This window comes from Ptychodera flava, chromosome 18 (assembly GCF_041260155.1).
Source record: "Ptychodera flava strain L36383 chromosome 18, AS_Pfla_20210202, whole genome shotgun sequence".
Lineage (NCBI taxonomy): Eukaryota > Metazoa > Hemichordata > Enteropneusta > Ptychoderidae > Ptychodera > Ptychodera flava.
The window spans coordinates 12,172,774-12,316,952 of record NC_091945.1 but is presented as its reverse complement, the minus strand read 5'-3'; the positions used below and the strand labels follow the sequence as shown (position 1 = coordinate 12,316,952).

The 144,179-nt window shown below is 37.5% G+C and overlaps 4 protein-coding genes and 1 long non-coding RNA gene across 7 annotated transcripts; 2 read left to right on the top strand and 3 right to left on the bottom strand.

Moving 5' to 3' along the window:
• Positions 1 to 29,756: 29,756 nt before the first annotated feature.
• LOC139116869 (disintegrin and metalloproteinase domain-containing protein 10-like) lies at positions 29,757 to 71,988 on the bottom strand. Of its 2 annotated transcripts, XR_011548403.1 has the most exons (16): positions 71,702 to 71,988; positions 71,319 to 71,451; positions 66,664 to 66,782; positions 65,966 to 66,216; positions 65,158 to 65,303; positions 56,260 to 56,383; positions 53,370 to 53,553; positions 52,959 to 53,125; positions 51,110 to 51,272; positions 44,438 to 44,597; positions 43,650 to 43,751; positions 41,762 to 41,846; positions 40,889 to 40,982; positions 39,969 to 40,201; positions 38,331 to 39,185; positions 29,757 to 35,939 (listed from the first exon to the last, which is right to left on the bottom strand). XR_011548403.1 is itself a non-coding variant. In XM_070679600.1 (15 exons), exons 1-15 carry the CDS (start codon positions 71,772 to 71,774, stop codon positions 38,949 to 38,951), a joined length of 2,271 nt encoding a protein of 756 aa, XP_070535701.1. In that variant the 5' UTR covers positions 71,775 to 71,973; the 3' UTR covers positions 29,757 to 38,948. The 2 variants fall into 2 exon arrangements, 1 of the variants encoding a protein (XP_070535701.1); XM_070679600.1 differs by having other exon boundaries at positions 29,757 to 39,185; positions 71,702 to 71,973.
• On the top strand, positions 70,574 to 78,031 carry LOC139116872 (uncharacterized). Its single transcript, XR_011548404.1, has 3 exons — positions 70,574 to 70,655; positions 75,968 to 76,022; positions 77,991 to 78,031. It is a non-coding gene; the product is annotated as an uncharacterized lncRNA (long non-coding RNA).
• Positions 78,032 to 83,389: 5,358 nt separating this feature from the next.
• Positions 83,390 to 122,086, top strand: LOC139116871 (WD repeat-containing protein 7-like). Its single transcript, XM_070679603.1, has 25 exons — positions 83,390 to 83,505; positions 84,066 to 84,365; positions 85,337 to 85,443; positions 86,195 to 86,273; positions 86,980 to 87,154; positions 87,858 to 87,928; positions 88,299 to 88,418; positions 93,687 to 93,832; positions 94,406 to 94,517; positions 95,217 to 95,385; positions 95,952 to 96,034; positions 96,682 to 96,853; positions 97,586 to 97,806; positions 100,764 to 100,959; positions 102,231 to 103,314; positions 103,821 to 103,936; positions 104,591 to 104,709; positions 105,094 to 105,337; positions 107,460 to 107,504; positions 111,158 to 111,349; positions 111,732 to 111,918; positions 112,750 to 113,020; positions 113,606 to 113,788; positions 118,387 to 118,491; positions 119,487 to 122,086. Exons 2-25 carry the CDS (start codon positions 84,207 to 84,209, stop codon positions 119,673 to 119,675), a joined length of 4,545 nt encoding a protein of 1,514 aa, XP_070535704.1. The 5' UTR covers positions 83,390 to 83,505; positions 84,066 to 84,206; the 3' UTR covers positions 119,676 to 122,086.
• Positions 122,087 to 122,181: 95 nt separating this feature from the next.
• On the bottom strand, positions 122,182 to 126,854 carry LOC139116870 (alpha-N-acetylneuraminate alpha-2,8-sialyltransferase ST8SIA3-like). Its single transcript, XM_070679602.1, has 4 exons — positions 126,230 to 126,854; positions 125,520 to 125,687; positions 124,719 to 125,279; positions 122,182 to 123,518 (listed from the first exon to the last, which is right to left on the bottom strand). Exons 1-4 carry the CDS (start codon positions 126,559 to 126,561, stop codon positions 123,233 to 123,235), a joined length of 1,347 nt encoding a protein of 448 aa, XP_070535703.1. The 5' UTR covers positions 126,562 to 126,854; the 3' UTR covers positions 122,182 to 123,232.
• A 2,424-nt stretch (positions 126,855 to 129,278) lies between these two features.
• Positions 129,279 to 138,868, bottom strand: LOC139116868 (CMP-N-acetylneuraminate-poly-alpha-2,8-sialyltransferase-like). 2 transcript variants are annotated; one of them, XM_070679598.1, is made up of 4 exons: positions 138,600 to 138,868; positions 135,916 to 136,053; positions 132,805 to 133,371; positions 129,279 to 131,354 (listed from the first exon to the last, which is right to left on the bottom strand). In XM_070679598.1, the coding sequence occupies exons 1-4, from the start codon at positions 138,863 to 138,865 to the stop codon at positions 131,081 to 131,083; spliced, it is 1,245 nt and encodes a 414-aa protein (XP_070535699.1). In that variant the 5' UTR covers positions 138,866 to 138,868; the 3' UTR covers positions 129,279 to 131,080. The 2 variants fall into 2 exon arrangements, with proteins under 2 accessions (XP_070535699.1, XP_070535700.1); XM_070679599.1 differs by lacking the exon at positions 135,916 to 136,053 and having other exon boundaries at positions 138,600 to 138,852.
• Between the last annotated feature and the right edge of the window lie 5,311 nt (positions 138,869 to 144,179).

Here is a 144,179-nt window from a genome sequence, read left to right as displayed (position 1 = left end):
GTATGTTACTCTTAATATGTGTATTTTTTAGGGGTTTAATTTATTTTGGATGTACTATGACGATTCGTCGTTCAGTGTGTAGTGTCAAAAATCATTTGTGATCCATTTTAACGTGCATTTCGAAACTCTTAAATGTGAGTTCTTCTTCAGTCTCTTAATATTGTTATCCTTATTTTGTTCGTGTATGACCTCTAGAATTACATAATTTTGTTCATTTAGTAACGAAACTATTATTGATATTTTGGATCTGAATCCCATCCAGTGTGAGATTGTATATTTGTATTGTCTGTGTATGGCCTGTTTTCCTTTGGACGTTGTTGAACTCTCTTGTTCTTTACTTATGTGTTTATTTGGATTTTTTCTTTTTTTCGTTGATCCTTTGCGTTGATTTTGGCTCTTACTACTAGTTATTCATCTTTTAAGTTTTGTTTCTCTTGTATGCTATTATTGGTTTTTCAGGGAACAAAAACTGAAGACGTTCATCGCTTTCAATTATTTTCAATTTTCTTGTTAGTGCTATTATATCGTTTGTTCTAATCTGTGGACTGTATTTGGTTGCGTATGTATATTTGTTTTGTTATCATCGATTTTCCCTAGTTTGAGGTGCGATTCGCACTTTGTGTGTCCAACTTCCTTTTTCTGATTGTGCGATTTATGTGGTCTTATAACCTTGTTTTTGTTTTGCTTTTGTTTTTTGTTGAAAATTCAACCTTCTTGTCAAAGTCTTGGTTATTATTATATGTTGTTACACGGGCATATCTCAGCAATTTACCTTAATTAAACCAGTAAAAATACCTTTTTAGGGTCGCACGAGTTTCTGGATAGATATTGAAATGGTCCGTTATTTTGGTGTGAGTTTTTGTGTCGAGAATTCTCCCTTAATGTATCGTTGACTTTGTAAATCATTAATGACACTTTGAGGAGAATACTCTATTGTATATTTGAAAGTTCAGTGTTACTTATTGATGTTAGCCATAAATTCACATTCAGCTCAGTTTCTTTTCCCGTATAGATCATGAAAACATCATCTCTTAATCATTTCCAAAAGGAAAGTCTGCTTCTGTGTAGTTTAATGACCTCAGTTTCAAGGTTGTAGAATGTTTGTATCAGTGATTTCCGGCGAAACTGGTGAACCCAGGCTACAGCCACAAATCTGATGATAGACGTTTCTGTTAAATTCAACCGTGTTATGTTGCAGAAATATTGTTAGTCATTCTTTAGTGGAAAGCTTCGATCTTTTCTTTATATTTTACAGCTGTAATTGATAGTTGATACTGAATCAAGTGCGTTTGTGACAGCTTGCTTCAGTTTGTGGAGTATTTGTGTACATCGAGATTACATCCATAGTGACTAGTAATGCATTATGTTGTATTGTTATCTTGCTTAGTTTGTTGGTAAAGTCCGTTGAGTTTTTAATGTACATTGGCTGGTTTTGTACAATCAGTTTAAAGAAATAGTTTATCTTATGTACTCCGATATTTGTGTGTTGGGCTAGAGCAGCCATAAATAATTTGGATCGTGACGACATTGAGTTTGCTGATGCTGGTGACTTTTTTAAATTTTTGGAGTGGATACTGCGTTGGTGTGCATATTATGTGTATTCAAGGGATCATGATATTTGAACTTATCATTTGTCTATTTGTTTATTTTAGTACATGTCCGTGTAGTTTTCTGGTTGTGTTGTCGCTGTCATTTACATGCACTTTTGTATCGTAATCTCTTTTGGCTTAAAAGTCTGTGACTTTCTTCAATGTAATCTGTTTAATTTGATATTGCCATTCCATTTCCCCAGTCTTTATCTAATGGTTTTATAGTAATGTTATGGTTCAATTTGATAGTGTTTTAAATGCATTTTTTCTGCCTATGTTATGTTAGATTTGGTTGTATTGAAATGAATTTCGGAATTTTCCAGGGATAAATGTTAAGCCTCTATTCAATGTTATTTCAGGAGTTAATAGTTTAACACAATTGGAACTAATTTGGGATAATTGGATGGTGACGTAATGTCGATTTAATCTTCAAATGTAATCTAATCTGCTTTTCTTTCATATTACACACTTTTTTATGAGTAATTTGCGATACTGCAACTTCAGCTCTATGGCACCGAACATGTACACTTTTCAGAAATTCGCAAAATATGAAAATCCAATTATCCCAAATTAGTTCCAATCGTGCTGTTTATATTCCGAGAGATTCTTAGGGATTTGTATTTGGTACGCCTGTTTGCGTCTTATTTTTTGTTTGTTTCTTTAATTAATTCTTTTCTTTTGCTTCCATTATCAGAGAAGATTTCCTCAATCTGTTAAATTTTCTCTGTGTGTATTTTGAATATGATGGCGGCCTGGCCATCGTATTTCAATGGTAGTTCTTTGGCTGAAAATTTGGTGGCGCTGAAAAAGAGCCCTTTGGTTTGGTTTGGGAAGTAGTTTTTTGTACGTAACAACTTATATTTTGAGTTATGTGTAAGTTGTTATTTGACTTCTTCTTCGAAACGTCCGAGGAGCTTCTTTGCTTGTTGTATTTGGTCTCTTTCTGTTAGAGATTGTACTCCTTGTAAGACTGTTGTGGTATTTTCGTTGCCAGTTATTGGACCGCTTATATTTGCGTTCGGGCACGTGTTATTGTTGAGAGAGCTGTATGAAACACGGAGCCTACTTTTACCTCGTTGTAGACTTTTTGTTTCGGCATAGTGTCCCAACACTGTGTCCAAAGTTATAGAAGACGAAAATATTAAACATATTACGAGTAACATAGGAAAACACTGAATATCCGCAAAAATAGTATGGTATGTGGAGCTGCCTTCCCCTTTGCCGCACCAATTCATTTAGCATTCATTGTTGCATTGTTTAGAATCTACTTTGGTTCAGTTCAAGCTTTCCTATAAAATTTGGTTTATGTGTTAATTTATGCAAATGAGTATTTAAATTTATTCATCTATGATTACTTACCTTTTTTAGTTGAAGCACTAATAGAAATGTGCTTTTACTAGCAGACTTTAACAATATAAAGCCTACTTCTACTGCTTCCAATGGTAATTTGTGATAATTTTATGTTAATTTATGCAAATGAGTATTTAAATTTATTCATCTATGATTACTAACCTTTTTTTAGTTGAAGCACTAATAGAAATGTGCTTTTACTAGCAGACTTTAACAATATAAAGCCTACTTCTACTGCTTCCAATGGTAATTTGTGATAATTTGGCGGCCATTTTGTTTATGCTAATTATCTAAAATTGCTCAATACTGACAGAGATCCAGTAACTATTTTTTTCACTTTGGTTATCTTGACTAGCAAAATCCGGTTTAAAAAAACTTAAGACCCTAACACAAGGTTCAGGACAAACAGTGGATTTGGCTGCCGGACTAAGACTAATAGTGAGCTTATTTGCTCGACACCATAAACACAGCTTGTTAAAATGGTCATTTAAATCATCTTAGTCAACAGTTTGGGTATCAACGGATCTAGAGAGGTTAGTATCGTCCGCATAAAGACGAAAGCTGAAAGCATCAGTTTAGCAAGTATTATCATTGATGTAAAGGAGGAAAAGGATAGGTCCAAGTATAGAACCTTAAGGCACACCACATTTCAACTGCATTGGGGATGACGAGTTTCCATCTATATTAACCACTTGTTGCCGATTTTCAAGATAGCTGTCGAACCAATTGAGGGTGCGTCCTCTGATACCATAGTGGGAAAGTTTATGAAGTAGAATGTCATGATCAATCGTGTCGAAAGCCTTACGTCAGTCAATAAAAATACCAAAAGTGATATAACCTTCATCCATTTTGTCAGAGAGATCAGATACAAGATCGGCAAGAGCCAGTTTGATGCTGTAATGTTTCCGAAAACTATATTGAGTACTAATAAGGATGTTGAATTTATCCTGAAAGGACTACAGCTGGTTTTGAACTACAGACTCAAAAACTTTACTAATCATGGGTAAAATTGATATAGGCCTGTAGTTCCCAAGATCAAGAGCAGAACCCTTTTTGTAGAGTGGGATAACCTTAGCATTCTCCAAAGTATCTGGAAAGATGCCTGAAGTCAAAGAGCAATTTACAGAGCAATTTATGGCCACTTTTCCTCGCCAGAGAGACCGCAATCTTGTAGCATATTTAACAACGTGTAGCGAGGTCGGACGTGAAAATGAGGGGCCACGAAAAACAACAAACAAACAATGAAACAAGGTATTCAAGAACAGGGGACTTGAAAATCCCAAAGTGTCGTCGGGGCACTTCTACCACTTTTTTATTCAATGCAAATCATATAAATATATCACCCTAATGGGGCAGAAAACGCGATTCTTTCATAAACCCATATTCTGAGGTTATTCAATGAACGGCTGTGTAAATGTTACATAGCCAAACAGATATAGCTACATTTGTGTCTATAATTTTCACAGTTTGCCTTGTAGACTCTAGTGTATATTTTTGCGAAATTCCATAAGACCGTTTTTGGTACACATATCCCCATAATTCCTATGTTCTAGTGAAGAACATTTATATCAATATGAATTATAAAACACATATAATGGCACATGTGCAGATATATCTAGTTCTGTACGGGACAGAAATTGTTTGTAGAGTCCCCATTGACAGCCATGTGCAACATATTTATTATATAGACTGACAGACAGACAGACAGACAGACAGACAGACAGACAGACAGACAGACAGACAGACAAATATGTACACCTAATAACAATAGGATCTAAAGGGATAGGCTAGTACTCGACGTTTTTACATCATGGAGGGGCTCTAGAAATTTCAAAAACAAAAAGCTCAAAAACGGAAAAGGATATCGGATATGTTCAGTACTCACCTCAATACGGTATTTAAACAATGGAGTTTTCTTCGTTTCTGTGTAAATTCAATATGATAAACGTAGCCACAAGTGCGCCAATGTTGTGACTGAAAAATTTGAAAATGCGACCTCAAGATTCGGCTTTTTTTTCCATTTGCCGGTATTTAGATAAATTTTCCTCTCTCGTAACAACGCCATAAATTTGATGATACATTTTAATGGGCGAACGTCTGATAGCATATTCTTTGCATGAGTGGAGATGCCAACTTTGCATTGCGTAAAATGTTGTTTCGTTTATGCTGCTTCTTATTAATTTCAAAAAGCCATTGTAATAATACAATAATAACTGATGAAATTTAATTACAATGACACGGTTTCTGGGCAACGGTATTTGGATGTGTAGCGGTAAAAATGTTAAATTGTCAGCAAATAATACAATAAATAATTAAATTGTGAAACTTAATTTCCATGACACGGTTTCTGGACACAAATATGTAGTAGAAAAAAACGTTTTATTATAATTGTTTTTTTATTTTGTTCTAAATTACCAATTAGCTCAACAGGTTTGTAATTACCATATAGGTTTACCGAATAAACGGTCATTTTTATTTAAATTATTTCTCTTTCAACTTTATTTTCCCTTTTCATGATGGTACTTTTCATCAAGAAACTAATAGTAATTATTTTGTCGCAACAATTACATACCATATTGTAAATGTTATTCCTCAATAATCAGCCATTGTGTTTGACCAAAGTAATTGTCATGAATTCTTTGTTTTGTGTCCACCCAAACTTCCGAAAGTTCAAGCGGGTTTCTGGCGGTTGAAAAACATAATTTCTCATAAAATTATACACACGCAAGTAATATATTTGATCGTTTCCATGAAACATACGTAAACGTAGGTTTGTAGGCGGAACAGCTTCGCTGTTTAGCTCTATATAAACTAGATGCACATTCACACATGCATTAAATGCTACAAACATTGAATGTTGAATTGCTGTTTAACTCGATGCAACAAATTATTATTATATTGATTATCATATTACGTAAGGCTTTTAGGAGACTGTCTTCCAATTATTCGCACTGGATTTTTCTTTAAATATTCTTTAGCTACTTCATTTAAATTATCTTCATCCTCCCAGGTGTTATGTTTGCTAGCAAAGTTTTTCCACTTTACCAAGAATTGTAATTTTCCATTTCTATAGCACCCTTTAAGAATTTTTTCTACCTCATAATATTCATTTGTGTCTGATTCACCTTCGCTTGTTTCATCAGTCTGATTAGTTAGAGTCGTCCTAGGAGTAAAAGATTTTGAGTTCGAATTATTTTCTGTTAGTCTATGGTATGAACTCTCAGGTCGATTATCATCGGAATTTTCGGAATTTTGGAGATCTACATTTTGGTCTACATCAGGGCTGGTATTAGTCGTGTCATTTTCATTGACAGTTGTATGTTCATCATTGATTAATTCATTTTCACTATTCGACTCAGAGGTGTTAGAATCGAATTCAGATGGCCGTAAATGAGCTCTCTTAAGCCGGTTAAAATGAACAATCCTTTTGTAGTTCCTATCACTATTGTAAAATCGAAGCTTATAATTAACTGGACCTATTCTCTCTGTGACAATGTATGGGCCGGTTCATTTATGTACAAATTTCCGATTAACTCCAGGTTTAATTGATGGTTTATATAGATAAACTGGATCGCCAACTTCGAAATTTTCTTTAGCTGTGGCTCCCCGATCATATTTTCTTCATTGCTTTCTGATACTGAGTAATATTTTTCTTAGCTATCTTAAGGTAAAGTACTACGAATTACGTCAAAATTAAGTTGTGGTGTCATTTTCTTGAAACTTTGCACAAATATTCTTGGAAGTTGTGCAAGTGCAAAAATGAAATAAAAAATGGGGGTCACCACTCTCGTTTCCATAGAAACGGACGTTAAAATGGCGTCGTTAGAAATAAATAAAAATGATATAATTCACTTAAACTAAAGAAAGCATTTATAAAACGCTTAGCAATTGAGTTAATTTTAATAAATACCAAGACTTAAGATCCATATCTATCGAATGTATAGTTTTCATGATGTTTGTGAAGAAATTTTAACATAAGTATCGATTACAAAATGACGATATCGAAATTATATCACTACATAATTTTCGAACTTTCTTCCTGTCGCTTTGAATGGTGTCATTTTGACCAAACTTGGCGAATAAACTCCTGACAAAATACCATTTAGTTTACACTTTTAATAAAAGGGTGTCACCACGCTACTTTTTACAATATCTCCAGGTGAATGGGTAATTTGCGCCATAATAATGGGAGAGAAATGTTAATTTTTCGCTCATATGGAATAAAAACCAGCTTCCTAGGGGGTCAAAATATGACAAGGTTATAGGTGACATGTATTTCTAAGATACTGGGTCCAAAAATTAGGTAAAAGCGCAATTTCAACAATGACAGGTGATGTTAAATACATGCGCTACAAAATAACCCATTTGCGGCAGGCTGGAGTTAAATCTGCGCAGAAACGTTCTAAAGCGTGTGCGCGTCAGAATTCGTTGCCCTTTACCTTAAATGCAATATTACGTTTTGCCGCCATTACTTTCATATGAGTATCAATATTACGTGTTCTACCTTCTACAGGCTGAATTTCAACATCTAAAGGGAGCACTGCTTCTCTGCCAAAGAGTAAAAAGTATGGACTGTACCCAGTTGATTCCTGGGGACTCACTCTATATGCAAATAGTACTGAACTTATAAATCTATCCCAATCTTTTTGTTTTTCATCAACAAACATTGAAAGCATATTAACTAACGTCCCGTTAAACTTCTCTGTAAGGCCCGACGTCTGGGCCTGTACGGACTGCTTGTTCTTTTTTCAACATTAAAATATCGACAAGTTTCTTGAACAACTTGAGATAAGAAATTAGATCCCATATCGCTCATTAAGACCCTGGGACTCCCATACACGGCTATGACCTCATCAAATAGTACCCTCGCTACCGTTTCAGCTCTAGCATTTCTTAATGGATAAGCAAGGGGAAACTTAGAAAAGTAATCAGCAAAAACCAGTATAAATTTGTGCCCATCATAAGTACGAGGAAGTGGCCCAACTATGTCACAACCAACTCTTTCCCATGGTCCCGATACTGCAATTGGCAACAACTTCGCTATCATGGCGATGTTTGGACGTTTACGAGTGTGACAATGAGCGCAAGTTTTAACATATGTATTTACATCCCTAGCCATTCTTTCCCAATAATACCTTGCTCGTAAAACTCCTAAAGTTTTAGAATACCCTAAATGACCTCCTAAAACACAGTCATGTGCCCTTTTAATTACATAATTCCTGAAAGATTTAGGAATTACTACTTGTCTTACACAATCTCCTTTAAATGTAGCTTTCCCAGTTGGTTTCCAAAAATGAAATAAAACCCATCGACTATGTCAAAGTTTGGAGCTATACTGGTAATTTTACGCGCTAATTTAGTGTCATCTGGCATATTTCCATGCTCTAGGTAATTAAAGAATTTAATTAAATAAGTGTCTTGTCTTTGTTTCTCACCAATATTTGTTACAACAGTCTCATCTATCTCAACATTACTATTATCGTTACTTTCATTTTCAGTATTACTAATAAAACTTTCATCGTTAGTCTCAACAGAATTATTTTCCTGGGTCTCACTTTGAATAGATTGACTATTCGTACTTGGCTGATTGACATTACCTTCAGAGAGTGAATTGGGCCCAATTAACATAAGATCTGTATTGACTGATTTATCAATTAAGGTTTCCCTATTGTTTAACGTTTTACTCATTTCAGGGGTATTGTCTAAGTCAGTAACATCAGACTTGTGTCCCTGACATGATGAATATGGGCGTCCAGACAAAGCGTCAGCATTCATGTGTTTTCTTCTTAATCGTGCAACATGCATGCAAAATAATGAACATGAAACGAAATTTCTCCACGTCTCTCGTATACAAACATAGCCATTGACATCAGGCTATTATCATATCATTCTCCAATATACAGCACACTTTATAACTAAAAACGCCGGACTCTCAATATAAACTTAAAATACTCATCAATATCGGGCTATGAATACTATTCCTTCTGGTCATTCAGAAATGACGGAATGCAAAATACTCTTTAAAATATATAACACAATACTTAACTTTATCGACTTATTTTTTCTTCTTACTCAAAAAAAAATCAGTTAAACAAAACACAAAGAAACGCTTGCAGTGTGTTTACAATTACCGTTAAATAAAGACATTCTTCTAAATCACTAATAAATGATGATTTCTTTCGTTGCGGATACACGCTATCAGATAAATGACATCATAGTCGAGTATTGGCCAATTTTAACGCCAATACGTCAATGTAATGACTCGACATGAAAGGGAAATACAATTCTGAGTCAATTTTTTTAGTTCATTAAAGTACATGTACGGTGTTCTCTTTTATCTTGATTTGACTTTTTCCATCTTCACTGATTTAGCAGTCGCTTCGCCAAACAATGTCATTTTAAGTTTTCTCACCTTAATCTGTGGAAATGTCTCGCAGCCGGATGTCAAGGTGTCTCTGTCTGCAACTGTGTCAACATCACGCTAAATGGGCGGCTCAGGCTGCTCCTGATGCGCGGAAGTAATAATATCAAAACCAGCAAACCGTTGAATCATCATCTTACATTCTCCTCTCGGAAACCATGGTCAGAAATTCTTCGTTAAGTTACCCGTCACCTTCTGCTTTCGCTGGACGTACTTCAGCCTTTTCGGGTGATAACATCAATGCGTTGTTGTATGGCCATCATTCCGTCTTTGTTTGTTGAGCAAGCCATACCTTATATACTGTTCCTTGGTGTCGTTTACCAGAACTTGCGACGTGTGAGTAGTACCCGGATTCTCCACCACGTGTTGCCGGCTATTTTAACGGTTGACGACCTCAGCTAGGAAGTAGCTCAGCGAGAGGTACCACTAGGATACAACTACACAGTGACGCCGCAAGTTGAAGTGGGTGTTGTTTATTGCAAACGCTGTCAGCTTGACCGACCAGAAAGTCATGCTCTTACTTCCCAAAACTTCTCATTAAATAGACAATTTTTCAGGGCGTAACCTGAACATGTAAAATACATTACAGGAAGTAACTGTACATTGGCTAAAAAGTATTAAAGACAGTTGATTGGGTAAAAGATAAAAATCCAAGTACTTGATTGGAAAGAAGTTTCTAAAATATTCAGAATTATTCTGCTGAGTTGGCATCCCAACTAACGCTTTTTAATATTTATAATGTTCTTTTGACAAATGCCGACTTCTAAAAATAATAGTTACTACCGTTCCATGGTCAAGACTTGTGGAGCCAGTATTTGATTATGTATGTATGAGCCATTGTTTTATGCCGAAGTCAATTAAATAATGACCACCGCGATGTAGCCATATCGGTGTCACACTTCATTGTTTTAGCTTAATTGTCCATTCGAGTACCAGTATCAATGTCAATGTCAGTTACAATCGTAACACCGCAGTAGAAAAATATTAACAAAGAAAAATTCCAACCACTTTTAGTCAGTCGATTACTCTAAACTGACATCAGAGAATAAACGATCATTCTGTTATCAGCAAGAATGGGTACTGTTTAAGGTGTTACATGTAAGATACCACTGCATCTTCTTCGCTTGTGAAACTTATGGATAATGTGTATGTACTTAAAAGAATCGGTTATTTCGTCGGGGATTCCCTATTCAAGAAATATATCATGGACAATCGAAGGTTTGGCCGTAAAATCAGCTTCAGAATCTGTTAAAAGTGACCCTCCTCCAAAGATAGGTTTATAGAAAGTGACCCTCGCCCCCTTGACATTTAAGTAAAAGGTGACGCTCCCCAATACTCCCTGTAATTACTGAAGGCTCCCTAATCAAATCGAGAACAGGATATTAAGCAGTTACGTAGCAATACTGTAATTAATTATAGTAGTCACAGAAATGAGAATAGTTTTGCTTATTGAGTTTAAGTGTTTGTGAGACTGGTTGTTTTCTTGACACAACGTTACGTGAAGACATAAAATTACATGATATTACTCCTATGATGAACATACTGTCAGTTTTGCACTGTGAAACGTCTCGTCATCTGGGCACTATGATGAAATTCGAAATGTCAACGGTTTTTGTCGATAAATTGACCTCATAAACAAAACTGTTACTTTGTTTTTGACTATTATGGAAGAGTTACATTGTGGACAGCATCAGCAAAGCATAAAATGACACATATATGTTACATAAAATGACACATTGTAATTTAATGAAATTGTCAATGGTAACACGAAACAGCTACAACACCCAATGAGCAGAACTTATGTACATGACTAAAACTATCGAAATAGCTAGTATCGTCGAATGTTATTTTTTTAATGTGAAAAACTTCTTTACTTATTCATACTTGGAAAATTTGCAAAAATCTCAAAAGCATCACAGCCAGTAAGCTTAACGGTAATTTTGGAATTTCTTCTTTTGGTCACTCAATACCACTAGATGCCTATCGTACTGGATAACTGTCCATATCCATATTTTCGGTAACCACGTTTCTTCTCGTCGGCAACTATGTTTCTTCTTCTGTAATAATGTCAGCATAAGATGCAATATTGGCGCCGGACGTTTCAGTCTGCTCGTCTGCCTGTGCAAGGTCACTACGTGTGTCTGTTTCCTTATTTGTTCCAGATACATCAACGTTGGCCTTTATATCTCGTGTACTTGTGGTTATCTCCAATGAACAAACCATTTCTTTCTCAGCGTGCTTCCGTAGCTGCCGTCTAACTTCCTCTTTCGTATTAAATTCTGGTTTCATCAGAACTATGTACAACTTCGGCACAAAGATGCACAACAATATAAATGTGGTTGACACAAAAATGACAATAGCTTGGGACAGGGCTTTAACTTTTCCGTGGGTCAAGAAGGACACTGGATAGTAACTTGACCACATACTAAGATACATGAACAAAGCAAATGTTATGAACTTAGCCTCATTGAAGTTATCTGGCAGTTTCCTCGCCCTGAAGGCAAAGTAAAGGCAAACTCCAGCTAAGATCCAAGTGTAGATACTTGTCGACAAAGTAAGACCTGGAGACGTTGGAATGCAGTGCACGTATGTTTTGGTAGTAGAAATTTTAGTGTTTCTTTCAACTTTATGAGGCGCTATGATATGAGTCGTGAGTACCAGTGCAACATGAACGAACACAAATGTAAAGACAGTAAGATACTGGCATGCAATTCTGCATAATTTCTTCTGAATGGCAGATGTATTTAGCTTAATGTTGAAAATTGATACTAATTGCTGTGTCTTCACAAATAATATAGCAATGCATCCAGTATATGCTATGCCATTGAAAATACGTACAGTGCACACATTGTCGCTTGGTAAACCTAAATAGGCAAAACAACCGACATAACAGCAAAACAGAAAGAATAACATTAGATAACTCAGCTCACGATTGGAGGCTTTGATAATCGGTGTATGTCTGTGATAGATAAATGCTGCAGAACAAAGAAGGGTGAACACTACTCCTATAGTCAGTAAGGTTTCCAAAACGATTCCAGAGGGCGATGTCCATTCGATGTAATCCAGGATCTTCTCAACGCAGGCTGTCATGTTACTGTTTGACCAATAACCGTCAGGGCATGAGATGCAAAATACTGCATCTGAACAAGATAGAATTATATTTTGCGTTTCAATTGTGGAAAATCAATGGTGCAAATAATTTACGTATAGCTATTTCAAACCAAACACTGTATATTAAATACCCAGTACTTTCGAAGTGTTTTACGACTGACAATCGATTTGAGTGGACAACTTGTTCCCTTTGATCTTGTTCAATGACAACATCGGACTTTTCTCTTCCAGATGAGTATCGCGCTATACCCGAAGAATTTGCAAGCCGTCTTCAACCGTTGTGTATAATTTAAGATAAAGGTCTTTAAATTATTAGTCAGGCAATTTTTCTTACGGTAAATTAAATGTACGATATCAAGTCAAATTGACTTTGTCCGAGAAAGTTTCTCCGTTGTTGCAAGAATTACTACTGATATAATTTACCCACTCCCTAATGAGTCCATACAGTCCCTGGCAGAACAGGGTACAATGCCGAGACTAACTTTCTTCAGTTTATGAACAGATTTAGATGAAGTAAACAACATCTACTCTCTTCGAGGAACACAAAATTTCCGCATTCCGCTTCTTGCACCCATCATACCCATAGCCCGAAGGCAACGAACTTCCGCGCTGTTTACCCGATAGCCTATTTAAATCTTAGGAAAATATGTTTCTCGAAAAATATTTTAAACTTAAGGTCACGCATAAACATTTACATAATTCTCTATTCCTCCTCCTTTGTTATTAAATCTACTTTGACTTCAGTGAAAGATGCCAGATTGCTCCAGCACTGTGAATATCCTTTTTGAAGGTCTGGCATTCTACAATCAAAACCACGATTACTGATAATGTTACGGACAAAAGGGCGTGGAAGTACTCTTAAAGTATCAATACTGAAGTGCATGTCAATAACTGGTCGACAATGCTTTATTACTTCGTAGAGGCTTCTAAAAAAGTAAGTCCAAACAATAGTTGTGTAACAATGTGAAAAAATGTGAGACGGTGTGTAACCCCAATTTCACTTTCTTGAGAAACCAGCAGTGTCGAAACGCCACAAAAAAGTGATAGTGTCGTCGGCATCGCTTCTGCAAAAAATATGGTCATGTGGCTTGCAGGCGAACAAAGCGTACAATTCTTAAAGGAAAGTACACATGATTTGCCCTTAGACAAACTAAACGTTAAGTGCCTTGGACGGCTAGAGAAATTGCATATGCTCACCCCGACCACTCCCCGTCCAACGATCTCATGTCACATCCCCGATGTTTACCGAATGTGCATTCCTTATTTTGTCGGAAACTCCTGCCATTTTCTATAATTAATGCATTCGCAAAAACACATCCAATTATAATTATGAAAAATATGTTGGGTGAACTGCGATTCGGCAAGCCTCTTACACCAATGATAGACAAATAGACCATATTCAAACTAATGCAGAAAGCACGATTTTTATATCCCAAATTAAAAAAGTAGGCGGAAGCATCCTTTTGGCAAGATGGGAATTCGTCGAATAAAAATTGAAAAGAGTACAAAGTGCCATCCTCACAGGGAACTAAATCATTTTTCTCATTGTTATCTCCAATGACTTTTCATTTTACGAATAAACCACTGAAAAAGTATAACATTCATATAACAAAGACCTGCGGAAATTGGACACCACCTCAGTCATCTCTACAATGCCAAACACACTATCAACTTCTCCTTTCCGTTATTAACAATTTGTGTTTTATTTTCTTCGCGTGCTGTTAATACGCTAAATCAACTTAATTGGTGACAGCGTCTTTGTGCAATGTCAGTCAAGTGACACTTCATCCGGATATGCTTTTCACTAACGTGATATTTCATTTTGCTGTTTACATCAATGGTGAGCCCAGTGTTTCTGTAAGATCTGGTGATAAGATTGGTAATCAGGTTTATTATATTACTGAGCAAAATCACACAACCTTTCAAAGCACTCCCTGACTTCTATTTGGCTCCCTCATGCCAATTAATCCCAGTTCATTACTGTTTCATTGTACAAGTCAGCAAACCTATTACTTACCAGAAACATTAGTCACTTCCCCTTCGGCACACGGCACACATTTAAAGCAACATGACGGCTTTCCATCCACTATACCCCTCCTCGTACCCGGAGGACAAGGCTTCGAGCAGACTGAAAGGGGTATCTGTAATTTGTCAAATTGAACAGACCGAAACGTGTATCTGTAATGCGTCTTATTAAACTGTATTTCACAAGGAGGCATTTTGATATTACACAAGTTTGGAATTTCATAAACTAGTTGAAAATTACGTTTATGATGTATACTGTTTTTTGTGTCTCATCTCCCAATCACATATGTGTACTCTTATTATCCCCGTGACTTCACATACCTTTGTACTGCCATCATTCCATCGGATGACGTCATCTCTCAACACCAGTTTGTTTGTGTCAGCTCCTCCGTCGAAAAACCCAACTGGAACCAAATCAATACCATCAGTCCGTGCATTCTGCCAATTGTTTATTTCGTATCGTCCCTTTCCTTCTTCGTTATCCTCCATGTTGTAACGTGTACCTTCGGTTCCATGGAGGAACGTAATATTTCTGAGATACTTCAATAGTTGCCATGGTTGCAGTGTTGTCACGTTAGGGCATGATCCGTTCTCAAGACGCCCATAGGGTTCTTTACACTTAACGATGTTGTCAAGTGCTTGACCAATCGCGTACACTGCGAGGTGTACGTTGTAAGTTACCCCGTATTTCTCATCACTATAGATTTGTATTTGGTCAAAAGTATGTTCGTCAGAGCAGATTGGAAAAGAGTCTTCTGTACGATCAAAGTTTGTACTGTTGTCACCGTCCGGTGTATTTTCTAAATTCTGTCTTGGGCCATTATAACATGTCATATTTTTGTCTACTCCTCGATTACTAGTTGTAACATTACTAAAGTGCCCATTATCAGAAAATGTGTCATTAGTAACGGCTAATTCCTCGCACCTTCTTGTGCGTCCAAAAACTGATTGCGATGTTGTGTCATAGGTATGATGCGACGGCAATTTGCACTTAAATTCATCTTCCCACATTTCGTCGAGGAAGGGATTTTGACGTCCAGTCTTGAACGGAGACAAATTTTTCAGGTGATCAGCAAAGCCTGGTATATGACCCTTGTATGCCACGATGCCTATAGTACCACTCAACATATGATACATATCGAAGCCAGTATCGTGGGTATTGGCCCAACTTGCACTTGCCAGCCAAATGCGATCTGATCAAGAAAGAAGAGCGATTATACGAACTTCTATTTTTCTCCATAGACATAAAATCAAATAATAAAAAATGCAACAGCATCATGGGTATCATCATGATATCAATGCTCGGATTTGTTGGCATTGTTACAGAGGTTACTTCGACGTCAACACCTTTATTATTATTACGTAACCCGCACTCTTACCTTTCGCCTGGTGACCAATAAGTCAAAAAATCGTACACAAAACCACCAAAATGATAATGATATTGACGAAGCAGTGTGAGAGGGTCCGATCACGCATAATATCCCCATGTACAGAGGATGATGTAATGACTTTATATTTGACTTGCATCTAAATAACCACACTGTTTACGAATACCGGGGAAAACGGGACAACACCTGGGAATATGTAACATCCATACTTAACGAGTAAACGATGTTGTCAATGAAGACTTCAGTTGTGAGATTAAATGAAATGCATACAACTTTTATAGTAATTTTCAGCATTTAAGTAAGGCTTTTTTCACATTTTTATGGCATACCTGTTACATTTTCCCGCATCGCTTCCTTCAGGATAGTTCTCATTTCCAGTGTCATAACAAACATGGCTATAACTTTCACTGAAAGGTCATCCTTGAGCAAAGTCACAATTTCCTTAACTGTACGCTGATTAGCATGTTTCGGCAGCAGTCTAGTGAAAGCCACGCACACACCGAGTTTCTCCACTTCATCAATCAACATTTCTATTCCTAGTCGGCTGTAGCTATCATCTCTAGCGACTATAGCGATCCATTCCCAGCCAAAATGTTTTATTAATTCTATCATTACAAGGGATTGTGAAAAATCACTAGGAATTGTCCTCATAAATGACTTGTAGCGTAACCTGTCGCGCAATAAAGTGCTTGTAGAGCTGGAGCTAATGATAGGTATGTTGTACATCCCGAATATAGGACTGACTGCCATGGCGATCGACGAAGCGAATGTTCCAACGACAGCTTTCACCGACTGACTGCCATAAATAGCTGGGCTGATGAAGTCAATGGCTGTTTCAACTGACGGCGCTACAGAGTTGCATGTGTCTCTTATGTCATAGCCTAACTTAATACCGGGTACAAAGTCCGGGTTGTTATTGATTTCCTCCAGTGTATATATCATAGCTTCCGCCATTCTGTACGCTGCTGGCATCACCTTAGAGCAGACATCAATAATCGGTCCTGATTCTAAACTCTCATCCTCTCGGTGCAGCTCTGAGTGAAACGGAAAAAGTCCACCGATGATAATGTCTCCATTCTTGTAAATACGTTTTGTGGACGTCAGCCTGGTCTTTGCTTCAAATGAGATCATTGAAAACATCAAAATGGTGAAAAACGCAAAGAATGAAGCCATTTTTGCCGTTGTACTTACGAATTTCCACAAGCGAACACAGTTTGAAGCCTAGTCAGATATAGTGACCCTTTGTTGTTACAGTCTATGGCAATGGAAGATCGCAGCGTCGCAGTTCTTATCCGCAATATAAACTAGTAGCGAAAATTCAAAACCTGTACAGTTCATCTGACAACTTTTATAGGCCACGAGTACTGTCTTGGGAGTTATTTACCGATTAATTTGAGTTATCTACAGATGAAATCTCCCTAGACAGTTGGCCGTTTATCAAAGAATATTATCATTAGTATAATTAGTGTGGACGTGTGCAATTTATGCATATCCTGATATACTTCCATTTCATTTTTGATAATTTGAAGCATATGTCGCCACTCTTGAGGTAGACGTTTTAGGCAATTTGCCTGCCCAAGCTTCGTCGCTTCAAAACAAAAACAAAACTTATCTCAACAGAAGCGACAAAACATCGCAATCATAATGAAATATAATGAAACTACGAACCATTTCTACGGCATTAAAATTGTTGAGTTTTATAATAAAAATTGTATTCCACTTTTAAAACCCCCTACCACATCGGTATATTTTTTCATCATATTTGAATTATTTAGAATGGTATATTCAAATACAAAAACAGAGATTTCTATGATGAAATCAACGAATTTGTAAACCCTTTTCAAATGGCATGTGACAGTGGAAAAGCTGATTTCACACTTTGAACGCAGCAATTACTTTAGAAAAGTACAAGATAAGTGTTTATATATATAACTCAATGCTGGTAAAGCTCCTTAAATAGACGAGATTTCTCCAGATCTTTTATAGAAATTGCCCACTTATACTATGAGAAATGATATTTAACTTTTCAATGTAATTCTCAATACTGAGATTTTCCCTCAGAGTGACCACATAGTGTTATTGTTCGCTATTTACATACAGGTAAATGCACCATAATGTTATGATTGTGTGACAACGTATTGTAAAAACAACTTTCTGTTCCTGCGATCACAACATATCATACCGAAATACACAGATATTAACAAAGAAGAATCCAAAACACATTTAGTCGTCGATTACTCTAAACTAACATCGCAGAAATACCGATCATTCCGTGATCAGCTAGAATTGGAAGGCAACAGTCCGACACAATATTTTAACAAGAGGGAGAAAAATGTTCAGATGACTCAACTTGAAGTTCACTGTGAGTGAATCTGAAACACTTCTTTACGATAGCAATGTTGGTTTTCGGTCAGCGTATTGCTGTACTACCTGTGATTCAAACAGACTTAACTTGGTAGATGTAATGATGAAATGAATGATACCAAAATAAGTAGACAGCAGACAGCGACTTGGTGGGCAAATAAACCGTCATTATTTACGACCTGGGGGTCGGAGGAATGTGAGGGGGTCACTCAAAAAATTGAAAACTTCAAGGAAGTCTCTCAAAACGTGGAGAGGAAGAGGGGGATTACTCATTTTTTGTGCGAAATAAACTGAAACACCTCTCAGATTGCACACAACAATTTCAATTGCACCATTGCACACATCAATTTCTAAAAAAATTTCGATGTGAGAGGGGGAACCCCCTGTCATGCTGTCCCTTTAGGGTGTTCTACCAGATTTACTACTTTTACTACTAAAAGACAAATCGATAATGCCTCTCAGATTGCAACAGACTGTACCATTGCACACATCAATTTCTCAGAATTTTCCATGCAAGATAGGGGACAGCCCCCCTAACACTTTCTCCCTCAGCCTTATGTGTTCTCCCCCTCTACTTTCAAATTCTGCCCTGTCAGATGTCCACTTGAAAACTCTGTTATGATACTCATCAAAATGAAACAATATACTATATGGTTGGATACTGGTTATAGCGTGAGCTTTTATATTCGTGTTTTGTTGTGACTTTGAATTTCCTTTTGATGGTTTCACCTTTTTCAACCGTCATAAGATAACCGATGATAATCTAGTAGGGTACATAAGGATTCTGAAATTCTTTACTATTGGTATATTTTGTAAATTTTACAAATACATATATTGATATTTAGCGTTTCTAAGTTTGGGGTCAGTCAAAATTTCAGAGTTAGAGAGGGGGTTACTCAAATTCATCATGGTCAGCGGGGGGGGGGACTCAAAATTTCGGAGTTTCCGATTAATTTCCTCAGACCCCCCCCCCCTTTCCCGGCCGTAAATAATAAGGAAGTATTAAATAAAAATGGCAAGGTAAGCCGATATGTAAGTGTATTTGTATGTTGGCTTTACTGCAAGTGTTCGAAATAATCAAATCGAGAACAGCATAAGCAGTAGCAATACTGTTAATAGTAGTCGCAGAAAACAGAGAACAATGTTGCTTAAGGAGGTGAAGTGTTTGTGAGACTGGTGCTTCTCTTGACACGATGTTTCATGAAGACATACAATTATATATTGCTCCCATGATGCTCATACTGTCAGTTTTGCACAGTGCAACGTCTCGTCATCTGGACACTATGATGAAATTTGAAATGTTAACGGTTGGGGTTTTTAAATTTGCGATAAATTGACCTCATAAACAAAATTGTCACTATGAGTTTGAGTATTATGCAAGACTTACATTGTGTTAGGCATCGACATAGCATAAGATATCATATAAATGTTACGTCATTAAAATGACATATGGTAAATAAATACAAATTGTCAATAGTTACACAAAACAGCTACAGCTGTCTTCAAGACTCAATGAACCAAAGCTTGTGTACACCACTTAACCTACCCCAACAGATGAATTCTTCTGACAAAATCAACATACTGTTATGTATAATACTATTATCGTCCCACGTCAATATTTCCAATGTGCAAACTTTTAATACTATGTCTTATTCATGATTGGAAAAATTGGCAAAAAGCTCAACAGCATCTCAGCCAGTAACGGCAATTTTGGGATTCTTTCGTTTGGTTCTTCAATACCGCTAGGATAGTTATTGTGCGGCATAACTGTGCATATCTATATCGTCGGCAACTATGTTTCTTCTTCCAAGATGATGTCAGCATGGGGTGACATAGAGGCACCGGACGTTTCAATCTGTTCGTCTGCCTTTGCAAGGTTACTTCGTGTGTCTGTTTCCGTATTTGTTACGGATGCATCAACGTTGGCCTTTATATCTCGTGTACTTGATATTACATTCAATGAACACACCATTTCTTTCTCAGCGTGCTTCCGTAGCTGCCGTCTAACTGCCTCTTTCGTATTAAATTCTGGTTTCATCAGAACTATGTACAGCTTCGGCACAAAAATGCACAACAATATAAATGTGGTTGACACAAAAATGACAATTGGTGTATGTCTGTGATAGATAAATGCTCCAGAACAAAGAAGCGTGAACACTACTCCTATAGTCAGTAAGGTTTCCAAAATGATTCCAGAGGGCGATGTCCATTCGATGTAATCCAGCATCTTTTCAATACAGGCCGTCTTGTTACTGTTCGACCAATAACCGTCAGGGCATGAGGTGCAAAATACTGCATCTGAACAAGATAGAATTATATTTTGCGTCTCAATTGTAGAAAATCAATGGTGCAAATAATTTACGTATAGCTATTTCAAACCAAACACTGTATATTAAACACCCAGTTCTTTCGAAGTGTTTTACGACTGACAATCGATTTTGATTGGACATGTTCCCTTTGATCTTGTTCAATGACAACATCGAATTTCTCTCTTCAAGATGAGCATCGCGCTATACCCGCAGAATTTGCAAGCCGTTTTACAACCATTTTTAAGATAAAGGTCTTTAGATATTTGTCAGGCAATTTTCTATGATAATTAATTTATGACATCTAGTCACATTGACTTTGTCCGAGAAAGTTTCTCCGTTGTTGCAAGAATAACTACTGATATAATTTACCCAATCCCTAATGAGTCCATACAGTCCCTGAGCGAACATGGTACAATGCCGAGACTAACTTTTTTCTGTTTATGAACAGATTTAGATCATATAACCAACATCTACTCTCTTCGAGGTACACAAAATTTCCGCTGGCCCCTTCTTGCACCCATCATACCCATAGCCCGAATGCTAAGAACTTCCGCGCTGTTTACTCAATAGTTTTTTTTAAATCTTAGAAAAATGTTTTGCGCGAAAACAAATATTTTAAACTTAAGGTCACACATAAACATTTACATAATTCTCTATTCCTCTTCCTTTGTTATTGAATCTACTTTAAATGAAGAATGCCAGATTGCTACAGCACTGGGGATATCCTTTTTGAAAATCTGGCATACTACAATCAAAACCACGATTACTATTATTATTTATTTATTATTATTATATCTTTATTTTAGATTACTGACACTGTTACAGACAAAAGGGCGTGGAAGTAATGTTAAGGTATCAATGGTGAAGTGCATGTCAATAACTGGTCGACAATGCTTTATTTCTTCGTAGAGGCTTCTAAGAAAGTAAGTCCAAACAATACAATACTTATGTGACAATGTGACAAACATACGACGGTGTGTAATCCCAATTTCAATTTCTTGAGTAAACAGCAGTGTCGAAAAACCACAAAAAAGTAGGTGATAGTGTCGGTGGCATCGCTTGTGAAAACAATATGCTCGCATGCCTTGAATGCGAAGAATGCGTAGAATTTTTAAAGGAAGTAGGCATGATTTGCCCTTGGAGAAACTAAAGGTTAAATGCCTTGGCCGGCTAGAGAAATTGCATATGCTCACCCCAACCACTCCCCGTCCAACAACGATCTTATGTCACATCCCCGATATTTACCGAATGTGCATTCCTTACGTTGTCGGAAACGCCTGCCATTTTCTATAATTAATGCATTCGCAAAAACACATCCAATTATATTATTATGAAAAATATGTTGGGTGAACTGTAATTTGTCAAACCTGTCACAGCCATGATAGACAAATTATAATAGGCCATACTCAAACTATTGTAGAAAGCACAATTTTTGTATATCCCAAATTAAAAAATTAACGGAAACATCCTTTTGGCAACATGGGAATTCGCCGAATGAAATTTAAATGACTACAACGTGCCATCCTCACAGCGGACCAAATCATTTCTTGCATTGTTATCTCAAATGAATAGACCACTAAAAAAATAAAACATTCATATAACAAAGACCTGCGGAAATTAAACACCACCTCAGTTATCTAAAATTCCAAACACACTCCAGATTTCTCCTTTCCGTTATTCACAATTTGTGTTTAAGTTTCTTCGCGTGCTATTAACACGGTAAATCAACTTAATTGCTGACAGCGTCTTTGTGCTTTGTGAATCAAGTAAGACTTCATCCGGATATGCTTTTCACTAACCTGATATTTCATTTTCCTGTTTACATAAATGGTGAGCCTAGTGTTTTTGTAAGATCTGGTAATAAGATTGGTATTCGGGATTATGAGCAATATCAAACAATCTTTCAAGACACTCCCAGACTTCAATTTGGCTCCCTCATGCCAAATCTTAAGTGATAACTTTTCCATTGTACAAGTCAGCAAATATATTACTTACCAGAAACATTAGCCACTTCCCCTTTGGCACACGGCACACATTTAAAGCAACATGAAGGTTTTCCATCTACTATACCCCTCCTCGTACCCGGAGGACAAGGCTTCGAGCAGACTGAAATGGGTATCTGTAATTTGTCAAATTAAACAGACCGAAACGGGTATCTGTAATGCGTCTTATTAAACTCTATTTCACAAGGATATATATATATATATATATATATATATATATATATATATATATATTATATATATATATATATATATATATATATATATATATATATATATATATATATATATATATATATATATATATATATATGCAATTTTGGCATTCCATAAAGTAGTTGAAAATTACGTTTATGATGTATACTGGTTTTTTTTATCTCATTTCCCTATCATAAATGTGTACTCTTATTATTCCCATGACATTACGTACCTTTGTACTGCCATCATTCCATCGGATGACGTCATCTCTCAACGTAAGTTTGTTAGTGGTAGCTCCTCCGTCGAAAAACCCAACTGGAACCAAATCAATGCCATCAGTCCGGGCATTCTGCCAATTGTTTATTTCGTATCGTCCCTTGCCTTCTTCGTTATCCTCCATGTTGTAACGTGTACCTTCGGTTCCATGGAGGAACGTAATATTTCTGAGATACTTCAACAGTTGCCATGGTTGCAGGGTTGTCACGTTAGGGCATGATCCGTTCTCAAGACGTCCATAGGGTTCTTTACACTTTACGATGCTGTCAAGTGCTTGACCAATCGCATATACTGCGAGGTGTACGTTGTAAGTTACCCCGTATTTCGCATCACTATAAAATTGTATTTGGTCAAAAGTATGTTTGTCAGAGCAGATTGGAAAAGAGTCTTCTGCACGATCAAAGTTTGTGCTGTTGTCACCGTCTGCTGTATTTTCTGAATTCTGTCTTGGGCCATTGTAACATGTCATATTTTTGTCCACTCTTCGATTAATAGTTGAACCATTACTAAAGTGCCCGTTATCAGAAAATGTGTCATGAGTATCGTCTAATTCCTCACATTTTCTCGTGCGTCCAAAGACCGATTTCGATGCTTTGTCATAGGTGTTATGCGACGGCAATTTGCACTTAAATTCATCTTCCCACATTTCATTGAGGAAGGGATTTTGACGTCCAGTCTTGAATGGAGACAAAGTTTTGAGGTACTCGGCAAAGCCTGGTATATGACCCCTGTATGCCACGATGCCTATAGTACCACTCAACATATGATACATATCGAAGCCAGTATCATGGGTATTGGCCCAACTTGAACTTGCCAGCCAAATGCGATCTGATCAAGAAAACAGAGCGATTATACGAACTTCTATTTTTCTCCATAGACATAAAAACAAATAATAAAACATGCAACAGCATCATGGGTATCATCATGACATCATTGCTCGGATTTGTTGGCATTGTTACAGAGGTCATTCACTTTGACGTCACCTTTATTATTATTACGTAACCTGCACTTTTACCTTTCGCCGGATGACCAATAGGTCAAGAAATTATACACAAAACCATAAAACGATAATGATATTGACGTAGCAGTGTGAGAGGGTCCGATCGCGCATAATATCCACATTTATCAGAATGATATGATGAGTTTATATTTGACTTGCATCTAAATAACCACACTGTGTATAAGAGGTGTGTTTACGAATACCGGTGGAAACGGGACAACACCTGGTAATATGTAACATCCATATTTAAGAAATAAAGGGTGTTATAATTGAAGATTTCAATTGCGAGATTAAATGAAATGCATACTTTATAGTGACTTTCAGCATTTAAGTAAGGCTTTTTCCACATTTTTTATGGCATACCTGTTACATTTTCCCGCATCGCCTCCTTCAGGATAGTTCTCATATCCAGTGTCATAATAAACATGGCTATAACTTTTACTGAAGGGTCATCCTTGAGCAAAGACACGATTTCCTTAACTGTACGCTGATTAGCATGTTTCGGCAGCAGTCTAATGAAAGCAACGCACACACCGAGTTTCTCCACTTCATCAATCAACATTTCTATTCCTTTTCGGCTGTAGCTATCATCTCTAGCGATTATGGCAATCCATTCCCAGCCAAAATGTTTTATTAATTCTATCATTACAAGTGATTGTGAAAAATCACTCGGAATTGTCCGCATAAACGACTTGTAGCGTAACCTGTCGCGCAATAAAGTGCTTGTAGAGCTGGAGCTAATGATAGGTATGTTGTACATCCCGAATATAGGACTGACTGCCATGGCTATCGACGATGTGAATGTTCCAACGACAGCTTTCACCGACTGGCTGCCATAAATAGCTGGGTTGATGAAGTCAAGAGCTGTTTCAACTGACGGCGCTACAGAGTTGCATGTGTCTCGTATGTCATAGCCTAACTTAATACCTGGTACGAAGTCCGGGTTGTTATTGATTTCCTCCAGTGTAAATATCATAGCTTCCGCCAATCTATACGCTGCTGGCAACACCTTAGAGCAGACATCAATAATTGGTCCTGATTCTACACTCTCATCCTCTCGGTGCAGCTCTGAGTGAAATGGAAAAATTCCACCGATGATAATATCTCCATTCTTGTAAATACGTTTTGTTGACGTCGGCCTGATCTTTGCTTCAAATGAGATCATTGAAGACACCAATATGATGAAAAAAGCACAGAATGAAGCCATTTTTGCAGTTGTACGTACAAATTTTATAAGGAACGACAGTTCGAAGCCCAGTCAGAAGTACAGTTACTGGCATTGGTTAAGGAAGATCGCAGCGTGGCGGTTCTTTCCCGCGATATTAACTAGCGAAAAGTCCAAATCTGTAAAGCTCATCTAACTTTTATGGGCCACGAGTACTATCCTGGGAGTTATCTACTTATTAATTCGAGGTATCTGCTGAATATTTATCTACTGATGAATTCTCCCCTAGACGGCCGTTTATCAGAGAATATAACCGTTAGTATAATTAGCATGGACGTGTACAATTTATGCATAGCCAGATGCACTTCCACTGCATTTTGTGATATTTTGAAGCATATGTCGCCACGATGAGCGATTTGCCTACCAAAGCTTCGTCGCTTCAAAATGGACAAAATGGACACAAGGGCCCTTGGGCAATGGGTATCTCCCATGGAACGAAGGAATGCACACGCCTTCTTCATGCGGAAAATTTTGTTACCGTCCGGCGTCTCTGTCTTTCATGAAATTTTCAATAAATAAATAAATTTACTAAAACAGGCTCATTAGCTTTTTTGTGTGAAAGCGCATGAAATATGTTGATAATGCAAAACAAATTAAAGTCCCTAGTTCCTAAAACCTCCGATCCCCGAGAGTGAGAAACAGCGAAAGGACTCTATTTGGATAAGAAATGTTGAAATTCATACTGCAAACCTTAAAATAACATATACAGTATGGATCATCTGTTAAAAACAGCCACTATCAATAATTTAAACAATTACGATGTAAACCAGAAAAAAGTTTGGTTAGAAAATTCAACAAGTGTAGTTCTTCCGTATTTCTATCGAAGACTGTTAGTCACTATCAAATACTTTGGCTTTGTCCAAATGCAGGACGGAGCTCTGAATAAAATGAAAAACAAGAATATATGCAGAGGCGACAAGAAAGTCCAATTATAATGAAATATAATCAAACTAGGTGTCATTTGTATGGAATTAAAATTGTGGGCTTTTACAATAAAAGTTGTATTCCGCTTTTGAACTCCCTATCACATCGGTATATTTTTTTTATCTGATTGCATTATTTAGAATGGCGTTCTGTTTTGTTGCATGTGCCATTCGGTAGAGTCAGTTGAGTTCATGACTTCTCTTTCTTGTAGAATTTCGAGAAAATTTAACTGGCTTGTAAACGACTACAATGACAAAGAAGCCTTTCCTGTAAGTTTAGACTGTACGGTTTTAAAAATATTTGAAAACATTGTTTTCTCAGCATTTGTTAAAGTTTGTATATTATGTCTCTGTGTTCTAACCATGTAAGCTTATCTGTATTTTTCTGTGTTCCGTAAATTGCCTCGGCTGTGGAAGTCATTATTAATAAGATAAAATAAAAAAATGAAATGAAATGAAATAAAATAAAATAAAATAAAATTAAATATTAAAATACAGAAACAGAGAAACTACTACAGAATAAGGTCAAGAATCGATATGCTGGAACTACACAGAGAGTTTAAAACTTGTTTCTGTTGTTGTCACACGTAATCTAGTATGAAGTTCAGTTGAAATGTTTGAGCTAGAAATAGAAAGGGAAGGCCTGCTCCATGAATTTTAAACGACGGCTACATCTCTGTCCTTTAAAGAGGTATATCCAATCTCATTTGCCATTCATAGGTCCTTCCTTCTCGAAATAGATGTCAAAAATACAAATGCGATTCTTCATTTACATGGGGAAGACGTAGATTCTGTGATGCCTTCAGATGGTTCCATTGTTTCCGTGATCGTTGCTCGTTTAAAGATTCGCGCGTCGTTTTGATATCTTTCTTGGCCTTAATGTTTTATCACAGAGTAGTTGACAAGGGCAATCCGAAACAGAACTGAACATGACCGAAACTGTCCAGCAGATTGACTTGTGAGTGTTGCAGATATCGGAATTTCCGTGGTGAAAAGAGCAGGAAAAGAGGATGATGAGGCGTGTGAATCGATGAACAAACTATTGGCTTCAATACTTGTCAATTGGACACAGAAAAAAACTAGTTTGATTTAATCCCCAATAGATATCCGGGGAGTTGAGAAAAGTTCCACTATCGAAAAAAACTGATTTTGAAATAATGGTTCAGTGAATCAATGAACTATAGTTGACAAGCGACTAGCGAAGACATTAACAAGGAAATAATTATCACGTGAACCGACGTGATCATTCGATATTTATTAATTACCAAATAAAACAATATAACAAACATTATGTTTGGGAGGTGATAAATCTTGCGTGTTTAGTAACCCAGATACTTCACTCTACAATGACATACAAACAAGAGCAATGCCCATGTACCCGTGTGAACTCCCGTTGCCACGTTAATATTACTACTTGGATCAAGCTCTTCACCATTAGTCTCATCTAGGTTGTGCCATACGGCAGCTGTTTCTCAAGGTCTATATAGGGCAGTGCCTCAGGACCTTGAGAGGACATAACAAATAATATATACCATATAAAAATCACTTTAACTTTTTTCACCATTTCAATGCATCAATCATGTGTTTAATACACCAATCATCCTTTAAAACGTAACTATTGACTTCAATTCTTGTCAATTGGACACAGAAAAAAAGTTTTGATCACCCACTAAATACCCAGTGAGTTGAGAAAAGTTCAAATTTCGAATAAGCTGATGTTTGAGCTCATGAACAGTTTATTTAATACGTAATCGCATAGAAAATATGAACACAATCGATGACTTCCGTGTAGCTACCAAAACGTCAAAGAAACACGCTGTTACAATGGCTTATAATTAAGCCTTCTTACAGACAAATATCTACTCCCTTTAGTAAAATCGGGCAATGCCATAAAATGAGACACTGTTGACTTGTCTTCAAGGTGTTGTTCTCCCTCTAGCCAAAGAGAAAGGAAAACGACTGATTGTTGGTGAAATAACTAGACTTTCTAAAGTGTGCTTACCATTTTCTTTTCTAGAGTCCTGTATTCTCAAATTTAAGAACACGATATTTACCAGAAGATTTTTTGTGGAGCCAAGCTCCTGTTAATTTTTGAAATTCGTGAGTGCTTGTCGTCACTGCCACAGCAACCAGGGGTATATCACGAATAAATGAAAACGAAGGAAACCCTTCTTATTTGTCAGAAATTGATGGCCAAGTTTTAAAACTGAAGAACTCCTTAGTTTTTTGTATTTTTGTATGTAACTCACCGTAGGCTTTCAAGCTTAGAACAATAGCCATTACAGAGTTTAGTTAACATATATGTACATTATTACTTTCTTTCTCTTCCTTGAAACGCAAAAAAGCTGGCCTCAACTGATCTGAACTGAAATTAAGGTTTCCGTAAGACTTTATTTGATCACCTACGAGAGACTAGCATGCATACAAAAACATCCTCTTTGCATGAGATTATACAATTATAACAGAAGGAATAGACTTGCTCCAAGTCTGTGGGCACTGTGGTAGGGTGTTGCGTAGATCGTGCAGTGAACGCTTTGGCCAGCCAGTAACTCAGTTGCCAAGAAAATTAAGCCAGGCGACTGGGGCAAGTCTACAGTGGGAAGTGATTATGTTGGCGGCACAGTGAAAGAGGGACATCACTCATTCCTGATAGAAAGCGGTTGTGATTTTCTGACTGACTGAATTCAATTCTATTCTTCTCGAAATTTGAACCAAATAAAAGTAATTTGAAAGCATGATGCAACATTGACGTACATATTTCCAGTGCCAAGCTTTGAAACATTTTCCAACTTATATTTCCCTCGCTCCCAAACGTCGAAAGATGCCCCTCTTGCAAAGGACAAATTCAGTTAAGCTGATTGACTTGTGCCCCTCTATTTAAAGTTGCAAAACTTATTACTTTGATCATATGCAAAATGTCGTTTACTAAATTTACATGACCCCATTTCGAAAGTGACAAGGTGATTTCAGTCTCTCGTTTAAAAATTCAAATATTATGGATTCAAATACAAAGAATACATTTCCTTATTTTAATACAACCACATTGTGTTATGTACTCTCACAGATTTCGGTCAGAAATTAACCTCAATAATTGGATATTTACACCAAACACGATTGGAACTAATTTGGGATAATTGGGTTTTCATATTTTTCAAATTTCTTAAAAATATTAGGTGTTATATAGCTGAATGTTGCGATATTAAAAATTAGTCATAAAAACAAGTGTGTAACTTTAAGAAAACAGATGAGTCTATATGTACAGATTAAAACGACCTCACTTCACCATCCAATTATCCCAAATTAGTTCCAATCGTGTTACCATTTTGTTTACAAATATACAACACCGATGATGTCCTTACACTTTTGTTCAATATTTTTGGTTAGCTGTCATTAGTTGGTTTAACATAAGTTCACACTTATGTCACAAAAAGACTATGTTAGTGGTACATATACATATCAGTGGACTGAAATCCAAAATTTGACATTTGAAATGTAACAATTATAAAGCTGACATCAAATTTTCAGTCTCTCCAAACTGCTATGAAGTTTACAGGACAAGAAAATCACACTCATCTGAAAGCAAATTGCATTTTATTGTGAAAACAAGGTATAGACTGATATCATTTGTATTGCAGTAAGTTCTACAGGAAATGGTCATCTTTAATCACAGCAGCCAAGTACTGATTTTGCCTTGAAGTGCCTCCAAAAAAAAAACGATATGAACTGTAAATGCTCACGTGTTTCATTATATATTGAAGTTATGTGTAAATTTGAACCTTTGCCACATGTTTGCAACTTCATTGAAATTATTATGATCAACATAATGAACAATAATCACCGCCGATTAATTCTAAAAGGTCATGAAGTATACAAATATGTAATTAGCTGAAATAAAAATATTAAAGTAATTTTACTGCTCTTATTGTATCACCACTTTATCTAGCAAGTGTAATTACCGTTGGCCAAGTCCTTCAAGCCATATATGCCGAGCTGTGAAAAGCTCATTAGATATGCAAATTATAAATAAGCTGACATGAAAATGTGAAAGGACTTTCGATATTGTTTTGATCTAGTACCTGGTATAATCATCAATGTACATAGCATGTTTTGCCAACTTTGATCAAGTAAATCCCGGTATACATGTATATCCCTAATAAGCAAAGTTAATTAAATATGTACGGTAAATTGGGAAGTGGCTTTAGTAAAAATGCTTAGTGATTGTCAGTAATGTTGAATCATGGTATCTGCAATATGTGTAGCAAATTTTGTCAACTTTGGTCAAGTCAATTCAGACATATATCTCTAATTAGGAAAGTTCATTAAATATGCAAATTAGGAATTGGCCGAAGAGAAAATGCTTGATGACTTTCAATAATATTGAATTATAGAGTCTTTAATATACATAGTAAGTTTCATCAATTTTGATCAAGTCCATTAAGATAAATATACCTAATTATGAAAATTCATTTAATATTAAAATTAGGTTTTGGCTGAAGTAAAAATGTCTTTTGACTTTCAATAATGTTATATCACAGTATCTTTGATGTATATAGTAAGTTTCAACAACTACAATCAAGTTAATTCAGATATATATCCCTAATTGGGAAAGTTCATTAAATATGCAAATTCGGAATTGGCTGAAGTAAAAATGTTTAATGACTTTCAAAAATGTTGTATCATAGTGGCTTCAATACATGTAGCAAGTTTCATCAACTTTGGTACAGTCAATTCAAATATATAACCCTAATTAGCAAAGTTCATTAAATATGCAAATTAGGCATTGGCTGAAGTTAAAACGCTTAATGACTTTCAATAATGTTAAATCATAGTATCTTTAATATACATACCAAGTTTGGTTAATTTTGATCGAGTCAAATCAGACATATATCCCTAGTCAGGAAAGTTCATTAAATATGCAATTAGCATTTATCTTTCATGTCACCTTAATGGTTCCCACTGCTGATATATCTTGGTGTGATCAACATTTGTAGCGAATCTCATCAAATTTTGTGTAGTTGTTTTCAATATATATCCAATTTTTCTAAAATCATTAATTATGCAAATGAGCAAAAAGTATGCAAGCCAGACCCACCAAAAACTAATCAGTTCTTGCCATTTGCTAACTGAATCTATGTACCAGATTTGATTCTGATCTGATGAGCCGTTTTTGAGATATTGGACCAACAGACAGACAGACAGACAGACAGACAGACACACAGACGGACAGACAGACAGACAGACAGACATCGCTGCGACATATGCCCACGTGTGTGAACACGTGAGCAAAAAATGGCCACCTCGTCTAACAGTAACACGTATTGTCGGGATTATCGTACGGAAAAAAGACTGCAAAAGTAAGACTTATGAATCTTCATCAGAATTGAACACATCATGATTGTACACGAGTATCAACCGTGAATGCACGTTGAGCTCGGCAGTTACACAAGCATGGTACGCTACATGCATAGCCCTACGAGTATGGCGACAGTGTCCGGCTTTGGCTACGCCGCCTACCGGAGGTGGGAGGCGGCGTAGCCAAAGCCGGACACTCTCGTCATACTCGTAGGGCTAGCTACATGCACTGCCGCGATGCCGATCGTATGCATTCCAAGGCCTATCCCGGAATTTGTTTCACAAACAACCTCAAAGGAGAGCAAACATACTTCTATGGACAATGACGAACACGGTTCTTGGCGAAGCAAAATCAAAACAGTGCAGAAGTACATGAAGTAGGTCATGGCCTTGGACTCTGTGCACGAACCTGATTGGACACTTCAATACCTTTGACCCAAAGTTATTATTCATCAGCACTTCCATGCCATGAGGCTAGGTAGAGAACGTATGTACTCATTTCTGGCGATCGAGCAGCGAGGGAAACAATCAATTACCAAGGATAAAGCTAATTTGCTAAACGATATTTTATCTTGAATAGTGAGTTGAATGAGTAATAAAATATCATATTTTTAATGTTCAATATGAGGTTGAAACACGGAGGGACCGTGGTTGAAACCAGAGCTATCCAGCTGTAGCCAACCTGGACAAGCACATTTCACAGCGCCCTCAAACAGTCGATTGTTTTCACTTGTCATACGCGGCGTAACAGAAAAATTAAAACTTTCATAACTTCATTAATATCCAAGCCACGCCCACCAAAACCTTTTCAGTTCTAGCCATTTGAATTCTGAAGATGTCTACCAATTTGACTGAAATACGTTCAGCCGTTTTTGAGAAAATGGACCAACAGACAGACAGACAGACACACAGACAGACAGACAGACAGACATCGCTGCGACATATGCTCACGTGTTCACACGTGAGCAAATAAACTACCAATATTGGGCAATATGCTTATGACGTTCCACGAGTAAACATGGCCGATTCACCTTTTCTACCATATATGGAAATATGCAAATTTGTGGTGACTGAGTAACCACAATCTGATAGGTTGAGAATTGATCTTAGGTGGCATTTATTGGCCAATGACATTTAAATGCCACTGTGAGGGGTCATAAAATGTCATAGGTCATATTTGAGTTGTAGTTTCAATCAAAATTTGTTGAATATCACAAAATTACAACATTAATTTGTCTAGAATAAAGCCATGATAGTAAAAATCAATCAAATTAGTACAAAAGCCCCTCTTCACATTAGCAGTTTGGCATGTAGCGAAGGATATCAAACAGCAAGGATGTGATGACTGCACCATCCCTTAGAACATTATCACTCTGCTAGATTGAGTTGATTCAAGAGGACATTTCAGTCTGATTTTGTGCAGCGCATTTGATCAGAGTCATCAAAATAAAAATACTATGTTTCCTAGAACAAGATTCATGATGTTATGGTAAAAAAACCTTCATAAGACCATGGGTTGTAAAGAAAACACTGAGGAGTATATATATGACTTGAGCTTTTCTTACACCTCTCAACATGAGGTTTTTACATGAAATTTTTGTTTTGGTAGCTGAGAGTAATACACAAAAAGCTGCATAGTTGTACCCCTTGATAAGGGAGAACCATTGATTTGGTTTGAACGGAATTTCATTCCATGCCAAGGAAATGTCTGTGTTATTTATTGAAACACTGTATGTACAGCAACTCTGCTGTTCAAGTGTTCAGGCCTTAGCTAATACCAGTTGGTGTAAACAATATATTTGAAGCCATTCATTTCTTTCAACTTTAAAAAAACTTACTTATACAGTGTTAATGCTGGTATTAATCAATAAATCAACAATCTGTGATGTTATGGCTATTGTTATAGCCTAGTTGTGCTTGAGGTCACCACAAGATAAAGTTCGGATGACCGCTTCACTAGTACATTCAGGTAATTTGAAATTTCTTGAACTCTCAACAGTCTCATACCATGGTGTTTTCATTTTCATGAATTCAACACCAAGTCTGAATACCGCTAAACTGCATTCTGAAAAGCCTGTACTAGATCGAAATTGTAAACAATGTTCAAGCACAAATTTGTATCTTCCTCAGCGAAAAATGATGAATTTTGAATACCTTATCACGGTAAAATATGATGAGGATGTATGTTAAAATGGTCATGTACAAAGACAATGGCAATGGCATATTGGAGCCAGGGTGTATGACATTCCAAAAAGGACTACAATGATGTTTTACATATCCTTCTCTCTGACTAATTCAACTATGCACATACAAAGAAGTCATCAATCAGCAATCTACAAAGATTAAATCTAAAATATACAACATCAAAATGATTTCCTGGTTTCATTTAAACAAAAAAGAGCGTTCTTGACTGCCGTGTTTACACGGCTCATATGATCTCATTACTGACAAATAACAATAAAACAAATTGCTTGAAAAATTTCACAAAACTTTTCAGGTAATTAATCATTCAAATAAAAACCAAAGTGTAATGTAGAGATGAAAATCAACGATATTTGGAATGTCTTTTCTTCTTTGAACACAATTTTTTACAGAAAACTGAAATGCAGTGAAACTGTTTCTTGCGTTTTTCTCCTCTACAATTCTAAGACAGGCAAGGAGTCTAATGTCAATTGTGAAGCACATAATTAAAAACTGTACACAGACTTTCAAAAGAAAAGAACAAAATAGACTGTGGCAATTCAAAATGTCAAGCACATAAATAAAACCACTCTAGCATGAACTAATTCAGTAATTTATTTTTTCATATTTAATATTACTCCCAACCTGCAATACCTACTCGTGTAATTAAGATCCAACCCAATTGGCAGCATCAGTGTATTGTTGCAATTTTGGTTACTGGACTCCATCTAGACAGCACAAGCCTGTGTAGCCAGCTCAGCAAGCTGGCAAAGCTAACTGGCTAACCAGCTCACTGAGCTAGGCTACGGAAGCCACTGTGTGTAGCCACGAGGGGCTGTGAGAGTATAGACTGCACCATCCTGGAGTTCAGCCACGCTAAACCACAATGCACACACACACACTCACTCAAAGCGATGAATGTTCAGAGTGTTAAACAATGCAGTTCTCATGAAATTACTTCTTTCATTTACTGTATAAAATTACGATATTTTAAGTCGATTTTTCTGGAAGAGTAGAGATATAATAAACTAGATAGCTTAAAATTAATGTATTCATCAGATCTTGCAGTAATAATTGACAATGATGTCAAACGCATCAATGAAATGGGTTTCAGAAATGCAAATATATAAAAATTTAAACTATGAAAGCGACACAAGCAATTACAAATATTTGCATGTAGAGACAAGTAGTGAAGCTATGGAGACATCACGTTGGAAATTTATTGATAAAATATTTTCATTTCACATTATGTTATTGATGAAAGTTCTCATATCTCATGGTCAAACAAAGAATAAATTACTCTTAAAACATTAAGAAATATGAACATCATGACTTACATGTGATCAAAATGCTAGATTTTCAATGGAGTTTTTGTGAGAGAAATCGAGGGGAAACAAGGCATGGAAAGATCATTTCAGAATCAATGCTTGAATTTGCATGTAATCAAAAGACGGTAAAGAACAGATTTGCATCTTCATGATAACTCCATGCCAAAATGCTGTTTATAGAAGACCTACTGAAAAATGCATGCAGAAAGACGGATTTCCGCTGCCAGGTGTGACAGGAGGGTTTCCAAAGCAGAGTAACATGCATAGAGATCATAAAACTCAATATCTTACTCTCCGGACTCCATATTTATGAGAGGGACCCCTTCATTTTGACTTAGGGGACCAATCTCTCATATGAATACCAAGGTTGGAACATATTTGTTCATATTGCTTGGCACATGAACATTGTGATCACCACCAAGCGCATTACAGGAACATGACATGCAAAAAACCTAGGGCTAAAGCATGCAATACAGTGAAAGGTATGACAATCACCCTCACTAATAACCTTCATCCCCTCCCAGGTGTTATGGAATGATCTAGTGATCTACCTGATCATTGGTTGGATCATGCAATGACACAGGGGAGGTGAATAATGGCCATTAGTCAAAGAAAACCTCTGTCCCACTATCAATAGGGGTGTCAAGCTGGATTTGATGGGATCGAGTGATTATCCTAAGGGAAACTACCTAGAAGACAACACTTTCATTTGCTTGTGAGATTGCTGTGGTTTGCTGGAATTTAAGGTAGGATTTCTAGAAGGAGGGTTCACTTTGGATGAAACTGCGTGTGCTGTGCATGGCAGAACACAATATTGAGAACACTGGCAAAAGTCATGATAGGTCAAGTAACATTGCATTAGCATGAAGACAAAATTTGTTTGTAGAGATAAGTCCCTGAAGTAAGTAAATTCTTTGTTTTGCGTCCACTCAAAATCCTAAAAGGTACGCGGGTAAGCGGTTAAAAAACACACACAGAAAATTTAACACAAAATCTGTTTGCCTTTATGCGACAATTTTTCTCAAACCACATGAATACTCATGTCACAGTGTGACACACTGTATGATCACTGTATGCATTTTCATAACAAATGGATCAAAATAAACAGTCATTCTTTGATGTTTGCTTTTCTCTTATTAGTTTTAGATTTCTTTCTTGTGCATTCAAAGTGTCCACATGTCAATACCATTGCACAGCAACTTGACAGCCTCATCAAATTACTTAAATCTGGACAGTTTGAGGAATGGGTACACTATAACAGTATACAGTAGCGGTCTTTTGTCCTCAAGTTCTTGTACGTTTTTTTCAAGTTTCTTTCCGGTATAATGTCTATGCTCTGATGGAATGTCATAGTTTTGCTGAAGGTGTCTGTTTTGAAAGAAAACACCAAACAGAAATGGTAACTTGTAGCCTCTGCATTCAATTTTAGAAAGATGGGGCATCAGAGAGAAGAAGAAATTGGTGATATAATTGACAAAAGTATTCCCTGTAGCTTCCTCGGGACCATCCGTAAAACCAGCACCTTTCCTTTCCATCAAATAAAAGAAAGCATTCGCAATTGTCAGTCTCCACACACAGACTCATCAGACCCAAATTTAGGTGGAAGCTTCACATCTATATTCCTTGCACTTTCAAAGTACCACACCCCAGATTGATTGAAAAGATGAAGTATCATGGCATAAATGGAAATATTCTACAGTGGGTCAAAGCATGATTGACAAATACAAAACAGCGAGTAGTCATAAATGGAGCATCATCTGAATGGAGAATACGTCACAAGAGGTGTCCCAAAGGGTTCAGTTCTTGGACCAGTACTCTTTCTAATCTACATCAATCTACTGGCGGTGAAATTAGTTCTGAACTCAAAAAATTACTGAAAATACCAAGACATATCATCCCTTGCGAAATTGTAGTGTTCCTTAAATTCTACAAGCTGATTTGGACAAGCTACAAAAAATGAGTGAACACTGGCGGACGCATATTGGCTACAACAACCCCTTCCATAAATACTCAATGAACAATATTTCACTGGGACGCACAACTGAAGAAAATGACTTGGGCGATCTACTCCATTCTACCTTAAAACCTTCAAGCAAATGTGATAAGTTTGCAATAGAGCAAACAGAATGTTGATCTTATCAAACGATCATTGTCGATCAAATAAAAAAAATGTCATTCTTCGTCTTTACAAGCAACTTGTGAGACCACAGCTCGAACATGCAGTACAAGCTTGGTCATCATGGCTACAAAAGGACATAACAATCTTAGCATGGCAAATAATACCTAAACTCCAACACTACAATTATCAAAATAGACTCAAACAGCTTGATTTAATAACACTTGAACAAAGAAGAATTCGCGGCGACATGATTCAACTCTAGAATTAGTTATCAAAGGCCATGACCACTGTAACCTTTCACTTGAGTTAGCAGCCGACTCGACATCTTGAAGACACTGTCCCAAACTTCATAAACTAACCGTTCGACTTAACACAAGAAAGTACTTTTTTCAGCAAGAGTTGTGGACACCTGGAATAAATTACCAGCCGATGTCATTAATGCAGAAAGTGTGACCTCCTTCAAGAGCAGCTACGACCGCCTACTACAAGTTTGAACTTTCACAGAGGGATTCTAATATACTTTCCCATACCCAAACTGTACGTAAAGGCCTTTCGTTTACAGTACTGATCACTGGTTTATTTTTGTTGCAAGTTAAAATGGACGAACTAACCAATTTGTGGCAAACCTAAAAGACCAATTAACTAGGATAGGCCTCAACACTTTCCGATTTTTCCGTCTGCCATACTCTCTGAGTCATGGTACCCAAGTCCAATCATAGACTTTAAACCAATCGACCGACTAAATCTCTCTCTGTTCACAAGTCCCGATTGCTCGCAATGACCATGTCTTCAAGTTGCCGTGCAAAGGTCTCCTGTTTTTTAACTTCGATTAATTCCCTGCTTTCATCCATTTGTTATCGTGACGACAAAGCCACAAAAGGCAAAGCCACAACGAAAGCGAGAACGTGAGGCCCCGGCGTGAGGCTGAGAGTATCGACAGGGGTAAATATGTAGAGAGTATTGTTTTACGTCACCGCATGGAATCTGACTGCCGTAAAGGAGTGTTTCGTCGCAAAGTTAAAAGCCATGACTTGTTTTTGCGACAAAATAGCGCTACAAACGGCGAGATTTTGAAAGGAAAGTTTGTGTTTTTTTTCCGAAAAATCTCCAAAAACCTAGGCGCGCGCGGACGCAAAACAAAGAATTTACTTACTTTGGCCTAAGTCACTGAAGTAGAGAGTTATAATGAATTTTCAATGACTGGGCTACGTCATATAATTCTCATTAAATGGAACAACAAAAACGTGAGAAACAAATGCATAGTCTTTCAATTGGCTTGTGTTGCAAGGCACTTTCAATCACTTTATCACAGACACCAGAGTAATTTTTAGTAAAACCATAAACATAATTATTACATCTATTATTTCAATTCAATGGAATGTGATATTCAGAAATGGAAATGCAAGCAGTTCCTAACAGTAATTGCACCTGAAGCCCTGTACTCTCTCCCAAAAATGTACTTATACACAGATTAATCGTCTCGGTATAGAAAGTTTTGAAGGTCTGCGGTACATTTCCCTCCAACTTTTTAAATTAACATTCTGGAATTTCCTTACATTTTTTTTTCTTTTGAAATTCATCAAAATTTTTTTTCTGTCCATTATATTTGAAAAATTTTGATGGAAGATACTGGTTAAAAAATATTACAAATGTACCTCCCACTTACAATGGAATGACCCTTTGTTACCAAAGATGACATCATAGCATTGTATGTGGATGAGGCTCAGAGGGACTATTCTATGGTTATATACAGGGACCAGAGGTTTGTTTGAGAGGGGCTCACTTATTACATGCGAGTAGCCCTTTCTTCTGCTCTGTCAGGATGTTGGTCGGTGGTAATGGGATGGTGACCGGGCATTTGACTCTGACGATACCGCTTTTTCCGCAAACTGACAGGATTGCGCCTGGATTGCTTTTGTTTCGCCGGATTATCACTGGGAACAACTCTTGTACACACAAACACTGTCAATAACATCAAGAGAATGAGGCCTAGGGCACATATCAACACAACCCACCAGTTGACCTAAAAGAGAATAACAAACATGCTCATAAAATATTATACTCTGCCGTGAAAAATGACATGTTGAAATTTTATATATATATATATATATATATATATATATATATATATATATATATACGAAAATGGTTTGCTTGTCAATACAGGCAAAGTATAGTGCTCAATGCATTTCTGCAGGGCGGTAATACTGAGAATCTAGGAACTTGTAGCTGTCACTCTACAGCAATCATCATCTCCTGATGATTGCTTAGCGCATGAAACAGCCTGTAGAGTGACAGCTACAAGTTCCTAGATTCTCAGTGTGTATATACATATATATATATATATATATATATATATATATATATATATATATATATATACATATATATACATATACATATATATATACTCTGCCGTGAAAAATGGCACTCTAAATATATATATATATATATATATATATATATATATATATATATATATATATATGTATTAGACATGCATTGCAGTGTAAAGGTATGTTTTTGTTTCTAATAAACAAATTATGTTGCACAGGGACAGACTTTGGAAAGCATTGGTGCACATTTATTGATATTAATTGGCGCTATCATTCAGTCAAACACATAACTTTTCTGATTTGTTTAAGTGTCAGACTCACCTTAATCCACTCTGTTAATGGGATGGTGACCAGGCATTTGACACTGACGATACCGCTTTTCCGCATTAGTGCACATTTATTGATATTAATTGGCGCTATCATTCAGTCAAACACATAACTTTTCTGATTTGTTTAAGTGTCAGACTCACCTTAATCCATTCTGTTAATGTGTCTATAAAATCACCACCTGGAACTGGTTGGAATATTTTATTAATGATGCTGATGAGTGGTCCGTCTAAGTCGACAAGTTGACAATTGTTGTACACATCGCAGTAACCTTGGTAATTGTCGCATGGGGACCCTGGATGGACGTATATTGGATTCCCATCATTGTCGTAGATGTTCAGCCACTTACTCGCACTCACACAAGTTTGTGGTTGTCCTGTAGAACATAACAAAAATAGCATAGGAGCTTAATGATAACAGTTGAAAGGCTTGGGCAAAAGTGGCCTTCTCAAGGGATAATAAACAAAAACTTAGGCGAAATCCCCCTATTGAGGGCGCTGTTTACAATACAGAAATTGAAAGATAGTTCATGTTATGCAGACGTGAGACCTAGTTTTGACGGTAAGTATATCTACCATCAAAGTCACTAGTTGCAAATAAAGTTTACTTTGCTTGCAAAAAAAAAGATACAATGTAGTACATGTTTTGACCTCAACAACGTAGTCCAACCACAGACACTAAAAACAGAATATCTTCACAGTTAAACGTGCTTGCGAATTCAATTAATACATTAAGGTATCTAAGTAAGATTTTCATGATTGATCAATTGATTGATTGATTTACTTAACGACACTGCAAAGCAGTGGCCGCTTATACACAAACATCTACAGACTGCTAAAAATGAAAAGACTGTTCAAAGTACAAGTTAATTTTGCACACAGAATGTCAGAAGCACTAGCTGGTCTAAGGAGAAGAACATTTTTTGGCTAAATTTTGACAAATACGTATCCTCTTTCTTTTAAAATTTGTATCATAAAATCATATAGAATAATTTGCTTTGAGACTATGTCACCACGTATACTTAAGTTATTGAGTAGAAAAAATGGAAAATCCTACTACTCACCGATGTTCATGCAACACAGATGGCAGTTCTCATCACTTCTGCTACACATGCATTCCTCCAAGCCATACATGCCACATATTGATGCACTGCATGACTGTAAATGAAAGCAAACGATTGAAAAACAATAAACTCTCTCTGAGCTGTCCTATTACAGTAAGTGACAAGCAAACGCTGCCTATATTTATGATGTTTTCAATCGGGTGTGAACTCTCAACATACAGCACCCAGTCAAGGAGTGGAGAAGCCACAGACACAACCGCTCGGACAAATCCCCACGCTCAAAAAGAGTGGTTCAGTAACCGAGTTAAGTGTTACAATTTCTGACTGCGACCCCTCCACAGGCTGTAGAGTTCATGAAGCACTCACGCTCGTACACTCACTATACATGTATCTCTAAATCACAACTTTTCATGTATCAGATTTGTGCAATTTCAGGAATTCAAAGGCTCCTGTCAACTTGTCATGGTGTAAGACAATCAGAAATCCAAATGATTAATAGTGCTGATCACAAATGACGTCACTGTTCTTTCCCATTATATGCATACACAAATATTTGTCGCATTTTCCACATAAACTATAAACATAAAACTCGCTAGTGTTACAATGGCTACTAAAAGTCAAGCTAATTTGTATGAATTTATGGTTCAGACTACAAGCTGCAACAACAGCCGTGCATACAACAACACATTTGTCCGAATTTTAGGCAGCGTTGTCGGAAGTTGCATACGTGCAGCTATATTTAGTAACAAACCTAAAATCGCGGGACAATGCTATTAACCCTTTGCACCCTGACCCCCTGATACTCTATGACGTCATCGGACATTTCTGTCCGAGCCGGGTTCAAAGGGTTAAAGACCCATCTTTTCAACTTACCCCATCTTGACACATCTTTTTCCCATTATCACACACTGTACCATCTGCAATGCTTTGTGACGCTTGACAAACTGCGCTGTTCCCAGTACAGACAAATGGTTAAGGCAAAAAAAACATGTTAAGATTCACACAAAAAGTTATCGAGTAGGTATAAATACTTGATTACTTCATATCCACTGGAACATGCACTTCAACCATTTTAACTAGGAAACAAGCTGTCTGTCTTTCTAAGACAAAATCGTAATTAAGTCACATTGCATCTTTAACAACCCATAAAGACAGAAGTATGCCTCTCTGTATAAGAACTTCAAAGGAAAACTGCCAATCTCTAAGATCAAATGTTTTAGCTAAACAATGTGATAAAAGTTGTTTCCTTCATATTTTGTTTTCTGTAATTCCGAAGAAAAATTTGCATTCTCATGATTCTAAATCAAAACATCTGGTTCAATTCAAGCATAGAAATACATGTACGCATTTATTGTGTAATACAGGCATTTGATTGCTATTTGAGCTACAGAAAACGGCAATAGCTAAGATCTTTATCAAATAAGGCATATTTGGGAATAGGCTGGCAAATAACAGACACAAAAGCTGTGTATTTTGTCCATATGGTACTGACATCCCACACAATATTCTAACAAAGCAGTTATTTAAGTAATGATTTTAAGGTGGAATGGGCCTCGGGACAGAGGTTGAGACTCATATTTTTACAATTCTTTTCAGATCTACCACTGGTGAGGGGTCATTTTAAGGTTCCAAGACAAGAAATTTGACCTTTTTAATCTAACAATTCTCTAATGATTAATAAGCTCAGAACCCCAGTAAAGTATACATTTTCTGAAATCCTAGATATACGTGAACATTTTGGTAACCACAGTGTCACCATTATTTACATAACTATCACGTGACAAGGTAATTTGCATAACCTTTCAAAAATCGGTTTTCCCTATGTTTTGTCTCAATATTTCAAAATACCTGACTCAAACTTGCTGGAATGCAAGCTGTCACAACGCTCTTCAAAAGTGTGTCTCAGATTGTTTATATCTTGACACGGTTAAATTCACTGCTCTGGAAGTTTTTCTGGCATAAAAACTGTTAAAGAAAGTTTAAAAAAATTCTGAGACACACTTTTGAAGACCCATAGGACAGCTTGCACTCACACAAATTTCGGCCACATATCTCAAAGCATTGAAACAAAACATAGGGAAAACCGATTTTTGAAAGGTTATGCAAATTACCTGTCACGTGATAGTTATGTAAACAATGTTGACACTATGGTAACCAAAATGTTGCCCTATATCTAGGCTTTCCGAAAATATACAATTTACGGGGGTTCTGACCTTATTAAACACTAGAGAATTGTTAGTTTAAAATGGTCAATTTCTTGTCTTGGAACCTAAAGGTATACAGTCACCTGTAATCTAAATATGTCCATATAGGGTCAAAGGGGCGTTCCTTGGTATTCAAATTGCCCATGCGCGGGCGCTGTTTTTAAAAAGCGGCCATCCGCTTAAAATCTGCGATTGGTTAGATTTTCTCTTTCCATGGCAACTGTGGCAAAATTGGAACAGCTGACAGTATACCTTTAAAGCTTTTGGAGTAAGAAAAATTTTTTAATGTCTTCCTTTCTAGAGAATTAAAACTTTTATTTTTCCCCATTGATTTGAGACAGAAGTGGCAGCCATTTTGAATTTCAAAAACCGGCAAATATTAGGTAATTTGTTTCTATAGTTAAAAACTTTGCATAGTGATCCCCGATTTTTATTCTTGATTGGGTAAGAGAATGGTGGAAATTTTAGTTTCATAGAGGACGGTTTGAGCAAAATTATGTCTTTCACTTTCGAAGCACAATTGCTACCTTTAAAAAGAGCAGAAATGTAAAGGATATGTGCAGTTTGCTGCTAGGTGGCATTCTCCTGCACTTCTACACTGTACACCCTCTGTTTTATATAGACAATTCTCTACGTCACAGCACACTCCCGCTGATGCACTGAAAAAAAGGAAAAATACATAATAACAAAAAATTGTAACTTGTACTGTAATTGCATACATCTCTTTCATATTTCAAGTATTTGAAATGAATTTTAAATAGGGAAAAAATTGTGTTCAAATCAGTAACATTTTTAATACGTGAAGATAACTAGATTTCAGAGAAATATACATTTCAATCCAGAATTCTCATTTCATTTTCTACTAAAAAAATGTTTATTTTTCAGTGGTTTCTAGTGAAGCAATTGGAATTCCCATATTTTGTATTGAATCATTCACAAGCTGTATGCTGTGACATAACACTTAAACTGCATTATTGCTGGAGTCTTCCACTCCCCATTCTCCTATAAATGGTTCTACCTACCCTGTGGGGAACAATACAACTGGTGGTATACAGGGCACTTCAAATCTCAAAGCAAATATGTCAGAACTGTTACGCCATTTTGATGGAGTATGAACATGCAAATCCTTGGAACATGTGAACAAAAAATTGCTACAATGCTTGATTTGAATAAATAGCAATTTTCACAGACAGCTTTTATGGCTGTTTGGCTAGGACAAATTGCCATATACTACACAGAAGATATCATATTTTTGCACTTGGTTTGTATACAAAACATTATGGTGGAAAACTTTCTATGGAAGTATAGAGAAGTGCATAGTGACAACAATTCTAGTGTAATATACCTGCACTGAGCACCCTGAATGAGTTTACAAGCATCGGGATCATTGAAGGTGGATTTCTGTGGCACACAGCAGTTGTCATCGATACACTCATGTTCTAATCCACAGTCACACTCCTCCCCGTCTTCCATCATACCATTGCCACAGATGGCCACATCACGAGCTACTCGGTAAGTGGGAAAAGATTGTTTTAAACCACAGCAACTGAACATGGTGATGAGGTAATATTTCCTAAGGGGCCGTCGATAATAAAAGCTGACGCACAAGAAACGTAATTCCTTTGTTTTACTTGTAATCCCCTCCCTTCCCCCTTAAAACGAAAGTTCTAATGCGAAATCAATTTTGTATTATGATGCCGTTTCTGACAAACCCACATGCACCTCTCCGATCTGCACCCCCATGAAAAAATACTGGAAGTGCACTTTAATTAATAAACCTCCACTTCATGCATTTCACTTTTTAAGACACAGAACATTTTAATGTATTTTGCATGTAGGAAAATGTTTCACGTACATGTTTCACGTTGAAAAAGCTTACAACAAATTTTTATTTCACATTTACATGTATGTCTTTTTGTTGTCTTTGGTTGTCTGTTGACTACCGTGGCCCCTACACGCCACGGAACTCTATTACTTTTGAATATAAACTCTAATTTTTCTTGACATTATCTTTAATATTTGTGAGAGATTTTATTTCTCCCCCGCAAACTTTTAATTTTGTACGGGCAACTTTATCTTAACATTATCTTAACTTTAACTTCTCGAAAGTAGCTTTAGTTTTAACCATAAACAAAATATGTTTCTCAAAAGTATTTTTTATTTTGTAAAACAAAAGTAAAAATTTTTCAAGATGACAAACTCCCCTACACGTCATGGAAATTTATTACTTTTGAACATAAACTCATATTTCTTGACAATATATTTAATATTTGTAAGAAATTTTATTTCTTCACAGCAAACTTTTATTTCTGAACACGGAAACTTTATTTTTGGGGTAAACTGTTTTTAAAAACTTTTAACAAAAAAAAACTTTAACTTTTAAAAAATAACTTTAACTTTGAACAAAACATTTGTTTCTCAAAAGCGTTTTTTATTCGAAAAGAAGTAAAAATTGTTCACAGCAAGAGTTTAAGATTTTTGCTGAGCGCGAACAGAGTTACTTAAATGACATAACCTTATGTCTTTAGAGCAGAAAACTTAAATTCTTAAAGAAAAGTTTTGTTTTTCCAAGAGTAAAATTAATTTCTTTATGGAAAAAAGATTTTCTTAGAGCAGCAAATTGAAATATAGTGAATAAATTTTCTTTCTCAATGGAGAGAAATTATTTTCTGAAGACAACAAAACTAATTCCTTCAAGATATATTTTCCACATATGAGTGTGGTTTAAGAATTTGGTAAAACTGAACTGAGAAAGAACGAAAAAGGAAGGATGAAAAAGTCAAACTTACTTTTCTTCAGAGCGAAATTTATTTCTGAGAGGAGAAATATTTCATGTGAGGGCGCAATTACCTATAATGCATAGCAAACTCTTTCTAGCGAGAGTAAACATAGGGTGGACTTGATTGGGACGCCCCGGTTCATGTGACCGGAGTATGACGGTTCTTGCCGTCACGTGGTCGGGGTCGTCCGGTGGATTCTCCAATCAAGTGGCCGCCATATTGTATTCGTCGTCTGCCCCGACCAAAATCGATCGGGCCATTCGGGGATCCCCGAATAGATGCGCGCGCAGAATCCCCGACCCAATCAAGTACGAACTTACTTGGCCTGGGCCGGTACGGTCTACATCGGTCGTCCCAATCAAGTCCACCCATATTTTTGGGAAGAGTAAAACAATTTTTCCGACGAGTAAAACTATTTAACGGCGGCGGAAGTTAAAGTATCCCACCATGCAACACCCAAGTTTGATGACCAGAGTCTCCGAGTTGGTAGCCGGTATCAGACAGTTCGTGTTCATGTCGGCTACATGGACGATCTACTCTCCGAGACAACCATGACTGACTTCATCGGCGATACGGGCACGCCTGCCCGGCCCTACCCTGCCTGCGTACGATGCTGTGTGTTGGGGCCGTATAACGCCGGGAACTCACAACATCGTACACAGGGCTACGGGCACGCGGGTCAGTTGCTGCGGATCCATAGCCCTACCATTCCCTGTGCTGGTTATGTTAACCAGCACAGGGAGTGGTAGGGCTACGGATCCGCAGCAAGCGGGTCAGTTGCCACTTGTCTGAGTCCTCGAAGAACGGTTTTATGTTTGAGTGATTCGTCCTGACGGCAGACGGTGTGCGACGGGACCGCATTGGGGTTCTTCATTAGCTCTGCATGACATAGCCCTGCGAACAGGTCTGTGTGTTCCCGGCGTTATTATACGTTATTAGAGAGGTTTAGTTACACGTAATTACGTGTAACTAAACCTCTCTACTATAAGCCGGGAACACACAGACCTGTACGCAGGGCTATGCATGGCAGGGCTGTGTGTTACCGGCGTTATACAGTCTCCCACCACATAACACCGGTAACACACAGCACACACAGCCAATGTGTGTGATATTCATCTTTTCTAAGAGGAGAAGCCAGATTCGTAATTTATAGAAACTGAAACTGAACCGAGCCCGCCAGATTTGACCACAGTCGCGGACTGGTTTTGACTTTCACGTACGTGTGGTTTGCGGGGTCAAAAACGTTAAAGTCTACCAGCCCGTAAAAGGCATATCCCGTCCGAAAACACCACAGCTGTGGACCCACAACTACAGTTTTGAACCACGCTCGACTGTGGTCAAATCTGGCGGGCCAGGTTCAGTTTCAGTCGAAGATTCTATCAATTACGAATCTGGCTTATAGAAAAGATGACTATCACACAACATAACATTTCACAACACAGCAACTGATGAAGGAATAGCTCTGGATGGCAGGGCTGTGTGTTACCGGCGTTATGTGGTGGAAGGCCGTATAACGCCGGTAGCACACAGCCCATGCACAGCTAATGAAGGAATCCAATGCAGTCCATCCCGTCGCACAACGAATCACTCAAACACAAAACCGTTCTTCAGGGACTCAGACAAGTGGCAACTGTTGAACTGACTCGTTTGCGTGCCCGTGCCCATAGCCCTGCGTACGATGCTGTGTGTTCCCGGCGTTATACGGCCCCAACACACAGCATCGTACGCAGGCAGGGTAGGGCCAGGCTAGCTGCAGTACAGTACGGCAAACCGTCCGACCAAAATACCTAGGTAAAACCACAGTCGCTCGAGAGTTATTCAGCTCTGGGACTAGTCGCCCCATAGACGAGTATACAGAAGCGAGAATACCTCAAGTCTGGAAACAGAATGGCTATTTGGTATAGGGATTTTGCCACCATGTCAACTTCGATGTTCGATTTTACCGTGAAAAGTAGCAAGTTCATCTATCATGTAACCGTCGACCGTTCCCTATCATTCTCAAAATTCATACCTGGTACTTGATTTGCTTCACAAACGCTCGTTTCGTGTGATTTTCGGCCGAATTCGACGGACACGTCGCTAAACATAAGAGTGAGCAACATTCCGGGCACCTCACAGTGGACGTTGGGCACCTCCACTTTACTGACGTTAGCGCCGCGTACCCATGAGGGGTGACTGGAAGGTTGTTCATGCCTTATGTTTTGGCGACGTGTCTTCTGAACTCGGCCGAAAATCACACGAAATTCATACCTGATACTTCATCTGCTTACAAAATGCTCATTTCCTGTGATTTTCGGCCGAGTTCAGAGACACCTGGCCAAAACATAAGCGTGAGCAACATTCCAGTCATCCCACATGGGTAGGCTGCGCCAACGTCAGTAAAGTGGAGGTACCCAAGAGGTGACCGGAATGTTGCTCACCCCCAGGTTTTGGCGAGTTGTCCGTCGAATTCGGCCGAAAATCACACGAAACGAGCGTTTTTGAATCAGATAAAGTATCAGGTATGAATTTTTAGAATGGTAGGGAACGATCGACGGTTGCATGATAGTTGAACTTGCTAATTTTCACAGTGAAATCGGACACGGAATGTGACATGGCGTGGTTTTTTATAGCCGTTCTGTTTCCAGACTTGAGGTATTTCTCGCTTCTGTATACTCGTCTATGGGGCGACTAGTCCCAGAGAGAGCTGAATAACTCTCGAGCGACTGTGGTAAAACCTCGAGGTACTGTACTGCAGCTGGGCCGGGCTAGCGTGCCTGTATCGCCGATGAAGTCAGTCATGGTTGTCTCGGAGACTCTGGGTCATCAAACTTGGGTGTTGCATGGTGGGATACTTTAACTTCCGCCGCCGTTAAAATAAAGTTTTGCTCGTCGGAAAAATGTTTTACTCTTCCCAAAAATATGTTTACTCTCTCTAGAAAGAGTTTGCTATGCATTATAGGTAATTGCGCCTCACATGAAATATTTCTCCTCTCAGAAATAAATTTCGCTCTGAAGAAAAGTAAGTTTGACTTTTTCATCCTTCCTTTTTCGTTCTTTCTCAGTTCAGTTTTACCAAATTCTTAAACCACACTCATATGTGGAAAATATATCTTGAAAGAATTAGTTTTGATGTCGTCAAAAATAATTTCTCGCCATTGAGAAAAAGTTTTATTCTCTGTATTTCAATTTGCTGCTCTGAGAAAATCTTTTTTCCATAAAGAAATTAATTTTACTCTTGGAAAACAAAACTTTTCTTTAAGAATTTAAGTTTTCTGCTCTAAAGACATAAGGTTATGTCATTTAAGTAACTCAGTTCGCGCTCAGCAAAATCTTAAACTCTTGCTGTGAACAATTTTTACTTCTTTCGAATAAAAAACGCTTTGAGAAACAAATGTTTTGTTCAAAGTTAAAGTTATTTTTTAAAAGTTAAAGTTTTTTTTGTTTAAAAGTTTTTAAAAACAGTTTACCCCAAAAATAAGTTTCCGTGTTCAGAAATAAAAGTTTGCTGTGAAGAAATAAAATTTCTTACAAATATTAAATATATTGTCAAGAAATATGAGTTTATGTTCAAAAGTAATAAATTTCCATGACGTGTAGGGGAGTTTGTCATCTTGAAAAATTTTTACTTTTGTTTTACAAATAAAAAATACTTTTGAGAAACATATTTTGTTGATGGTTAAAACTAAAACTACTTTCGAGAAGTTAAAGTTAAGATAATGTTAAGATAAAGTTGCCCATACAAAATTAAAAGTTTGCGTTGGAGAAACAAAATGTCTTACAAATATTAAAGATATTGTCAAGAAAAATTAGAGTTTATATTCAAAAGTAATAGAGTTCCGTGGCGTGTAGGGGCCACCGTAGGTTGTCGGTTGACCGTACCGCGTACCGCACGTGTCACTGTACTGCACAGCTCTATACAGAAAAGTGTATCAATTTCAATTCAAAAATAAAATTGCAACAATGTTTCTTTTGTAATTCATGTTTGAACTCTCTTTTTTTACTCCACAATCCTGCAGTAAATTCAGCTCCGCATTTTTCCTACAAGCGCAAGTGGTCATGGTTTAGACTTCAACAGACGAAAATCCTTAAGCAATTTTGACGGAAACAAAACAAAATGAGCTTTTACCCCCTGCCCCCCTAAATAAAAGATTTAGGTTTGTCGTGCATCAGCTTTTATTATCGAGGGCCAATAACTGTAAACTTTTGATAATTTTTTCACAAAATATTTTTTTAATGTCCAGAAAAGAGAGAACCAGTGTGGTGTTTACGGGACTTTTTCTTGGAATTTAAACATACTTGAGGACAGGAGTAGAATATGTAATTCTTTTCTGTAATAAATCATAAAACGTCAACAGTTATTGCACTTTTCCCTTTCACACAAAAGTGAAATGAGCAAGGATTATCCATTTTATTTTCAGGTCAAGTCAAAGCAAAAAATTATAAACGCCATCATAATATTTGTAAAAACATTTTTCAGAAGAGAACATATTATAACTTGTAAAGTAACAATTTATATTAGAGAACAAAGCCTTCCTTTGACTCTGCCCACTACAGTCCCAAATGGACTAATTTAATGCTTGAAGCATTTCAGCAGAAAGTTTGTCAACCCTTTGAGTGCCAAAGTCAATTTTTGTCTCCTATATCAAAATATACACCAGTCAACTTTTTTCTAAATTTTGCAAAAATTTTGATAAAAATCTGATGCCAATAGAATATGACATTCTTTGGTCCAAAATTGTCAAAAAAAATAGAGAAAAATTTATAAAATTGGTAAAATGTTGCACACAATAATTTTGTTTGGAAAAATAGAAGCGCTCAAAGGGTTAAAAGGATTCAAAAATATAAAAAAAATCTTGTAGTTTTAGCAACTGGTGAAAGATGAGTTCACAGTTCAGCTATATCACATTTCTTGGGCCACTGTGATATTTGTACACTTTCTGAAGCGGCTTTCAGTCCTTGGGATAAGATGATTGACAGTCCATATCCTCCACTGATTGGACTAAGGTTCCCAACATAATTAACTGAAATGCCAATCTCTTTGATGATTGGCTGATCTTTCATGACATCACACAATTAATATATCTGATTAAAATCAGCTGTAGTGATGTGCTCGGTATTTTCGCCCTTACCGTTGTGGTTGTTTACTTTCGCGTAGCCTCGCGAAAGTAAACAACCACAACGGTAAGGGCGAAAATACCGAGCACATCACTACAGCTGATTTAAATCAGATTGACAATTAATATACCGGTACTTACCTGTGAAGCATAAATCTTTCTTGACACTGAGGACGTTTGTCATGTTTCCAATGCTACAAGATGAAAACTGGTTGTTGTTAGGTCTATCACCCCCTGTTGATCTCGCATACATGATGAAATTACCTGCCAAGCCACCAGGTGTACATTGCAGCGGATAATCATGCTGGAATAGTAAACAACATAGTGACGGCATCATTTAACCCTTTGAGAGCTGTAATAATTTCCCACCAAAATTTTAATGCAAATTTTTACCACTTTTAATGAATTTTGCTGTAATTTTTTGATAATTTTGGACCAAGTGTACATCACATTTCATTGGCTACAGTTTGTTATTTAGTACTGGAGGTCAACTTTAGCAACATGCATAGCAGAGGAATGTTTCAACACAGTCCCTCTTAGTTTGAGCAGGTCTGCCAATATGTAACAGTTCATGAAAAATGACAGGAAACAACTCATAAGCTGTTTCAGTTACTGCCACCACTCCTACACATAATAGGTACACTGCATACAAATAGGTTAGAGATCATAGAAGCTCTGATTCACACCCTGGGACCAAAGAAATGATCTTTTAAGTGGTAGCATATACACTTCATGCCTTGGCATCATATTGTAAAATATTATTAAGCTTACTAATAGAATTTTTCTAAAATTAGATATTGTTCACATCATGATATTTTCAATTTGTTTAGAGAAAAGCAAAAATTTTCTTTTTCCCCCATAGTTGAACACAAAGAATGGCAGATGCTATTTTTAAATTTAACAAATTTTTGGTGATTTGCTTTTCGAATCCCAAATTTTGTATTTATATTTGTCAATGTAAAAGAAAAACATTTACATTTTGCTCAAAAAAATCATGATCAGAAGTTATAGCCTTCACTTTTGAGATATTGCTTTGAAGAAAGTTAATGACCGACAACTGTGAGAAAGAAAGACTAAATTTCACAAGAATTCGACTCGCCATGTTGAGGAAAATTGTGAACGACATTTCAGCTGCAAAATTCTCTTCTTGAAATTCATCTTGTTTAGCATGGAAAATGTTAGGCATGTAGCTTAAAGTTTGGTGTGAAAGTGCTAGGGCAATAGTTATAAAGAATATCATGTATAAATATATGCCTATATACACTCGGTGTGACAGTTTTTGGACAGGGTAGTGAATTTTGCCCAAGCCGTTTCATAAATGAGGAGATGTACGAAATCTTAGTACAATACCTTTCAAAACTTTATTGTGTTTATCCTCATACTGTTAGCACGGCGAAAGTATTATTTAGGGGTCAAAGTTGCAAAATTTTGACCCCATGCTATTGAGGGCGTAGTAATCGGACTGCTATCGCAGTAATCGGACGTCGTATTGGGAATGTAATTGTAGGGGCTAAATATTGATATTTTGTAACTTCAAACCCCACGATTTTCAATTTCGATGTGTCTATAAAACTGTTTGTAAAAATTTCTTGATAAATTAGTTACGTTCAATCCATGGACGACGCAACTATATTTCAATGTTTATGGTGCTTAATATCAGACATGGGCTGTCTCTGTGCGTTGCTTTTGAAACCTTGTATCGTACGGTGTGTTAAACTTCACCAAGTTTGTAGCACACTAAAATAGTTTCTACAGAAAAAACTATTCAAAACGGGATAGCAGCTTCACCTGACTTATGCAGTAATATGACTTGTAAAACGATATCAATACAGAGCGAAGTGAGTACAACGAAAAGCATGTCACTAAATGTCCGAAAACTGAGGTCGTCAGAAAACTGTCACACTGAGTGTACATGTGTGCAAAAGTTCTGGCTAGTCATGTGCTCCTCCCCATAGGTCAACGGTCAATGCATATTTTCACATGTACTTACAGGTGAGCCAAAACTATGGCCAAGTTCATGGGCAAAAGTCAAGTGAAACATCAATGGAGTGATTTGAAATCCATAGTTGAGTGTGGTGACTATTCCAGAGTTGAGAGACCTCCATCCTTGGCTGGAATATTCCCGGAAAACATCACAAATTCCTCCTCCCTTGGATGCTGCAATAATGTAAAAAATCCGCAGAAGTTGGGAAAAATTTCAAATTAGCCTTTGTCATACGGCATACCTCTTGATAATCTTATACAAAGCATCACCAGCACTATGAGGGTCTGAAAGTTTTAGACCATTAAGCTACAAAATGCTATTCCATGGCAGTCTAAAATTATTGTGTATAATCTGGCTGTAAAAGTATTCATATAGCATATATGACTTCTCAAAATAACAGCACAGAAAGAGACTTACAGGAGGGATAGCCGATCCATGCTAGACCCAGCACACCATTACTGAAATCTCGACTACACATTGTGTATGCCAGGCAGTACTCGTCAAGGTTAATAGATGACGCTATGTCCAGGAATTTCTCAACTCCAATATTTTCATTGGCAAAGAGATAGTCCGCAGATCCGATATCATTGGGTGTATAAATCTAAAACAAACAGAATTAAAATCCAAATTAAACCTAATTTTCAAATACTCATCTCATAAATACATGCAAATGAATGTATGTCTTCATAAATTATTTGTAAAGGTGCGATGTCCCCCTTAGGTGATCAGCAGGGCCTGGGTCAAAAAATAATTTCATTTGTAATTTCATTTGTACTTTAATAAAAGAGACAATCAATATATTTATTCAAATCATTTATTCTTTTTATCCTTGGGACTTCATGTATTCACTGTTCATAAAAGTAAGATCAGCGGTCCACCACTTTTGATCAATCAACTCCAAGACGACTGCTTATGGCAGATTATGAAAGACTTAAACTTTTGCTCAAAGATTTCTCAATGAAACTGCACATCATTCTCTTACCAAATCAAGAATAAAAATCAGAGGTCACCATACAAAGTTTGGAACCAGAGAAACATATTACCTGACATTTGAATGGCTCCCATCCCTGTCTTAATTTTAAGGAGAAAATAAATTTTTGATTTTTGAAAAACTGAGACACTAAAAAGCTTTCTTACTCCATGAGCTTTTAAAGGAGCCCCTTCAAACAGTTGACCAGACAAGTGTTGTAAAACTTTGAGATTCTGATTATCTGTCCAAAAGGCGCAGTCTACCTCAATCATATCTTTTGTTTATTCCTTTTCCAACCAAGTTCATATTTCACCATCAGGTCAAGTTCAGTACACTAGTGAAGCACAATATATCCCATTTGGTACATTTTAACAAAACAATTGAACTTTTGAAGGCCCCTGAAATCACAGATACTGTAAACATGATTTTTATGGACTAAAACTGTTGGAACAAACCAAGCCAAATGGGTGGAAATACCTATGGTTTCGGCCCAATACTGCTTCTCACTGAGTTGGCTAATGGGGAAGTGATACTGTCTGGCAGATAAAGGGTAAAAGGCATAGGCATCACTAATGAAGTTTTAGGTCAACACTTTGGACAAACAAGTTATTTATACATCTAGGGATATAGCTTTAATGTTACATTACATTTTATGTGAGTTAGTGTGCAATAACAATACATTTATTGGGAATAATAATTCTTTGGACCAAAACTTGATTTTATCTTTGCACAGACAGAATTGAGGACTCCGATAACAGAAGCTACAGAGGAGAAGATGAAAAATATTAAACCTCTATACATTGATTAAATTGAGAATGAGTGCACATTGGTAGCAAGTTGACTGTCAAACAGGATTGTGGCAGATGAAATTTCATGAAAACAAGATGAAGCAAGCTTTATTCCTGTGTCCTTTGTCCATATTATGACCTTGGTTTTTTTATTCACAGTTAACAGACTGCAAAGAGAGTGCTGTCCATTCCAGATACATGTACACAAAGGATAATGGTACTGTGATAACAGATTTTCCAAACAACCAATGAATATCATCCATTGTTTGGTAAATCTGTAGATGTATAGTATGTTGACTTACGGTAGAGTGGGCCTCAGGGACAGATATTCAGATTCTAACATTTTTAAAGTACCTGTCTAGTCTACCGCTTGTGGTAGCTCATTTTAAACTGTCTGAGAAAAAACAGTTTTCAATGTCCTACTTTTCCGGAAATTGAAAATTTTACTTTTTCCCTAGAGTTAACACAAGGATGGTGGCCATTTTGAATTTCAAATATCAGTAAATATTAGGTGATTTGTTTCTATAGTACCAAAAACGGTGACCCAAGATTTTTATTCTTGATTTGGTAAGAGAATGGAATGCTTAAAAGTGTCATTGAGGAAAGTTTGAGCGAAAGTTTATGTCTTTCACTTTCAAGGTGCATTCTACCTTAAATATTTTGAACTAAAGTTTGTGGATTGACCATTGATTATTTCCATCTTGGTTTTCAATGAGGACAAAACATTTAGTTGATGCAGAGCAAGAAAAACATTCTAGAAAAGAAAAGCGCTCTATCGAGAATGGAGACAGAAATCCATTTCATGTCCATGTTTTTGTTAAGCGTTCTCATTTGAATACTGAAGTACACATAATGTTTTATAGTTTCATTGTTAAAAAAGCACAGTTTCACAGCTGATAGTAGAAATCCACAAAACTACATGTACTTCCAACATGACTTCAGTCAAGGCTATAAGTATATTCATAAGAAATTAGCCTGAGATAATTCATGCACTTGTCAAAACTTATCATTTTTATGCAATATACCAACATTAATCAAAGTTGAAACATTTTACAGTCTCTTACTGGAAGGAAACTGATACACTTTTCTCAATGTTAAACAAACATAATTTCAACTTGAAGCACTGATTGATTCTTGAAAAGCAAAAGGTTATGCATAGTGATGTCTGCAACTTACAGTATGCAAGGCAAAACATGTTTTAAAGATTATCACTTGGTTTGGGTAAACAAATGTCAAAAACCTTCTCCCATTGGACCTGAAGGTAAATGCAAATTGTGGGTGATTCAGGATCATCCAGTGCAAACAAAATCCAAATTTTAGACACTCACATGTGGCATAGCCCCTGCCCATGGCTATGCCAGCAGAAAACTTTCCAAAATGTTCCAACACTCCAAAATTTTGCAGGTTTGTCAAAAGATATAGATAATTAATTGGATTATGGGAATCAAAAGAGGGGGTACATATGATTATTATAAACTCATCAATTCTTTATGCAGAAACAGACTGTATACACACAAAACAAAGAAATAAGGCCAGTGGCAACACTCACTCTCAATCTCTTGAGAATAAATCCAATGCCTGTATAGGATCCAAATTCAACTGCCTGGTAGATGTAATTGACAGCTTCCAATGCACCAGCAATGCTGGCAACCACTTCCTCGTGGCTTCCATACCTGATTATGAAATAACAGTAAAAGTAGTTTTAGTCTTCTGGAGTGAGTCAGAATAAAATGCATGTGCACTTTACATCCAACGATAGATCACAGTGTTCTGCCGAGGCCGCGGCCTTGCGCCATTGCCGCAAAAATAAAATTGAAGACCCCAAAAAAATCAATCATCGGGTCCGGCAGGCGCAGCACGCCATCAGTCCCACTAAACTTTCGGTAAAAAAATACACTTATTTACGTACTATACGCGAAAGGCCAAACGCGGAAGTAGACATTCCACGCTGCTCATGCGTGCATGCTGCTCGTGACAACATGAGACGTGTTGCTTCCATAGCAACCTTCAGTGATTTTTTATTTGCATAATCGTGAACCAGGTTTTCATCGGCTAGATTCAAGTCAGCCAGTCAGCGTCTCTGTTAAATTCAATGCCTCACAGTATTCTCTGGCAGTGGAAAGAAAATTGCTTCCGTGAATAAATCAAAACACCGAGGCAGAACAATTCTTAGTTTTTTTGGACCAATTCCGCCCTAAAAAGGCAAATCCAACACCCGGACGAGTGAAGACAATACGATCGAACATGACATCGTGTCTCAGCTGTTTACATCCTCGGAAACTGAAAACCAATGCACGCCGCTGCCATCCACATCGGAAAAGCATCAGTCAGAAACAGAGCAGTCTTAAAACATTGAGCAGCCATGCATCGGAAACTAAGCCTTCATTGAGGCAGGCCAGTGTTTCCGTTAACGCAAAATCCTGCGTATTTTACGCAAAATTGTTCTGAAATACGCAAAATAAATCATGACTGCGTAAACTAATACGCATTGAGAAATGCCGCCCCATGACACGACGTACTTGCCGCACTGCATGTATTGCATTGTATTGCCTGAATGTGGTTCAATGCAGGGCAAAATTAGAACATATGCACCTGCTTGCGCAAGTGACATTTATCATGATATTGCAACATTTTAGATTTTAGCAGACCGCAGCACTTTATGCAACATTGTATTTCATCATCACAAAAACGTCACGTCAATCAGTTCTGTGCAGACAATGGCACTACAGATGCAAAAAATTCGAGAATCGATCGAGTCTACGTTATTGGTAACACAATACCAGTCCGGGTTATGTCCATAGAGAGAGGATAGTACGATTGACCAATCAGCGAACCTGCCGCCGCCAACGTCATGAATACTTAACCATGCAAACCTTGGCTCGTACATTGCAACGAGTTTGGAACTTTTCGGCTTGATTTCGCCCTTTATTTTTAGCACTGGGTAGTTTTTAGTTGTAGACGTTACACACAATGTTCAGTGCGGCCGAGATGGTGACCGACACAAGTGGTTAGTACATTGAAAATTACTTATTTGGATGAATTTCCTGGCCGGGTACGGCTCCCAGAAATCAGCATTTGACCCTTGTAAATCTACAGTAAGTTATTTGTCGCCAAATATCGCCTATTTTGGTAAAATTTCAATTTAACCTTGCCAACTGCAGTATGCAGAATTTTTCAAGCTTTACAAAGATGGGTCAACTGTTTTAGTCGGTCATCGGAGCACGATGGAGCACGATTTTTTCGATCACCATGCGTTTCCGGTACGATTGACCCTTCGCTCAGAAAAACGCGCGCCGGATCAATCGCCGAGAAGTTAACCAAAAGCTGGAAAAGAGAACGAAAAACGTCCAATAACTCTTTGTCGAATATGGTTAAGGGTAAAGAAACTCAGAAAACTATTCCTGAAGAAATCTTACAATTTTTAACACGGTAGAACGTCGCCAATCGACTGGAGCTAAGATACTTCCGGGTAGCCAACAGTCTCACTCGATCGGTGGATCTGTCAGGTCATATCGCGATCTGAACGAAGTGAACCAACGTAACCTTTGACCCTTGTTACATATACAGTACGTGATTGGTTCTTGCCTTAATTTCATTACATATACGGTACGCCATTGGCTCTTCCCTACTATCCTCTATATGGACATAACCCGGACTGAATACAGTTTATGGTGTCCAATCCATGCCAAAATTACTACTTTGATTTTACAACACAACATGCTATTTCACAACTCAACATGCTATTTGACAACACATCATGCACTTCCAAATCCTATTTTACAACTCAACATGCTCTTCCCAATTTCATTTGACAACACATCATGGACTTCCAAATCCTATTTTACAACTCACATGCTCTTCCCAATTTCATTTGACAATTCAACATGCTATTTCACAACTCAACATGCTATTTGACAACACATCATGCACTTCCAAATCCTATTTTACAACTCAACATGCTCTTCCCAATTTCATTTGACAACACATCATGGACTTCCAAATCCTATTTTACAACTCAACATGCTCTTCCCAATTTCATTTGACAACACATCATGGACTTCCAAATCCTATTTTACAACTCAACATGCTCTTCCCAATTTCATTTGACAATTCAACATGCTATTTCACAACTCAACATGCTATTTGACAACACATCATGCACTTCCAAATCCTATTTTACAACTCAACATGCTCTTCCCAATTTCATTTGACAACACATCATGGACTTCCAAATCCTATTTTACAACTCAACATCCCATTCTAAAGCTAGCTCTGCGGAGCAGGGCAGTGTTACTGGCTATCGAACAAGATTCAAAATGGCGGACGCGAAATGGTCCCCTCGCACAGAGAGAGAAATGCGAACTTTGCACAAGTCTAAAAACGCAGCTTAGTACATTGTGTATCTAAACAAAATGAGCGTGCTCGAAAACTAGGATCGATCACGGTTATAAATTAAAAATTGGCTGTTTTTGGAAAAGAAACTGTGCGCTGCAATCAGCAGTTTTGTCTATTGTGCACCGTGCGTGGGAGGCTTATCGTGAAAGACCGAGATTTACTATATGGCGCATCTGATACGGATATGGTCCCATCGCATATAGAGAGATGAAAATAGGCTTTGTGTAAGTTCAAAAGCACAGCTTAGCTCATCGTGCATCTAGACAAGTTGAGCGTGCTCAAATAGGAGATCGATCACGATTTTCGGTGAAAATAACCGAGTTTTCGGTGGAGAGACCACAGTCGTTTGGAGAGCTATTCAGCGCTGGGACTATTCGCCCCATAGACGAGTGTGCAGAAGCGAGAAATACCCCTCGCTTCTGTACACTCGTCTATGGGGCGAATAGTCCCAGCGCTGAATAGCTCTCCAAACGACTGTGGAGAGACTGCGCGTTGCAACCAGTGGTTGGTTTTGCCTATGGCGGTCAGCAGGGCTGTGGTGGGAGGCCTTTAGCCGGCAAGGGGTGGACCATTGGGGAGTGGAAAATTTTCGAAAAAAAATTCCCCACAAATTTCAATAAAAATAATCAGCCAAAGAAACTTGAGAAAAACAGATGACGCACTTTGGTAAAAAAGAAAAAAAATCCGTCAAAAGTTACTTTCTGAAACATTTTTATTTCAGTCTGCATCAGATATACTACGATTCTTTGGCCAAGAAGGGGGGGGGGAGGGGAGATCTGAAAGGTATGATCGTGGCCAGTAAATGAAGTAACTTTTTTATTTTATAACTTTTTGTTCTGTTTATCATATTTTTTCTTTCACTGAAGTTTGGCATCGTAAAGTAATTCGAGATATAAGATAATGTAAAAATCTTATCTGTGATATCGATTGTTAACAACTGTATTGTGGGTCTTTACACTATGATTAATTAACAAGAATTCAACAATTCAGGCAGCTTGCATCGGTACATAAATGGGAAATATTCACCAACCATATGACAAACAATCACTTTCTTTGTATTTCACTATTCAACGAAACTGATTTCCATTGTAATGTTCTAAACTTTATTTTACAATTAAACATTACAAATCCGTATTTTTCTTTTCAAAATTTCATTTGTACACTTGTCTTGACGGTTGAATACCGTGCGTGTGAAATGCAATAGTGCAGAAGAATACGGATAGCGACATTACAGCGACCTCTATCGGTTGTTATCCACACAGTCTTTCTCGCGAAGTCCGTTCCAACAGAGCTTTGACCCTTGTCTGGCCCCATATTCGTATTTTACATCTCCGCTTGCTGAGGCTTAGTTGTCAGCTGTCATGGCTGTAATGTCGCTATCCGTTCTTCTGCACTATTGCATTTCACACGCACGGTATTCAACCGTCAAGACAAGTGTACAAATGAAATTTTGAAAAGAAAAATACGGATTTGTAATGTTTAATTGTAAAATAAAGTTTAGAACATTACAATGGAAATCAGTTTCGTTGAATAGTGAAATACAAAGAAAGTGATTGTTTGTCATATGGTTGATGAATATTTCCCATTTTATGTACCGATGCAAGCTGCCTGAATTGTTGAATTCTTGTTAATTAATCATAGTGTAAAGACCCACAATACAGTTGTTAACAATCGATATCACAGATATGATTTTTATATTATCTTATATCTCGAATTACTTTACGATGCCAAACTTCAGTGAAAGAAAAACATATGATGAACAGAACAAAAAGTTATAAATAAAAAAAGTTACTTCATTTACTGGCCACGATTATACCCTTCAGATCTCCCCCCCCCCCCCCCCCCCTTCTTGGCCAAAGAATCATAGTATATCTGATGCAGACTAAAATAAAAATGTTTCAGAAAGTAACTTTTGACGGATTTTTTTTCCTTTTACCTAAGTGCGTCATCTGTTTTTCTCAAGTTTCTTTGGCTGATTATTTTTATTGAAATTTGTGGGGAATTTTTTTTTCGAAAATTTTCCACTCCCCAATGGTCCACCCCTTGCCGGCTAAAGGCCTCCCACCACAGCCTTGCTGACCGCCATAGGCAAAACCAACCACTGGTTGCAACGCGCAGTTTCTCCACCGAAAACAATCGGTTTTTTTCACCCAAAATCGTGATCGATCTCCTATTTTGAGCACGTTCAACTTGTCTAGATGCACGATGAGCTAAGCTGTGCTTTCGAAACTTAGACAAAGCCTATTTTCATCTCTCTATGCGATGGGACCTATCCGTATCAGATGCGCCATATAGTAAATCTCGGTCTTTCACGATAAGCCTCCCACGCATGGTGCACAATAGACAAAACTGCTGATTGCAGCGCGCAGTTTCTTTTCCAAAAACAGCCAATTTTTAATTTATAATCGTGATCGATCCTAGTTTTCGAGCACGCTCATTTTGTTTAGATACACAATGTACTAAGCTGCGTTTTTAGACTTGTGCAAAGTTCGCATTTCTCTCTCTGTGCGAGGGGACCATTTCGCGTCCGCCATTTTGAATCTTGTTCGATAGCCAGTAACACTGCCCTGCTCCACAGAGCTAGCTTTAGAATGGGATGTTGAGTTGTAAAATAGGATTTGGAAGTCCATGATGTGTTGTCAAATGAAATTGGGAAGAGCATGTTGAGTTGTAAAATAGGATTTGGAAGTGCATGATGTGTTGTCAAATAGCATGTTGAGTTGTGAAATAGCATGTTGAATTGTGAAATGAAATTGGGAAGAGCATGTTGAGTTGTAAAATAGGATTTGGAAGTCCATGATGTGTTGTCAAATGAAATTGTGAATAGCATGTTGAGTTGTAAAATAGGATTTGGAAGTGCATGATGTGTTGTCAAATAGCATGTTGAGTTGTGAAATAGCATGTTGAATTGTCAAATGAAATTGGGAAGAGCATGTTGAGTTGTAAAATAGGATTTGGAAGTCCATGATGTGTTGTCAAATGAAATTGGGAAGAGCATGTTGAGTTGTAAAATAGGATTTGGAAGTGCATGATGTGTTGTCAAATAGCATGTTGAGTTGTGAAATAGCATGTTGAATTGTCAAATGAAATTGGGAAGAGCATGTTGAGTTGTAAAATAGGATTTGGAAGTCCATGATGTGTTGTCAAATGAAATTGGGAAGAGCATGTTGAGTTGTAAAATAGGATTTGGAAGTGCATGATGTGTTGTCAAATAGCATGTTGAGTTGTGAAATAGCATGTTGAATTGTCAAATGAAATTGGGAAGAGCATGTTGAGTTGTAAAATAGAATTTGGAAGTCCATGATGTGTTGTCAAATGAATTGGGAAGAGCATGTTGAGTTGTAAAATAGGATTTGGAAGTGCATGATGTGTTGTCAAATAGCATGTTGAGTTGTGAAATAGCATGTTGAATTGTGAAATGAAATTGGGAAGAGCATGTTGAGTTGTAAAATAGGATTTGGAAGTCCATGATGTGTTGTCAAATGAAATTGGGAAGAGCATGTTGAGTTGTAAAATAGGATTTGGAAGTGCATGATGTGTTGTCAAATAGCATGTTGAGTTGTGAAATAGCATGTTGAATTGTCAAATGAAATTGGGAAGAGCATGTTGAGTTGTAAAATAGGATTTGGAAGTCCATGATGTGTTGTCAAATGAAATTGGGAAGAGCATGTTGAGTTGTAAAATAGGATTTGGAAGTGCATGATGTGTTGTCAAATAGCATGTTGAGTTGTGAAATAGCATGTTGAATTGTAAATAGAATTCGGAATGGCATGTTGTGTTGTAAAATCAAAGTAGTAATTTTGGCATGGATTGGACACCATATACAGTTAATGGTCATTACGTCGCATGTTATTTGGAAAGTGTTTTCGGATGACCGTTTAGACTCTGTCGGGTTGCATTCTTGAGAGGTCCCGCTGGACTTTGAACAGTATCTGCTTTTTGTTGACCCTTTGAAAACACTAATTTCACAGTCAGAAGGTCTTTTCTTTGAACATGAACTCATTGGGCTGCTCAACGATCATATACGGGACTTGCATCACGGCATGGCAAGCGTTCAGCTACACCTTGAAGCCCCCCAGGTTGTTGTTTTTTATTAATAGAGCATGCGCATTACAGGAAACCCTCCAAATTCTACAGAAAAGACTGCCCAACTCACATCAGATACTGATTCCTTAGCCGTACGCATTTTGAATACATTTTACGCAAATAAAAACTCAGTTGCGTAAAATCATACGCAAGTTTTGAACAGGCATGTTCGACGTCTTCATGAAAAATGGTTACGTGATTTCAGCTGGCTCCACTACGATGCCAAAAACAACCAAATGACTTGCAAAGTATGCATAAAGCATAATAATAAACGAAATACGATGACCCGAGACAACATGAATTTCCGAACGAGTACACTTACTCGCCTTGTAGACTGTAGGTAGGACCATAAAACCGCAGCACTCATGGAATCTGCGAGTTCGAACTTCGAAACAACAACACGGGTATGGCACGTAATAAAGTGTATAATTGTCTTGAGAATGACCCCCTTTTTTCAACAGCGACCCACTTTTTGAGCTTCCATGGGCCCTCAGACCCCACTGATGCAAAAGCTTGGCAGAACACTGGATCAGTATTGAACAAAAAGTCACATCTAGCAAGGAGAGACAAAGTTCGCTGCAAAAATATATGTTGTTTTGATAAATACCTGGTATTTCTACAGAAAGTGCTAATTACATGCATGATGTATTGTCAACATGATTTTTTTTAAATTCAACTTGCTTGGTGCAGCTACTGCGGTTATGCTATATAATTAACTTGATCTCATACTTAAATGTACAATAAATCCCAATGACAAGTAAAATCCCTACTTTCAACATGAGATGAGTGTATATGCAAATATCAGTCATACAATATAGTCTCTGATGGAAATTCATAGCAATTTTGATCAATGATATGTGATATATCAACCATAAAATTTCATTCATACTCTCTTACTGGTTTGAGCAACTTGGCAATTACAAGTATTTCATAACAAATGGAAAAACATGAGAAATCTGCATCTGCAATGAAGCTGCATGTATATGCATACTGTACTATAATGAACGAGCCGGTGACATGCAATCAATGCATAGTTCAATCTCATGCAACATTTTCAAACACCTGTCTAATGCAGCTAATCAATGGAGAATCATGTGACTGGGATTTACCCTTTCTGACTCATAACAAAGCTTTGGCAATCCTTACAATGATGTGACAGGAATTATTGAAGGTCCACCAGCAGCCATTTTTTGATGATTTTTGTCACTATTTTTGTTTTGTATGTCAACAGCTAGTTCTTGTTCTCTTCCTGGAAGCATGTTTCAACACCTGCTATTTAGCCTGCCAGCATGGCATGGAATGCCTGCCAAAATCAATCATCTAAATCATTGGTGTGCTGCAGGTTATAACTGGATCATTGCACAACATAACTGAAGTACATGTACTTTACATCACATCAGTATGTCATGACAGTTAAGCATAAAATATTTCATTTTGTAATTGAATCATAGCATTCTAGCACTAAAGTATTGCACAGAAAAACCTCATTCTGCATAGACCAACCACAGTATCGCATAGGCATATTTTGGCAGGCATTCTACACCATACAGTATAGTGTCCATACGTGTATGCACTCTCATTGTTTACATTTGAATTCCAACCAGACTTCCAAGCAGAAGTCCAGACCAGAATTCACTTCGCAATGATAACATTGCAGTTCACAGGTGTACAAGCTCAGATGTCAAGTTCAGTACTGTGTATCTCAACATGCTTTGGGGTAGTACTGCTAAGATATTAAAGTTAACATGAAAATCAAAAATCAAGAAGAAATCATCAAAATTTTACCAGCTACTGCCCCTGTAAGTTCTTGAGCAACAAACTCAGGACTACCGTGGCAAAAACACAGAAGACATCCACCAAAGCAATATGACACCAGTAGGGACCCTTATCATCATGCTGGCAGATACTGCATAAATTAATATGTAAATGTGAAAAAATCATACACAGAATGCATATTGATTCCTACCTCTCATAGAAAGTGTGGTCAGTTTCAATTAAAAGTGGACATGTGTTCTGACTCTCATCTCTCCTGTATCTTTTCTTTGAAAACCATGATGACGATGACGATGATGATGATGATGAAGATGATGAGGATGATGGTGATGATGAATCCTATTACAAAACATAGACAAACTCACATGCAGTTAACCTTAACATTCATGAACATTATTGTGCCTTCATGAAGTCTTCTACCAGGACTTAACCACATAATTTATGCAATCAATTGAGTTTTGATAGACATGCCATTAAAACTTTGCTAGTGGCGTTCCATGCCATGATCAGTGCCCATGATGTAACATCACAGAACTTAAATTGCCTCAAAATTATAAAATGTGTCTGAACTTACATGAATGACGTGTGAATAATCAGTGTAAGCTTCTAATATATTGGTACATAATGGTATAAACATTTCCTACACAGACTAGACAAGGCGGAATATGGCATAGTGTTTTTAATTTAATAATATTTGATCCATACTTTGTTACCACCTCGATAACCTTAATTTGCATAATCTAATGTACATAATATACATAATCTAATGTACATAATATTATGATACCCTAAATTAGAACCAAATCCCTTTAAATTTTTCAGGGAGAGGGGATATTCCCCCTTGTAAAAGAAACCTTGAAAATCACTGCTTCATTAGCGGTAAATTTTAGTGTATTTTCAGTTTAGTTACAGCTATATTTATTGTTCCCATCAGAGCTCATTTTCCGGATGCACAAATGACTTATTGCCTAAAACACCCGGTTTCAAATCCAGAAATATACCTCTTTAACGCTATCCTGAATCTTTGCCATTTTGGTAAAAATTTCCGCGCTCATGGAACAGCCTGAGGCTCCTTGGCCATCTTCTGAAAGTTCAACATCTTTTCCCATGTACATAACCGAATGGAAGTGTGTGTCACCATCCTTGAAGTATCTCTTGGCTGGTTCAATGAAGTATTGATCGCTACCATTGTAAATGGCACCGCTAAAAAGTCCATCAATGATAGAACCATGACAATGGCTGGATGGTTGTCCTAGAAATTAGTAATCATTATACAGGATTAAGCTTTGGCAAAATCAATGAAATTGGGTGGAAGTTGTCATAGATGCTGTATGTTAAACTATATGCTGTTATCAATTTTGAATGTTGTAACACCTTGTCAAAATAATATTTTGTCAATATCATGGTGATGTAGTGAACAAATACTCATAGAACACTATGGCAGGTCACATTCTGACCGATATTTTTGTCGCCGATGGTTTCAAAATACACGAGACACTTTTTGGCATTGCAAATTTGCGTCATTCTTGTATAACAAACCGTTTTACAACACAAAATCAGTATGTTTTTGTCGTTTTGAGTGTACACAATGTTTGATACAGCCACAGCGATGCATTGTGGGATAACTGGGAAAAAGAACAGGTAAATATATGACCTTTGACCCCAAACCAAAACATCCAGAATGCACAAGCTTCCTTACCTTCTAATTCTCCCGAATAAAGATAAGAAATGTCAGCATTTTTCACACCATCTGTTGTCTCTATCTGAAAATCTTTTGTAAATATTGATGTTGATCTTCTGAGTCGCATGTGGAAATGTCTGTCAGTGGGCAAAAAACAAAGATCCTGTTCATCAGCAATATTTTTAAATAATATCAGAAAAAATATTTTGTGATTTCTTACATCTTATCATATGGCCCTTGATAAAATACCTATTCGGTTAAAAGCACCAATAAGAACAGCAATGAACAGAAATTAATCAACATTAATTGCTCTTTTTGATCACACTGTACCTGTATCAGGAAAGCCTGCATGTTCCCAAGGACATTGGTCAATTTTTTTTTAATTATAATGTATAGCAAAAGTCTGCTAGTATTTTACCAACAACGCCAGCTTGTCAGACAAATCTGAGAGTGGTGGCCATTTTAGTTTGTTTGGTTTTTTTTCACTGAGAGTCACCAAGGCAACACAGGTCGTGTGTGCAATGTCACATTGTCACCTGTTTGCAGGTAGGCAGTACTGTGTGAACTGTTGCTGGGGCTTATACTTAGGCAAAAACTTTAATGGAAGTGCCATCGGATAACATTACAAGACGCAACTTATTATTCCTGTATCCTTGTTTCTGATTGTCCTTCATATTTTTATGTTGGCAACGTCGCATTGTAGGCATACAGTGGTAGCCATTTTGTATGTTTACTTTATTTACTTGCAAATTGCAAAATGTAGTTCATTAACACTCCAAAACTGACAAAGTTTAACGTGCATATCTCAGCATTTCCCGTAAAATATCACAGCTCATATTTTTTACGGTAAACGTCACCAGGATGGTACATTATCGGAAGAGGTATATATGATAATGGTAGGATATGATTGTGTATACAATTTTGTTTTCTACATGTTCCCCTCCATGGTATACACTTTATGTCTATACATCATCTCATTTTGCTCAGAGTTTGTAACTTTGTAAAGGCATAGTTTTGAAGTGAATCATTATTTTCTCCTATCTGAATTTGGTCGGCTCTACTATGTGGAAGTATGCAATGAATTAAATACATCGCTAAACATTTGAATTAAGGTAGAATGTGCCTCAGTAACAGATATTAAGACTCTAAACTTTTACAATTTTTTCTGATCTACCACTTGTGGGAGTTCATTTTAAAGCTCGAGATCTTGGTTTAAGAAAAATTTTTACAGTCTTAGTTTTTCGAAAATCAAAATTTTATTTTTCGCTATACAGTTAATACAGGGATGGCAGCCATTTTGAATTTCAAATATCAGTAAATCTTGGGTAATTTGTTTCTCTCGTACCAAAATTTGCACAATGACCCTCAATTTTTATTCATGATTTTGAAAGAGATTGGTTGAAAGTTTCACTGAGGAAAGTTTGAGCAAAAGTTTAAGTTTTTCAATTTCAAGACGCATACTACCTTAAGCAGTATAACAACCACAAGGCTGTGTTACAGTTGGCCAGGCTTAGGTATCATTATAACATATTCTACACAAATACAAACACGTTAAAAAAAATTTGAAGGTTTCGATTACTAAAACATTCGTATTTAAGTTGTGCTGTCTTTAGTGGTTGTGTAATATTTTGTATGCAAAGGTGCATGCATATGTTGCAATTGGTAGAATCTAAAACGGTTGAGTGTTTTATAAGCACCCATTGTGAAAATCATGTCATTGCTCAGTGAAGTAAAAAGGGAAGTTTAAACAACATATGGTAAGTGCCTGTTGATAGACTGAAGTTTAAGAAATACACCATACTGTGCACAAAATTTGTGCACTGACTCACAAATTCCATGCTCTTAAAATGTTTGCATTTGGTTTCATGTTTGGGTGTAACACTAACGGTGATTAATTGTCAGTTCACCACCTGGAGATGAATGCTAACACCCACGTCAAGCAGCGATCATATTCAACTCACGTCACACCAGTTGTCACTGACGGTTCTTCTGCGGTTATTTCAGACAAGCGAAGGAAATATTTTCCACTGAAAAATCAATCTTAAGGAATCCTGATTCAATTTCTGCCTTTTCATACCAAGCATAAACCAATTTCTCAACCAAATTTTACTGACAATTTTGCTACTGTAGGACATATCTTGTTCATGCATGAAATGTGAAGTAGTTTCAATGCAGCACACTCAATTCTGGTTCAATGACCTCGTATAAAGATTCCTGGCACTGTGGTAGCCATATTGCTCACTTTATTAACAAAAGGCTTTTCTGTAGCCACGCTCCCTTCTACGCTATTAATGTCTGACACATAAGATTTTACATTTCTATTTACATTCCCGCAATGCAGACTGCGCTAGGGAATATAGGGGGCCATCAAGTCGCAGTGGCACAATTTCTGTCAGTGGGAGTAGAATTTGCACTAGAAGTGGTATACCAAACACCGCTACTAAAACAGCATGTTGAATAGAGCCAGCAAAACAAATGCAAGATCACACACTGAACAATAATAAAGATATTGTCTGATAGTTTTATGTACAGTGTACACAGGGCAATGCCCCTACTTTCAAGGTGGGAAGGTCCATATTAACTGTGCAGCCACTACAATCTCAAAGGCTCTCGTCTGATTGAGGATATTGAACATGTTCCTAAATACTAAGGGTATATAGGGGCAGAATTTTATAATTTTGATCAACTGATTGATCAATATCAACAGGTTAAAGTCATAATGTAAGGTTCAATAATGTCACTTAACCTTAACCGTGGTGGGAGTAAAAGAGTTGGTTGACCCATTCACTTTTAACACTGTTTGACAAAATCAAAATCTCACATGCTCAGACATTCATTTGAATATCATAATAAACAAGGGTCCACTGTTTTGACATGATTTTCAGATAACATTTCTATAAAATGTTTCAATACTAAAAACTGCATAGCACATTGAGCAGCAAATCCTAAGAGATATAAACAGCGTACCAGTTAAATTGCAGGCTGAGCCCATCATTATAGCCACAAGCTTTTTCCTGGCGACATACTACATCCGCCTTAGTCAGCTAACCATTTATACATTTGATCCTTGTCCACGTCCGTTTCCGTGTCCTTGAGAAATCTTGTAGGTCAAAATAATGCAGCTTAAGCGCAAAACTGGGACCCATTATTATTGAGTTATAAGCAGACATATTTTACAATTCGACAACAGTGCAACTCTGCAAAATTGATCTTTTCTTCAAAAAAACTTCAAGTTCAGCATGACCTATGACCTTTCTCATTCTGATCGATTTCTGGTGATTTTTTCCATCATTTCGAACATGGCCTGTACGCAATCCATTTCCAAAACTTTTCCGCACCAGCATACATTTACACCCATAGCACAGTATGCAACTGGGTTATCTAACCCTGAGAGACATCATTGAAAGTGAAAAACATTCACTCCAGGTCTAAGAAAACTTAAGTGCACATTTTTGACTTGCTCTGATACAGGTTTTGGGCAAGAGTTCCTTTAGGCCCCCTCATACCTGGAAACCACTTAAATCATGGACTTTTCTTGGAAGAAGCACATCAAATACAACTTTTGGAGATTTTTATAATTAGGGTTAGGGTTAGTTTTAGGGTTAGCATTATACTTAAAAGTGTTGTATATTCTACCTGAGGAAAATGTTTGGGGGGGGGGGGCTTAAAGAACTCTTTACAAGGTTTGTATATCCCTGGTGTTGCCTCCATAGATTGCCCAACTCAGGGTCAGTGTTAGGAAAACAAAGACATGCATGCATATTTATACTCCAGCAGAGTAATGATTTGCATTACAATTTGGGCAAGACTGAAGGTTACTGGACACAAAAGAAATTTGGTTTGAATTGTTACCTGGGTAGTCCACTGATACCATCACTTTTATTTAGAGCCCCTAAGCCTGAGGAAATCCCTTTTTCTAGTTTGCAGGGGAGTCCACTGATACCATCACTTTTAGTTAGAGCCCCTAAGCCTAAGGAAATCCTTTTTTCTAGTTTGCAAGGAAACTGAAGGTCAGTCCACTAATCTTCCCACAATTTGTTTGGATGTCCTATACGTAACAATTTGATGGTGTTAATTTTTTTCTTAAATGTTGTATCCCTGGAATGTACCATAAAGCCTTGTATCATAAGTGTGTGTTGGGTGTTAAACAGATTGATCATGATTTATTGATTGATTGATTGATGTGTGAACATGGCTGTTTTTGATTGGAATCTTCCATGGCAATGTTCACATCAGTATAATATTGATCTATATGAAAGCATGATCCATTTCTGCCGGGTAGCTAATTGTAATCATAACATGATGTCTCAGGGAGTCAGTTTTCTGTGTCCTGCGTACAGGCCTACCCTTTCCTCCAGGCAGTAGAAAACTATAAGTGGCCATGTGTAACGCAAACTTGGACGAAGTAAATTGTTGAATGACAGTTCAGGTTTTGCGGTTGAACTCTTCCTTTATTATACCTCCATGATTGAACCAATGTCTGCAATATTGCTAGTAGATGGCCGTTCACTGAACCATCCAAATTGTTTACAATGTCCAATCAACACAAACATTACTTGTATCGTGGTTTTGCACTCATCCCACATAATATTATGTAACAGCAACAGCAAGTACACCATGTACCAAGCCCAAGCTCAATGCAATGTGAGAGTACTACGTAACGCATTCCTTACCGATCAAGGGCGTGGAACTTTAGTTCAACCTCTCCGTTTATCGATCTTCGTGCCCGGTGATGCTTTGAGTGTAGCTCGGTACGATCGTAGTGAAGAGTGTCATAATGACCGATCGCATTGTTGAGTCTGTTACCTGGTGCGGGAAGAAGTATAATAAAAGTGAAAGCGCACCACAAAGAAGGCAGTTTAATTTGTAACAACCACCTGTTCCGCCCACGGCGACAAATCCTTGCAAAATTTGCCAGCTATATACCATGGTAGACCAAATTTCAAACTTGGCGCCCACGTGATCGCAATCGTGACCATTCACAGGATGACGGTCGTCGGATCTTGAAATTTGAGAAGGACGCCTTATATTAAAATTGAGCGTCAATAACACTTACCGTACACTGCACTTGCGCTTGTTATGGGTAGAACGAAGACAGCCGCCAGTGCAACAAACATGGTTGTTGCCATTCTGCAAAAGTTACGACCCTTCTCGATGGAAGGGGTTGAAATGTGATGTTCAATGTCAGGCCGATTTCTCTATCCGATGCATGGGGAAGAGTCACCGCTTGAGATCCGTCACGGCGACAGTTAACTCATACAACAAGGGGACCTATACAAGGTCTTCGCTTGACACCGAAGCGTGAAAACCGCCACCAACCTGAAATGGCCTCTGACGTCATTACCTATGATGGCTATTTGCATACACGTAACACAAGTTGTAACACATTGCGCATGTACTCCGTTTGACAACAGTGTGATAACACTCGGACTTGACTGTGCTGTGATGTGCCATCCAACCTTCTCATCCTTGAAACCATAGATTTGTTTTTAATTCTATAGTATGGAGCAAAACAGTTCTACTGCTGCTGTGCAGCCGTTACACGGTTATTTACAGGAAACTTACCATGCCGGTAACAGCACCATGTAGGTTATTCTCTTTGAGAAGTCATTTTGAAAACTTTTTAAATAGTCAGTGTCACTGTGCAAGATTTCTGTACCAAAAATCTGGAAAAAAAAACTGCTAGCTCAGAAGTTTTCTTTGCTCTCATTATGTGATCAATAACACACATTTTCCTCGTCTCAAAGCCACTCACACAGGAATGCGCACACACGTAGGCATACATACATAAGCTTACATACATACATACATACATACATACATACATACATACATAGGCCTACATGGGGGTGTGGTTGCGGGTACGGTGTGAGTGTACGCGCATGCAACAGTATGTGTTACTGAGGGAGGCCCGGAGGGTCATACAAACCTTTTGAGTCGGCAAGGGGATGTTGAAAATTTACAATCTGGGGCGGGGAGCCCAGAAGTTTTCTTTCAACGTTTCGGAATGCCCAAGGCAATCCTCCGACCATAAATAAGGGACTGGTCAGTTTCTTCGGCCTGGGGGGGGGCGGTGGATTATTTTTTGCCGACGTCAAAAAGTGGCTGACCCCCCCTATTCCAAATTTTGAAAACAGGGTGACCCCCCCTATTCCAAATTTCTAAAACAGGGTGACCCCCCCCCCCCCGGGCGCGACAAAGGTAAAACAAAAGATGGACATAAATTTTATATATATATATATATATATATATATATATATATATATATATATATATATATATATATATATATATATTATATATTTACATTTTACATATATTTATATTTTAAATAGTCATTCTATGTTTTAGTGAAATTGTTGACTTGTCAGTTGTAAGATAGGAATTTCAAAGTGTCAATCTTAAAGTTTAAATACAGTACATTTTGAATGAGCTGTATTTTGAATGAGCTGTGAATGTATTTCACACTTTCTCTGCTTAACCAGATGTCCTGAACTGTTACAGAAATGGATGTCAATCATTAATATCAAAGAGGAAAAAGCAGTGAATCAAAAACTTTGATGGGTGTTAAGACTTGCCAAGCATCCAATTAAATCTACTGAGGAGCCATAGAGAGCTTTTTTAGCCAAATCTGATGTGTACAGTGTCTGAGAGGACCTTTTCTTGTGTAACATTGAAACCATAAAAGCACAGCTAATAATGACAAAAACTGCCTTTTTTAACTCTTATTTTTTTTCATAAAAAAGTATCTTTCTACAGAAAACCTATGAAACAAAGGAAAATAATTGCATCAATGAGAAGGAAAGATATCTTGTCATTTTTCTATCTCTAAAATAAGTCACTGTATCAAATATATATTGTGAAATATTTGTGCATGTTGCTTTCTCATACTGAATTCTCACAGACTGAACAGAAAAGTATCAGGAATTTGTCATCCTTTTCATATGAAATGCAGATTTCATAATGGTACACTTTCACTTAGCAAAGATCAAGATATCTCTGAAAGTATGGCGCCCGAAGGGCGCGCCAAAAAATATTAAACATCCTGATATTTCTGATATATATGCCTTGTATATTAAAGTCATGCACCTGAAGGGCATGCTGAAAGATGTATGATATATTAAAGTAATGACCTTGAAGAGCACGCTGAAAATATTGAACATACAGATATCTCTGATGTATGTATGCTTGATATGTTAAAGTTGGGCGTGCTGAAAAATATGACTGATTATTAAAGTTACGCGCCCGAAGGGCGCGCCGAAAAATACAACTAAATGATGAATTTTGTGGCTGACACTAGCATTTTAGGCAATGATGAGCCTGTGTCAAAATTCAAAAACACACTGACCCCCCCTATTGGGCATTTCAAAAACATGGTGACCCCCCCTATCACCAAAGTCAAAAACAGGGTGACCCCCCATGAATCCACCGCCCCCCCCCAGGCTGAAGAAACTGACCAGGCCCTAATGACGGCTCAAAGGCAAATATAGCTTATAATAAAATTTTACTCAGCGAATTTCTCTCGTATGTTTCCGCGAAGGTAGCTTCACTCAAAATATTTTTAAGTTCTGCTAGATGTAACATGCCACTTGTAGTAGCTACAATAGGGTAACTTTTCACCGTTCTTTAATCTTAATTGAAATTTCCAATTCAAAATGGGTTATAGCATTATGGTTTTCATCACGAAAATGCTCGAATATTCATTTCTCCAGGGAGCGACACAAATTAAAATTCTATTGCGACAGCATTAACATGATTAACAGGTCCTAGATTATTATTGATAACTTGTCGTGGCGTTGGCACTCCAAGGATGGCTAGATATCCTGGGCCGTTCCGCAAAATTTAAAAAAAAAACTCCTTTTCAGGGACTTAACAAAATAATAAGTAGCTCCTTTCTTGGTTTCTTGGAATTTGATGGTAAAAATCCCGATCCGTGACCGGCCCTCCCTGTTTTTTGGAACACTTATGGATTGATACGCATGCAGGATCGAGGAGAGCGCCCCCATCGGGTCACCACTGAGTTTCGCATGAACACACTCCACAAAAGTAAGCTTATGAGCAATACAAAGACGAGGGCTAAAACATAATGGAAATACATGTATTGTCAATATGATGTACACACATGATTTATCTGGTTAAAATTACTAAATAAAAAGTCCGTGTCAGAATAAATTTGAGATGCTGAGGAGTGCTCCCATCGACACAACTCGTAAAATACGTACGGTAAATTCAACAAATACCGACTTGAGCGTGATAAATTGCTGTATACTCGTTCCCTGTCGTTTACATGCATTTACACATTATTCTAGCAATATTTTCTTTCACCAAAAGCGGAACAAAACTTATAGAACGACAATTAATAAAGAAGAGTTTGCAAAGCTCAGGTGGACACCAGCTTTGAGCATATACGTATACAGCCGCTGCCGCTAGACTATGATCTGTGAATACGTGGTAATGGGGAGTCAGTCTAAAAATGAAAAGCCACGAGCGACGAGGGGGTTACTCGATTTTTTAGGGATTGAAGGGGGCTACTGAAATATTTTATGTAACCACGTTTTGGTCACACCGTAAACGGCCGTATCAATGGTGATACGTATAATAATCGTTAATACTGCAGAGCGCTTGAGACCTGCGGAAGGGAAATTCACCGATCGAACCTGTTCATAGATTTTTTTCGAGTATATAGTGCTGTCGTTGCCGAAGCCCTAAGTTTGGCATCTTTCAAACAGTGCTTATCAATAGTGGAAATCTAGTTTCGGGGGTTGGGTGTCGAGTCTTTGAGCCACAACTTCAAGTGGACTTTAATGAAACTTTAAAGCTATGCCGGTTGGGGTACGCCTTTGATAAACCCCTTAGCCGCCCCGTAGCGGATTGAAAGGTCGAAGGAACTTAAAGCGGGGCTCTTTATGGCTGATTGGTTGACCATAGCGCTGCGCCAGAGCCGTATAGTTAAGGGTGACTGCAGTGGTGTGTTTTGTAAATTATATTGGAAAGGAAGCTCAATTCTGATCAAATACCAACCGATCTTTCAAATAATTTCATATTTCAATTTTATACTTTTCTCGGACTATAGGCCTGGACTACAATTTATCAGCCTGTACTGGGAATCCTTTTTCTTCTCTGTGATATTGTGTGTGTTTGAAAGAAAAGCATGTTTGGACCTAAATTTTATATAATCGAGCAATTTAATCTTTGACATACACGCCCACGCAAATTTATTTATTTATTTATTTATTTATTTATTATTTATTTGTGTTTTTGTTTGTTTGTTTATTGATTGATTGATTGATTGATTGATTTGTTTGTTTGTTTGTTTGTTTAGATAAATCAACGGGCATTAAGTCCATTTACAGGCACCTTAGGAGAAAAAGAAACAGGTAAGAGATAAATAACAAAATGCAATAACAGATAAAAGTTCTATAACTAGGCCTACAAACTGAAACAAACATAAATAACAACAAAAATGCGGGAACTGGCTATTTAAAACATCATTTCAAATGGTAACACATCTTAAAATGCGGAATATATTCTCAGATTTATTCTTGAGGTGCTGACGCGGAAAATACAGGCCTACATATTTATTACGTAGCTGTCTGCTGTAAAGAATCGATGTATTTTGTTGGCAATTTCCTATTCAGGAACTATCAAATGGACATTCAAAGGTTTGGCCGTTTAAAATCATCTTCTGTCAAAAGTGACCCTCCCCCTAAAGATACTTTGTACAAATTGAATGGACAATTCTATAGTGTGCATTGACAATTTATAAACAAAAGTAACATCTAAAAAATTTACGCCTCACCAGTTGGGGAAAATTACAGCTGGTACATTGAGAATCGTATTCTGCTGAAATATAAAACATGAAAATTTAATAAATTTTTGCTGCACACGTTAAATTTCATCAATTTGTGACTTACTTAGCCTAGCCTATTTACGTAAAAATTGTGAACGCAATATTTGCAATTGTTTGGCAAATAAACATACCCTTGGTTATACCGCGATTACACTGCACCAATGTGCGTAGCTTAGCTGTCCAAGATCTCTTGTCCAGGTAGCTTGATGCTCCCTGAATTGATGCTTCCTGAAATTGAAACAAGTGTCGAACTAAGGGAGCTTTCAGTAATTACAGGGGAGGTGGCCATGGGCCGGGGGCATTGGAGGGTCACTTTTTAGAAAACTGTTCAAGGGGGAGGGTCACTTTTTATAAACCTATATCTTTGGGGAGGGTCACTTTTGACAGATTAGAAGCTGATTTTATGGCAAAAGCTTTGATTTTCCATGTGATATTTCCTGAATAGGAAATCACCGACAAAATACACATTATCCACAAGTTTCACAAGCAAACGGAAGATGCAGTGGTACCCTATTAAACACCTTGAACAGCTAAAACTGATATAAGACAAGAGACAAAAACATATGCAACAGGTGGGAAAGTGTATATCAAATGTACATAAATGCTAGTTTTAGTTTTATTTTGGAAAAAAATGTGCATATAGTTCTCTCATAGACTACCATATACAGTGAATCAACTATTCAGTGAAATTCCAAAATCAAATTACTTGCACAACCATGGACTTACAATAATAATAATAATACCAATAATTAAGCGCACATACATGCACAGATTAACCTAGTTTTGTATTGAAAAAAAATTATTCATAGTTTCATCATAGACTAGCATGTAATTTCTTGTACACAAATGCACATTTTACTTCCCATTTCATGCAAAGTACATTTAAATACATTATCAAACACATATAATATACAGATATAGCATTTTGGTGGACGAAAATTGTCAATAATTTGCCTGATAGACTCCATGTAGGCCTATTATGATTTGATATTTTTGGATGAAGCACTGTATCAGCTACATCTTGCCTCCTTATAGTTGCACAAAATATGGTGACCCTCCCTCAAATGTATGAAATACCATATCTCTTCAAAAATTCTTGCGTGATAAATTGCAACTGTCCCTCCAAACACAGCAGCCGTCCCCTCAGTAATTTGTCCCCAACTAACATAACGATTGGACGATGCACGGTCCCTCCACCGTGGACGATGCAATGGGCGGTATGACCGTGCGTGGACCATGGGAATACCCCAGCTCCACCAGTGGCGTAGAGGGAATCCCCAGCGCACAAACCTTCGCATTCGACCGTGTCACTTCCCAAACCCCTACGCCTCTATGTCGAAATATTAAATAGTAAAATAAACTTGACTGTTAATATTTAAGACAAAAATTCATTGAACAGCAAGAACGTTTGCGATATTTACAATTATTGTCAAGATGTGCTTTTAATTAATCGAATACTACATTAAGGACTATTTTTCTTGTGCTGCATATACAGTGTATCATGTAATCAATCAAAACAAAATGGCGGAAGAGGTACACTCAGTGGCCCAGTTTCCGTACGCTTTGTTAAAATAATCACTTTACAGTGACTGTGATGCCCTCTGTTATCGTTAAATGTCGACTATATGTAAAAAATTTGTCTTTCGTCATTCACAACGAGTTTGGTCGGTCAGGGTTGGGGTCAGGGGTCTCCATGCGGACTTTGCTACCGCCCTCTAGTGGCCCAGATTCCGTACAGTTGTATCCAAATACCGTACACAATTTGAAAATGCGATGAAAGGCACAAAAGAGCGATATTTTGGGATCTTTAGGATTTTATTCTATTAATAGACACATAGGCTTCCATTTTAAACACAAAACAACTCGCATGATACTCCGATATCATAATATTTCATCCAGTGCAGCGTCCTTTGTTTCTACTCTCTACTATGAAAAATTGATTCATAAAAAGATCAACGGACTTCATGTGTATTTTGTTAGATATCGAATTTAAATGGACACAAATATATATATATATATATATATATATATATATATATATATATATATATATATATATATATATATCAGGAATGCTAGCAAAAAGAAATCAGACATTACCATGTATTCCTCAGTCATCAGACATAACTGCTGTCACTGTATACTGCCCTCCACCAAATAAGACAGACGGTCTTACTGTCAATGGTTTCGTTGAGGATTTTACGAATTTTCTGTCCTCCCACCCTGACAAAACTTCGCCATTATCATCGTTGGATATTTTAACTTCCATGTCGACGATCGCAATTGCACGGCACAAGTGCAGGGAAGTACCGTGATCTGCTTGACTCTTTCTCCCTGCGTCAATGGATCTCTTGTCCCACTCATCGCGCTGGTCATACCTATAGACCACATAATCACACGCATTGATGATACTACCATTACCGACATCCGAGTTGAACCTATCCTATGCCATATCTGATTACTTTCCTTTGCTTTTCACTGTTGACTATCGCCATTGCTATGCAGAAAACCAGCAGCGCATAATATCCAGAAATATGAAATATTGTTTTCCCACTGATTCATTCGCCGTGTCTCATCATCGATTCAGCTTCAGCCAAACACCAAGGTATGAGAAAATTGGACATTGGACACATTTGATGCCTCTACGCGTATGAAATTTGTTCAAAATAGACAACCAGCACCATGGATTACAAAGTCTGTTACGAATGCATTATCAGAAAGAATGAAAGCTGAACGGATTTGGAAAAAATCTAAACTAGAAGTACATTGACAGATTTACAGAGAGTTGCGGACTACGTTGTTCGCCTAATTGAAAATGCCAAACGTGACTATTATTCATAGCAAAGGCAACCATAAACAGTTGTTTAATATCATTGAACGGTTAATCGGCCAACCTCAGAGATCTGTTTATCTCCCTAGCAAACATAATAATCCGTCAGAAATCGACAATCGCTTTGCAGATTTCCTTTTACATTGTGTGAAGTATCTAGTTTTGAACTTGAGCCAGTCATCCGACGAGCTTCGATCACCGTCAAAGCTTGTCACCGATCTGCGATTTGAAACCCGAGTGTCGTTTCGAAACGTTTGCACCAATAACCACTGAGGAAGTCTTGTGTACCATTCAGTCATCTCCTTTGTCCACATGTTGCCGAGATCCAATGCCTACTAAGATCCTGAAGCAGCCAGAAATCCTACAGGTATTATTATCCTACATAATCACGTAATGGTATTGTACCCACAGATTTTAAACACGCTGTACTTTTTATGCCGATGATTCTTCATTATATATGTCTTTCGAGATCAATGATGCCTTTCATCGTGATGGCTAGCAATCTTGAATTATGTATTTCACACGTTAGGTCTTGGATGTCTGCAAACTTCCTTTGTTTGAATGATGATAAAACTGAATTTATAAATTTCTCTGCATTTTCCAGTAATGTTTCTGACGATAGAATACGGGAGATACGGGTCGGTGACACCTTGATCCCTGTTCAAAGTCAGGCAAAGAGTCTTGGAGTTATCCTGGATTCCGGTCTTACGATGTACCCTCATATCAACAATATCTGCCGCCCAGTTATTTTTCACTTAAAACGCATTGCAAGTATTCGCAAATATCTTTCTAATTCAGATATAGTTGATTCATGCTTTTGTGATATTTTGCATTGATTCATGTAATGCTCTTCTTTATTGTCTTCGAAAATACTCAATCGCATTCAACGTATTCAGAATATGGCTGCTAGAATTGTAACTCCCTCAGGAGTCACTGAGCATATCATCTCAATTTTGTCTCAGTTGCATTGGCTGCCTGTTTCTCAACGTATTGTTTTTAAGATTCTTATCTTCATCTATCAGTGTATCCATTCACTTGGTCCAAGTTATCTTTCTAGCATGGTTAATTTGTACGTCCGAAAAACAGATTGTCAAAGCAGGTCGCGAAGAATGGGGACCGTACCTTCAGTACTGCCGCCCCCTTTTTATGGAATAACCTTCCGATTGTTGTTCGTCGCTCAACAAGCCTGCCAAGTCTTAAAACAAGTCTTTTAATTCTGCTTTTAAATGAACTCATCCATTGTATCGATGTTTTTGTTTTGATTTTTAAATCCTGTTACCTTTTATAATGTTGATTGTATTTTACCTAGCGTCTCTAATCACACTTTAAATCGCTTTATAAATAAATTAATATTATTATTGTTGTTATTATTTTGAAAATTTTAGTGCCTTGTTATGCAGCTGCATCTCCATATAATGACAGTCAGATTTCCCACATTGCTGAACAAATGTCTTTTTTTTTCTTCAAATGGTATACTATGATCAATTTTTTCTTCTCAAGACATTACCTGATCAATTTTCTTTCTTTCCTTCTTCTTTTCCTTCTTCTTCTTCATCTGTCGATCCCACCCCCCTCAAAATCAAATGGTTTCCCTTATTTAGTATTTGTCTATTACTTTTCTAAAATATTTTTCTCTTCAATTATATGTATTAAAAAGATTCACTCTTTTGTATATTTTAATATTGGAAACTGCAACTTTACTGGTCCTTGTTTTATGATGATAAGATCACAGAGGGAAATAAAACAAGTCATCGGTCATTTTATAATTCTGCAATACATGTGTTTATTTTACATCCTTATTTTAAAAAGGAATATGAACATTGACATTATGACACTTTCATAATGTTAAAAATCATTACATGCTTAACCCTTAAAGTGCCATAGACTTTCCATAGAATCCACCTCCCAGACCAAGGACTTTTTGAACCCAACTATCCAACATGGTACGCTTCTTTCAACATGGTACCTGTAAAATGTAAGAAATGGAAGTGTTTATTTATGGTTGTGAATAAAGTCTGTTGTAGAAACAAGGCGTGCATACATGAAAATAGTACCTATGATGATTAACATATTCCATGCACTAAATACATAAATTAGTTTAATACATTTGAGCACAAAAAAGGGAATTTTATATATACCAGTCACACATTTCAAAGCTTAATAACACATTACGGTATTCTTTTTCTCATGATGTCAATTCAAAGTTAACATCTGAAATATGATTTCGTTCACCAGGATATTAGCAGCAAAAATTTTCAATTTGAATTATTGCACATCAATAAAATTTTAGAGTAATATTAGGATTAGGACAAGACATCAGTCATGGGGTTAAGAATTTCTCACTTCTTTTATCCATACTATCCTCATTTTACTTAACACTTTTTCAATTACGAAACAAGACATCCTAAAATAAAAACAAGAAATCCATTTTTTAACTTCACAGCCATCAGTTGATGTCTTAGTATAAGTAAATTCTATAACTCGAACTAAAATTATGAATCAGTTATTGATTTGATAGATAAATAGATAATATGTTGCATGAAGAATCCCTACCAGATTTTTTATGCTCCCTGCATAGAAAAGGAAGGATACACACTGAGAAAAATAAAGCATGGTTTGAGTGATTTTCACTTAAAAGTGTTATGAAATCTTTGTGTTGATAAATCAATGAATGCAACCATTGTTCTGACTGTTCTGTACCTCCATGGTTCTGATCGTAATGAATAGATGACATAAAACGTGATAACTTTTATGTTTGTCTCATCGTGCATCACTTTTGGAAACACTGTTTTATAGTAGTTACAAACAGAGTGGGAAAAAGGTTTTCTTATACATGTAAACTTTACACTTTATGAAAAGAAAAATAAAGGGAATAAAACGTATGGTAAAATAATAAGAATATTAATCAATATCGCCAGCAGAATATGATTGAGAAGATCGTAATATTATTTTTGTTTAACTTAAATCACTGAACATGGAGGTGGGGCCTCTACCGTATATAACTAGACTTTGTGATGAATACACTCAGTGCTAGTGTGAGTTTTCCGACGACCTCAATTTTCGGACATTTAATGACATGCTGTTCGTTGTACGGTACTCACTTCGCTCCGTACGGTTTCACAAGTCAAGTGATGCTCCTGTCCTGTTGTGGATAGTTTTTTTTAGATAGAAGCTATTTTGGGCACGGCAAACTTGGCAAAGTTAGCCAGACTGTAGTACGATACAAGGTGCCGGAAGCAACACACAGAGACAGCCCATACGTCCGGTAGGTAAGCGCAAAACACGTCGAAATACGGTTGAGTCGTCCATGGGTTAACCGTAACTAATTATCACGAAATATTTATATGTCAGTTTCTGAACATATCGAAATTAAAAATCGGAGTTTTGAAGTTTCAAATTATCAATATTTAGCCCCTGATCACATTCAAGAGTCGTCCTATTACTGCGATAGCAGTCCGATTCTATGCACTCAACATGGGGGCAAAAGTTTGGCAACTTCCGTCGTATTAACAGTTTGGGGATAAACACAATAGAGTTTCAAAAGGGCATGTGGTAATAAGATTTCGTAGTGCTCGTCATTTATGAAACGGCTTTGGGCGAAATTCACTACCCTGTCCGAAAACTGTCACTCACACTGATAGTACGCTTACAACAAAACACTCCGGAAAAAGAAGGAAAGATAATATTCGAATTTGGAAGATAAGCGTTCGCAATCGCGATTAAGGAATGACACGTGTTTGCGTACGGATACTGGGCCATAAACGTCAATCGGAAACACAAGTTAAAATTCTTTCACGTTGATATTTTGAAACAAAGTTGCAGGCGACAACTAACAACACAGTGATGGCGGATGCTATAGTGTGCGAGATATGTGTGAGCGTATTGCGGAATTTCTTGAATAATGCCTTGAATATGACGTAGCGTTCGCAGGTACCATGAAAGTTGCGTGATTTTAACAGGCGCTCACAAAAACAATGTGATTATTTTTTAAAAGGCACACATAAGTGATACTTACCGATATTGCAGCAATCGACAGAGATGCAGCCTTTAACCCACAATGCAATTCGAACGGAAAATGACCCGGAAGAGGTTAAAAAGCCAACACGTACGGAAACTGAGCCTGTACGGAAACTGGGCCACAGACTGTAGCTGCCGCCGAACGGAGCCGCTAGAAAATGTAGTAAGTGTTTGTCGCTGGTATAGTTTAAATTGTTGTTTGATCTTAGAGTTGCAGGAACTGTTTGCCATTTTGGGTAGCTCCTAAACATTTTTATGGATTCACGTGAATAATGTTGCTGAATCATCAAATACAAAATCGGGCTATCAGGTAAAATGGTACAAATTAAAATCATGGAGGTTATACACAGGTTTATGTTTAGGAATGGTCAACATTTACAAAACAGTGATGCTTACAATTACTATTGATGTGCTCGATCTTTTCTAAGTTATTTCGAAAATCGTGGTTTTTATTATGTACGACATTATCCGTTTGTACATTCCTCAGACGGTACAAAGAACTGAAACGCATCATGCACACCATGTAGCCCTGCCTACCTAGCTCTCTGCATGGCAGGGCTATGTGTTACCGGCGTTATACGGCCTCCTACCATGGGATGGGAGGCCGTATAACGCCGGTAACGCACAGCCCTGTCATGCAGAGTATGAGAGGCCGTAGAACGCCCATAACACACAGCCCTGCCATGCAGAGCTAATCATTGGTGTTCTTTCGTCTTTCGACAGATTTTTTACCGGGGACGTGTACCGGAAGTAGCCAAATACTGAGCCCTCAACGCTCCCCCGTCGTCGTGAATCGTTCGCTTTTCAACCTACCCGAAATAATTGGCAGTACCTTGGTACAGATAACCGACAGAAAGACAAAAGATGGCTAATAGCAACCTGGTTGTTCCTGTCATGCTATGGGGTCGACATCCTCCAACCCACTGCATTTCAGCTGTAATGATCACAAGCGACCAAAGAACCATCGTGACTGGTTGTCATGACGGTCAAATCGTACTGTGGGATTTCAGTGAAAATCTGCGGGTAAATGGAATATATATAGACATTGATGATTGAGCTAAGTGCGTTACTTCTGACATGGTGAATTCTAGTACCTTACATACACCGATACTAATCAGTTTTCCAATCATTTTCTCGCCCTCTACAACACCGAGAAAGCACAGATCAGTGTGCTGGGCTAATTTTGTTCTCTATGGTATACACCCTCCTCAACTAAAGCTTTTTCGAGTTACAACATAACAATTATTCTTCTCAAAAGTGTTATCACAAAGCATAAAAATGTACTTTTATATTTCTATAGATTTGTGAAGCCATATTTTTTTCATCAAGTATAAGAAAACGGTAATTTCATCGGCGTTTCTGATATTACTTTAATCTCTGTGAATTAGCTCAAATGGGTTTGTGTGGTATTCAGTGGTTATCATGGCAAGGCTGTTACAAATAGCGCTGATCACAAATGACGTCATTGTTCTGTCTCATTAATATGCAGAAATAACATTTGTCCGCATTTTCCGCATAATCGACAAAAAAAAAACCTGCGAGTGTTAGAATGTCTATTTAGCATCACACTTATTCGTATGAATTGATGATTGAGACTACAAGCTGCAACAACAGCTGCGCATACAACGACAAAATTTGTCCGAATTTCAGCTCATTTGTCCGAATGTCGCGCGCGTGCAGCTATATTTAGTAACACACCCGAAATCACGATCAACGCTATTGCAAAAGCAGTCAATTGAAACCGCTGTAAGCAACCCTTGGGTGCTGGCTTCTGATACAAGCACATGAGATTTGGTCAGGTGGTATACCTGATACAAGCATGAGATTTGGTCAGGTGATGTCTTATTCATTCTATTGACTGTCGAACATATTTATCCTAGCCAGTTACTCATGCTATACACTTGTAAGTCAGTACCCAGTGTTTGGCATTGAATGTCAGTTACTGATGCGCATTCTACTTTAATAATTTAATTATACTGGTGTGTTTGTTTTAGATTTCTGCACGCAATATGCTCTATGGACACACCTCGGCTATAACATGCTTGTCAAGAGCTAACGATTCCTGGGACAAATCAAATATCATCAGTGCTGCAGAGAATGGGTAAGATAGGTACTCAGACCTGTATTGCAAAATGATCAAAAGCCATAGCAGCAGGTACAAGCTATTTTGCTTTTTTCATTGCCTAACTTTGAAAGCTCAACAGCAGACCTTTCACTGTGCACCAGATCATCACCGCTATTGTAGTGATCTTTAGGTCTTTAATAGCTGAGTTTTCCATGTAATGGCTACATAGCAGGAGCACTGTGTCCATCTTCTATTTCAAGTGTTGTATGCTGGTAAAAAAATTGTTTCTACTTTGCTTTGATACGTGTGCAACTGAAAATATGTGCTTTATAGAGGGATACTTATATTTCTGTCAACAAATGTTCAGTTTAACCCTTTCACCACAGTGGTTTGACCCAATCCCACTGTTTTCTGCAGTGAAGTGGGACATCTACATAGGGAAACGGGGATGCAAGGGTTAAATGTCAGCATCATTATGATATCCTAGTCTGTAACATCCTTGGCTTCAATGAACAAAATAACAGCTACTATACCTGATTCATCTTGTCGAGCTTGCGATTTACTTTTCACTTTCTTCTTCCTTCTTCTTCCTAGTCTAGCCACCTTCATCAAATTGAAGATTTTGCAAGGCTTTGAAAGATCTAGTTGATGTATTCTCTAACATTTCAAATTAAGGTCACCGTGTGTCCTAAATAATGTTTCTGAAGTATTCACAGATGTATTATAGCATGTACAATGTGATCAACTTGAACTCTACTGACCAGCAGTTTTACATCATTTGTTGCAGTGAGCTATGTCTGTGGGACACTGATGACGGACGGTGCATTGAACACACAAAAGTACCAGGAACTCATACCAACATCCATGTATGTAATGAAGTTTTGAATTTACAAGATGTGCTTTAACTTTACTAGTGAATTGCGACAAAGAATTTGTTGTTTAATTTTTAAGCAGTGATAATTGAGCATGCTGAGCAGTGCATGCATGTCCTCAAACTTTGAACATGTGTAACTCTGTGAGTCGATTAAGCATTGTGTCAATGTTTCCTTGAATAAGCCTTGTATCAGGATATGTATTCTTGAGCAGTGGCAAATCTAATTGGCCAATAGGTCGAACCAGGAATTCGAATGGACCACGGTACAAACAAGCCTACGTGCGCAAATGCGCATAGAAATACATGTATTTCTATCCGCGATTGCACGCATGTGGGTTTGTTTGTACCGCCATCACATAATCTTTTGGGTGTACAGAGTCTATAGAACACATGGCTTCTTTTTTATTCTGGAGTAGAATCATTAAGTTAAGGGAGAGGCTGTTGCCAAACTTAACACAATGTATACAAACTGCATGAGTTGCCATCAAAGTGTCATCAAGAGATACCAGTAGGTTACAGTAGTTTTCAAAAAGGCAGAAACATGGCCATAGCAGTGATAGGGTGAAATTTGGTTTCCCATTATGTATAGTAACAAAATGTGTGTTACAACAAACTGTATTCACCAGGACTTGATAGAACCTCATATTTCCAATAAATTTTAGACTTCCATAGCTACTTATCTTGTCTTTTATTTGCAGCCAATCCAAGTCACAAAAGGAACTGGACGTGAATCCTGGGTTATCCTGCATGGCTTTTACTCCGACATACATATCCTGGATTCCAACAGTCTGGAGATATTGTTCACTTTGACTTGTAAAGTGACACCTGATTGGATCAGTGCTTTGACATTGCTCAGACCTGTGAAAAGACAAGGTACGGTTGCAAGAATTTTTTAAAGAATTGTGTTAGTCAATTTTAGATGATCACTGTTTTGTTTTGACTCTCTTAATGACATAACGTACTAGGGACAGGAGACAGAAGCTAGAGTAGTTGATCTTTCCAATGATATAAAAACTCAGCTTGATATGATATATACCTGTATCTCCAAACCGTCAATGGAACACTTTTTCAACACCTTCTTTGTATATTTTGTTCCAATTCTCATTTCCTTGTCTTGTGCTAGGGCCTCAAACAACATGACATTGAAATGCATTGTGGGTAAGAAGTCAACTACTCACCACAGTAAGAGTTTGGATCATGATGTCATAAATACTTTGTCAATAATGTTACAACTGTCACAACAAAATGTTCTGTATTGGTGAAGATAGCTAAACTCTTTCATCTTTTCATCTGTATTGATGAAAATAGCTAAACTCTTTCATCTTTTCATCTTTACAGACATTTGTAGCCTTACATTCCTGTACAACTGACTTAAAACTTAACTTTTCCTCCCATGTAATCTTATGTGTTTTACCTGTAGAAATCTGCCTATTGAAAATATTGTTGACTGCTTGAGTCTTTTATGACTCACTAAGTGGCAAAATAGTATGTAAGGTACCAAGAATTGTATGTGTCACAATTTGATTTAAATCCAGGCTTAAAATCTTAATACCCTAGACTTCTGTTGATTTTGCAGAGGATGTGATAATTGCCCTGACAACATCTGGGACTCTGAAAGTGTGGACATTAACAGGAGCTGAGTCCAAGGTATGATAAATGATTGAATACTGTGTGTGTTGTGTTGTGTTTACATTTCAATATCCAGCTTTCAAGTCATCTTTAGATTCTTGGAATTTTAACTAACATCCAGAGATGTTGTTTGGTGACTTTCCAAAGTATGCTAGTTTCTTCACAGTGTTTGATTCATTTGCTGTAATGAGAAAAAAAGTGTAAACACAACCATGCACAAAGTCTTGCTAGGAGAACGGTCATCAAGCTTTATTCAAATTTCCCCAGAAAGTATCTTTGAAATAACAACTTGAAGAAGAAATATCAGTTTGTGATATTGTGATCTTTCTGTGTAGTCATTGGTATTCCAAGAAGTTTCATAAATGGTATAATGTTCTTGTTCTTGTAGGATTCTGAACCAGTATTTGAAGATGAATCCAAGCCCCTCCGATGTCTAAATGCACAATCATTGACATGCTGTGCTTTCACTCTCAGAACTGTCTTGGTTGTATGCAGTAAATATTGGCAGGTAGGTTCTTCATTTCTTTGAACCACAGTCCCTCCAACACTGAGGGACTGTGTTTGTACATTTACAGGCAGTTATTATTGGTCTATCAGACAATTCCAGGATTATTTGTGGATGGTAATGCCAACTTAGGCCAGAAAGAAAAAATAAATTGTTCTGTTCATCGGAATCACCGCTTCTACTTGGCCCAATTTGGAAATTATTTTTTTGATATCGGCAAATTCATACTTCTGCATTGCAAAGACTTTAGTACCACCACTGGCTGCGCTCAGAATATGTTGTTCAAACACTGACTGTATATGTAATTCTCTGTTATTGTTGAGAAATATAGTGTTGAATTCAATAACCAGTATCAGTGTATCTTTTCTTAGATATTATGGTTAGCGTGAAAGGGTAAAAGATTATTTTGCCTTGTCTGCATTCCGGGCAAAAAAGTCCAAGGGACTGCGGTTACCTTTGGCCTAAAAAAAATTTAAAAATTTTCACTCGCCACTCCTGAACCTATGTCCAAAATATCCGATGAACAAGATTTTTATTTTCTCTGGCCTTAGGGAAAAATTCTTTGTGATCGACACCAAATAACGTTGAAAACAGAGTTAGAATTTACAGGTGAATTTTCGATGTCTGTGTTTGTGAACATGTACTTGATAGAAATGGGATCACCAAGTTGTCGTTGCTCTAAGGGAGTCTTGTTTGGTCTGGTCTATCAAAGCCAAACACCAACACCTACCACACAGTACACACCAGAATCTGTGTGCCAGATGCATGGTTTGGGTTTTACATGGTTCCTGGCTGGTTTCAAAGGCTCTGAAAAGTGCCGTTTTTTGCCCGAGTTAGGTGACTTACAATGTCAACCGAATCACTCTCTAACAGGCTTTCAAAACCCTCAAACCATGATTTGCTTTAATCACTCCACTTCTCTGTCAGCATGTCGGCGATGACTTGCTCATCATGGGTGAGGCTGTCCTCACTGCCGTCAAGGGCTTTTGTTATGCAATAAACCTTGAATGACTTGCTGACCATCAACGGTTGACATTTCAGCACCACGCTGCTGCAACCTAGTTGACTATGGTGTGCCTGTCCGCTGGTGTGAATTGGCCATCGTTGTCACAAACCGTCGGATGCTGCAGCCTTTTCTGCTGCAGAACGGATGAAAGACGTCCAGGACTTTGCAGCTCGGCCTTTAAAGGCTTGTTCCGACAGACACGGAGAGGTTCCAATCTTGATGTACAGCCTCAAGAGCGACAGATTTTGCTCTTCACTTCCTCAGTTTCATGGGCCCTGAAAGAGTTCAACACCAACATTGAATATTGGCATTTGGTATGTAAAAAGCGCCCATATTTCGTTTAGTTAGTGGAGCATTTGATCTTCATTCATCCAGCCCTTTGCCTGAACAGCAAAGATGAAGCCTGCTGGAGCCTCCAGACCGAGTCCGTGCTTCCCCCTAAAAATTATTGTAGGAGGAAGGACGTTGCCTATCACGGCCTCTGTAAGAACAACAGTCAGGTGTCTCTTTTCTTTTCCCATCGTGGGCACCTTGATGGTCTTTGCACCCCATCCATCTACTGTCTTGTTCAGCATCAGGTCAAAATAGACGGGAGTTTCGGCCATATTGCCGGTAATGTCAAACCCATCCTTTTCCATCTTCTTTCTCATGAACTCATGGAAACTTGCAATGAGGGATTGCAAGTTTGCGGGGAGCTTCTGTGCCATCATCTCTTTCTCTACTGCCTATGGTGCCATGGATGTATTGCATCACATAGTTAGAGCATGCCAATTCATGAAACGATGACACCAACCTCTCTTGAGGCTTTGAAGTTGGGCATCGTTGATCGGATGAGTTGGATGGCATGGGCACAGATAGTGTCTATTGAGATAGGTAACTGTAGGCCATGCTGCCTCAGTATACCCATGCCAGGATATCATCATCGACTTCTTTTGTGTAGCCTTTACGCCACCTATCACCGAAGTGCCCACCACCAGAGGTAAAGTTTGTACTTTTTCAAAGTTGAAGGCATGATACTGTACATCTTTACAATTGCGTTGTAACCGAAAACTTTGACCAAGTATGGCAGTATCACTTGCCACTGCTTCGGTGTATACGACTTGTACGGACCCTTCTTGGATGGCGTTGTCACCAGTGACATAGACGGCTCAGGCGTATCTTGGTTGACGTGCCCGGTAGCAGGTGAAACTTCGTCAATGGTGCCAGTTTTCAGTCAAGGTTTCTTAGGAGGAAGGCCAACAGGTCGCTTCTTTGGCTTCGTTCGCAGCCATGCTTTGAGGAGCAATTGGCTGATTGTAGGAATTTCTGCCATTGCTTTGGTAAAACAAGTGCCAATGCGCTGCATGTTGGAACTGAAGTCTAGAAATGTTCTTCGTAAAGACCATTGAACCAATGTCCTGGACAGTGCAAATTTCATGGGTATTTATCATGAAAATTGCATTTTACAATGGCGTGCTAACAAAGTGATAATGACATGACTAATAAAACTTTTTAAACAATGATTTGAACATTCAAAAACAAAATGAAAAAGATCGACGGTCATTTCGACACTGTTGATAGGAGGCAGCCATATTGGCATATTCAAGATCACGTTTCAAATCTCTAGAGATCTCAGAGCTAAATCTTTTTCCACTGGGGGCGCTGTTGCCTTGTAGTGCTGACTCCATATGAGGTAAACAATATCCAGCATGCATGTTTGCTGAATTTTCCTGGGTTCACTGTTACTGTTCTATCAAATTCAAAAACCCAAACTCCAAGTAAAACTGCAGCTGAAAGTGACAGTGGAACATCAAACTGTGTCAAAGATTTGTCAAAAGACTCAGTAAGTGGCAAAAGTGGAAGACACTTTAAGAATGATATCAGAAGAAGACAATGATGCCCCTGCATGGTTATCGGATGATGAATGAATCAAATGATTAACAACAATGAACAGTGTCACTCAATGTAATTAATTTTCCCAGTAATATCACAGGCGACCCAATAGGTTCTGAGTTTTTCACACTGTTTTCTCTATCATTTTCTCTTCTTTCTTCATGCTCTGAATGATCGGAATAAATAAATAAATGGTTTATATAACCTAACCTAGCCTCTGTGACTCTTTATTTATTTTACACTCCATTACAAGGACGTATATCTCTCATACACACATGCTGTAATTAATTAGTCAACACAACTAATTATGCTAATCCGTGGACTTATCAGGGATTTTACGGGTTGGTCAACATCGCGAAAGATAGGAATGGTTACTAACCCCTTTTTCATTAACATCACTATCTTTCCGATGTTGACCAACCTCTGATAAGTCCACGGATTAGCATAATTAGTTGTGTTGACTAATTAATTACAGCATGTGTGTATGAGAGATATACGTCCTTGTAATGGAGTGTAAAATAAATAAAGAGTCACAGAGGCTAGGTTAGGTTATATAAACCATTTATTTTATTTATTCCGATCATTCAGAGCATGAAGAAAGAAGAGAAAATGATAGAGAAAACAGTGTGAAAAACTCAGAACCTATTGAGTCGCCTGTGGTAATATCAGCTATCATAGAACACTGAAATTGAGAGTGTCCAATATGGTTGCAAAATGATCAAAAGAGGTGTTATATAAAACATCTTTTATTTAATTTCTTTGGGTTGTTTGTACCGGGTGAGTTTCAAGGGAGGGGGGTCATCGGAACTGGGCGTGTACAACTTTCTTGTTTACAAACAATGTATTTCATGCATGATATCTAGATGTGTCACATCAACTCAGCTGCAACATCTAAATTTTACGATATTCATTGTAAACAAACATGTTTTAACTTTCGTCAGTCGCCAACGTACCTAAGATACCGTGTTTACATCAGTCATAGGGGTCACTAGCTGCCTTTGAGCAGAGTTCCGATGATCCCCTCCCTTTAATTTGGTCCATTTTCTAAAAAGAAACAGAACCAATTTTTGTGAACAGGCACTTTTTATTTTAGCTTGTCCAGTGGACAGGTGGCTGAAAAAGTATTTTGAGCCCTGACTATTAAAATACACAGAAGTAACTCTTTCTAAAAACAAGAAAACACAAGCCCGTTCTTTAAGGTAGAACGCACCTCGGGGACAGACATTCGGACTCTCAAACTTTTACAATTCTCTTCTGATATACCACATGTGGAGGTTCATTTTAAAGCTCTTGGTGAAAGATAACTTTCAGCGGCTTAGTTTTTCGAAATTCGAAAATGTTTATTTTTCTCCATAGAGTTAACACAGGGATGGCGGCCATTTTGAATTTCCAATATCGGTAAATCTTGGGTAATTTGTTCCTCTAGTGCCAAAATTTGCATGGTGACCCCCTGTTTTTATTCTTGATTTTGACACAGAATGATTGAAAGATTCCTTGAGGAAAGTTAGAGCAAAAGTTTAAGTCTTTCACTTTCGAGGTGCATACTACCTTAAGTGCGAAAGTGAATCTACCACCCGAGACAAAATTACTGGACTCTTATTCATGAGTGTGCCAAAGTCCATTTACTGTGTTTGATCAACCCAACTGTCAAAAACAGGAAACATATGCAAAACTCTACAGACTTTATACAGATTCCCTTTTAATCTACAGTAAGCGAAAGGAATTCAATGTTGCAATAAACTTCAGGAAATTTGTATTTAATTAAATATATTATATGATGTTTGCAGATACTTCAAATGACATAAAAAAGACTGGGATACGAAATAATAGAAAAATTTTCAATCCAGACATCTTCATGGCATATTTTTCAAATCAAACACTCCACAAGCAATAGTTTAAAACATTTTGATTGGTCGGGACTGGTGCTAAGAGCTGTTGCAATTGCATACTCACATGATAATGTGTAAATCATGTACACTCGATTGATTATGACATGGTAATGAGATATTCAATGAATGTATCATTTGATTAAATTCAAGTGGTTTGTCCTTCTATTTCTGCATTCATACTGTTGATTCTCTCACTTGTCCTCCTCTCCTGATACCTACCTCATCACTGCGGCATCCTGTCTCTCTTCATTTGTACCAGATTGGTGTGTGCACTTTATGAAATACATACAGTACCGAACTAAATAACTCAGTTCTGCATTGCACATTATGATCCGACATATCCTAAAAGCTAAGAAGTGGGAAAGCCTATTGTATTTTCATACCTCCACTGCACGATGTACTAGGACATAAATACCTGTATTTTGTGAATAACCTTATAGTGTTTGCCATGTATTTCTAATAGTATATAGTTTTTAGGGTGTGTCTATTTTTTTCTTTACCTAGATCTATGATGCTGGTGACTTTTCACTGCTGTGTTCGGTATTCTGTGAGAAGGGACAAAAATGGGCTGGTGGTGATTTCATTGCAGCTGACAGAGTTGTCGTGTGGACCAAAGAAGGCAAAGGGTATCTCTATCAGTTACCTTCAAAGTAAGTATATCCCTGAACAAACTGTTCTCTCCGTTTACACTAAAAGAGGTTCAGTGTTACTGAGGGAATAAACAGGGATCCATCAAAATATGATAAAGAGCTGGGTGATCAATCATCTACACAAATTATTCCTGGAGAAGTAAAATGACTATTCCATTCTGGTAACTCCTGCTGCTCTGTACTTTCAGTATATTCATCCAGATTGAGATTTGGCCATGATATTTTGATAATTGTGTTCAAATAGTCTATGTATGACACAACGGTTCTTTTAATTTACCTGTACGTGCACCATGAAACCTATTCTTGTGATGCCCAATCTGATCATACACGTAAGGACACACTTTTCAGCCAAATATTTGAAGTTGAATGCAACTGTACCTTCCTATCCAGGACGTGGACTTCCTTTATTCTAAAGTGTGTATTGGTGTCAGTGCATATAAACTGTATATCTTACTACATGGTAACAGATACCCTACCTTACTGCACTAAAAACACTGCTCAGCTTTTCTTTGTGATCATCTACATGTTTTAGAAACAATTGGCAATAATCAGTTTGTGTTGATTTTTGCCCAGTTGCATTCCAGACAATTTAGATTTCAGATCAGGAATCGGCAAAAAACCTGGCAACAATGTACCACCATTCCTCTACTGTGTTCTAGAAGTCAGTGATAACAAAAACCGGTATGTTTTCCCTTTTAAAAATATACATGTATGTTTCTGACTGGCTTGCTAATTAGAGTACTCATTATACTTGAAACATTATTTTTCAATTGTAAACGGAAATAATGGATTATTTTGATAAACACAGAAAATGAATTTATGTGAGTGATGTACAGTAAATTGTAGCATGACAATTTGGTTTTCTTGGTATGTATGGTTTGTTTAAAGAATACATACATTTGTTTGGTCTAAACAAAGTTGCTGACATTCAAATTTGGTAAAAGATAAACAGACAAATATTGAACGATCATTGTCAAACAGAAATTCAGAGCCTGAGACCGAGCATTGTTGATGCAAAGAACACATAGTGTTGATACTCAGGTATGATATTGAAAGCCACGCAGATGACAAAAATTGACAACACTGATTTCGAAACGTGCCGGCCAAGTGCTCGGAAATGGCAGTTCTAAGAACAACTTATGATTCACTTTACACTACTCTTGCAGTTATCTCCATGTGTTTAATCATTTAATTAGTTCTAATGCTGATTTTTCCTGCAATCAAAATGTGCTCTGTCTCTGTATTGAGCTTCTAGGCTTGTTGAGGGGCCAGTTTTAGCACTGGTAAAACACTCTTTGTACCACAGCCAGCTTGAGCTCTCGTCCAATCAGAACGATGCATTAGCATGACTGACACGCTGATAGAATACAATTTCATTTTACAGCCATTGTCATGTTCACCAGCTATGTCCTTTTTCTATGGTCGTCGTGGTCCCTATCTGAAACTGCTCCTCCGAGGAGATTCCAATGGCAGAGTCACTGTGTGGAAGATGCCGGAGATATCGGAAAAGGAATTGGGATTTCTGAAACAAGAACAATTTGATACCTATCCAGGTAGAGTATTTGCCACATGGGCTATCTTTCAAATTCTGTAGATTTGTGACGGAAATATTTTTAGGAGTTTTATCAAAGTTCTCACAGAAATTGTGTTTAAACTTCAGACCATACCTGTACCTCAGAGTATATTGAGAACAGGTATTTTACCAGGAATATTGGCAATGGTTTGCTAAAACTTTTCCTACAGTTTTATTTGTAAAAAATTGAATTCCCCATTTAAACATATAACGCTATTCATACAAGCATTCGTGACTTGAATCTTGTTGAAAGTGTATGGTAAATGTAATCGTGCCCCGTGAGGTAATTTGAACTTTTTGTTTGGGATGTGATATTTTCATCTTTTAGAAAGTTAAATGAATACATGTGAAACATTTTCTGAATGTACAGCTATAAACGTTTAATCAACATTTATAACACCTCTTACAACAGCAACCATGGCCCTTGTGTGTCTGTGTAGTTTCAGACATTCGCTACGTTGGCCCACATAGTGCAAATATGAATCTGATACTAACAGTCACCCACGTCACCTGTTAACCATAGACTGATCTCTTCTTGAAATCCAGTGATGCCTCCTACAGTATCCAGTAGTTTGAAAGATCTCTGGAACTCACTGGACCCAAAACCGCCTGGTATTATTGACCAACTGGTGAGTACAGCGTGCAAACAACTCTACAACATTGTCTCATGATACTCTACATTAAGCCTTTAATGACATTATGTCTCACTTGGCAAAGAATTGAAGACCTTGATGACAGAATTTTTGTAATGTTATGACATGTAATTTCTTTCAAAAGTATGATAGTTATTGCACGACTACAAGATTCAAAAAGTTGCACCTTCAGTCTTCTTCAAGAGAGGGAGGGCAATGAAGAGCGCCCTCAACTGATGGAATCCGGTTCATCATCTTTGATCCCACAATCTGTTTTCCAAATAACTGCTCTCGTAGAAAATAGCATTCTACCATAAATGTCAATACAGTTGTACTGTATTGGATGAAACCCTTTGTAATCCCAGATGTGAAACTTTTCAGCCCAAAAGTACTATGCAGTTGGTCTGTTAAAGCCAGACTTAGCCAGCACAGTATTAAAACATTTCCCAATACAGATTTTTAAAAATATGGTGTTGAAAATACAACATCAGCATGATGTAGCAAATAAACCTATTCGGAAAAAGTGTACAGAGTTCATAAGTCAAACTAAAGTAACTGACTCAGTATACATGTATACCTGGTATTCTCAACTTCAACTACTCAGTTTAAGTTACCATCAATGACTTCTATTTGTGATTTTACAGAGTTTGAAATCACCAAAGAATCCTGATGATCTGCTAGCAGTGACTTCAAGTATCTACCTGCCATCCCAAGGAAGACTAGTTTGTGGCAGGGACGATGGCAGTATTGTCATTGTACCGGCAACTCAGACAGCAATCGTCCAGTTCTTGCAGGGTCAACATACAGCCAGGAGAGGTAATGATAAATAGTTCTTACTTTAGTGCTGTATTTAATGCTTGCAGCGTGACATGACAACATTTTTTATGCCATATTTATAAATGACTACTCTTGGAGTTTGCAAACCTAGTAACAATGAACCATTACTGATGATGAACATTGATAAATTGCACATCATGTACTCCACACAACCATTGAAATGAACTTTCAGATCACGCCTATGTATGTGTGTAATTATAGGCTTGTCATTTTCACTTTGGAATGGAAAACAGGAATTTAATGGGGATATGTTGAGAGTCAGGTGGGTTGGAGTGGTTTATTTGGGGTTGTTTTATGGAAGATAGATAAAAAAGGGACTTGGGCATTGTGAAATGTACTGCCACAAGTCTGAAAACTCACAATTGTTTTGAGGTTGGGATGGGTTGGAGCCATTGACATTTGGGAGGGTCATTTTATGGATCTTTGCCATGGCAGTTAAAGTCTCTGTTTCATCAGTTTGCTAACCATTCAAGTCTATTTGTCTGTCTGTGCTTCCAACTTTACTTTTTTCTTAGATGTGCAATGACCAATTCTGTCATCTTGATCACATATCCAATTTGATTTGTTTTGTTTTGTTTTGTAATATGAGCTCTGGCCTAACCAAAAACAGTTTTCAAGTCCTGTCTCACTCACATACCCATGAATATTAGTAACTAGTATATCTGTATGTAGATACGATTTTGTTAAGGAGTCCCATATTTTGAATTTCAGGATGGCCACCTCATCGCATATTACGTGGACACCGCGGCAAAGTAACGTGTCTTCTGTATCCCCATCAAATTCATGAAAGATACGATCCACAGTATTTAGTATCAGGTGGTGTAGATTTCTGCAATCGTCTGTGGGACATCTACAGTGGTACGCTGCTCTTCACATTTTCTGTACACGGCGGAGAAGTCTCCCGGATGTTAGTACCACCGGAAAATTGCAATGTAAGTCAGTGATCAATACTTTTGTCATTGCAGTCTCTGATTGCGAGAAAAGGAAAGGAAAATTTAGTGATGTGAAAACGGCAATACTGGTTGCCCTTGCAGGGCTCGAAATTAGCAGTAGTCCCACGTCCACGGACTACCAACTTTTCTCTGGGACTACCAAAATCCATGAAATGGTAGCCCACACGGACTACCAAAGCCAAGGACATGAAATTACTTAGTGGGCGACATGATGTTGATCGCTGTGAGATGAGCGACGCTCATACAGTCAACCCAGCTGGACACAGAAAGGCCAAACTATGACTTCATTGTGCAAATTGAAAGGCGACAGTGCAGTCGAATTTGTTGCGACAAACTTTCAATAAAACAGAGTTAATTCTAGGACGCGCCATTGCGCAATTTGCGCAAAAAATCTCGAATGGCCCTCATTTCTACCTTTGATGCGCCACCAAGGGCGTTAGTTGTTGTTAGTGGTTCCTGCAACAAATAAGGATTTTTATCGAAAAGGCTTTACTGTAAATAGTGCCAATCAGTGGAATAATGTCGATTTAAATATAAGATCTAGTAACTCATTAAGCAGTTTTAAAACTGCCTACCTGAAAGCTTATTGAGTATAATTTTTTTGTTTGTAAGTTTTAGTTTTCTTGTTAAATTTGTTTTTGTTATCCAGTGTGATTGTGCATTTTTTTTCCTCCTGTGTGCAGGTGGTGACTCCTGGCCACTTTTTTTCTGTGCATTGTATTGTTCTAGCTTTGTTTGTCATGTTTCATGTTGTTCTGCTTTGTATCAGTTGGTATGTTCATTTGAGGGCCCTGGGGAAGATAAGCATCTTTACTGAAGCTTACCAGGCTACCCTCGTTAAACAAGGTTTAATAAAATAAATAAAACAACATTTTATGAATGGGTCGGTCGATCACGCAGAGTTCACTTAGTTCATACATTTACGTAGCTCCCCGAAGGTCATTACCTCAGTCATAGTGTGCCATGTTAAACGATTCAGTTACCCTTGGACCTTTGCCCACTACGGCATATATGGTGGTGCATAGGAAGCTAGGTAAAAAGGACTGATGTAGGGGCAATGGTGTATTTGAGCCGTGCGCATGTGGTACGATCGATGAATGTAAACAACGCTCCGGCCGCGGCCGCCGCGTTATCGTGAAATGCTAGTCGCCGCTCAGATTTTTAACGCCAGTACTATAGTTGATGAACCCAGGATGATCGGGCAGTCCCTTAAATTGAAGCGTTTGCAACGTCTATCGTCCATACCAGCGAAACGTTGAAAACTGCAAGGAAAGCATTCATGCTTGGCCGGCCATATGATCGTTTTGAAGAGCAACACAGTTTAGGTCGGACATATCTCGTTATCCAGAGTAGCCAGATCAGACCAATGATCGTAAATTTGCTAATACATACAAGTTATGTTTAAAAGTTGATGTATCGATCACTTTATGTAGGTCATACGGGTTACACTCTCGTGTTGTATCAGTGTGATAATTGTCGACCAGTGCAAATCGGGGGCCACTCAGAGAAATCCTACCGTCGCGCTAAGCTTTGATCATGATCGTTTCCAGTCAAAATAACAGTCCGTAGTAATTTGTGCAGTTGTTAAAGTCCGACATCAATATTTCATCACGTAAGTTACGTAAACAATTGAATCAAACCAAACGGTTAGTTTGCTGCTGCCATTGTTGGGCCTGTTGCGTATATGGAGCACAACTTTGCTGTAGGCTTCGTTGTTACAGGTGGCCCAATCTCTAGTATTCTCCTTTTCTTGACTTGATAGACTATGGTATTTTCAGCAGAAAATTCAAGGGTTTTACATGTGTGATCATGACGGCCCCAATTTTATAAAATGGCCCCCTTGGGACAGGAGTAGGGGCCCAAAGTGGCCCCTTGTTTTTACGTCCTAGAATGAACACTGATAAAATATCATTATCTGAACTGATGTACTTGAATGACAGGCTCGGGAAATGATGGCCCATGAAAATCATTTTCATAGTTATTTAATCACAAAATTATTCAAACTGCAAAGAAAAAGCTGTCTGGCCATCCACAAATTACGCTTTCCGAAGTGTACGAGATCATCCCATGATAATGTACTATGGTGGAGAAATATAGCCAAAATTGCCATGAAAGTATTAGGAACATGACTGTACCAAGTTGTCATCCTGAAATTCATAGCCAATCTTACTTTAGCCATGTTATGTTTACACGTGCTAAGTGAATATTCGTTGTCATGGCGAACATCAAAATTTGCATATAAGCTCTGCGTATGTGTGAATTGGTCGTCAAACTTTGAGGCGTCACCGTTATCCACTACACATACCGTTCTCCTAAGGCTATGATCTGCAGGTATTGATGTCAAATGACTAGAAAATTCACTTCCTGGATAGAATCATGCAAAATAAATCTTTCATTGTCTAAATATAAAAAAAAACCTTTACAAAAATAAAATCTTCATTCATGCATGGGCTACCAGACATTGTCTTTGGGCTACCAACTTCAGAAAATGGTAGCCCTATGGGACATACCAGGGAAAAAAGTTAATTTCGAGCCCTGCTTTGAAACCAGTGTAATAATGACTGATGATGGAGAAAATTATATGTTGTTTTCATATGTCACTGTTGCGAAAAATTTCAGAAATTTCAGAAATTGAATCAAAGAGAAATTTTGTGCATTTGGTGAAAAATAGTAAACAGTAAGTGATGATTTATTACCCAGATTACACTGGCAGTGAATATTTTTGAATTACTGGTTGAACCCCCCCCCCCCCCCCCCCCCCCCCCCCCCTGAAAAGAACTCGCTTGCAAAAATTACACATATTAAATGGTCTCTTGGTATAACTTAAGAAGAAAATGAGCCAGTCCACACTGGGCATCAGTAATTTTATTAATGAAAAGTAAGGTATGGAAATCCAGGAATTGTTTTCAGTGATAATTTTTGTCTTCCTGTTACAGACACGAGTTCAAGGCTGTATTTGCAGTGTTGCCAGTGACCACTCAGTAGCATTGCTGAGTCTGCGAGATCGTAAATGCATGATGCTGGCAGGGCGGCACCTGTTCCCTGTCCGTGTAATCAAGTGGAGACCAGCCGATGACTTTCTGCTCATTGGATGCACAGATGATACCGTCTACGTCTGGCAGATGGAAACAGGTTGGTACATGACGGTCATACTCCTGTCACATGACAAGGCAGACTCTTTGCCAACCTGATCACAAATCACAGGGTTTAATTATATGATAACTGTAAATGCAAACTAAATCCTGCAAAGATAAATTTACGAAGTCAACAATACAGCTCGTTGTATACAAATTGTACTGCATTTCATGAGTGTTTTGTAATGAGTCAAACAGTCCTTATCATTTCGCCGAACTTTACAACCTTGTTACACTATCATGTTTCAAGTAATCATATAATGAGAACTTAATCTTGCATATATTACTATGTGTAGGTAAAATTAGCATGTGACATTTACATTGAGTATGTCAGCACGTTTTCATGATTACTTCAATGAGGCATATCATTTATAATGGCTGAGTAATGGATGCGTTCACACAGAATGCGTTCTTTGAAGTTGTGTACTTGGGGTTATAAGTGGATGACTCCTTGTTCTTAAAAGTTATCCATTCTGATATCACTTGTGATGGCTGCATACTAATATCTGATTAAACTAGTCTTGCTTTTACAATGTAAATGTGTAGTTAGGATAAATGAGAATGGTCAATTTGCCATATGACATAAGTTCAAGATGGAATTTGATGGAGCACTCAGACTGAAATTTTATCATTTTAGGTGGTAAGCCCCTCGAAAGCAAAGACTTACACCTTTGCTCAAACTTTCCTCAATGAAACTTTAACCATTCTCGTACAAAACCAAGAATAAAGATCAGGGCCACCATACAAAATTCAGTCCTAGCAATACAAATTACCAAACATTTACCAATATTTTGAATTCAAAATGGCCACCATACCGGTGTTAACTCTATGGAGTAAAAATGTTTGTTTTTCTTAAAATTAAGGAAGTGAAAATTTCCCTTACTCCAAGACCCTTAAAACGAGCCCCCACAAGTGGTAGATAAGAGCAGTATTGAAAAAAAATTGAGTCTGAATGTCTGTCCCCGGGGAGCATTCTACCCTAAGAATTTACATTGAAAGTTTACTCAGTGGAATTTTAGCAATCAAGTAGCAAGATTTTTAGAGTACAGAACTTGTAACAAACTTGTTTTGTGTCTGTCTTTTTTAACAGTTATATTTTTCAAAGTACACCTAAGCATAAAAATAATTTTAGATCAGTGTGTAAGTAATCACTGAATCTCATGCAATGCAAAAAAAGGTACAAATAGAAAAATCTTTGAAAAATGCAAGAAATGATAGTATTAACGGCAGAAGTTGATTTGATGTGTAATTTACATTTGTCATTTTCAGGTCATTTGGATAGAATAGTCTATGGAAGTACAGCACTGGAAATCATGAATGCATGTGATGAGACTGTGAAAGCAGATGAAGCAATGCTCAGTCCTGCTCAGAGTATTGCACAGGCATTACGAAGACGTAGCCTGACTCCCCTGAAGAATGCAGCCCAAAGATCAATCATAGCCGCAGCCAATCAGGCTCTAGGAGCTAACACCACCAGTGGTGATGGTCAAAAAACAGCTTCCAACTCACTAATGATTCAGCCAATCAGAGCCAACGTAAAGGACTATGACTCCCACGTGCTGTTCTTTGATACAGAGGCTCTGATTGTACAGCTTCTGACCGATGACAACTTGATTCCCGGGATTATTACGCCGGAGAGCACTGCAAACTTGACAGACTCTCAGAAAACCGCTGAGAAGCAGAAATCTTCTCCAAAGTTGGCAGAGAAAGTCGCCGGCTTCATCAAGAAGGAGATTCAAAAACAAATGGGAGATGACAGCGACAGTGATTCCGACGTAGAATCGCAGGAACCAAAACGCAAATCAGCACTTGCAGTGAAAGAAGACCCCGAATACCACAACAGGAAATCCAAAAATCTAACCCTGCTGGAAAGTAACTTGACATTGGATATCTCACAGTTGTTCATGTCATGTCTGCATGCCTGGGGCCTTGACCCCAGCCTTGACCAAATCTGCCTCACCAAGCTAGGTCTGTTGAAACCACACAGTGCCGTGTGCTTCGGTCTCTTCTCGCGGGGCGGTCACATGTCACTCATGATGCCTGGCTGGCACAAATTCCCCAAAGACGCCCAAACCCAAGCTGCACCAACCGAACAGGCGTCGTCAACAGCGCTCTCGGCCAAAGAAGCCCTCGAGCAAAAGAAGTCAGCTAAGGAGTCTTTGGAGCAGAAGATCTCAGCAAAGCCAGGGATTATGGAGAAGACAAACCGAGCATCCCACCTAAGTCACTGGGAATTATCCAGAGCAGTGACAACACAGCATCTTTTGTCTGTCATCTCAGTGGCCAACACTCTAATGAGTATGAACAACGCCAGTTTTGTGATCCACTCATCAATTTCCAAGACTAAGAAAAGGTTTGGATTTTTAGACATATTTCCATAAGGCTCACCCACATTTACTTTTAAAAAGAGACTTTATCTCAGAAAACAATTGGTATGAAAAGGTAGAATTTAAAGCGAAATATTATATCTAGTGACAAATGTTTGTAAAACGTGTTCAATATTCATCCTTTTTGGGTCACTCTCACTGAAAAGACATGGAAACTGAAAGTGAAGTTTCTTTGCACCAGTCTCATATTAGTTCATATAATTCAAAAATGTTGTAAATCAAGGACTGGCTTGTATCATGTGTATCTCAAAGTGGCTTGGAGAGCACACCATAACGTGAAATTTCAGTGAATTCAATGTAGTTTTTCTTGTCGTACAATTTTTAACTCCCTTGAAGGTTCTAACATGTCTCTCAAAAATCCTCTCCTTCAGCAAAATGATTGATAATCAAAATTCTTCATGCATATTTAACAGTGATATGTTGAATTCTTTGGACAGATGTGAAATGACTGTTGACATGTGTTTCCTTGTAGTCGTAAGAGGACATACAGTCACGGCATCGCCATCACAGCGGATAGTGATTCTGATATATCAACTGAGGGAGACAACTTGGCCGATCTGACACCACAGCAAGCACAAATCAAACAAGGTAAGGGGAGGGAGAGAGGGAGAGACAGACAGAGACAAAGAGAGAACAGTGAGACGTTACTTCACATAATTTTTGCTCATGAGACTAGTCTTACATTAATCATTGCAGTCGTTTCAATATGCATTCTTTGATCAGTTTTCCCTTCAGCTTGTGTGAGCGACAAACAGACATCTATGACAAGAATTCCCGGCATACCAGGGAGATCAAATCTGTACTTTTACAGTTAAATGTAGGAAGGTTAAAACCGAGAAGCAGAAAACAGCATCATAGACAAACTATCCTCTCAGGTAGTAAAAAACTGAGGTGACTACATGATAGAGTGTATCCTTTTCAAGAAAGGATTACAGAAACCAGGAGACTTTAAGAATAGGAAGCATGAAATATTTGTTTCAGGTAGTTCCAAATTGCGACTTAGGAATTGGAGAAAGATGATATACTATCATTACATACACACAAAGCATGAATGTAACACTGCTGGTTAGTGGTAGATGTAACATACAATATACACACTGTCATTCACCACTTGTGCCACTGTCATTCACCACCAAGGCAGGTTAAGCAGAGGCAAAATCTACTACATTTCTGAATGTAAAGCATGTTCTTTGTAGATATAAAACTTTAGCCTGAAGTTGATTCCATTATATGACTTGACAGGTTGGAGTCTATTGGCAGCATTACACTGCGTGCTGCTGCCAGACCTGCTGGGTAGTACCTACTACAAACCACCACAGCTTGAAATGCTGGCAAGGAGATGGCAAGACAGATGTCTGGAGGTAAGATTGGCAAACCATCAAACCTAAAGTGATACCAGTAGTTGACCCTATTGGCTCTGTTACAAACATTTCTAAAGTCAACTGGGCAGTTGAAGCAAAATTTTAAGGTGAAAAGTTAAAAATATGGAGAATATATTTGACATGTACATGTATGTAAGAATTCGAAGGAGTATCTAGACATGCAGATATAAGCACATTATCTGAAATCTTTGTGTATTTCATTTACTCATGTTAAGTGTACATAGGAATCCCAGTTTTGAACTTCATATGACAAACTAACAAACTAGATAAAATGATAAGTTACGGTATTTGTAAATTGCATTTGAAATGGGCTTCTCAAAGTGTTTCTTATTGTCAAGCTAATTACGCATTTCATCATGACAGGTGAGGGAGGCAGCACAGGCTCTTTTATTGGCCGAGTTAAGGAGAATAGGATCTGAAGGCAGGCAGGAAGTGCTCAATAGCTGGGCCCCCTATCTTCCCAATTATGTTGACCCCCAGATGAGCCTGATGTCACACGTCCAGTCCACGGAGGGTGAGAAACTCACCAGGGGTGCTGAAAGTCAGCCTGAGGCAAGTGGTGGGGAGGAGACGACCGACGCTGAGAATGAAGAGGAGATACTGTCAGGTATTGAGTCAGCAATTGTTTCTGTATGATAAATACAACAGGTGTTTTTTAGTATTGATGGGTTGGACCTGGAGGAACACATGTGTTAAAGGAAACAGATTTTAGAAAGATGGGTGGGAAAGTTGAAAAGTTGATGATGTGGTTAATTGCATGTTTCATTGATTCTGACACTTTGTATTTACATTTTGCATTTTCAACGTGTGAGATTACTGTACGTTTCTATGTATCAGTTCAAAATATACGATTAAATGAGAGTTATTTTGACGACAACACTTTTAAAAGATGTGTAAATTTGAAAATAAAATGTGAGGACAAAGTGAAGGGTCTCTCATTCATGTAACTGATAACACCCCATTTTCCATCAACATTTTTCCAACTTTACCACATATAACAGAAGGGTGGCACCAATATTTTGGTGAAGGACGGGTTAGATTTGATGTTACAACGGGAACAGGGTGGTTGCATTTTTTGTTCAGTGTTGGAGACCACTCTACAGCATGCTTTTTGACTGTACGTAGGACGCGCTTAGGACTTTGCATTCATTACTGTCAAAATCTGAAGTTGACATCAAAAGATTCACCAAAAAGATCAGAGAACAAAATAGTACGTATCGGTGAAACGTAGAGTGGTCTTCAGAAAATGACACCAGAATGCCGTGAAGTTTGCAAAGCAAGTGAATTTCTCGTCCTAGTACTCAAAACCTTCATTCTTTTCCAAATCAATGGTAAGTTGAATTTTGTAATGCTCTTCTCACCAAAGGCATTATCCAAAAGATAGTCAACATCAAAAATGGTTCCTTTGAGACAGGCTGAAGTAGACTAAATTCCATACTATATTCTGGAGTTAAACTTCATTTGTAGCTGTGCTTTTACAAATACAACCGACAAGAAATTCACTGTGCTTGGCAGCTTCTAAGAAATTTTGGGTGACTTCTTTCAAAAGTGATATGGTTTTGAGATTTTCTGAAGTTCAGTAATGTCAGTCAATTTCTCAATAATTCATTTCTCTATTAAACTAACACTGTAGTCATGGTGATAACCTTTAACCTGATTTTCAGCAACTTCCAACTTCATTATTTAATAAGGAGGTGTGTACTGGCCAGTTGACCACTGCAAACTGCCACACCAATGTCACTCACTTTGCCCGGCATTTCAACATAAGTTGCTGTTAGTCAGGTTATTGACCTAGGGTGAGGTCACCATAGATTTTAACCTTTGAAGTTCTTGTTTAACTGTTTTATTCCCTGTATCGATAAGAACATAAGCTAGAAATAAGAGCTTTAGGATTTAGCCTTTTCTGAGTTGCTTTGAGTAGATGTGTAGATTGTACAGAAGCGTGGCATTTTCAACTGTAGGCAATTAGAGCTAGCTAGCAGCTGTCTCACCTTCTAAAATTGCAGCAATTTCGAACTTCAAGTCCTCAGAGCGAGATACTGGCTTTGTTACCCATCCAACTAGCTATCCCTATCTATCCTTTCCTACGATATGCTTTCAATAGTTTAGACAACTTCTATTCATTTATACCATGCTTCTTTAAATGGTTTTAATTGATAATTTTAAAAGTCATTGAAATCTGAGTAGTGTAAAATATAACCATGTGAAATGTGCACCATCAAAATCTTATCTTTGACCAATCATATTAATTGTTATTCAGTCATGTGGCCATTTTGTTTTAGTGGTGTTGCATCATGGGATAATGGGTAACCAATGCGAATGGGACCTGGAGGTTTTATTCAAGTTATGTTTAAACTGATATTGGTGCCGAAGAAAAAAACACTGAACCCTGCATGCATCACTAAGCAAAAATCGACAACAAGAACGTTCAAATAAATTGTTTGCGTTTTGAGATCCAAGCATGCTCCATTTGACAACAAATTCATATTCTAATATGCAAATTAAGACCTTCATTGGAAAGCAACTTGCATGTGACCGGGGATATCATACATATTCAGATTCTTAATGTTACTTTCATTTTTGGAAATGCCTGCCAATGTCAGACTAACCACTGTGGAATGCGAGTTGCGTCTTCACATTTTAGAGTTTTTCAAATTTGAAATGATTAATTTTGGAATGTGATAATTTTTGATTTTATGATGGATGTTTTGTTCTTTGTTTTATGACAGGCCTTTATGCAGGCCAAATAATTGGAGACATTCTACCAACTACAGGTGAAGGAGTCATTTTATTTCTTTCCTTTTTCTGTTCTCTCTCATAAAAATGTTGGCGTGTTTCAAATTCTTTCTTTCATTCTCGGAGCAAACTACAAAGTCATCACGGGCTCTGAAAGGTTTAGTCTTGCTTGTCAAGCACGTGCGATACACAGAGACAGATACAAGCACACACTGGGGTACATTTTAGTTTCCTATGTTACAGAATGGATACAAAGTTTGGCGAAACAAATTGTACTGAGAAGTACCCTACCTCTTGTTCCTTAATAGCAAAGCTGCATAAATTATAATGCATCAAATTTGAATGAAACAATATTTATAATTTTGTTTTTTGAGCTTGCGCTGTATCAGTTAAGATAATATCCTACCCAACAGGGTCAAAATCCATGAAGCAAAGTTAAAGACTGAGAATAAGGAAGTTTGAAGATTGATCTAACGTGATACATATCAATTTTCTTCAGTTCTGTATGTGAGAAACCAGCAAAATTATAATTATGACATTACCGCTGACAAACCTGATTGAATGGGATACTATCAGAAAACATACATTTGACATGACTAAACCTTTCAGAGTATATTTTCACATCTCTACAAACTTTTATCTTCAAACCTCTCAGCAGGGTTTCATAGAATGGCTTTTTTACCACGCTAACATTTCTGTCTCTTGTCCTCTCTTTTTCCATTGGCTCTGCCGTCCATGCATCGCTGCTTTTTTTAATTTTGTTGATTTTTCTCACCACTAACACAGTGCTTTAGTCACCGGAAAGGAACTTTGCTGTGACGTGTGATAAGCTGTTGCATCATTTAAAATAACGTGTTTTCTGCTGTAGTTGCTTAGTGTACATGTAGCTTCCAGTAGGATCATTTTCAGTCATTACATGAAGTAGGGTAAACTTCATTTTAAGTTTTTTGCTACTTAAAGCTTTGCTTTGATGTTATTTGCAGTTAGAAATCTAATAGAGCATAAAGCAACCATGGTAAAATATTATAAATAAACTGTAATTTCACCGTAGACATGAACGGACGGTATTAAGTAGTTCACAACTTCCACTGTTACCAACTCTTTGAAAAAAAATATAAAGTATTCCTCAGTATGTGAGTGTTTTGGGGAAAGTCTCTTTTGTTTGATCTTGTATCACCCAACTTTGGTTCAACTATGTTAAATACTTTCAACGAAAGGTTGCGGTGATTTCAAAGAGAACTGGATGTGACAGACCTGATACTAACAAATGTGTTGATGTACCTGTCAGATTATTATTATGAAGCTTGTAATGTAAATTGTGAATTCCTCTGGGATACATTGCCACTTTGTAACACATTTTAAATATATTATTTTGATTCCAATGGCCAGTGTGTAACCTTCAATGATGCATGATTTGGTGAGACTTACAAAGAACAAAATACATCTTTGGAGGAGTTTGCGATTCACTGACCTAATGTAAATGCATTTTAAGTCATGAAGCTCTTCAACTCTGCCGTTTGGCCATAATTGGTGGGTCAAATATTGACCATTGGCATCAAAACAAGATGTTTGAAAAACTGTTATAAAACAGCAATGTCACAATAAGACTAACATTGGAAGCCGTATAATTGACTGTGTTAACATGAATGAACTGTCTGACTCAAGATTAATGGAGCGCACACTGTCGGACAACTTGTAGGGACTGTATACACATCTTCTGTGAGCACAAGACAGATTGTATTATAACACACCTCATCCGCAGTCTGTATTCTAATTCGCCAACTGATAGTCACGTGGGATGCATTCTTTTTGTGCTGATCCACTGTAAACGACGTCATCAGGCATCATTTGTTGGAACTGTTGCCTGCCAGGCATCAGTTCTGAAAAATGATTCCTGCTGACGTCAAAAACTACATTGATGCATGCGCGGACCAGAATGTAAACAAAGACGTCGTCTGCCGTCGATTGAAACGATAGTCAAGAAATTTCTAGGTTTATCCTACTTTCCGAAGAAGAACTGAATGCTCTGGTTTCCAACAAGGACTCGAAACAGACGAAAACTATAATCAAAGGTGCATTGAACGTTTTGCAGAAGTATTGCGACCCTGTTGGGAAAAACTTTTTCTTACTAAACCACTCAAACATATTACATGCGACAAGTTTTGTGTATGGTACGCTCTTATGCATGACTGTGGATGAGGTGTGTTATAAAACACATATTGACTGGCCATGAGAACAACAGCATACATCTTTAACCCCTCTGGCCTGGGAGTCACCCCAAAAACGGACTGTTTTTTGGGGGTGACTCACAGTCCCTTGGGGTACAGACGTATGCTGTTGCCCACATGACCAGTCAATATGTGTATACTCAACATGTATCATACATTCCCAGCACAGTACCAGTATGTGCATTTCCTGTCCTTTGGGAAGTACATTTGCCTCATCTGCAGACAAACAGCACACATGATTCAGTTCAGATGGAGAGGAAACACATTACTCAGTATACACAGCATACGTGCTGTTGATGCTTACAGACTGCACAAATTCCCTAAATATACTGGTGCATGGATACTACAACATTCCCATCACATATAAACAGTACATGAGTTCCCAGTGAACACCAGTCAAAGTCAGTCTCAAAAGTCAGTGTTGAGCTCTTAAGGCAGTGTGCGCCTGGAAAGTGAAAGACTTAAACCATTGCTCAAACATTCTGCAAGGAATCTTTCAACCATTCTTTTACCAAATCAAGAATAAAAGTCAGGGGTGACCATGCAAAGTTTGGTACTGAGAAACAAATTACCTGACATTTACCAATATTTGAAATTCAAAATGGCTGCTATCCCTGTGTTAACTCTATGGAAAAAAAATAAAATTTTCGGTTTTTGAAAATCTGAGATGATTAAAGTTTGCTTACCCTAAGAGCTTTAAAATGAGCCCCAACAATTGATAGATCAGAAAAGAATAGCAAAAGTTTTGAGAGTCCGAATATCTTTTCCTGAGGCGCATTCTACCTTAATTTTGAAGTGGCTTGAATGAGAAAGTATACAATGCTTATTTCCACACTATTTGTATACACTATGGCACATTGTCACGCATACGCCTCATGTGAGCGTCAATGTATTTACAATTATGTGTGAGTGAAGTATTTTTGAATCGGTTATTTGAATTTCATAATCTCTATGGTCTATGTACACGATATCAAGTCAATGGCATATTTACACACATATTATCATGTATACAGCATACATACAACATGTTTAAGTGGTCTGATTTTTTTGGCATATTATGTTTACAGGTTATTATGTACATGAAGTTGGTTCACATATTTCTGTAATGCAAAGTGTATGTTTTGGTTTTTTGTGAAAACCATATCCTGTATGTGTTTGCTCAATTATATGTACACACTCAGAAAATACAAATGAATTTGTCATGCATACATCATGTAAAATATATGTGCAGTTTATATAAAATGTATAAGTACAGATTACAAACTTTCACTTTGGATTTTTTTCGCACATTAATTATCTAGTAAGCGTATTCACATATCACTTTCACAGCTACTGTGATTTTGTTTGCAAAGTATAGTATTATAAGTTGACAGTTTTTAACCAGTCACTGCGTTATCCGTACTGGTAGTAGATTTCAGCATCATCAGTCTTCATTAACTGGACTGTAATTGCACCATCTGCAGGCGGTTCTCCGGCAAGGAAGGTGTCAACTTCGTTCGAATCCCGACGCAAACAAGCCACAGCCATCGTAATGTTGGGAGTGGTTGGTGCCGAGTTCGGTGCTGAGATGACACCCAGTAAAGGGCATGGCAGTAAACGCAATGTACAGGAAGCTGGATTTGGACTCAAAGATTACTCACTGGCTCGCCATACAGGTGTGATATGAAATATTGACTTCAAAAATGCACTGTTCAGTGTGTGTACGGTATGTTAAGTTTTAGCCAGACACCAACCAACATTGACAAGTATTCACAAATTTTTGTCAGCTAATGTCCCGCCGAAAAATTTATCATACATGCGTAGAATTACATATTCTTTAAATGTCTACCCTTACATTTAAAAATTTATTATTGCTGTCAAAAAAATTATGTTTTTATATGCAGTCTTTGCTAAAAGAAACGATAGGGTACATGTATGTGAATGCAAAATTTGTGTAGAGAGCATATTTTCAAGCAGTTCAAAGAAGTCTGTAGTGATAGCCTTGCTGAAAGCACTGACAAATAAAATACTCTTGTATTCATTTCTGTCCTATCACAGCCAAAGCCCTGACATTTTTACTTCTCCAACCACCATCGGTAAAGTTACCAGCGCACACACCCATTCGCAGAGCTGCAATCGATTTGATTGGCCGAGGTTTCACAGTGTGGGAGCCGTACATGGACGTATCGGCTATGTTACTGGGAATGCTGGAACTGTGCTGCGATAGTGAGAAACATGCCACAGCGTATGTATTTCAGTGCTGGTCATTTTGTATATGTTGTTCAGAAGTGTTTGAAACACATCTCTGAGTTAATTAACATGCACGTCAAGAATATGAACGACAACAAAAGCATTAGGCCTTTATGCATGCAGCAAAGTATTGACACATCATTGAAAATGTAAGATATTATATGTTCAGATGTTAGCTCAACTAAGTCATCTTGAAAGACGTCATTAAGTTTTGAATATAGCAAGAAATGAAACACATGTGCTCGACAATGGATGGTTTCATTTTTGAAGTGAAATCTAACATAGATTAACTGATGACTCAGTGTGAGATGTACAGGTCTTTTTTGATCAAAACTGACTTTTTATCAATTAAGTATTTACAAACATGAAATCCACCCTTCTGGAAATTTGGAGCGCCAAATGTGCATGGAAACCCATATCACAATATTGATTTAACCTGTTCACCCCTATTCCCTGTGAACAGGTCCACACTCGCCATTGATAACAATAGGTTTGGGCCAAACCATGGTGGTGAAAGGGTTAAAGATTACTACCAGTGCAAGTCAAATGTTGCAAAGGGTTTCAGCCCATTTACCACATACGGTAATATCAAACTGGAATATTTTGAATCCCATCCCACTTGCACTGGGTCATCAAAATTATCGGGCTGATGTGCCGCATCTCAGAAGCTGTTATCCAATTGGGTGGCTGAATCTTACCGTTGTAATTGAATAATAAAATAGACTCCCTAGGTTGGTGTGCAAAATGACAATTGACCAGTGAGATGCAACCTCCAGAGCACTCTGTATATCAGTAGAAATTATCAGTCTGATTGTTTCCTATTCAGGATCAAAAGTGGTTTACCATTATCGCCAGCGGCAGATTCCTGCAGAACTGCTCACCATGCATTGTCTCTGATAGCAACAGCCAGGCCCTCTGTCTTCATTACAACAATGGCTAGGGAGGTTGCCAGGCACCAAGCACTAGCTGCCAATACACAGTATCCAGCATCCATATTGAATTCAAGCCCACTGGTCAAAGCCAAACCGGAGATACTCAGAATTATTGAACTGCTGATTGACAAGATGCAGAATGAAGTTGCTGAACTCCTAGTGGAGGTATGACTCTTTTACAGTGGTTTGTGTTGAACTGTGGACAGTACAGGAACTGTACATACAGTCTAAATTGACGAGTTAGCAACAGTGTCAGGTGTAGCTATCATCTAGCAGTAATGTCAGTGATCATAATGAAATCACCTCTGCGAAAGTTTAAACATTGTCTGGAAGGGGACCAAATGTAGTCAAAACAACACCACCAGATCTGCACAAACCAACTTTGCAAATTATGCGTTCTGGACAATTAGCAGTATCTGTGTGGATGTGTAGTCTTGTTTTGTCTACATATGCATGTGAACAGTTGCCAAACGCAGTGCATAATATGATACTGTGTATATGTTTTATATCATACCAGTTTATCGATTGCAATCTGATTGATCAAGACATAGACATCACCATGCTGTATTCATGATATAGCATGGTGGGAGCATTTGCAAGCTCCAATCTAGAGAAAAAGTCCTTGTTTGAAGTTTCAATATACTGTTATAATATAATAGCAATAAACTACCTCAGCAATGCTGTATGCAGTTACATGTATTTAGTTTACGCAGCTTGATGATCAAACCTCTGTTGGTATGTCGTCACCAGGTGATGGACATTGTAGTACACTGTCTGGATCCAGCACAGTTGAAGGCCAGAGGTTTATCGGAGGTGTTCCCAGCCATCACGCGATTCAGTATGGTCAGTTACTGTGCAAATAGCAGACGGGTGGCTGTCGGTGCCAGAAGTGGAGCCCTGGCCATGTATGATCAACGCACTGCTAAATGCCAGGTAAGGCCTGTACTTTCTCAGCCAATCAAAAAAAGAAGAAATAGAAATGATCAAAAGAATGTGAATAATTATTGGACTCCCAATGATGTAAATATCATGTTCATGCTGTATGTTGACAATGTTGCCAATTCCAACCCCTTCAATGTAACTGTGAAGTCAGATAATCGCAATCATACCAATCCATAATCCAATAACACTAGGTCAAATTTGTAAGACAATAGTTTTAAACATAGACACAAAACAGCACAGAACAGACAGTAAATAGACGGTACACAAACAAAGTCAAATGTTATGAGTACTAGCCATGTGACAACAAGACTGCTTCATATGATGTGTGTATGCACCAAACACAAAAGCTTTGTGTGAAAATTCTGCAAAACTAGAGTATACCTATGTCAATCACTGACTACCGCAGTCTTGATCGCAAGTCTGTAGTGTGACATGCATGGTGTAGCGTACCCTGTCTATATGTATGTACCTATATGTGATGTCTAAATACTTAAAACCTAGATGTCTGTACAACTCTGAATTGTCAATTTCCACATTGAAACACAACATGTACAGAGATCATTCCTTATCCAGGTTTGACTTTTCCACCAACACCAAAATCAATCTTGGTAGCTAATAATGAAAAATACTTTCTCCAAATGTTGTTTGCTTTGCTCTGTATGTAAAGTGTTTACATATATAAATGATAACTTGGTGAGAGTGAAAAAACCTTTCATTGCACAGTGACTGAAATTATCCTTATCACATTCTGTACCAGACCAGTACTGGTTGAATGAAAGATTTGTCCAAAGAAAGTCTCAGCTATCACAAATCTCTTACAGTTACAATTTCAACGGCTATATTTGCCAAAATGTTGAATGATTAGCTTAAATCAACTGTTAACAAAATTCTCCATCAATGGCAGTTTTAACTCTAATAATTGAAGCTTGATAAGTCCTAGAAGTGACTGTGCTCAGTAAATTGAATATCATCAGTATTGTAGTTTAAGATGTAGGACACTGGACGTCATCAATTTTATTGTCTGAGATCTCCAACCATCTCAGCAATCACAACTAGCTTGATCCTTTACACTTTACACTGCCCTTACTGGTTGAAAAGTAGTGATCAATGACATACAGCTGAAAAGGGTAATTTTCTGTAGTATAGCTCCAAGTATATAAGCCCAAGTCAAGTCAGATGAGCTCTTAAAATTGTGAGTGTACAAGTAGTTTACGAGGCATTTTTCATCAACTTTGCCTTTTTGACTGATACTAAGAAGAGACTGTAAGCCAGTTGAAATTTCTACATGGTTTGATCATAAGGTAAATAGGAAACATTGAAGAAGTGCAGAATAGCAAATCCTGAAATTTTGACAATGAAACTAAAACTTTCTGTTATGCCCAACATGCATGTGCCCCGTACAGAGAGCATCAGCCCAAGTTTTGTCCAGCAAACATCACAGGCCCGCCTCTCTCACATCCGGAATAGGGTTTACCCATTACTTTGCCAGACATGTAAGTTTGTTAACTCTCTCCTCAGTGCTAGAGTCAGTGACTGTGTACCCAGTAGTTTCAATGACCAGTGTGTACATGTGTTTTCTCTAGCTAGTACAGTGTACAACCTCTACTGTTCATGCATGATTGGGTAGTAAGGCTCACACCGCCCTCGCACCTGTACATGTGGCAATGTTGGTCTAGAAGGTATTTCATCGATCAATTGTGCATGGAGCACAAGTGTCACGCAAATGCCGCAACGTATGCAAGCTTGTGTTAAGTTTACAAATTTACTGTTAGGTTTGTAATCCGTGAAAGGTCTGAGAACTCATAGAAATTTACAAAATAATGAAATGTGATGTGAAGAAAATGTGAAATTGATCCAACCTGTGGAAACTTTTGTGACAGATTCTCCCCTGGCTTTTATATATTTGGATTGTTAGCATCTTACAGTTCTCTACTTGTAAATAGCATTTGTTGACTCTATTTGAAACTTGTAGAAAAATTATCTTTTCAAACTTTTTACTGCAGACTTTAGGGAGAGAATGATGTAGCTATTTTGAATTATAGACATTAATAGATTTCGAGAACATGAATATCAAGTCCAAACAATTTGCAAGACAACCCATGATTTGGTCTTGAAACAAAAGAAAAATCTATGAATATCCTAGAGTAAAGTATGAGAAAAATATGCAACCTTTCTTGCAGTGTGGTTTAACCTGTTCATCCCCCATTCTTTGTAAACAGGTCCACAATCAGCATTGCTAGCAATGGTTTTGGGCCAAACCATGGTGGTGAATAGGTTAAGCTCACTCACAGATACAAAATAATTTGAAAACTTCTAGATCATACACCTGTGATCCTGTGCCTGTTTGCTGGTGGTATGCAGTGTATTGGTGTAACTAGGGGATAGTTTATAGTTTGTTCCAACCTGTTTTAGTTACAGAATTTGAAAAGATTGTCTTTCTTTGTTAATGGTGGTGTTGTGGTTATTGTAATGGAAAAGGTGCATTATTTTGTAATATCTCAGTCAGACAGTAACACACTTCATTCAGTGTTAGGATGGTTACCCCCTGGATAGTTATCACCCAGACACTTACCACCATCAGTCCATGCTATTGTGAGGGTATAGGGTCAGGGTAAGTGTCTAGCAGGTAAAAATCCAGGGGGTGAGTGTCCTAGAACCTGAACTCAACCTAAGTGATCATTCCTTCTACCGACCCCTTTGTATTTTGAGTCATTCCTTGTGAAGTCAAACTTGATAATTCTCATGGATTATTTTACATTCATTTTTGTGCCCATACTAACAAAATTATCAGAGTTATTTTTTTTTAATTTTCTCCAAAATTTACTACAGCGTAAACAGCAGTTGCACAGTTGTGTAATTTTAACCTCTTGAGTGCTCTTCTCACCAAAATTTTAGTTCATATTTTACCAATTTTTATGAATTTTTCTGTTATTTTCTTAATAATTTTGGACCAAATTGATATAACTTTTCATTGGCATTAGTTTTTGATCAAAATTTTGGCAAAAATCTGAAAAAATTGTCTGCACGATAATCTACAGAAACAACAAAATTGACTTTGGCACTCAAAGGGTTAGTACCTGAAAATTTGTATGTATGTGTCATGCTCAAGTCAGCATTTGAATGATTTAGGATTCCGTTACCCATTTAAATTACGTACCTAATTTGTGAGCATACACATCAAAGCAGTGTGCAATTTCCAAAATTGGCAGAAGAGATTTTTTAACCAGAATATAGAACACAAAATAGCGGAGATCGTTTGTCGAAACATCAAAAGTCATTTACAGTACAATTTGAATGATATAAATTCATGTTTGTGTGTTCTGAGATATTAGTACTTCTAAAAATTATTATTTTCATAATTTATCATATGAAAAAATGTTAATTTCCGCATACAGCTAAATGAAAGCCTGATATATCTTTATAATGACAATGTACTGATAGGTATACAATATTTTAACATGTGTAAATCAGAAACACCATCAATTTACTTGCCATAGTGCATGTCTTTTCCGCAAGATTTCCCCCACATATAAATATGTTTTGGGCATTGTCAAGGGTATAGTCTCTTAAAGGGTAGTGGGGAATTCACCTTAACATAATGTTATCAAGTCAACTGTGTTTTGTGGGTTCATGGACAAAATGTTCATGTCTCACAGACGTTTATTCCAAGTGTTGTGCATTTCTGTTGATTTCATGCAATGATAACGGTATAAAGTACAATGATTGAATGTCTGGTGATGTGTTTTCTTTTATAACTTTGTGGTGATTGCATAGTTAGTCTATAAAAACCTGGTACTATTCTTGGTGTCCTGTCAGTTTGAATTTATAATATTTACCTAGTTCCAATTCCATGTATCTGGCATCCTAATATTTTAATGCATTTTGTCCTCACTATTCAACTTTCTAGTGTTTTCACTCTGTGAGCTCGTGTGTGTTGTTCCAACTTTCAATTCATGGTTTCTGACACTTCAAATTTTTGATAGTCTGATACTGAATACAGTGTCAAACAGCACAAATATATTACGTGTGTATCATATAATTTGAAAATCATCTTTGTAAGTTATGGCATGACACTTTGAATTAACATTGTTTTAGCAACTTTTAACCCTTTGAGTGCTAAAGTCAATTTTCATCAGCTTTACAATTAATTAACGCAGACAATACTTTTTCAGACCCAGACAATTTTTTTTCAGATTTTCCCAAATATTTTGATCAAAAACTGTAGGCAATGAAAAGCTATGTCAATCTGGTCCAAAATTATCAAACATTTACTGAAAAATTCATAAAAATTGGTAAAATGCTGAAGTGAATTTTGGTAAGAGACATTACAGCACTCAAAGAGTTCAGCATGATGTTCAGCATTGATTGAAAATTTAGATTCATGGTGTATAATGAATGGGGAATTCACACTTCACACTCACATTGCTTTTATTGTCGCCTGTATATGTATTTGTGCCTGTTTTCTGTTTTTATGTCAAGGGAAATGCAAAGTTGCTACATATATTGTAATTTTGTACAAGGTAAGGTAGCCTATACATTGATAGATAAAGACAAATGCTTGAAAACGTTAAATTTTTTCTATTTAATAGATGATTTCAGGACATCAGAATGCGGTCACTGCTGTTAGTTTTTCTGCAGATGGTAAATACCTAGCCACATATTCCTATGGAGATCACAAATTATGTTTCTGGCAGGTACGTTCATGTCACCATCACTATTTCATATAATCTTTGTTTTGTCTTGCACATTATCTTGTTATCAGCAAAGTTACAAGGTACCTGTAAATGCTGACCAAGGTTATCCAATAAGTGCATTTAGTGATTGCTCCACAAAATTATTCAGTAGACCTCCGCTTTCAGTTTTTTAAGAACTGACTGATTTTCAGAAGGCACTGATAATGTACACCTTCTAATTGTTAGAAGTTTGTCCTGTTTATCAAACCAACGAGAAATTGTGTTACAAGGCCTGTTTTTGTTGTCATGACCAAACTAGAAGAGACGTAAGAGGAAAAGGCATTGAGAAAGATATGGCATTGGGGTAATTCTCAATTACAGGCTTATAATTATATACCACTTACTTGTTGTTAATATTACCCATGACCAGACAAGGGTGCCCTCAAGGCAAAGTTTTATATATCGCCTAACACAAAGAAAGATCACTGTTACTCAATAGAATCCTGGTTTGAGTGTTGTACCAACTCAAAGAATTTTTCAGGAATTCCTAAGTGGAATCAGAGTTAAGGTAGTATGCGCCTAGAAAGTGAAAGACTGAAACTTTTGCTCAAATCTTCCTCAAGGAATCTTTCAACCATTCTCTTACAAAATCAAGAATAAAAGTTGGGGGTCACCGCACAAATTTTGGTACTAGAGAAACAAATAACCCAAGATTTACCTATATTAAAAATTCAAAATGGCCACCATCCCTGTGTTAACTCTATGGAGAAAAATCAAATTTTCGAATTGCAAAAAACTAAGGCATTAAAAAGTTTTCCTACACAATGAGCTTTAAAATGAACCCCCACAAGTGGTATATCAGAAAAGAATTGTGAAAGTTTTTGAGTCCAAATATCTGTCACCGAAGCGTGTTCTACCTTAAGTGTTTGTAAGTTGAGGGGCACACTGGACTTGCATTCATAAAATGTTTTATGAATGTACTGTGTACATTTATTCGTGTCTTCCTTATTTTCCAGACTGGCTCCACTCTATTTGGTGCTATAGGACTAGGATCTGGTACAAAGTGTGTCAAATGCTACAACACTGTCAAGTTCCAAGCCAGTAACCAACATACTCTACTGAAAATGGTCAAATTGTACTGGCTGAACAACAAAACTGCAGCATTAAATCTTTCCAGTGGTACAGAGTATAGATTTACAGTCTGAAATAATTATGAAAACCCCTTGTATGTTTAGGTCCTGTACAGTCCTACCAAGGAACATGACCACACTTTTTAGAAAAGAAACCATTTATGTTGATATTTTGATCAAGTGTGCAGCTAATGTCTAGTATTTGATTTGCTTTACATATGGCATTATTTGTTCTTCAGTGTCCTGTTTGTTAGTTAACAGTGTTCTCAGAAGTGCAATCACAAAAATATGTCATAACTTTCTGTGCAATATGTTCATATTGTATGTTTACTGGCGAGAATTTTTCCTACAACAATTCTACATCCCAAAACATTTCTCCAGTTCACTTTCTGCACTCAAGAGACTTCATGTAGACTGCTCATGAAACAAATGAAGTTCAACGTTTTTAGCTACACTTTACTTTGATCCTTTGTTTTGAAGTCCCAGTAACATTTCCACCATGTCTTGGTGTGATTGCTTTTGCAATCGAAGGTGAATACTTTCAAAACACTGTAGAATGTTCTTTTTACCAGGTCACTGCCCACAGCAAAAACATGGTATACTTGTTGTAATAATGTTTATAAAATTCACACCTACATGTATGTTCAGTTTGTCAATATTGGAAATGTCATGACCAACAATTATAGCCTGTGTGACTCTGCACTTCAACACACACATCCAAAGTTGGCAATATGTGAAGACTTTAAATTCTCAAACGAAAAGAATATTTGTTGAAAAATTGCTGCTACAAAATGTTACAAATAACTAATTTCAGACTTCAAGTCAAGTTTAACTGTAGAGAGTGAGAGCGTATTTCATCTTTGTCATTGCAGCTATTTGAAATGTGTTAGTGATACAATAGTACATGTACCTGTTCACAGCTGTTGATGAAGGTTGTATTAAACACAGACATGTTTAAACTTTGTATTACTAGTACCTTTCATTCATGTAGATTTTGTTATTTTGCCTACTGAAGTATACTCAAGTGTTGGTCATGTAAACTACTCTGTTAAAAGGAAGTGTCTATTGATCCATTCACAAGGAAGGTGTGAGTGGATGTCTGGTAGCCAACGCTTCCATTTGTGTTTCATTTTTGCATAAATTACTTTTCATACAAGAGAAGAATTCACTAAATAGTACAGATTGACTGTAGCTGTGTTTTCAAACCGGAAGACTTCCTTAAGAAGTATCAAAAGTCTTTTTAAGATATGAACTGGTATTTTTACCTACAGATACCACTTCCATTTTTATGTGTATAAAGGGTCCTCACAGATAAGTGTATTATTGTGTACTAAAGCTCATGTTATGTTAATATATATATATAGGTTGAACTGTGATTCAGGCTGCTATCAAAGTTGGGCAAGACGCCAACTATTTTGAAAAATGTCAATTAGGGTTTTCACTTTGGACACATGACTGGAAAAGAAGTTGATAAATATACATAGGACGTTTGATATTAGAAATCGAAATGGTCTTAAAGGGACAAAGTCGCCCATTTTTCATGAATTTTGTTTGATACGAGATACTATTTATATTGTTTGACATGTTAAAAGATACTGAATAAATAAATGGGTGACCATGCATATATTCGACCCTGGTTTTAGACAAATTAAATGAAACCATCGCGAAAATGAATTAATGGTCAGACCATTAATTCATTTTCGCGATGGTTTCATGTCTTGTGTCTAAAACTGGTATCAAATATATGCATGGTCACCCATTCATTCAGTATCTTTCAACATGTCAAACAATATAAATAGTATCTCGTATCAAACAAAATTCATGAAAAAATGGGCGACTTTGTCCCTTTAATCGCTTTGTATCTTTAGGACAATCATTGTCTACACATGAATACTCAAATCCCTAAAAGTCATGATATCATATGAATGAGAGTGATACGTGTTAGTTTACAGTCTCCATCAGGGTAACAACATAACTGTAGAATGGTGGAAATCAAAGAGTCATGCTACAGTGTCTCAAATTTATTGAAGATGTCACTGTCACTGTTATGATCAGTACAGAAACGGGCAGCTAGAGAATGTTAAACACGATTGGAACTAATTTGGGAGAATTGGATCTTCATATTTTTCAAATTTCTCAAATGTGTTAGGTACCCTACAGTTGAATGTTGCAATATTACACATTACTCATAAAAACAAGTGTATTACTTAAAAGGAAAAGAAAATGAGCTTACATTTCCAGATTAAACCAATATTCCTTCACTATACAATTATACCAAATTAGTTCCAATCTTGTTGTTATCAAAAACTCTTGAAATGTTTGTGAGAAGGAACTCAATCATTTGCACAGCATGTAAAATAGTAACCATGAGTTATATTTTCCAAGTATTGTAAAATGTCATGTACTAAAGCTTGTGCAATACAGTCCTTTTAATTATTGTATGTTAATATGATGTTAGTAAATTCTCAATAAACCATTAAAAACTCCCTTTTGTATTTAATTCCAATATTTGCTAACACAATTTCTAACACTTCTGTACAAACGTTAGTTCTCACTGCAGAGAGCAAGATACTAAGATATGTTTTTGTTTGTTTTTAGTTTTGTTACAAATCGAATTTAATTTGAACATTTCATCAGAATTGCAGAATTTTGTACAAAATAATTGTGAAATTGACAAATCACATTTGATAAAAAAGTTTAACCATATTTGATGGAAAAAATATGTATGGTCTCATCAAATTAATTTCTGGTTGAATCAGAGGTTGCCATGTCTCTTCTCAGAAGAGTCTAATCATGGTAACTTCTCTGAACTTGATTCATTAAAATCCACCTCATATTATGAAAATTAACTGATGTTTGCTTTTCACACATTGCATGAATTTGAAAGTTATTCCTTTGTCATTATAGTATATAATATGAGGTTATTACAAAAGTACATGTACCACAAACGATACATGAGGACATTGGTGCAGTGTGTTGCCCGACACAAAGTGGAGGGTGGTTCGTGGTGCCAATGTCCAAGTGCATCTTTTCCGGTATTTTCATAATATTCTTGAGGTGTCAAATGGGCTTGATATTGACAATCAACAATTTTTCTTTTGCTTTAAAGCTTATGGCAGGCAATCTTGAATGTGCTTCTGCAGTGGATAGCTTGTGAACTGCATGTATATGGCGTGAGAGATATTTATGGCAATCATCCCATGGGAACCTTAAAACTGTTCACCTATGAAGGTGCAGATGTAGTCACCTAATGCACTGCATAATGGGTTTGGAGGGGGACACCTTAAAATGTTAAATGTTACAGTACTGGTGTTTCTGCGGCATTTTCAGTCCACCCCAAATTCTACTGTTCTTGATGGTATCTGTTATTCACTCAAACCCAAATGGAACAGTGTAACCAATGATTGACAGGGATTCAAAAACCATGCCTGATCAGTTTTCAGTGCACACAAAATTTCACATTCTACACACTTTCAGTAGTTTGTTCCAGCAATTGTCTATTTCAGAGGGTATACCATACTAGCAGTGCTTCAGATCTTCAGATCTTTAGATCCATTTCATACAAGCCTCAAGAAGCAAAGCTTCCAAATTTCTGGATAGTGAATTGAAAGAGTTTAGCTGAAACAGCAACATCACTCGTCATAATGACATTTTCCTGTTTTCAACTTGAGAAGTCCTTTTCTGTGAAGAGCCTGTAGAATCCCATATTCTTCTGGCATCTTGTGGACAGATTTCAGCCATGATGGATCAGAGGCTGGATCATAGTAGTGCCATGGAATAGTCTTATTGCGGGGATCTTGCATGAATGGGTAGAATCCATACAGCTTGATCTTGTCACAAATTGGCACAGCCATTGTATACATAAACAAACCAGTTGTTATCCTGGGCTCCGAGAAATTGTGAGAAACCTTCCAAAAGCTGTCAAGAAAACAAAAGCACATGTAAGCGTTCTACTGTCTTCATCTGTGGACTACGTTTTAATTTCACTGCCATGGGGCATGACAAACTATAATACGACAAAATTAACAAGTCTCTTCCTATGTTATGTTATGAGCATAAGGCATCACGATAATTTGTGGTTTATTGATTTTCTCATTGGTTAGTGATACAAATAACCCCAAACACTGAACACTTGGTTCAACAATTTTATTCAAAGTACATGAATGTGCATGGATTGATTATATATGATATTGATAATTTTTCGGTGTGAGGTTGTCTTGGAGTTATTAGTCTTCAGTCAACTGCTCACCACCACATATTTATTATTTGTAATGTTTATGAGTAGACCAAAGTTGACAATCAGTAAAACTGCCCATCTATCATGGTTGGTGGTTTTGAAGATGGCAGTGGCTGTCTAACTTTATGATTGATTTTTCACGCTCCGGTAGACTTTTTTTGCTTTCGTTCAGAAAAGTGGACCCTTTGGGAATATAATACAATTCAGGGTTGCCTTTACAACTCTAACTCTCAGGATGGGCCTATTCAGTTGCTTACAATATCAACTTCTTTCTTGTGGGTCCATCTGAAAACTATCTCTCCTCGAACTGCGAGCTAAATAGCAATTCTCTGTTACTTTGCATTTCCCAGAATTAGTCGGTCCAAAATATCACGTAACACAATGCCTATTCCATTTTGAAATTCCAAAGTATGATAAGTGTAGCATACATTATCCTGACAATTTGCAAACTTACTCTTTCATATGTGTCTGTTATTTCCATTAAAAAGCAGAGCAATATGCCACAAGATTTATTATGCATTAATGTACTACCATTTTATGTTACATGATGGCCCTTATATTTCCTGACCAACAGAGAATTGAATTTCCAACACATCTCTGTGATTTGTGTGGTTGATTGGTCTTGCAAACAAAATATCATGAAATATTAACACTACTGTAGATGCAAATCTTATCATGACATACATTTTGGTGTTACCTGGAACTGACACCAAATTGTGCACATCCCCCCACAAGGGAGAAAGCCTTGCTTTTTATGAAACAAGACCTTTTGCTGCTTATTGTGATAACATTTTGAAATTTATATTAATAGATCATGTCAACAACGCAGAGTAACACTCGATTCACAGGACGTTAATTTACTTGCATGCAAGTTTGCTTACCCTTTTATGTATTTGATAGCTCCTTCTCCAAGCAATGCCAGGTTCAAACTAAGTTCATTCTGATGCTCAGCCAAAAAATCCCCCATCACCCTCAAAGGTAGGCCTGAACCATAGTGCGTAAATCCTGGGGACCACAAGATAGCCTCACCAATATCTTTCAGTGCATCCAAAAACTGACTTCTGTCTTCAGTGGTAAGCAAGAAATTAAACCGGTCTTTGACAATACCTGGATTGATAGTCATAAAGTTGGTTCTTCTGCCGACATCCTTCTCAAAGCCAATTGTCGGTGCCATGTTACCTCGGAACACAAAGTCAGCAGAATCTATCTCTCTTCCACATTGACTTTTCAGAAGAATGCCGCTACTTCCAACCACAGCACATGTTTCATGGTGCACAGTAAGAAACGGGGAATTTTCTGGAAGTAACTGGTACAGAAGTGGATTCATGGAGAAAACATACCTCACTGATGAATAGTCGTACCTGATTAAACTCCACGGTCTGACGTCTTTCTTTGTAATGCTAACTCGTTTTACAACATGGAAGTGCCTTCTCAAGAGATTCCTGAAAGAAAGGCAGGAACTCAATATCATTAAAAATCTGATCTCACAGGAATGAAACTAATGCCATTATTTACAGCATGTCAGTAACAATAACATTATAATAAAAAAATCATACCTGAAGAAAGAGGACATCCAAATAATGACATTTCGAAAAATTTAAATGGCAATACAGTTTTATGTAATTGTGTCCCAGCATGAAAATATGGAAAGTCATTTATGAAAAACTTTGTTTGCAACTAACCTAAGTTTAATCATTTCTACCATACTATGATTCCATGGGCCTTCTGTTTTCCATTCATATGGTTGTGTTGTTGTTGATACTGTTGGTGCTCGGTTACCAGTATAGAACCTTGGGAAAGGACCAGATTTGCTTGCCTTGGTTGACTTTTCCCCATGATTCCCTCGGTTTCTGCAAGGAAAATCCAGAGTAGAAAGAATGTATTCAATATTACTGATGGTATTGGTTCTTAAGAGATAGGATTATTTTCCTTAAATTCCATGCTAACTATCTGTGTTGTTGCCGTTATGCTTTGTGTTACACTGAATTCACTCATTGCTAAATTGGGACGGGAAAACATCTGATACATCTGAGAGATACAGAATGGACTCTAATCAGTACGTCATCTGTATTTAACATTTTTGCAGAATAAGAACCACTTTGTGCTCATCATTTTCCTCTCCCCCCCCCCCAGCTACCCCACAGATTTGATATTTCAAAAGCGCTGCGGCAACGGAACCTATTTCGAGTAGCTGCAAAGTCTAGCCAATTATACACATAACATCAGGCGCACCTCCCCTTCTAGCTTAGGTAGCCGCGCCACCGTCTCCGACAGAGTCACAGTGCAGACTGCCAGTGGCTTTACTGAAAACAAAAGCAAGGCTTGACCATTTTACATAAGTTTAGACTATGGTTTCTGTGAAGTAATTGTTTGCAGATCGTGTACAGCTCACCTCAATGAATTTTCTTGTCTTGCTCGATGTAACAGCTCGATCAAGAGATCGTATCTCTCGTAAGTGTCAGAAATACTTGACCTTTTAGCCTGACTACCGGGAACCGATGAGTTTTTTGAAGTAACATGAAACAATATTGTAAAGAAAAGTGTGAGAAATGCAACTGAAGAAAGAACGAAACACTTTTTCAACATTCGATCCAGTCTAGCCATTACCAGAAAATACACAGGACATTCCACACTGTAAAAAAGAAAAGCAGCAACGCGCCTTTTGCAGACGACAATTTCTATGATCGTCGCTATAGTTGTTTTCGTATTCGTTTTCGTATTCATAATCGAGTGACTGAGGCAGGTGCGTCATTTGTAGCACAAAGGTTCGAAGCATGCTCATATCATAATATCAGCAGTAAAATTGATACAACGAACGGAATATCTTACTACTTCGAAATAGATCAATCGCATATCTTTCAATTTAATGGAATTTTAAAGAATTGTTCTGTCATCCACTAAGGGAGAACCATTTGATTTCTCGGATAGTGGAGAGATTTAGGGGGGATTGTCAACAGTACAGGCGAAGGAGAAGAAATATTTGCCCTCGATGTAACGGTTTAAGAAAAAAAAGTTGTTTAACAGACAAAAGTAAAAAAACAAAGATTGTTGCCAATATGCTGAATCAGTAACCTTTTAGCTATCTCACGATCACTCCACCATCTGGAGTTGCGCCGCCTACGGCGAAACTAATATTCCAATGTTCTTACCAGCATTTACTATACAAATGTCTGATTAAATTTAATTGTTCAAAATGTCTTCGTGGCAATTACAGACCAAGGAAAACATAGGCATTCACGCAACCAGTATTTAAGTGAAGGGGGACTATTTGACTTGTTCTGTAAGTAGCGAAATTCTCAAAAAAGTTAGCAATATATTATTTCCTTAATTTATTTCTGTGGCAGTATCAGAAAACAATGGGTTGTCGTATCGAAAGTCCTGGCTCCACAAGTAAACTTCAATAAAACCTTAGGAGAGTTTCCATTCTATAACTGCTCAAACGAGCAATATTCTAGTTGTTCTTCGTTGCTGCGACACTGAGGTGTCCATATTGCATTAACAGTTTACAAAGATGTTACTATCACACGTTATATTATTGAACATGTCCCATGCCAACAACCTCAAATGCCTATTGTTCCACTGCGCCACAGTTCAGTTAACACAAACACTTTGACTCGACATCCTTCCATCTACACACCATACACAGGTACGTTCTCAGTGAATCACGCGCCAAATAACAAGTGGAGACTGTGTCATCTACGATGACTTGTTTTTTTGTTTTGTTTTGTTTGTTATTGTTTTGGGTTTTTTTGTGTTTTTCTAAAGTTAGTTCAATCCTATGTAATTAATACCATGTATATTTTCTATTAAGACTTCAACTTCTCCATGAAAGAAGTTCGATGTTCCTTGACAAAGAATTATTGGCAAATGATATACTTCTTTATCCCTGTGAAATCATATTTATCGAGTAAAAAGGCATGCTCAACATGTTATCTGGCAAGTAAGGAAATCAGTTGCTACTGTAAATATAGATTATAACGCAATTAAAACTGGAAAGTTTTAAATTATTCGTCGGTACGGTGGACTGCTTGAGGGTGCAGCTGTGAAAGCTGTGAATGTATCGATAAAAACAAGACACATTGCACATAATCATTTGTAGCGTTTTTACTGCTTAGAAAGATACGAAGATTTAAACTACATTATTTTCAGAAAGAGTAAGTATAAAGTTCTCATGTACGTGAAATTGAAGGACGGATAGAAATTAAACATTTTTTATGTAAAATGAAATTATTTTGATGGGTACTTTTATCTGAACTGATGCTCAACTTGAAAGCATTGAACGAATGACAAGTCAAGGTTGCCATTAGTATAATTTCATGTGGCTGTGAATTGATTGTAATTTAGTGGATTTTTTGAAACAGGGATATCCCATGTGAAAATCGGTAAACCTTGGACGACCCCAACTTAAACAGCGGTCATTCATCGATCGTGAAGACCTACCCACTCTCAAGATTCAAACACCTTACTCATTCCAATATCGCCCTTTTTATCAAGTCAGCAACGTTCCAACCACCACCACCGTACCATCAGAATTAAAATGCTAGATGAATATGAATTTCATCATTTTGTCTTTAAAACAATTTCAGTCTTTCTATATATGTTTTATTTTCAGTAACCCACGAAAGATCATTTGGATGTGATCGGGAGAAAGATTCTAAAAATTCCCGAACTCTTTCGGTGAAAACAAAGAGATACAGCCCAGTGTCGTGAAGAAGGTTTTTAGTCGACAAAAGCTCAAAAAAGGTGATTTGTGGAGCCTTCCACCGTAGGGTGGACGACATCATCCTGTACAGGTACTTGGTGCGGCTGTCCTCGATGGTCCAACTCCACCGAGCATGGCCGCCGGTGAACACACGGTAACGTTAAAATGTTTATGATACTTTTAGAAATATATAACGAGAATGTCTGTTTCACCATTTGCTGTCTAAATATAATATAATGACTTAATTTTGTTCATTTGTTATATGTTAACTAACCCCCCCCCCCCCCCTGTATCCGCTCAAATAATGAAAGCACGGTGCGGCCCCGACCCACTGTTTCCTGCAATACGTTGATAAATGCAGAGTCTTTGTCAGCCGAAAAAGTTGGCCGGTTTTTTTAGTTTAGTCAAGCATTTCGTTTTAAAATGTGGGGAAACTGAAGTTTGGAATTGATTGGAAACTTGTTTTTCTTTGCCAACAGGCACGTTTTATTTTGCTTTAACTTTATTTATAGCATGTTTTGACGGTCATTCGTCAAAACATTCTACGCTAACATGCTAACAGCAGAGTTAACAGCGCCCTCAAGAGCAATTCTGAGTCGAATGTGGTAGTCCAGATCTTGTTCCTGAACCAGGATTCAATTCTGAGCAAACACCGTCACAGAGTACATTACACCTGCATACGCAATGGTCATGCTGATAAGAGAGTGATTGTCATACAGACACACGCAACATACTCCAATCACGTTTCTCGAATATTTTATTTTTTCGAAGTCTTAAACACTAGCTCGTAGTGTACATTTTAATAAATTCAGGTAAAACAACGAACGAATGTCTCTGTCATAAAATCTTATCATTAGCTCCTGTCAGTGTGGTCGGTAGGCCAAATAAAAGTATATGTGTGTTTTCGGTAACCCAACCTACCCTAGAAAAACCCATCGACATAAGATATTCATTTCGCATTTTCAAAACCTTTCGAGTAAATTCTTTAAATTCTTACGAATTTTATGGGTCTCGGGCACCGAAAAGAGAAATAAGAAAATTTTCCTCCGGCCTATCCACCCTAATTTTCAGAGTCATGTTACCGGAAACACAATTTTTTTTACTTGGCCTTACAATACACGGCTTAGTAAAACAACAAAATTGCGAAAAGTTTGGTCCCAGGCTTGTAACATATTTGATATTGCATTGCTATTCTCTTATGTAATCTCAGAAGACACGACTTATATTGCAACATGCAGAAAAAAATCCAATAAATTTGGTAAATGGAGATTCATCAATTATAAGACTGGAGTATCTATAATGTAAAAGAGGGCCACATGTTGTCGTGGTGCAAATATTGCAAATGTTGACATACAAAACAAAAAAAATCGCATTTATCTTTTAATCTCCTCATATTGGACAGGGTCTATAAGGATACAAACTCGAAAATGTAAGTTGTAAACGTTTGCTCATACTTTGCTCGCGGAAAACGCACACCTGTCTTTCGTAATCGGGATTGCAATTACAGGCCCATCGCTCTCAACTGTTCGATATGAACCTGAAGGTATTTTGAGTCTGAAGCAAACTGCCCTAAATGACCGACCACTTCTCAATATGTCGAAGGGGAAAAAAAACAAGGAGAAGAAAAATTACAGTGGGTGACTTTGCCAAAAGCTAAAGCGTTCTTTTCTTAACGTTGCAATGCTTTATGTAGCAGTGATTACTACTAGCAATATAAGGAAAAGATCGTGTTACCACCGTTTAGAGCTACGTCAAACAGAAATGCATCGTATGCAGCTCTCATTGTTTTATAAAAAAAAATCAGCAATTAATGAAGTATAACGCTGAAAGAGTGAAGCATTGTCATTTCCTTTTAGCGAAAATTTCTTAGATGTTCTTGAAGAACAGGCTGAGTTACTGAACAAGTAATGGGAATGCAATGGGAAGTATAAAAAAAAAACTGCTGAGAGGGCATTTTCACGTATTTTGCGAAGGAAAAACTAGGCAATACAATTTTATCTCGAAATCTTGTATGGTGACGCCAATATTTCAGCACTTGACTTTTTCAAAGTGGTTTCTCGCACCTAGTCTTTTGTAAAAGTTTTTTAGACAATCACAATGACGTTTTTACGTTCCTTTATATACGTCACTCAGGCTGGAATAGGCCAGCATTCCCACTGCAGTATCCATGGATGAGATTTCTCTACCCTAATTTCCACCTTGCATTTTCAAAACGAGTCTATAATAGCTGTAGACCGGCAGAAATTTCACAGGCCTGTCTTTTTTCGGCATTTATGCTCTTATTTCTTATCCTCTCCAAGATTTATTTTCATAAACCCTCAGAATAAAAGCAATTCTGTTAAACGCTGGCTATTAAATTATGGAACAAACTTAAAGTAAGGCTTTAAAAACATCAAATATTTCGGAAATTTGTAAACAAAGTGAACAGTAGATAAATAAATAAATAGCACAATAAAATATTTCTGCTAATCTGAAAGGAGTGTCGCAGGGAACATACTTTCACTGTGGCGAATAAAATTACAAAGCGTTAATACACCTTCGCTACCTGCATTTGCCAACCTGAAGTTTTGAAACACCCTGTTCATGCATCTTTTTCAAATAGCTGAATTCCATCGGAAAGTTATGCATATTGCCATAGTTGAACGTTGAATTTCTCGGCTGGTCGTAGTGATACGGGATTGACTGGTTGTGCAGGTCCATGGCGAATGGATAGAAGCCATATAGGGTAACTTTTTGGCAAAGTTCCAAGGCGAGTGTGTACATGATAAGGCCTGTACTCAAACGCGGTTCCCGGATACCTCGAGACATCCAATACCTAACAGACAACGAGACAATTCACGAGTCATAAATCGTGAGTTAGCTTACAATTTTAAAATAAGGAAACAACAGCCATTTATAATCATTAAATGAAGATGTTGGTCCAATAGAGGTGCTTATAAACAGAAAGCTTAGATCGACCAACTATAAACTACTTCAGACTCGACTATAAAGCTGACATCAGTTGTTCGTCAGCCAACAATATTGAGATTTACAAACGGCGTACTGTATTCTTTCCCATTATTTCATTTACAGCTTGACAGAGACACCGAATGTAGAACGTTCAGTTTGTTTCAGGTCAAGTAACGAATGTACGTTTCCTGTAACCTGACCTACCCCATTTTTGTCCTCTAGCGTAAATTCCTATTTTCTAAAATGACGCCAGACTTTGAAAATTTCCTGCTTTTGGGGGGTCGCAGCCAGCGATAAAAAACCACCTCATCGGCCTACCTTGTTTTTAGAGCCATGCTACGGGAAGCAAATGTTTTCGGTTTTCTTTACTCATGTACTTACAGCTGTGTCTACTTAAAGTTCCATTAACTATAAATTTCACATATATTCCATCACTTTCTTTCTGTTTGTAAAAAAAAGGTTTCCAAAATTACGTCGAAATGTGTAACATTCAACCTGTCAATACAAGCAGTAAGTGTGTAATATGCAATGGTAATGCTGAAGCTCATTTCTAGTCCGGACTGGATTTCATTTGTCATGTGACATTTCGTAGTATACAACGTGTATTGTGTTTGCGATGCTATTTCAGCATACGCAATATGAAGGAGGTCAAAGGAGGTGTTCTTTTTCCCCCTTTAAACAAAAGTAATGAATCCGTGAAATGTTACAGCTATAATTGTCGGTTGAAATTTCATTAGCACTGCGATGAAAGGTGAAAGAAATATACAAGCTGACCTTCACCGGGTAGTTGATCGAGGAAGTATTTATTTTTGAACGAAAATATTAGCTGCTTTTAATCGTTTTTCTCAAAAACTAGTCTTCATACCAACAAATAATTTCCACTCGTGCTATTATTTCCGAAGGAGCTTTGTGCAATATTACTATTGTAATGCATTTGCTTTCGAACCATCCACCTTCGAAAATGAGAGGGCCAAACTTAATGGAAGACTTAATCAACGAGACCAATTTTGTTTCCGACTTTCTCGTCGCCAGCTATGCCACTACACATACATCTGTCGCTGTTCATAAAGTGAAACAGGGAAAAAGCGCAAAACAACACTTTCACAAAAGAGGCATTCTGCTCGTTTCCCGATCACAGCACCTGGCGGGCGAATGTTGTCGGGAGAGCCTGCACTTTACTGAAATGAAGTATGAGTGTGCCAGCCGTTGGTTATTTTTCATTTTCATGACAGGTTCATAAGATCGAAAGAATGCGAAGTATTTTTAAAAGTTCTGTACTCAGATTTAGTATTAATAAGTAATTAATTGACACTTACCCTTTAAAAATTCGAACTACACTGTAAGGAAACAAAAGCTGCACGTGACTTAAATTTTCTTTATGCTCTGTGATGAACTGTAATAAGGGCTCTATTTGACCTCTGTTGACCTCTCTTGCCTCGAACGCTGGAACCCATATAAACACGTTCGGGCGTAGACTGTCAAGGTCACGATAAAATTTCGATCGGTCCGTTTCGTTTCTCAGTAAGTTGTATTTTAAATGCAAGACACTCGGATTGAAACTGAATAAGTTCGTCCTATCGCCTACGTCTGTTTCAAATCCTTTCAATGACGCAAAGTTACAGCGTATGACGAAATCAGCCTTGTTGATTTCTCTACCGCACGCACTGTCGAGGAGAATACCGCTATTGCCCACCAACGCGCAGTTCTTGATGTTCCGATTCCGGAGCGGAGACTCGTCCGGTAGTAGGTCGTACATTTCCTTTGTGACGGCGAAACTGAAATTCTGTGGCGACAAATCGTATTTGATCTGGTCCCCCACTGTGACACTGAACTTGGTTATGGTTAGAGAGCGTCTTGCATCCATAAATCTACCGAGATTACGCCTGTGAAAAAAAATAATTTTGAAAACAAAACAACAACTGTGAGGGGTATTTTCAAGTGTATACTTCTCCTCTCATTGCACATCTACAACAGAAAGGATCCGGGGAAATAGCGGAACAGAAAGTGAACGAAGGCTGCACTTACAATTATCCCATAAAACATGAAACATTATTTTTACAATACAATGATCTTCAAGCGGAACTGCTCGCCTCTTTATTGTATTGATAGCCATCTATTATTTGGCTTTTCCAAGGCTTTACAAGATGATCGTTTATAAATGGCGCATTATTTTCTTGTATATTCAAGAAAAAAAGCAAACTGTTTTGACCGGGACATTTGGAATCGCCTTGAGATAAGCTGATTTAGGAAAAAAAGTGATCGAAGGACTGTGCCAGTGTGCTATGAAGAAATGAAAATGATTGAATATGACAATAATGGGAGTTTTAACGTGGTTAAGTAGGGATTTTACATGAAATTGATAGACAGCTACAATAATAATAAATTATATATCAAAAGAAAGCTCTCTTCAAGACCAATTGATTGCATTTTGTTTGATGAAAATCGGTTCAGTACATGCAGAGATATGTCCTGTTGATTTGATAAAAAACTTCTTCCCATTTAGAAATTATGCCATGGTAGACACCTGTAGTTATCATAACCACCAGGTGACCCCATTTTGAACATTGTTTGAGAAACTAGAACTGCAATTTCTTGTGCTTTTGCAATAACTCAAGCATTTCTTATTGAAAATTGATGAAATTTTTTGTGGATATTGCTGACGAAATGTTCAATGGTTTTTCATTTTTATAAATGAAAAAGGTTATTTAGAATGCTGTTTACAAGGTAAACAAATAAACAATACCTGTAAAAAATCAAATGATACCTGTGACATTGATCGCTGTATGCATTATGTATTGTGAACATCAACAGAAATATGATAATCATATTCCATCATATTTACTTTGCATATATGAAAACAGTTATTTAGATTTATATTTACAAGGTAAACAAATAAACAACAATACCTGTAAACAATCAAATGATACCTGTGACATTTTAGAACTTGATTTGAATTTAACAAAAAATTCTTTTAGATTTTTTTTAGTTTGAACTTCGAAATTTTTTTCAAATTTTTTTGTGTGATTACAACTGTTATTAAATGATTATGAAATATGTCTGATTAATGTAGATTTTAAGTTAAAACAATTACAAGAACTTTTCCAAAAGTCAAAAAAAACTTCGTTCTCAACCCTTTGTCAATGCCGTAAAACAGCAACACGCATTTATAGAATGAACAACTGCATTTAACTGGATGTAAAGTTAAGCTGCCCCCGAAATAACATAGACCCTCGAACATGTCGAAGTCAGCGGTCCGAAATACAAACCAGTATAAATACAACTTTTCCAAAGTCAGGGACACCATCAATGAGGAAAGAACAAATTAATGATCTATGGCTTTGTTCTTCAGAGAAAACCAAAATAGTCCCCTTCTCGGGAACTAAAGATCGAAACTAAAATGTCAGTATAGTATCGGCAAAGTGTGGTGCACGTGCGTATGCCTACAGTTGTACACTGCAGTGCAGTGCTGGCTTGACAACTTCTCAGTGTCTATCGAAAAATATCACCCGGAAGTCAAACTACTTCGAACAAGATAACGTTTGAAAGGGTAAAGTATATTTCTCTAGATCCTTGCGTTAGATAAGAAATCAGACAAATCAAGCTGCAAAATCATGAACGTCGGAACTCAGCTTAGACCTCCTGACACAGAACATGCGGCGAAGCGCCGATTACTTGTATGTTATTCCTGGGAGTGCCCGGATGTAAAGTTCGGGTGAAACCATACTCGCTAAAAAGGGCCTTAAGCATCATTTTTCGCATCGTCAGACTCGTAATTATTGCAGAATTACAATTAATATTTATCATAAAATTAATTTTGGTGCCGAACGTTTAAGGAAATCAAGATTTTCTTTCAAAAAAACACAAACGAAGCACAAAGTTTGATCACAGATTGAGTTTTTTTTTTAACGTTCGCCCCCTCAAAATGAAGCCCATGATCTCTACTTTGTACCAACCCTAAAAAATAGTGATGCGATCAGAATAAGTCATGCGGAGAGCCTATCAAAGAGCTATATGTTCGATCTCCTTCGCGGGACATTTGAGGTCACGGCACAACGCTCATAATGGACGCAAAATCGCCGGTACGCGTGAGTTTGTAGTCGTGCTGTTTTGCCATTTATCGTAGTACAAAAGTGAAAATTTCCCAAAATGAAGTTAAAATAATAATCTTCAACACAACAGTTTCATTTTCTCTGATTATTTGGTCTATTTAAGAATTAACACGAAAGTTCGGACTAGACCTGCATCGAACGCGTACGTTCAACACAAATGTCACGTGACCTAAAATCCCTAACGGGGTTAAAGCTGTTTTCCTTTCAGTTCCGATTGGCAAGTTTCCAAGTGAATTTCGTCACTCCGCATTTATTAACTTTTCACAGGGAAAGAAGACTGTGTGATTTATTTTTTAAATGGGAAAGTAACAGACTTACTTCACATCGTTAATTCGATATTCATTCCAAAGCCATGTTTTATTGAGAAATGACATATCTGGCGGTCTTGGCAGGAATCTCTCTTTCTCCTTCTCAGAGTCAACATACGACACCCTGCAACAATCCCCGAACCATATCCTAGACAAAGAAACAAGATATAACGGATTCTTGGTGTATGCCACAGTCAACAGTTCCTAGAAAACAATCCATATATTTCATTGATAGAATATCTATGTAAGCCTAGATGTTATCCGGGATATCGTTGAACCACAGTATGCACATTTGCTAAAGATCTGGCCACTCACATGGCTCAATTGGCGTTTGACCTTTGACCTGACAGCACCTGGTACCATGTTCGGGAGTATCGCATGGGAAGAGCCTACTTGATGTCAGGATGTATCAATCCGACTATTGTGTTAATAGATGTTCTACTTCAAAATTTCCATATTTGCATTTTCGACATCGAAATGCACTATTTTTTCACAACTTGCAAGTCATTCAAACATTAAAGTAGCAGACATTTATCGTTCGCACCTTTAACAAATCAAACTGAGTTTTTAAAGAATTTTTGTAGCCGATTTTAAACAAAGAAAATTTCGATAGCTTTAAACACTGTTACTCCATTGTGAGTGATCGCTCATAGGATGTCTCCGACTTGTACAGCTTCAAATAGTAGGGATGGGCCAATGGCTGGATTAGCTTGGTTACCATGGTGTCGGGATGACATGCCGCTGACCTTAGCCCTAACGCGGAGCAAACTTAATGGCAGTGAAAATAAACATCAAGGTGAAGTTCACACGATCTAAAACAGGGTCAGCCATCAAAAAGTCATCAATCAAAAGCATTGGCGATCTCGGTGAGCCTTAAAAGAAGACCTAAATTCAAGGTACAACAGTCGTATGGAATGTTGTAAATGCAGCTTCATAGGCACTGTGTTTTTAGACACCCATAACAAGTCTATCATTTTCTCTCATTTCACTCGAACGTGATATCGGTTGGACTCCTGGTACATGCTCCTATATTAAAGCTTATCGGCGAACAGATAATCATAACAACTGCATGACTGTTAGAAATCGACTGTTTGATGTCAGAGACAAGTACTTCATGAATATAGCGCATACCGACGCCTTGAGTTTGAGCATTCACACATTTTTGGTGCTAATGGGCCAAATTTGCCTGAAGCTATGTTGCTGTGCATGAACTGTAATCACTATGTTATTATTCCAGCCAAAACAATGTATAAGATGGTTTATTCTACACGCAAGACCTGACCGTAACGGCCTCCCATGGTACACTAAACATGCATTTACCGACACTGGCGGCCACAGGCGCCTGGAGTGTTCAATGCAGAGTAATGTAAAATAAGGAAAAATCCAGTCTTATGCGTTTATAGGACGCATGGTACACAGTCGCCTGTGAACCGATACACGGCCTACTTTTTTAATGCATACCACACAGTGGCCGTCGTGTATCGGTTCACAAGCGACTGTGTACCATGCGTCTGTTAAATCGCACGTACCGTATGCTATATTTTAAATCGCAAGTACCGTATGCTATATTTTGGTCATTAAAACCATAGGGTCTATGTTGAAACTCATACTTTGTAACTAATTATTCCATTTTTAATGAATACCGAGTCAGGAATCGAAACTGTCAATACGTCTGTCATGAATATACTTTTGTTATACCTCTCTCCCCCCTCTCTCTCTCTCTCTCTCTCTCTCTCTCTCTCTCTCTCTCTCTCTCTCAGCTTCACTCTATTATGTTATTATAATAGTCCATCCGTCCGAATTATTACAGATAATATGCTGTCGACACATTTTGGCGACACTAATTACTGCGGGATCTAAATTTTGCAACTGCACTGTCATCTAGAAGGATGACCTTAGAAAAATATTGATTTAGTAATACCCGCATGTGCAAACTAGTTTTGTTGTCGGAAACACTGGGTAGTCCTAATGTCCAAATGCAAGTAGATTTGAACAACATCAAACTGGGTCCACACCATCAGATTTTTTCAATAACTGTTCCCCTCCTTGGTTTAAGTTCCATTTCTATATGTTAGATTGCTGCCAGCATAACATTTCGAGCTATCTCTCCGGCTGAGGTTATCCAGTTGACCTATGACCTCATATAATTGTCAGCGTATGTGAGGTCGGGGCACGGATCGACTCAGAGACTATTTACATTTCATAGTTCTCAAGCCTTTTTTTTCAGTTCGTTTCCAGAGTTCTGGGTACAAACACATTTCTGCGTCAAAAAACGCATTATGCCTTTCTTGATATCAAGCAGTCCATTGTTCACCGAACAATACCCCAGTCCGGGCACTCAATCAGTTCTTTTAAAGAAGTACATGTATTTGAATGCCTACACTTCGGTGAGTTCACGATACGGTGAAATGGGTTGGTGGTGGATTTAGGGCTAAGATATAAACACAGGTTATCTTTGTTGTTTGGTTTAATTCAACAAATGCAAACCTTCTTTTCAAACTGAGTTACATAGAAGTAGGGGACAGGATATATTGATTATCGGGTTTAAGTTCGTCGCGTCAAAGGACAAGGTTGAAGTTTGTCAGTGTTCAGATTAAAGGTTCAGGCTTGATCAGTAGTACGACAATTGCACAATTGAATAAAACTTTGAGTTCTGCATTCAGAAAGAAACAAACTTAAGCCGCACTGACTCACCATTTCCTTTGCACTGTGTCGGTATCGCCTGTATGGAATAAGGACAAGCTGGCGTACCACAGAAGGAGCGTCGTCGCCAACAGGAAAAACAGGAAAAACCTCACGCCATTTCTGGCCATGCTGAAATGTACACCAGGACGATATCGGACGGGAATATTAACTGTGGCTTTCCCATGCCAAGCCCCCTTGTTGTGGTTTGATAACATTACTCTGACATATTTGCAGAATGATTGTACCATACCCGTGTGACGTGTGGACCGTACCATTATCAATATGGGGATGGCCGAATAGACACCAGCAAGACTACATATGCGGAGGCGTGCCTATGAACGGAAGTAGGCGTCGCCGACACTGTGAGATGGTACCCGCTTTATTGACGAACCTCTCCATGAATCCATTGAATTGTAAAGAGAGAAGATAAACAGGAAAACCAAGGATGACATTAGTCTCGACAGGAAGAGAATAAAGTACTGATAACGGGTAGAAACAGTGCGACTATATCATTTTACCAAAAAGTTAAACTTACACGGATGTGCAAATATAAAAAGGTATCAGATACATTAAAATGTCAATCCAAAAATCTTTACTTTGCCTTAACAATGCAATGATGGCTAGCACCACCCATAAACAAGATTAAATGGTCACTTTGGTGATTTGTTGCTGTAGAAGTGCTGAGCATGCGCAATTTCTGATGTGGTTCCCCGTTGCACTCGCACGAGAGGTTGAGTTGTTGTGCACTTGTATGTCATACATTAAAACATCTGTGGTTGAACGTAAGTTTCCTATTCCACACGTACAAAGAGACAAAAGTAAAGGGAGAACTTACAGATAAACAGAAATTGGTAGATTTAGTTAAAGTAGGAGGGAATTTTGACAAAAAGAGGCTGTGATACTTGTCTGGATATAAGTCGGGTTCGTGACTTTTTATCACATAACGATGACGCAATATGAAAAAAAATACTGCCACGGCTGATTGATTAGTGAGTTAACTTGATCTTCTGACATCAACAAGTTCAACTACAAATTGTATTCAAACGACTCTGAGAAACTCTCAAAAGGACGCGTGTCCCAGATCGAAAGCGTACAAGGACTGTATGATCGGAGAAAAATAGCTTATTGTCATCGGGGAATTCTTTCTGCCATCACACATGTTTTCTTCTGTAGGACTTTGCGTAACTTCCAACCGACCCTCAAGTCCGACGAAATTACATTTGAATACATCGCTGATATCCAAATCATGTCCCTTTGTATGATGTGTGATTTACTTGTGAGAAATCATCTCTGGTGTATACTTGATGTTGTCTTCGCACTAAATAAATTCATCACAACAACATCATATACGAACAAGATCCTTACTTGTCAATGACACAAAAACTTTGAGCAAGAAAGGAGAGAGGTGTCCTCGATGTATGGTCAGAAATTAACCGTGCAAGTTAATTAAATCGGCTTAGTAGAAATTAGAAAGTTGCTTTGGATAAATGTGAAGAGTGGTAACTAACAACGTGAAGAGCGTCCTGAGAGGAAACCGCAAAATAACAAAATTGAAATACGCCCGGTGTAAACAAGAATTCAGCGTGATAAAGTGCATGTGGTTCTTCCTCGCAAACGGTAATCCCAACAAACGCAGTGGGTCTCCAACACGCTTCATGTGCTCCACCAGTTAATGATTTGAGTCAAAATGCTCGGAAGCCATGTATGTTGGTAGAAACTGGAATTATGTTTATATAACACAAATGCTGGGTTTTTTCTTCCTTCTGTTTTGACCTAATTGCAGTATCTGCAATCTCATTAACACCAGTCACTCCTTTGGCCATTTTCAGGGCGATTTATAAGTAAACTTTGGACAGATCCAAGACATGCAGAACAAGCACGTCAGCCTTTACTTCAGGTCAGTAGACATGAAATCTTCCATGCTCGAATAAACAGTAAAACATTCTTAGCACTGAACATTTGTTTTATCTCACAACACCAACTCAAACTGAATTGTTTTAAGTTTAAATCGAAAAGTATGAAAAATCTAAATCACCAAAATGTACCTTACTGGAATATCACTAACCTTTTGCCCATAAAATTCAAAAAATACGTATGAAAGGTGGTTTGTTGTATTTTGTCACACCTAAATGCTGACTCACTCTAAAAAGCTTCCAGTAACACGAGTGCCCACCAGTCATCACAAGCATTCGATCGCTCGAAAGATTCCGATCTACTTCAATGACTTTTGATTTGGAGATACTAAAATAATTTTTTGTGAAATCATTTACGTATTATACCTATAAACCTGGTTTAGAGGATGTTAACTTACATAGCGATGGCTCGCCCTATTAGATTGAAAAAACAAACGATATCCGAAACATAGTTCAAACATGCTCACTTTGCCCTTCAAACACTTCGAAAATTCATCAGATTGACCGGTCGCCCGAGGGCGCTCTGTGCTGACGCTTCCGTAAAGCGGTGGATCTGTCAGCTTATACGCCTGTGGAACTCTGGTATAGTATCCATAGAAACTGTAATTCAACTGGAGGTTGTTTTGAGATTATTGCATGGCGTTTTAGAGTTGAAAGAAAAGTACACGAATTCACAAATAGGATGTTAATTGCGCTGTTCTTCAAATGTCGTGTATACATTATTCTGACAGAGTATCAAGCTTTTTAAGTGTTGATATCATATCGTCTGTGCCACAAAGCTATCACAGCAAAGTCGATCAAAATACGCCAATGCCAATTACATCATGTTTAACATGAGAAAACAAATGAATGAAGAAGGGTATAAAACAAAGGAAAATTCCAGTATACAAGAAGTAAAGAATATACGTGAAGTAAGAAAGGACTAACTAAAATGAGCAATACGAATGAACAGAGAGGCAGATAATAAACAACGGCCAATTTTTAAATTTTATTCAGACATTTGTTAAAGTCACCAATACCTCAAATTATCGATTTTAAATTACGGTAGTAAAATGTCGTTTAGTCTAGATATCTGAACAATAAGTTGCGTATTTGATATTTCAACAGCCAAACTACTGTGGCTACTAAGTCATCATGCCTGGCATTAGTCCTTAAATTAAAAAATATGCATTCAATAATATTTCAATCTTCGTCGAAATACCGAAAAATAGTGGAAAGGCGTATACTTGCGCAAAAGTCAAAGTAAAAATAACAAACAAATAACAAACCTTTCTATCCCCACTTTCTCGAAGAGCAAGAAGAACAGCTATTAACTTACATATTTTTCCAACAATTTCGTTCTGATTATTTCCAGCAGCTTCCTTTTCTGAAAAGCATATTTGACTTTCTTAACATTCACTGTGTAAACGCTAGCCGTGTGTGTGTATATATATATATATATATATATATATATATATATATATATATATATATATATATATATATATATATATATATATATATATATATATATATATATATATATTATATATACTTATATACTTATATTTTCTAGCAGTTTGGGTTTTTTGTTTTGTTTTGGTGTTTTTTGTGTATTTTGCTATTTGGGGAGGGGGGGGGAGGTTGGGGTTTTTGTGAATTGGGTCAGTTTGGTGTGCCATATGCCAACGTGAACAATTGTAAGATGTAGCCTGATGTTTTGATTTTGGAAAAATGATGAAAATTACAAAACTTATCATGTGAAAATATTTGACCTTTACGGCAAAAATATCACTGGCTTTTGATAAGTATTGGGGAATTAATATTATTATACTCAGACGTGCAAGCGAAAATGCAAATAGTTTACTTAGCTCCTCTTTTGGTGTCAGACAACGTGCGTTTGAAGACGTTGGAACACGAAATAATGTGGATGTACCCAGTCTGTACCGTTTCATTGCAGGGAAGGTTGAGTAAAAACAATATAATTGTCTTAAACCTCTTTGTAATAGATTGAGTGAATTGCTATAGGGTACGGTGCAAGCGTACATCAATGTGGTATAAAAGGGGAAGTATGATCATTTGAACAAACAATAGGTAAGGTATATAAGTTGGGTCACATTATCCGAACACTGTCAATATTTCTGATAAAACAGAAAAAAAATAATGATTTGTATTGATAAAAGTAGGCTTCACAATGTTAAACCCAAATGTAGACTTTCTTAACCATCCAGAAAGGCAGATATTTACAAACATTATTGTGGAGATAGCGCTGGTTTCAAGGAGTTATCAAGAACAAACACACTTTCTCTGTGTTGACAACGGGACAATCGTAAACCTTTGAAATGACAATGTTCAGCGCCAACTGAAAATTCACATACAGATACGCATGCGTCAAAATATATACATGTACCTTTAACCCTTCAATGTTTTGGCAACAATTTCCCTGAATCAAGAGGTGAGACCATATGGCAAACTCAAGTAGCATACTTGATGTACGCCAAGAAACAGGATTTGTTTCAGATCTCTGACAGTTGCGATCTTTGCAACAGGTATTCCTAATGTCTGGTTTGTTAATTCCTTTTTTTTCTGTACATTTTGGTATGAAACTTCTCCGCACCAAGGAGTCTATAAACTTCAGTGACCGTTTGTTTGTTACTTGTTCTGGTAGTACCATGTATAAAAATGCATGGTTTGATTTGCGTTTCTAGGTATGTGGCTCATATACAATGGTAGTACAGGCTTGACATTTAGATTCCAAAGTTCAAACTGCAGGCTAGAGAGACAGATTATATACATGGATGGGAAAAAATGAATAATTTTGTGGAGCGAGCTTACCTATGAAGGAACAAAAAACAACATACATACAGGAGTCAAGATGACGAAATAGATAACCGGAAACACTGATTGCGTTTTTGCTCCGTGTGAACACACGGATTTGACTGGTTTGTCAAAACAAATCATTAAACATTTTTGAAGCATTTTACTGTACGTTTGACATCTTACAGGAACGTTAACAGCGACACAACGATGCAATTATTATTACGTTCAGGTAATTACCAATAATATTGAGCAGGCCATTCCGATCCTCTCGGCCATATAGCTGTCATCAATCACCGTTACAATGCTTGTGATGATCCATATTAACGCAACGTTGACAATGCCAAGACGTCTTATCAGGCATTCGCTGAAGTCGTCACATACCAATAGAACCCATTTTGAAAGATGTGAGAGTTTGTCGTATTCTTCCATGTTTCATCAACACTTTGTTGGGCACACACTCCAAAAAATGACAACTCGACAGTGATGGCAACTCGTGAAGTAGAAGATCTAGAATGAATGATGAACTTCGAGGCATTACAGAGGCAAGCAGCCTGTGAAAGTTATGTTGATGACATCTCACAGAACTTCTCATTTGCATGGAAAAACCGACCGTAAAATTATAATAAAAGGTGTTTTTGTGTGACGTAATCACATCAGAAACTTATAGCATTGACAACGCAAATAGTTTGACTTACTGAAAATAAGAACTCGTCAAAAGCCAATATAGTGAAAGTAAAGATTTGTTTGAGCGATACCATCGATGAAGCTTCACGTCGCCGAATAATTTTTAACCCGAGCTGAATCAGCAAATTTTACCAAAATAGCTGGTTTCTCTGCTGAGCTAGGGAGGCCTTACACATCTACCAATCAAATTTTT

Bases quoted from the DNA above. Each gene is read 5' to 3' on its own strand.
- LOC139116868 (XM_070679598.1), bottom strand. From the start codon at position 138,865: ATGGTACGGTCCACACGTCACACGGGTATGGTACAATCATTCTGCAAA. The intron at 133,372-135,915 runs GTAAGTCTGTTA...TTTTTTTCACAG, and splicing joins TATCGAATTAACGATGTGAA to GCGTAATCTCGGTAGATTTA. The intron at 131,355-132,804 runs GTAAGTGTCAAT...GTTGTCTGTTAG, and splicing joins GTAGTTCGAATTTTTAAAGG to GTATTGGATGTCTCGAGGTA.
- LOC139116869 (XM_070679600.1), bottom strand. From the start codon at position 71,774: ATGGCAACAACCATGTTTGTTGCACTGGCGGCTGTCTTCGTTCTACCC. The intron at 53,126-53,369 runs GTAAGTCTCTTT...ACATTATTGCAG, and splicing joins ATGGATCGGCTATCCCTCCT to CATCCAAGGGAGGAGGAATT. The intron at 43,752-44,437 runs GTATATTACACT...CCTTTTTTTCAG, and splicing joins ATTCAGGGTGCTCAGTGCAG to TGCATCAGCGGGAGTGTGCT.
- LOC139116870 (XM_070679602.1), bottom strand. From the start codon at position 126,561: ATGAATACGAAAACGAATACGAAAACAACTATAGCGACGATCATAGAA. The intron at 125,280-125,519 runs GTTAGTTGCAAA...CCTTTCTTTCAG, and splicing joins GTAGAAATGATTAAACTTAG to GAATCTCTTGAGAAGGCACT. The intron at 123,519-124,718 runs GTAAGCAAACTT...TTTTCTTGACAG, and splicing joins GCTATCAAATACATAAAAGG to CTTTTGGAAGGTTTCTCACA.
- LOC139116871 (XM_070679603.1), top strand. From the start codon at position 84,207: ATGGCTAATAGCAACCTGGTTGTTCCTGTCATGCTATGGGGTCGACAT. The intron at 85,444-86,194 runs GTAAGATAGGTA...CATTTGTTGCAG, and splicing joins ATCAGTGCTGCAGAGAATGG to TGAGCTATGTCTGTGGGACA. The intron at 94,518-95,216 runs GTTTTCCCTTTT...TTCATTTTACAG, and splicing joins GTGATAACAAAAACCGGTAT to CCATTGTCATGTTCACCAGC.